The 144179-nt window shown below is 32.9% G+C and overlaps 2 protein-coding genes across 3 annotated transcripts; one reads left to right on the top strand and one right to left on the bottom strand.

Moving 5' to 3' along the window:
- The first annotated feature begins 3568 nt into the window (after positions 1-3568).
- Positions 3569-117941, top strand: LOC142984207 (irregular chiasm C-roughest protein-like). Of its 2 annotated transcripts, none has more exons than XM_076131644.1 (22): positions 3569-3839; positions 63685-64089; positions 69346-69496; positions 75657-75737; positions 84132-84283; positions 87620-87711; positions 87998-88106; positions 94543-94624; positions 94810-94895; positions 95058-95160; positions 95503-95636; positions 99208-99331; positions 105131-105276; positions 106784-106937; positions 108499-108737; positions 109056-109226; positions 109689-109807; positions 110464-110618; positions 111845-112036; positions 112953-113059; positions 114028-114130; positions 115013-117941. In XM_076131644.1, the coding sequence occupies exons 2-22, from the start codon at positions 63913-63915 to the stop codon at positions 115048-115050; spliced, it is 2715 nt and encodes a 904-aa protein (XP_075987759.1). In that variant the 5' UTR covers positions 3569-3839; positions 63685-63912; the 3' UTR covers positions 115051-117941. The 2 variants fall into 2 exon arrangements, with proteins under 2 accessions (XP_075987759.1, XP_075987760.1); XM_076131645.1 differs by lacking the exon at positions 3569-3839 and adding an exon at positions 58098-58151.
- Positions 8106-12393, bottom strand: LOC142984195 (uncharacterized). The gene is made up of 3 exons (XM_076131626.1): positions 11857-12393; positions 11379-11480; positions 8106-11126 (listed from the first exon to the last, which is right to left on the bottom strand). The coding sequence occupies exons 1-3, from the start codon at positions 11945-11947 to the stop codon at positions 9643-9645; spliced, it is 1677 nt and encodes a 558-aa protein (XP_075987741.1). The 5' UTR covers positions 11948-12393; the 3' UTR covers positions 8106-9642.
- Positions 117942-144179: the final 26238 nt, after the last annotated feature.

Below are 144179 nucleotides of genomic sequence, written 5' to 3' on the forward strand. Positions count from 1 at the left end.
TATTTCATAATTCTGTGAAAGCATTTCATTTTAATTTACAACATTAAACTACAACTAATTTCACTTCTAGATTTTTTTTTTTCTAAAGTCTATTCAAAGCTTTTATATTAACCATACCTATTCTACGTATTATAAGTTTAAGGCAAAGCATCTTCACAATACGCTACAAAAATCTTCATTTTCTACTTATGACGTTATCCCACTGTCTGAATACGAACTATAGTTAGCAACGGTCTATGTTATTTGAATACTTTTATAGGCATTGACGGTTTGTATAAAGCTTTAATGTTTATATTTCTAAGTTACAGTAGCAATGGTTATTGATACTGTTAGGATAGAACAACCACTCGTAGTAATATGTAGCAGTTGGAAAGCAAGAAATGTTAGTAAGAGTTTTCTTCATTTTATATAATATGAAAAAATACTTTTGTAGAAGGTTTTTTTACCTGTTAAGCTCTCTTTTGCTACTATTTTCAATAATATAGTTTCAGTGTGAAACTATAAAAACACAAATTCAAAATTAAAAAAAAACCAAAGCAAATATTTCTGCATCACATTATCATTTGAATGACATGAAAAAAACTTGATATAAAACCAAACTTAACGTTTTTTAAGGAATGCAAATACTAAAATCGAACGTACATCCCTTCAAGCATAAATGCAGCAAGGCAATGATCTTAACCGTTGCGCCACTCTTCAAAAGTGTACGCAAACACCTCTTGCCAAGAGAGTCGTAAGCTCGCAGTTATGCAGTCACAAGTTTTCGCGCGTAATTCAATGCGCACCAAGCTATATACACTCTCTTCCACTAAATATACTCACTTTCTACGTACATAAAACGACGCCTTTTTCCCATAGAAGTAGGCAGCGGCAAACGTACATATAATGGTGTATGGGATTATAAAACAAAAATCAAACCTACATCCCTTCGAGCATAAACGCAGTATGGCAATAATCTTAACCATTGCACCACTCTTCAAAAGTGTACGCAAACACCTCTTGCTAAGAGAGTCGTAAGCTCGCAGTTATGCAGTCACAAGTTTTCGCGCGTAATTCAATGCGCGTCAAAGCTAAGGTCACTGAGCCGCGTAAACCGTCTCGCGATATAACGCGAATGTGCTGCGAAAATTGCGTCTTTTTTACATAAAACATGACTTTGTAGTGCGTATTTGTTTACTACAATTTTGAAAGACATAATTTTACGGCTTACATATGAATGTAAGATAAAGATAGTCTATATGATAGATAAAGCGGAAGAAAGTGTATGAGTACGACTGTCAAAATTCCACCTGTTAGTTAAGCGATACTTATACAGAAGAGGTATCTAAGCCTGTTGTGTAGTCAAAACGAAATTATTTTCTTAGAGATGAATTAAAAAATCGCTATCCATATTTAGGACAACAAAAAAGAATTTTCAATCCACTAAACATTGTAGAGCTAGTAGAAAAATGGTAAGAATTAGGATATTTTTTCATCAAATAAATTGTTAACATAAAGAAAATAAAACCTACAACTATCCACAAAACCTTAAACAAAAAATCGCTGCAATTTTACTCTACGCACAAACTCTCCAGTCTTCAACTCTTCACTCTTGTACTGTCAGACACACAATACCGGCAATCTTGTTAAACCCTCTAGTTAAGCTCCAAAACTTGTGTTCAGAATTCACGTCTATCGGCTGTAATCTTATTGCACTATGGAATAGTGCCATTGGGTTTTGACCCATGATCACTTTAAGGTCAACTTTTTTAAAGACCACGCTAAGAATTGCTCATCTGTCGCGGGGACTTTTAAAAAAAACGGATACAAAGAACAACTAGACCCAAAACAACTATCTGTGAACCATATAAATAATTGTTCCGTGTGGGAATCGAACCCACGACCTTTCAACGCATTGGTAGTGGCATGGCGACCACCTTAACCATTACGCTACAGAGTTCACTTAACGAGTAATGACATAACCTTTGGGTTACAATTAACTTGACAAATAATCTTAATTTTTATATTTATGAAAAATCATAGCCCAAAAAAGAGGATGAATCGTAAAGGCTTAGAATGAATTAGCAGATAACTCTCTACTAAATAAAGTGACTGAAAATCTCAGAAAAATCACTCCCAAAATATTATAAAAGTTGTAAAACCGGCCCTAAGTTCAACGAATTACTTAAAGTGAGGCATTATAATTCTAGTAATAGAATTCAATCTTCTCATCTCTTATTTTATTTAATAAAATTGGTGGTTACAATCTCAATACACACACAAATGAACAGTCATTCATTTCAATTGAAATCGAAACAAAAGCGTACGAAAGAGCACAAAATTAAGCTTCACTAAAACAATGTTCTTTCAGATCAGACTCAAAACAACCGAACAATACGCAAGTAAATTAATGAACGAAAACAAAAATAGAAAAACTATTCCACAATTTTGCGCGCCTCTTTGAAACTAGCGAGTATCGTTACAATAATGATTTCAGTACACAATTCGATTCAATTGAAAACGCTCAGTCTCCTGACCAACTGTCTCTATATTTTATTCAACTCTCGAACAAACCTACCCACTAGAATATCAAATCTATTGGCTAAAAAAAAAAAATAATCTGACCTATATCTACATAACACCACATTATTTTTTTGTCCAAAGAAATTTACAAGTCATCCAGTAGTTCATACTTAACTCCCCATTTCTACACTAAATTGTGCAACAAAATTTGTTTCATAGAACTCACATGAAAAATTGGCAGTGCGTTAATATAAAACAACTGTATCTGTTTATACTGTGGTCAGTGTAAAGGAAAAATTTCTTATTCGGAACGCGCACGTTGATAGTACGGTGGTTCTACCTCGTTTTTGAGGCTCTGCAGTGATGGGGGAAAGAGACGGGTGGATACGCACGCCGCTCGAGCAAGCGAGACATGTATATTATTGCACCGGTAGTGAGGAGTGAAAGAGATCAATAATGAGACGCACGAGGAGTTGAAAAGGGATTTCAGATTAAGGTCGTTGTCGAGTCAAAGATTATGGTTGTGTGGAAAATTGTAGATTGGTTAAATGGAGTAAAAAAAACTAAAGCTTTGTACAAAGCCTCTGTGAGGTTTGTTTCAAAGTTGTCTAAAGATTTTTCTTTGACGTTTCTGAATTTCACGTTTACTTTAAATCCTATTGTTTTCAATTTATATTAATGCTATGTTTTAGCATACATTGCTTAGATCATGACTACATAATCAAATTAACTATATTGTTGGCAAAACTACAATATCAAAAACGAATTATCAAACAGAGTTATAAAAAAACGCTCGACTCCAGATTCAATTTAAACCATAAAATCAATAAATTTCTGCATAAAACTATCAAAGATTCATTTTAATACACTCCAAGCATCCCTTTGACAGCAAAAATTGGTATCATATTCATACTCATGAGTGAATTAGCTACTACTATCTCGTCTCACCTTTCCCCGCACTGAGGTAAAATGCCTATCGATCTCTCTACAAATTTCCCTCCTCTTTGGCCTCCAGCCTGGCCGGGCGAGCGCAGCTTTTACATACACCCTCAGTCACTAGCTGTGCGTCGCGCGTAACAGTGTGTTCACCCATTTCGCTGACAGCCGTTACGCGGCATTTTGGAAAACGAACATTTTCCCAAAATAAAAATACGAACAAAAAACATAACAGTGTTTATACCAGTGTGTGTTTGTGCAAAAACAGAATATTTACCTTCGCATAGTGCATGAATGTTTTCAGAATTTTTCAGTGTTTGTGCTTTGCCGTTTGGATTTTTAATGTGAAAGATTACAGGATTAAATAATGAACGTTTTGTTTCGTGATTACGGAGCTTAAGGTTAGTAAAAATAATATTTTTCAGTGAAGAATATTGCGTAAATAACGCCGTGTTTGCGCTTTTCAGGTAGAACTTTTATTTTGTTTTGAAAGGGATGTTTTTGTCCTTCATAAAAATGTTTTCTAAGGGTGTACGCCAACCTCATTTATTGTGATAGTGAAAGAGAGCGTAAAGGTTATATTATTAAAAATGGATCTCGTCTTTGCTACGAAATTCTGTAGCATGAAAATAAAACCGCGTGTTCTTTCTAAATATTGTTTGAGGACCTGCTTATTTTGCCATGTCTAATAAAAGTGGATCACGGAATAAGTACATAAGCCCTCATTTATGTTAATATGTTGAATATTAGTATTACTGTGCCAACATATTCTGTGGTGTTATGTTGTTCTACATAAAATTATTATGCTTTGAACTCATTTCCATAATCACAACATTCAAGTTATTGTGTCAAAACATTGTGTTGGCATAAGGAAATTATCTTTTGTGTACTAGTTGTGTATTGTTGTGTACTTTTATGTATTGTACATTGTGTTTGTTTTCACGTTAATTCGTTGCTAACTTATTAGAGGATCGATAATGAGACCTTAGCTACGGTTTATTAGTTTCGAATGTTTATAATTGATGTTCCTAAGGAAAGGAGGTCTTGGGTGCTTAATTGGATTTCGGAATAATTTAGCTTGAAGTAATTGCTGTTTTATAAATTGAGTGGGTAATTTATACAGGGGTTTTAGTTGAGTTGAACTCTTTTAAAAGAAAAATGGGAGCTTCTTCTTTATATCGATATAGATGCTGACATTTATGACGACTAAGTTCTGTACGTTAAATATATTTATTTATGTATACATGTGTGGTCATGTGGTTTAAATGTCTGAGTTATTAATTATAAACATGATTTTTATTGTATGAAAAGCCATTGCATTAACACGAATGTTTTTATAGGCTACCAAAACAAAGAATTTCAAGCCTCACGCAATTTCATAATTTGAATATTCAAATATTTTAAACAATTGACATGGTTTTAAAATTGCAAATTTTATGCATTGTTTAATGTTCCTGGTGGTTTTATTTATTTTATATTGAGGTCACGTGACCATTGAAAAACAAGGATCATACACACAGACACACAAAACCTTAGTAACATATTTAATAGGAGGTGTTTACTAAGGTATTAAAATTGCTCCAGAAAATGGTTTAAGGCCTTACAAACTTATGTTTTATACACATTTCACGAATTATAGAGACTAACCTCTACAATATTATGGTGATACTACAACTGGTTTATTGTCTTTGCTACTTAGCATTTTTTTTTATTTCTGTCCTATGACATTTTATTGTATGAATAAGTGAGATAACAATAGTCTGACGATAATGGGATAATCTAATATTATTACTAAGTATATTAAAAATGCGACAGTTTATATCCTTACTTCTTCGACGCAAGAGACTACATGGATTTTAATGATGTAACACTATTTGGCATCCAGTATAAAACCAGGATTTAAGCATAGTTTTACCTTTCATATGGATAAAGTCCTGGGTATAAGCTGGTTACATATTCATAATTCAGTTGCACTTACCGGTCATACGATCGATAATTCTGATAAGAAATTAATCAAGCCCCAGATGGGTTGGTAACTGGAATCACAGGTCTGTTTCCTAGCTTCAGGGGACTTGTATTAGTTGCTTGAGACTTGTCAATCAAGCTGTGGTATGCTGTATTACTGATCGTTAATATTTTAAGGGAGAGGTAGAACGACCACGTTTCGCCAACTGTTGGTCCTTTGTGATAGGGGCAAGCCTATTGAAATATATTGGGTATTATATAGCTCCAGATTATTATTGAGATTATTTTTACTGAATTTATATAAAACTAATAACACTTTGCTGTATCTGGGAATCGAACCTGAGATCATTAGTAGCCGCACAACAGACAAAGGCAGTGTATTTAAGAACATATTAAAATGTTTCCTAGCTTCAAGGAACGTGTATTAGTTGCTTAAGACTTGTCAATCAAGCTGCGGCTGTATTACTGATCGCTAATAGTTTACTCTAAGGTAGAGGGAGAGGTAGAACGACCACGTTTTGCGAATTGTTAGTCATTTGTAATGGAAGAGCCTATTGAAATACACTGGGTATTGTATAGCTCCAGATTATTATTAACATTATTTTTACTGGATTTATATAAAACCAATAGCAGTTTGCTCAATCCGGGAATCGAACCTGAGATCATTAGTAGTCATACAACATATCACAAAGGCAGTGTATGTATATTATACGGATGAATTTAATTTTTTAATTGACACACCTTGGATGTTAGCACATAGGTTAAATTAGTTGTTTGTAATTAAGCAAAGTACTCTTAGGCTCAGATCTTTCTCAAGCTATAAATTTGACATTATATTAGTAAATAGTCGCTAACAAAGAACAAAGAGATACGTACAAGCAAATATAGCATTTTATATAAAACAAATATTTCAGCATTTCAAAAGAAAACCTGCCAAATACAAAAGTAGCATTTCACATAACCACCTAGAATAAAATCACAAGTAAATTAGTACCTAGTCACAAAGGCTAACTAAAATATTATGTAGGGGTGTTTTACCCCCACCCTTAGCACCTAATTCAGCGAATTGTCACGACTGCTGACTTCATGCCCGACGCACACGTGAAAAACGGTAATGTAGAATAATATACAATGCTTTTAGTCTGCATATAAAAAGCTAAAATGTTAAAAGCAGTATTTTGTACCATTTTTTGGGGAGAGCTGCAAATGGGATGTAATTATGGAAGTACAGTATTTTAAAGACAGAGTAGACAGTATGTTACTATGAGTTCCGAACTAGATTTTTTAGTACTATCTCGGTACTATCGTATAGATTTACTTAACAACAAAGACAACTTACAAACTAGGCCAGAGTGATGATTTGCCATATAAAATTTATGAAACCTTATTGTGGCAAGAAAATAGTACACATAACTCCATTTATTTGAATGGCTGTAGAAGTATATACCGCATAATAAATAAATGTTGAATAAATGAAATATGCTAAATCCAGAACTTCGCTTTAGGTAATTGTATTTTATAGGATGTTTTTGAATGAAACAAACAAACAATTTGAATAAAATAAAACTCTAGTTATACCCGTAACTAAACACGATGAATAATATAATTCAAGCCCGTTTTTCACAAAGTTGCAAATCAATTTGGAAATCAATGGTAGACTAACTATCATAGAACAGTAGATAAGTGTCACTTAGAACTGAAAAAGGAAACACCTTTTCCCAACTATATTAGGACACTATCACCATAAGCATCTCATACAGCCTCTACAAACAGCACATTTCAATACACAGCAACAGCGAATACAGAAGTCAATAAAGGTATGAACTATCCAACCGTTTGCGATTGCTCCTTCATCCGTAGGTATATTCCTAGTAGTTTTATATTATGTAACACTTTGTCGGTCTCACAGTTTCAGGCTTTTATTTCTCTCTCTGAGTTTTCTAGTAATGAATAGATTAGTAGTACTAGAAGCTACTGGTTTATAATTTCTTCTGGAGGTTTTGGCCGGTAATGTTGTCGGTATTTTTAATCGGATTTTGAAGTATAGTAGTTTGGTTTTCACCATATTTAACCTCCTAGGTATTGATGTTAAGCAATAGTAATAATTAGATTATAGTATTTATTTTCCTACATTTTGTTACTTGGAATATTCCAAGTATAAGTAGCAAATTGAGATAGCGATTAAGCAACAAATATTTGTTGCTCAATCAATATTGAAGTTGGCATTATGATACTGGTTAATAAAAGTAGTTTAAAGCCTAGTTTAGAGTTATTATGTGGGGTTATTTCTGAAACATGTTTGCCGACAATTGATTTTTTTTTGTAGTTTATAAACCAAAGATTGTATAAGCAATATTTACTTCTACACTTATCCTCATACTTTAGTACGTTATTATAAACGTCCAAGTAGCCAGTACTTGGTCTAGTCATAACACAACAAAACACCGGGCTACGCTTTAATTAGTGCGTAACGAAATCTGAGACACTGCTACTGACAGAAATATGACAAGTTGAAAGTTGTACGTTGTTTGTGCTTATTATAATTATACTGGCTGACCCGGCAAACCTTGTTTTGCCCTACAAATTATACTAAAATGGTCAATAAAAATAGGGGATTGTGATAATAGGGTAAAACTTAAGAGACATATCGACGCCCCCAAGGAATAAACCGGTAATCGCAAAAATCTAATTTTACGGGAGAAATGTTTTAGTGTTTTTCAGGTATAACTTTTCTATAAAAGGTAATTATGACAACATTGTCATATGGAGAGAAAGCTAATTTTTTTTCTAATAGTTAAACATAACCTGTGAAATTATTGTATATACACAGGATTAGTAAATCGCCAAAATACATAATACCGAAAATGGTTTCAAACACTTTTAAAGGTAATGATATATTAGGATCTTCACTTATTAATATTATTCCAGCAATGTTTACTTACCGAGTTATTCTTGTGAATTTCTTAAAAATCATAGACATAATATAAGTTTACTGAATTATCGAACGTGTTTTTACATTACAGAGGGTGATTGTAATATTCAGTTACCGACTTATTACGGTGAAAAATTAATAACCATAGAAGTGTAAATAATTGTAACAGTTATATTGTAGGAAATTTCTGGGAGTCATATTGATTGTAATAGTTGGAAACCGATTATGTATTATAAATATTTTATCAGTATAGTAAAGGGAATAATTAATAAAACAAAAAAAAATATTTGAAATTATTGTTTTTATTAGGAACAAAGTCATTAAAGAGATCACAGATAATTATAATAAGGCACTATACGAAAAATATAGCCTAATAAAAATAATAAAAACAGGAATTAATCTGTATTATCATTGGTATCATCGTTAATCTGTATTATCATTGGTATCATCGTCATCTTCTTGTTCAATATTTTCTACAGAAATTAGGGATTCATAAAATGTGTGGTAATATCGTGGAATTGCTCCACTGCCGCATAAAGACAGTAAATCAGAATGTAACGCCTTGCTTATAGGAAGAGGTTGATGATAAGCACGTTCCAATAAAATTTCAGCCTCAACCAACGCATCTGTCTTGGGTTTTCGCCCACGCCTTTTCATTTGGAATGAATTCACTATATCCAATTCTGAATATGCCTCATCAAAATCATATTTAAAAAAAACTTTGTCTTTTTGAGATGATGATACATGTACTTCCATTACGTCCGACCAACGTATCGTATTCCCATCTTTATCGCGACGCCAATTTGAAGGATTTACTAATTTTTTTATGTCTAAAATATCTGCTTGCTCCATTTCTTTTATAGAATACTTTTCTCCAGAGACTTTAGAATTTTGAATTATGTTATATATTTGGTCAGGTGTGTAAATAAACTTATTTTTCATGTTTCTTTCAATGCAGGCATGCATAGAGTCTCCCTCATTCTGGCTATGACCAGTCTCAAAAAATCTGTGAGTTATAGATACGTTTAAACATTTTGCTGCATACGCATACAAGGCGAAAATGTATCTGTTTTTATTTTGGCCATAGCAACCATCTGAATAAAGGTATATTTTGCTAATACCACGTTCCTGTTCATTCTTAAAGAATTGCAACAAACAACTGCCAATTTCTATGCAGCCTCGTTTGGCAATTTGGTAATGCCACACATAACAATAGCCTTTTCTACGCAGAGCATCAAAAATTGTAAAATTGTAAACAGGGTACTTGCGTTTATAATGAAAAATTCCCACAGTAGATTGGGGAATACTTAGCACTTTTGTAGGTCAAAGATAGCAATTGTGCTATCATTTTTGTCAATTGTAATTTTTTCCTCATTTTTAATCTGCCGAATTGTCTCTTTTCTATGCAAATGCCGTCTATAGCTTTCTTCAAGAGCTTGTTTCTCTGATGGACTGGACTGCTCATATACAAAACATGTGGAACAATAATCTTTTTTTGGCTTAAAAAAGGAGTAGTTGTATTTCGTATTAAATGTGGTTTCATATTGACGTTTAGTCGCCATCTTAGCATCAACAAAATTTTGCTGTGGAAACCAACCTGTGTACAATCGATACATTTTCGATATATTGAGGTCCTGTGATAAATATTCTCGAGTTGAGCTTTTTCTTGTATAATGAGACTCTACTTTAGGAAATAATGAAATGTGCTTTTCAATACTAGATTCAGTGACGGAGCTCATTTTTCGTGGTCTATTATTGTGCTTACCTCTGAAATCTGTAATACTTTCCTCTGTTTTAAATTTTTCTAATGCTGTATATACCATTTGTTCATGAATGCTTAAAGTGTTTAGAAAAAATATCTTACAAACAAAGACCTGTACCTGATTTAAAGAAAAAAAATATTTAATAGTCTGAGTGCGATTATTTTTCCTTTCCAGAGTCATTCTTTTGATATTTTCTGTTGTAGTATGCTTAATAATATACATCCATTGATGTTCTCGATCAGATAGTTTATAGAATTTATCAAATAAATCTTGCCTTTCGGAGGAGGTAAATTTGCTGCCACAGTTCATTTTACACGTACATACGGGACCCATAGTCTTTTTTGGATACCTTTTTTTAGTATGACAACCTTCGTAAGCCTGACCAGAATTTTTAAGTAATTTATTTTTTTTGCTACACCATTGATCTTCATTAACTTTACGTTTTCTAGAATAAGTTTTTTCATTTTGTGAAGTGGAAGGCTCTTCCAAATTACTTGGTTCGAAATCTATTGAATGCTGTGTTAATTCAGTTCTAATACCGGGTTGTTCATTTTGACAAATATCGGTCAGTGTGATATCACTTTCATTAATTTCAGATACACTTTCCGGTTGCAATGTTTCCTCGAAATCACTACTTGGCAAATTATCAGTTAAGGCATAACTAGGCACTAAGCTTAAATTTATGAAATTCGTATCATGAAATTCCTTTTCGTCGTTATACTGGACACCATCAATTATTGTAGAATTGTGTTGATTTTTATATATGGTGTCAGAGGATGCGATAAAATCGCTGTTTCCTAAGAATAATGATAAATTAGAAATAGTAGAGGGAGTATCAATAACCTTTGATGTGTTCAAAATGTTATCTATGCATTGGGAATCTCCACTATGACCAGAAAACGTACTTGATGGCCTTGAACGATTGGCTGCAATCCTTTCTGGACTTGGAAGATATTCTGAACAATCCGGAGAAAAATCAGCATCACTCACTTCTTTAACATTATCAGCGTAATTTGGCTTTGGTCGATCTGAAAGCAAAATAATATTTTTTTTATTTAATAAATATGTAAAATTTTAACATTAAATATATTAATTTAAATACTTATATTTTATAAAATTTAAAATTTAGTTATATACATTATAAATCTCTGAAATAATCTATATAAAATATTTAAGTACATGAATAAATAAATGTATGCATAAATAAAATAAAATATATATTAAGTATTACTACAACAATAGACAAAGTATTTTAGATACGTTTAGATATTAGTACATACCTCGTAAATTATAATTAGTTATTCCTTTGATGCACAGTGATTCTACAACTTTACTTTCTTGTACGATATTAGCACAGCTCCTTTTTGAAGAAGCTCCAGAACCTGTAAACACATTATGAGTTCTTAGATTGAAAGTTCACGGAGTAATTGTTAAAATATTTTATAAACATGGTCCTTCTCAAAATGCGATTACACCTAACGCCAAAGTAAAACTACGTCCGCATCACGATATTCAAGACGTAATGTATATAAACAGATAAGATCGTTTTACCCGACCCGATAATAGAACCCGAGACCTCTAACGCATAGAATTTAACATTGCTAGCTACACGCATCACTCCACTATGCTAAAATGATTATATTCATAAAAATATAGTGTGTATTGGCTGTTAGATCTAACGAATTTACATTATTGTTTTGCAATGTGAGATAATAGATTGTATATAAATAAATCACTTATATTTATCTTGATACTTACTTGTTGCAACATGATCGTCAGTATTATCAACCATCAACAACATTCTTCTTACTCGAGGGTTTTTCAAAGGGTGAACTTGTTTCGATGACATACTTATCACTTAAATAAATATTGAATACTTGACTAACTTATTAAAATAATCAACACCGTGTAAAATACTAAACATTACAATTAAAAATAACACATAATAGCTTTTACATTGATTGACGTGATGTCACTTTAAAGCAACAAATACAACTAACTTTCGTGATTTATGTAAACAAACAATCGGCACGTGCGCAATCACCTGTCTCTGTTATTTTTCGTGTTTAGAAAGAGATGCACTGAGCATCGCGTACGCCCTGTATTTGTCTCGGTGTGAGTAATGTGCATTACATGTAGCGACATGTTCTTGATTCGTCGAGCGCGGGCCAGTTAACGCCAATACATATCTTAAGGTCTCAAATGATTACTGTAATAGAGTATTACCGAAAATGTCGGCCTAAAAATTTACGAGAATAAACCCGTAATCGCGTTAGCCAGAAGATTTTAGGGAATATTTTACAGTAATATTTCTTTACCGAGATTTGGGCATATAATTTAATTTGTAATAAGGTATAGCGGTATTTTTCACGTAAATAAAAATAAAAAAGAATCCATGGAACAAACATGTCATAACGGAAATCATTGAAAATTTTGGGAGAAAAAATTTGAAAAAAATTGTATAGGTGTATTCACACCCATAGATACCGAAAATGTAATAACAATAAAAAGTCGGTAATAGTATAATACCGGTTTATTCCTTGGGGGCGTCGATATGTATTTTTTACATACATATAGAGCCTGTTGCCATTCATATCGCAAATCAAAAATTGAATTTCATGCAAAATTCCATTAAAATTCGTTTTGTAGTTTAGCTGAGAATGCGTTACAGCGTACAGCATTATAATTAATTCAATAATTATATTAGGGCAAAAAATCCAGAGGCCAAAAAAATTATAATACCACTGGTTCTCATTCAAAATACAAATTTAAATGAATTATACCAAAAAACTTACATTGCCTTATCGGGAGCCAGCTTCATATTATTTTTGGTCCAGGGATGGTCTCAAACCAGTCGAGTTAGAATGTAAATAAACAACCTGACACACCTGTTGGTCAATTATACCGGGATACAAAAACTCACTCCCAGTTTAATAGAAGTGCTACTAAGAAAACTAGTTGGTTATCACTCGAACGGTTATCACTTTTATTGTGGTAGTTTTATAAAGAATCATCGCTATATTCATAAAAATATATAAGGTTATGAAAGGCTTATAAGGGTTTTGTTTCTTTCACTCCTTAGCTAAATGAAAAAGAGAAGTAAATTGTGGTAGTTTTTCTTACTAAAATAGGTTTATAGTTTGTGAATAAGAGGGTTAGATTTTAATTGGTTTTCTTTATTATAGTATAATGATAATATTTTTATTGTATTTATATTTGTATCGTTTATGACAAAAATAGAATTTTATTATAGTTAATGGTTTATTCATAAACAGTCTCATTGCCATGATTATATTTTATAAGTTAAACAGTATTGTTTATTTTATAAACATTAATTGGGCTTACTGTTAAAAATTAAAAACTCATTTTGCACTGAGTAAATGATAAAAAATCTTTTTTAGTGGTAGCTCTAATGGTCTCATATATGCGATTTCATAATAATTAATATAGATAAACCAAACACTTTAATAAACTAATTATGACTGGTTTGGCTCATATCACTATTTCAATACTAAAAATGAAATCGAGATGAGGAGTGACTTAAATTCGAGTAACAATAGTAAACCCTTTATGTGAGTCCCTCCGCAGGTTGCTTTTAAGCGATCAAGATCAGATGTATCAGATTTTTTGTTCGTTCAAACTTTTAGTTCATTCGTTCATTCACATACTCGTAAGTGTAAAGTTTGTAGTTTTTTGTCAAGATATTTCGTTTAAAAGGAAAGTTTTTGTGGATTTTTTTGTTCAAGAAGCTTTATCGAATTGATTAAGAAGTATGTTTCGAGGTTTTAACGCGAAGGTGAAAAGAAAGTCGTGTTAGTAATCTTTATAAGAATTTTGTTCACTTTTTTAAGTCGAGTTTTTGAAGTAATTTTTATGAAAAAGTGTTATAAAAAGTCTAAGAAGTTTTGATGTCGCGATCTTGAGATAATGTCGTTGCATATTTTTTATACTTTTTACGTAATGTTTCTTTTAGGTTTTGTTTTTGAAATATACTTAAAGCTGATGATAAAACCATCATAATTTATAATTGAAAATGCGTTGTGTTTCACTACATAGTATAAAACAAAGTCGCCCATTTTGTCTGTAGTCCCTTCGTATGCATAAAACTTTAAAACTACGCAACGGATTTTGATGCGGTTTTCACTAATAGAAAGAGTATTTTCTCCGACAGGTTTTTATATATAATTGAAATACATTGAAACTATATTAGCTGAGTTATAGCGATTTATGTCCAAGAAGTCAGAAAAAAAATCTAATTGAAGATTGCATTTGTGCGTGCGCCGCTTATACCGTTGGATACAAGTAAGAACAATGTAAAGCAAAAACATTGGTCTTTATTAGTTCTACAAAAAAGTCCGCGATGACATATATCCAGCTTTTTTATTTAAGTCACAAAAACTACTTTTCTGTATTAAAAAAACATTTAATTCGTTGGGTGATGTTTAACTGGTGATATAACCAATAATACATATATCCTTATCAAAATAAGTAAGTTCATCATCACGAGCATTTAATTTAGATTATTTTTGCAGTTTACAGTGTGTTATTTAGACATATAGTTTAGGAGATATCACGATATTAGTATTGCGGCACGGTACGGGCCGGCCGCGATCGACCGGCCCGTACCGTGATCCGTACCGTGATACCGTGATCGGCCGGCGACTTTGATCTATACATATAAGACAAAAAAAAATCTGTACATTACTTAAATATTTTTTCCAAAAACTGATAGGGGGGGCGATCAAAGAAGAGTCACAGAAACCAAAAAACATTTTAATATTTTAAACGCGGTTAAGGGAAAGAGAAGTTATTGTGAATTGAAAATTAGTATCCAATATGTGTTGGTGCGTTGACTGTATTTGTCGAAGTAGCGGGATACACGCAAACGAAGTTGCGCGGGTCAGCTAGTTTAAAATAAATGTCAAAATTTACTCAAAAAATTAAATTCTTTGGATCTTTCGATAGAACCATAATAATTTATACATGAAGAGTCATTGTGTTTTTAAAATTAAAGTCAAAATATGTCCAAAAAATATATCTGTTAATCTTTCTGTTTTGTCGGTCAACGAATTTAATGGTATTATTTTTGGACAGAAAACTAATTCAATCTTTGTCAAACATATATTATATTCTGTTACTAGTTATATTACAACTAATACAGTCGAAATGCTATATATTATTACAAAAAATATTTAAGTAGCATCTTTTTAAATCTCTGATAGTAAAAACTATGTCAGTTGTATCAGATTACTGTCAAACGTGTAAGATTAGAAAAGATGTTAATTATGAGGTGACGAAAGATTGCTTACAGTCTAATTACCGACACTTTGGTTTTTAAGTAGTTCTTGACGTAAAAGGTGTTGTATAAATTTAATTTCTATGTTATGTCAATCGACTGATACACACAAGTCTCACAGTTTAAAAATAAGTGTATATGTATATACATATACAAGTGTAACCTCTCTGCTAAATAACTGTCAGCAAATTATAGAATGATGAATATGTAAACCGTTGCTGAAATGTTACCTGTATAATATTCAAAGGTTTAATCGTGTCTTTTGCTGATAACTGATTAAAAGCTGTAATGCAAATGTCAATAAGGGGGTATCAAATCATCCCCAGACAAAAAATCAATCTCAGACGAAAAAAAATACTGTGAGAAGTTCAAAAAAAATTAAGAAATATAAAAAGATTTACTTTAAGTGTGATAAGATCAAAGTCAAATTATGACATTACCAAAAATATCTTGTAAGAGTCTTTACAAACGCACACAATACAATAATTGATTTACCCAACCTGTTTGTTTTATAACGATCTCCGTAAACGCAAACAAAACTCCGTAAAGCAATAAAGTATCGATAAAAGCTTTTAATTATAACGAAAATGTGAATTATATCGTAAATTTATTTGCAGTTAAAATGGAGGTGACAAAATACAATTAACACATCGCTTCCTCTTTTACAAATACGAATTGAATTAATTTAACGGCGTAATTGCGAAGTTATTAAGCCAAATTGTAGTTTAGTTGCATTTGTGTTTTGTAGATAGTGAAATACATAGAGCGTATGAGGATAAATGAGTCAATATTATCGAATTTGAGTTCTTAATTGAATATTAGCCAATACAAAAACAAAGAACTTTAAGATTTTTTTTTTGTGAAACTTATAACAAAAATTATGTTGGAGCCTTCTTTTAGGTATAGCAACATCAGAAAACCTTCACGTATACACGTTTTTTAAAGATAGGTTATAAGGATATAGTGCAAATTTCTGAAATATTTTTATTGCTGTTCCACCTCTATTTAATTAGTCATATCCTGATACTATATTAACTATTGTTATAGAACCAGTAACTGCTAAAACCAGAGCGTTCAAACAAATAACCCTTAAGATATTGTCAGTGTTAAGTACAATGTCTGCTTGCATTTTTGCTTTGGTTATTTCACCCACTTGGACGACAAGCATTATGTTTAAGTCAGTCGGCTAACACAATGATAATAATAATAGGCGCAAACAAAAATTTATATCAAAAGTACTTATAAATAGCTAGAACTAGTAGGCTTATAATACTGCTAGTAAGCTTATAAGGTAGTTTTAACGACACCCATAAACAGCTTTATTATCATAAATCATTTAAACAAGTAATCGATGAAAGGAGACCTATAAACAACCATTGTGTTACTCAGAGCATGACTATTTAACTTGCTCCTTATCAATGAGAATGATTGCGTAATCTTATCGGTCACGTTAATAGAAAATCTAGTAAATAACTGCCGGTAGTGTATACGAGGGGGTCACGAGGTCTTGGGTTTGACAGCCAGGTTGAGGAAAGTGCAAAACTTTTTCTAGTTTTGATTGAAACATTATTTTATTGCTTTTATAATAATTTTAATTTAAATTGAAACATTTTCTGAGAATCTCGTTGTTTGGTAACGTGCCCAAGGCAATTGACTCGCCCTCTATTATAAAATGGATCTAACATAGTTAACGGCGAAATGCGGTTGTATTTCATACAATTCTGCCTACACCTTTAGGTATGAAAGGCACGAAGTAATAAACAAAGGAAATCAAAATAAATAAATTTCGATTCTAACCCCAACTAATAAAGTCTTAAATCACTTTGCAAAGATTTGAAAATTAATTAGCACCCGATTTGAAACTTTCTTGCGGCAAGTTAAAGTTGTAAATCATATTGCAGACTTTGTGCCTTTGCTGCTCCCAAGGAAAATTGATATTTTGTTATTGTTAGATTCTTAGCTGTATCAGAAAGTACTTTTAGTACCAACGAACAGTTTTATAAATATTAATGCTGTATTGCATTTTAAAAACTATCTATCTTATTTTGCCCGTGGTATTTCCTGCGGACTCACTAAAAAGTACCCGTACAGATCACAATATCGGTGATGTATTGCAAAAAGGTCCGGTGCGTAGTACTCGTAACCAGCGATCCTATATGACAATATATAATATGTTCCGTATGGGAATCGAACGACCTCCTGATGCAATGGTAGCGTCTTGGCGGCAATAACATTAACCACTACGACACTTGATTGATATGTAAACATGTATAGTAGCTCGATTCTCTACTACTATCGACTACCGACAACCGGCTAGTCATCGAGAAACGTTGTATGGAAATCTGATCAACGCCTCTAACGGACGTCGTAGGAACTATTTTGGCAGTACATTTTAAATGACAAACTTCCGATACGCGACAACACCGACTGTAGAGAATCTCGTTACGGTTTTGAGTATATAGACTGAGTTATAACTACAATTTCCCATATTATCGTATATTGTGTGGTAGCAGTCTTTATTAAGAAACAAGGTGTGATATTCGTTTAGTCGGCTATTTGCGCGTTTTACGAGTTATTCATCCCACGCAGATTGGAAAACAAAAGGTATAACGTATCACATGAGTAATAGAAAGGAATGCGTCAAAAGAATTGAGTAATACCGCATTTCTCTACAGATTATAATTGAATACTGTCGTGAAAGTTAGTCACGCTAGTAGCTCTGTTGTAGGTTCGATTCTCACACAAAGAAATTAAAATGTCATATTGAAAAATCATCTTTCTTTCTTCTTTTAGTTGTATGATGTCGTTGAATGATTTGTGTATGTACTTTATACGATATTGGCTGTAACACGAATCATAAAACTAGAAATCAAACAGCTTTTATTCCTAAGGCTTGCTAATATTTAAGTTAATGAAAAAAAATGTATCAAAGTAATTGTAATTAAAATTAAACCGGTGGGTGGCTCCTTTTATTATTAACTATAAACACTTTGAATATTATTCTTACCAATATGTTACCAATTGGCATCCCACTTTTAATAAAGAACTTATATTACTCTTAAATTAGAATTAATCATAACCCTTGCCTATAGTATCATGAACAATCACACTACACACTTCAATTCCCAAAAAGTATAAATTCTACTATTCCCAGTATACAGCTCCCAAACTTTATCAACGAAGCTCCATTCACCCTGTACAAAAAACTCGTACGAACATTGGTATTCGTTTGTCGTTGAGAGACCGTTACATCACGTGAGTATCTCGTTCGCCCACGCAACCCCATCGTTTTGGGGTCAGCATCCGTGGTGTTGCAAAATGACGATCTTTTTCTCTTATATCTTATGTCATTTATTTTATTTGGGATCTGGTTTTTTGTTGATGTGAGATCGATATAGGTAAAGTATATAAGTGAAAATTGGTTTCTAAAGAATTATTTTGTCGCAATATCTTTTACAAACATACAAACTACAGGCACAAAATACAACCAGTCACCCAATGACCAGTTCTAACACAGAAAAACTGTCTAGTGCGTAAATCGAAACCACGGCACCCTTGCGAAAATGGTAGCTGCTTGTCAAGTACGATAACCATTCCACCATTGAAGCCTGCCAATCTCCAATAAACTAGAACTTCATACAACATTAGAATATAAAATTAAACAAACGACCTTCCTTTGCGTTGCGCGGTCGGGTAACAAAATTCTTTCTGTAGAAAAAAAATGCAGGTAGGGAGTTAGTTGTGAGTTAAATGCTAAATTATGTCATTATGTTCGCAGAAACTAAACATTTGATTTTAAACAACTGGTTGGTTAGAGCCTGAGGTCCAGTTAAAACTGCATGGTAATTTAAAAAATTAGAGGCTTCTATTCTCTGGCTAACAACTGACATTATGCTCATCCCTCTTAATGATGTAGTTGGGCTTATGTGGACTCTGAGCATGAACATTAAATCTAGAACAATTGCTAGAAAGGAGTTTAATAAATAAGAGGTTTTTTTAATATATATTTTGTATTTCTTAAAAAGCTAGTAAAAATACTATTCCACGATAATATCTGTGTATTTTTTATCATAATTTGTTTTGTATTTGCCCGTTTTCAATAAGCTACCACTAGTAAGTGATATTCTCAACCGTTAAAAAAGTAAGCCGAAAAAGTAGTTCTATCTACTATTAGGCCTTTATTATTGGCAAATTTTAATAATTTGTCCTGGATAAGGAAGTTTTATCCGATCACTTGCACTTATTGAAAAAAGTAGATTATGGAGTAGTTACTTCAAAAAAGTCCTTCCTAATTGAGCCGTAACAAAAAGTAGTAGTAAGCTTCTTTTTATAACTGTCACTACCTAGTATGTACTTTATAATTGACCCTAAAATACATTATCAGAAACAGTTATCAGTACAATCGATACCTATACATTAGTACCAGAAACAGATTCACACACAAACATTTGCTAACAATCTGTCTGTTTGCCGTCCGTGCGTGGGTTCACGCCCACAAGGTAGGGAGCGAAGCATTTCGTTATGAATAATAGATAACATCTTATTGAATTTGATGTCATAGCTTGCAGCTGAACGCTTTTGGTGTACGGAATTTCTTTTTAAAAAAACTCCTACGCTAGGTAGGAATTTGAATTGCGGGAGTAAGTACTTTGACAAAAGGATACAGAATAAGTCCAAAGATCAAAGTCGTATCTATAACACAAATAATATAATGCGTTCCATAATTCTTGATGATGAGATAGTCTGGAGACTAAATTACCACTAAATGCAAGTGTTTTGTTGTTTCGGGTTTATCGACCTAGCTGACGTCTTTGTCTACATGTAAGTACATAAAATCAAGAATATTTACGCGTTGAGACATAATTATAGAGATAGGCCTACTCCAACGCACTATTTTTATTTCCTATATTCTTACGTCTGCAAGCTGTATCTCTACCCTTTCCACCTTTCAGAAAAAACAAGACAGCAAGACGCAAAGATACAGAAAAACATTAACAATATTATTTATGGTATTCTAGCACCTTACCAATTTTCAACGTTTCTGCAAACTCAAATCAATACACCTACATTTCATTTCAAACAATAACTTCCCAGCCTACTGCCGTTCACGAGGTTCAAAATACCTCTCACGTTCTACCACAAGCCTATAACTATTGATTGGACTTTCTTATTATCAACCACTTTCTTCACTCATTACTTATTTTCATTAGGTAGCCATATTGGGGTAAAAAATTATGTTCTCGATGATATTGGTTCGGTGAAGCCGCAAATTGTTATTGGTTATGTGTTGGTGTTAAGTGGAGCTGATTAGTTGAGCTACGGGTATATGTTGCTGTGGTTTACTTATTTACTTCCTTGAAGAAGTAAGTTTACCTACTTCTCGTGTATATTTAAGAAATCATACTTTATTCGCATAGGAATGGGTAGAGCCCAAATGACGTTATTTGCTATGATCTCTTCAAACTGGTAATTCTTTCTGTTTCTGTTCTGATGTTTGAATGGTTCTGTTATGAAAGTTCTAGCAATATTTTCTATGTCATGATAATATGCAATTATGGCACATAAATATAGTTCATTTCAGGTCGCTCATTGTTATTCTTTTTGCTGGGACTTAACCTAATTACAAACAGTAAAATAATTGTACTATTATAATTTATGTGACTCGGAGACACTTTCGAGAAGGTTTTGACAGATTCATCAAATTTCGTTTTTTTAAAGGCCTAAAAGAATGTGACTAATATTTCTATGTTTCTAATACTTACTACACAACTACAAACTATTACATTAGTTTAGCAAATATATGTTGTGAAGTGTAATTTTCCGCCGCTTCTATCCCAGACATAACAAATATGTCTGACCTACTAACACCCGTTTGAGATTTGGTTTTATTTTTAACCGAGATCCGTGTTATTGTACGCGTCACAATTGTCATGCAAAGTACGGGAGCCGTGTTATAATAAATCAAACGATTTATTTTTAGATACAAGCCACGGTAATATTGATTGATCCCGGTTTTTCGTGGAGCTTCATAATTTTACGTATACTATGTGTGTGTTGGGAGCTTCAAATGCTTCAGAGAAATACGAGAATCAGTTGACATTTTTGAGGACCATTTAGTGAAAACAGTTGGCAAGGAGAAGCCTCCTCATGTTTGCCAAGAAAGTCAATGACTATAACGGATTTCTTACGCACAAACAAGCAAATACTATCCACTATCTTTATACGCCAAGGAAGCTAGTGCTATTCTAGTCATGTTTGGTGCAACTATCAATCGAAAATACTATACTATAGAACTATTTATTTTAGCTAAATTGCTTACTTTACTAAATAAAAATGAGCATTACTTTCTTATAAAGCCACAAAGGTCAATGAAAGGGTCTGGGAGCTTAATAAAGTAGTTACGTACCGTTGTTTTATTTTCTTGGTATTACTAAAGAAACTACGCAATCTATAGCAGCAATAAGTGAGTTGCTATCAAAAATATGTACCTAAAATTACCCGGAACGGTTCCATCAAATAAATATTTTATTCTTCACAATAGTCTTAACTTTAACACACCGTGTCTTTAAAGGCGTGTGTGCATTTTTAACCCATGACTAAATCGAAGTTATGCAAATACAAAATTCGCAATTCAGTCGTAAAATATATTGTCTTTTTACATTAATACAATGATATATTGTTTATAAAAGATAATATTACAATCACTTGGACAGAACCGCTATAATTTATAACCTTTTATGAATAATTTCGCCCACGATGTTTTTATGGGATTTTACAAATTGCGGATTTTAGTCACTTGCTGTCTTGTCTGTTGATTAGATTTTTTTCTTAAGATAACTCCCGGAAAACGATTATTCTTCTGTCAAAGGAATCTTATAAACCTTGGGCAAAAAGCGCTTGTATGTCTTTAATACTGTGAGTTATTTGCCGATTAAAAGTATTGCTGTATTTCTTGCTGGGTCGTTTAATTGGATTTATCTTCTTTCCTTAACTGGTGCAAGTATTCTGGGTGCAGTAGTGGTCACTCAACTGACGCAGTCAGTCCTTATCATTAGTTGTACAACTATTTTATATCTATAAGCTATAAGTGACGGCCTATGTTACTGCTTTAGCATTTTCTTTTCGATTTTGATGAAATTTGGCACATAGGTTTATATCCTGGATTGAACACAACAAGGATTTTGACCTTAAAGAAGCTCTAAACCATAAAATGGTTACTATCAATTTGGTCTGAATAAAATATTTATATTCTTTAATACAGCCTGTTAGTCATTCTTCATTGCTTTTTAGACACAAAGTTTTTATTACTCAAATCTAATTACCAAAGCAATTAGTTCTTTGACAGCATTTCTTACAAAATTGATAAAAGCTAGTGTCAATTATTCTGTCAACTTTTTATCACCTTCAAGCACGGTAGGCCAAAAAAATTGACACACGTAACACCGTTTCCTTTGTGTTATGTTGTCAACAGTTGGTTTTTGGCACCAAAAAATATTGGAATAAAGACGAAGTGAGTTTTTGTTTCATGTTTGTGACTTTATAGAAGTTTTTTTGCGTGATTTCCAGTTGCAATGGTTTTACCATGGTGACGGGCTGGAAGGTACAGAGTAGTAGTGACAGGTTACTTGTTATTTAGAAGTGAGAGGTAGCCGTTACTTGAAGTGATTTCTCGAACTTATTAAATTCTGGTTCATTTCGTTAGAATAACAAACTTTCGATTTTTTTTTCATATATTAGAACACTTCTTAGTCTCTTTTTGTTAATTAAGGTAAGAACATAATATATGCTTTATAAGTATTTTCAGCTAGAATTATTTTATTTGAAATCTATTGTCAAATGCGGTTTCTCAGTAATAGCGGTTGATTTTCTACTATTATTAATTACTAACCACCAGCTACCCATTAACAAATTTTGTATCCCAATCTGAGCACCTTCAGTGAGCATTGTAGTAACTATTTTTTATATTACACGTAAAATGTCATACTTTTGTAGCTTGATAGTACCTAATGTAGATAATTTCGCTATATGTATACAGGTAGCCGTTACTTGTGTATATAAAAATATATATATGCACATATTTTTAAAGAAAATTTGCATTAAATACTGCGTGATAAAGATGTAGCGTGCAGCAATAGCTATTAATTATATCTTCATATAAATATTTACGCAAATATAACCAACCTCTAAGTTCATGTCCATTGCAATTAAAGTTAATGATTCTAAATCATCAATTCGCAACAGTAAACAGTAATGAAGTAATTTTCTCCAAGAAAGTTCAGTCATTAATGATTATAAGTCCATTTTCTTGTAAGCTAAGGCTAGGCTACTGGTTCTAAAGCTGGAGTGATTAATGTGCCGGTGAGTGACTTTCATCTAACCGATGGTATAAACCACTTGCTATGAAAACAAGTTGCTTCGACGCGACTTGTAGTCAAGTCAAACGATCATTTTCAATTACAAACACGATAAACTTATTTCATACTAAACCACTTTTTTTTAATTAAAAAAAATGTTCACTCTACTTATTTTATTTTGAACAAAAGTTTTGAATTAAAAAAAGCGAATTTAAACTTTTACAAACATTTATTTATTAAACATACAGTGCCACATTAATTATCCGAATCATAAACAGACAGATACCGAAAGAAATCAAAAATTGGATGTGACTCAGTTAGAAAATCGAACCTACGATTCTTGTGTGCAATGGGAGCGATATGGTTACCAATTTAACAACTGTACTATCTTCACAATGTTTTATAATATCGTGCCATTAGATATGTCTAAAAACGTGCTTATTACCATTCACAAATACTATTCTCAAAATTTTGCATGTGCAAACATAATATTACGAACCCAGACATTTTATCTGTATCGTGTTGAAAATCAATACAATTTTTATATCTTCAAAACAAAAACTTGACGAAGACTGCATTTAGTGAACTCATGAATGAAATACCAACATATCTTAATGTTGACATCGAATCTGTTCTTGAATGATTCACTTTACATTTTATTGTTGGAAAATGCTAATTTTATGACAGACGGACAGACTAACGAAGATTTGACACAAGATTTATTGGATTTCAGTTTGTAATTTTAAATGATTCTAACTTTTCAACTGTCTTTATTTTAAATTCTAATGTCTTGGATATTTTATATTTTGATTTTGTTTATTATCAATATTATTTGTTTTAAGGCTGCTCTTTTCTAACTTCATATTTGATTTGACTAGTTATAAAGTGATGATTTCATTAGCTTTAGGTATCAACCGAAATGGTGGGAATACCATTACTTTAGTTTTGATATTCTCAAGTATCAGTAGCTCGATTCTCTACCACTATCGACTTCCAAAAACCGGCTAGCTATCGAGAAATTTTGTATCATAATCTGATCAGCGTCTCTAGCGGGCTCCGTAGGAACTATTTTGGCAGTACATTTTAAAAGTCAAACTCTCGATACTCGACGATACTGACTATAGATAATTGCGTTACAGTATTGGACATTTAACTGAGTGTTTTGTCTTTATCACTCACAGCTTGTTTAAAACTTGATCGAAAGTGACAAATAATAGATTATTAAACGTTGATTTTTTTAGTCAGACGCCGTGTTTAAGCTTTCAATATCAATTGGTCCCGGAGATAAATTGAGAAAGCTGAACGATTTATCTAAGATTTTACCATTCACAGTTTTAAAAGGTGACACTAATAGAGATGTGATGTGACGGGTAAGACGGAGATAGTACTACCGACGAGTTCTCGTGATAGTTTCCTATCTACGACTTTATCTGTGACTTATATAAAGACTCTATCTACAAGTTTCTCTATAACATTGACACTGATATAAGACGGGACGGATAACAGCATTGTTTTCTTTAAAAAAAAATTGTGTTGCATTATATGTTTGTTATTTTGCAGTTTAAAAGCCAAAGTTAAGCCAACCATCTTTTACTTTCTAAATAGATGTTAGGAATTAAATTTAACAAAAAATACTAAGTTTACAATATTGTACTACAACGTAGCTAATTACATAGGCCTTAAAAATACAGAAAAATCAAGCCAAGTAAGTAAGAATCCATTATTCTTAAAATCTTAAAACTAAAACGCCTGTTTAAATATTTAACGAGGCTGATTCGCCGTGAAATTGGTACAGGTATTAAAATAAGAATAAAATATACGATTCTTTTGAAACAAAAGTAAAAAAGAGACGACGCCCACTCATTCACAATCACGAGCAAAAATATGTATACTTTGTTATGATTTTTAGTCCTAGATTTGAAACTAAATTTTTGATAAAATCGGTAGCAGTTCTTCTGATTTTAAATAATGTAAGATGCAACCAATATGACACGTTTATTTACATTGAAATAAAAGCAGAAATTATATTGATATTTTGTAATACATAAAACTCAAGGCATGAACCGTTCCTCAACCTGGAAAGAGAGCCTTGGCTAGCAATAGGACAGAAATGGGTTAAAAAAAGGACAAAGTGTCTGTGTATGTATACGTATTATTGCTCGTGAATGTATTTTAGGATGAATAACCTTATTTTTTATGTGTAGGTGGTTTGCTGACAGCGTGTTTGCTATAATATAATATTAATGGTGATCTTTGAACTATGCTACTGCTTATTTATTATAACGATAATGTATAGCATATGTGGCAATACCATAAACGAGCAAGTTTGTGTTAATGTCCGGTCTGCTCAGATTGGTCTAAGAACACATACTTATAAGTCTTGTTTTTTTGTTCATCAATAAATTGTTAATGCTTAAACTACCTACTACAAGTAATAAATTAATATACTGTAACATTATCTTAGCTGCTAGACTGCTGCCACTTATAAATAAATAGCTATCTATATACAACCATATCATATACGGTATGATGGTTTTCATAATAACATGCAGATATTAAAATCCCTTACTATATTTTGTAATATTATTAAAACCCTCCATAAACAAAATGAATATTGACCAATATCCCAATATTGAAGCAAGCCTTGAGTTTCCACGTCAACGAAGCCGTGCACAAACCCTTTACTATCCTCCATAAAACATAACCTTCAAAAACAAGTCGCTCATCTCCCTCTGTGTTATGTAATCGTTCTAAAACCCACGCGTGTATCCGCCAAAAATCAATCACTCAAACATATAAAAAAGCTTTTCAATTTTCAAAGGGCACCGAAGCGAAAAAACATAACATTACTATAAGATACCGATACAGATAGTTTTAAGGAAAACTTCGACATTTACTGCCCGTATAAATGATTTACACGAAACCATTTTGGGAAATATACAACCCATACATACATAAAAAAATATAAAAACTAAATTTACGAGGTTTTCTTTCGACCGAAAAAAGAAAGAAGCCATTAAGTATTGTTACTTGAGTAATAAAGGTGAAAATTGTAACATAACATTTTATTGGCGGTAAATTTAAAGTTGTTTTAACGGCTTTAGAAGCCGGAAACCAAAGATCGGCTTTTTGGAGAAATTGGTTCACTTTCGTGCATTAAATTTTATTTTAATTTTTTGGTATGCAAACAGGTCAACTGCAGCGTAGGTTATAATTAAACGTTAAGTACAGCAGACTTCAAAAATAGCGGCTTTAAAATAACATGCTATTATTTATTATTAACGCTGATAAATAGCAACTCATTTGAGTGAAAAGCATTTATTTGGTGTAAATTAACGTGTAATTGACAGGATACTGCAAATTTTGGCAAGCGCTTTGTGCACTCTTGGTGGGCATAATTAATGTTAAAATTATTTTTCTTCGTTTACCGTTTTAGTTATAATTTTTTGTAGTTATTTTAATGCTGGCCTCTTTAAACTGGAACGTACGTTTATTTTTATTTCATGTTTAAGTGTTTTCGGACTTAATGTATTCCAAATTTTGCTCGAAATGCAATTATCAAGATACAAAATTGTTTTTGCACGAAATCAAGCGAATAACATCATATTTTTATGTTAAAGATTTTTAGTAAAATTATATATTAAATATAGCTTTCAAAAATGCAATTCGTGATTGTCAAGCCGATAAGCCGTTGTATAAAAGGCTTCCATTTTAAAAGTCTACTCTCAATATATAAAATACATTTATAATGAAATTAGAAAACAGATACTGGCCGGTACACTGGTGTGGCGAGATGCTGGGACCGGTCACACATCCGCTACACACACCTGTCGAGAACGGCGCCTGCGCATTCCACAGCGCAAGCACAGAAGGTTCACTTTGAACAATATCTTAGATAGATGTAGAAAATTACTTTTCAAAATATTGCTTGGTTTTTCATTTTATATGGTTTTATTTTTGATTGAATTATTGTAATTGCAGTTGATTAATATGTAATTTGTTACTTTTGATTACACTTATATTATAATTGGTAAAAGAGGAAAAAATAGACAGTACGAAAGCACATTTTTTATATTATTGAGGGGAATCAGTTTTTTAAGGAAGACAGTAATAGTATGTAGACTTACAAATTATTTCATCTTATAAAGGGTTCACTGACCACGTGATAATTCATTGAAAAAAACATTTTTTTATTTAGCTTCGAAGTCAGTTGTTAACTAACTCTTTTGTAAACCTTTAACCTTATTTATAAACCTTAAGCACATAGTAACAGCGAAACCCAAAGTTTATTTGTTTAATGAAAAAATGCCCATAGAATTTCATGGGTCTCACACATGGGAGGGTACTTATCAAATAATCGAATCAGGCAAAAACACCTAACATTTTTCCTAACACGCAATCATAACCATAGTAATAAATATTTATGTAAATAGGATAAACAAAGACGGGTTATTATATTACGGCAAACATGTTTTGTATATATTGGCTCTAGATATCTCCTAATGCATAGCTACAGATATTAATAAAACAGTATTATATCAGTGTAATTAATAGTGGGTAGTTCAAAAAAAAACTTCTCTAGGTCTACTTATCACACGCAGAGTCTAGATTGTGAATATATAGATGATTGAGTAAAATTAAAATGTGACGGTCAAAGTGGTGAAATTCAAAACTTTAGTTCACTGGCATTTTTAGAGGAAATTGATGCACAGCAGAACGACAGTAATCGAGTTTAATTTAACAGTAACAGTAGCGTTAAGTACTTAAAATATTTGTTTTGTTCTTTAGTCAAATCACAACTTAACTTTAACCAAGGTAAATAATACAAGATTACGGTTATTATATTTCATTTCCAATAATATTGCCAAGAATCCATATTATTTTTATCTCCAAAAGATGGCTAAGTTCATCCATCTGTGTTCTAACAACATCGTGCTGCGATCACTGAAGCACTGATTTGATTTTCATGCTCACCGAGTAGATTAAAGAGTTACTGTCACCCTATAAAAGCTTTATTTGACGTTTATACGCTGATAAAAATACCTTTTTAAAATTATAATACCGAAATATTGGATAATATTAGCATAGTAACGGTTATACTGGTTTAAACGCAAAAAATCTTAGCAATTTTTTGGTGTATATTTTACAAAAAGTTCTTCAACGATATTTATTTTAAAACTATCGTTATAAGATACATATTTTTGATAATAAACACAAAAAATTATATAACCAATCAAGAATTCTCTTATCATTCTATATCAAAGTGTGCACAAAAGTTATTCACGTAAAATTTCATCATGCCTTGGCTTTACCACTTCTGAACAAAGTAGAAAATAACAGCTGATAATACCATTTAATGACAATCTATCTATCGAAAAGGTAATCTGATACTTAACTATAACCACCGAAATTGTCTCAAAATATATTTTCAGTAAGAAAATATCAATAATAACAAAAAAAAATCGAATGTCCGTTAAACTTCTGTTTCAAACCTGTACAATATCCAATGACGTTTATTTTGTTTAGTTACATACTTGTGACGCGTAGTCTCGACTACCGGCGAATGCCTTGAGAGGCTGGTCATCTACGGTGGTATCATTAAACCTCCATGCTCCTACCTTTTCGAACCACAATACGTATGAAAACACTTGAACATGTTTTTAGAACAAATTGATCTTAAAATGGCAGCTGGAACACGATAATATTGTTGTAATTATAGTTTTTAAGTGTATCTTTTAAAGAACTGTTACTAGTAGTACTTTATCCTATATGGTAGTAGACGATCGTATACTTAATCTGTTATTCAATGGTCAGCTTTTCAAGTAAATTAAAATACTGTATATACTTTTTTAGTTCTAATGAAAAAGTAGTGTATAATGAATATTGCGAATATTATGTGCTATATGCTAAGTAAATGAGCGAATAAGAATAAAAATAGTTACAACTAGTTTTATTCGATTAATTAATGTTTTGTATTGAGTTAGTAAGTCTTAAAGTTTTAACAGATTGGAGGTCAAAGTCGCTTCAAAGCAATTGCCTTACCACTTAGTACTAACTTGAAATTCGACAATTTTGGGACTAAAATTTGCGACGTGAATCGTAATAACATGTCTAAATTATTACTATCCATAGTTACAAGTTTAGTCACGCACTGTACATAACTTATCTTATATTATTTCTCTTCGTATACTAAGATTCTATCTTTCTAGTTTTATAACTACTAATATTTAACTAATCCTTCAAAGAATGCGCAATAAATCTCACAAAACACGAATAAAGACAAGTTAACGTCGAAATTCTTTAGTTATTTTTTGACTCAAAATAAAAATTATGATCGCGACAACTCATATTTTAACATTCAAAACGCGTGTATAAAATATGAGCTTTTTTAACAATAGCGTAAAACATGAAAAAAATATAAATTCCCAAGGTTTGCGGCGACGCATCGTAAAAATAAAAAATGCAAAAAAATAAAAGAAAAATACATAAAAACAAAAAACCAGTTGAGTCCCCGCAAGTACTTTGCGCGTGGCGACATTACTCTGATATAAAACGTCTTATACACTGTTTCCCTTTCAACCAAAATTGGCACTTACTTCCAGGGAATAAAATCCAAAACGGCTTTTAGGGTTCTCGAGCGTTCGCGTGGCTGTCGTCCATGCGTTCAATATCTGAAACGGCATAACCTCCGTGGAAGATTCAATGGATATTACGCTTTATGTTATTGATATAAGGTTGGGTTTGAATTGGGAAGTTGTGTGGTAGTTTATAGCCTGCAATGTTTTGCGACGTCTCAACCCGTCATTTAGCTACCAGTTTTGTTCGGAGTGCGTTAAAACTTACGACTGGGAGTTACACCGAAGTACTATAAAGCGACAGAAGTTATGCGTTAGGGTTAACACAACGCATCATGGTAAAGAAAAAAATTGGTTTACAAAAAGGCATTATTATGATTAGAATCTTTTGTAAAATATAGCTTTTATGGTTATTGGGGCTGCTAATAGAGTAGAATGTTCTATTAGAACTTTTTGAAGGAAAAAAGTGAAAAGTGCCTATTTACTTTTTTATCTTTGAATTTTAAAGCGTTTGTAAGGTATTTCTTACGGTCAATTATAACAGAACGTTTTTTGAATTTTTATTTATTTGTTTTCACCTTTGTTTCAAGACACCTTTGTTTTTAAGCTAGGCGGAACACCGCTAGGCTATAAAGCTACACTATGCCATATTTGACAATATTTAGAAGGTATTTTATAATGATAAAAATATTGGTAAAAATAGGGATAGGAGGTCAGCCCACGGCCTACAAAATTCTTTCAACCCTTTACTGACTTTTACAGTATGCAAGGACGAGCAGCAGTTGTACCTTATATGTTTTTCTTGCTCTGTTTAGTTCAACAGTTATAACACATATATCAATTATACTTCAAGTACAGAGTTCGTCTTTCTTTACATAAGATAATAACTTGCCTAGCGTTTGACTACCAAATGAGGACTTGGTTTAGTTCCTGCACATAAGTAAGCCAAGCAATGGACATTGGACAGACATGTATACTACTCACGGGTCGCTTCCTTGAATTACGAGCTAAAGTTATCATGTATTTATCTATTCTGTCAAAAAGATTCCTAAGACTAGAACTGTATTTGCTATTGATATTTTTAATCAAAATGACAATTCCCGCATTAAGAACTGCTCTTCTGTCGCGGGGACTTTTACGAACATACAAGTCCCCATTAAAAGTCCCCGCGACAACAGACAAAAAGTACAACCAGATCCAAGACAACTATGTGTGGATCCCACAAATGTTTGATCCGTTTAGGAATCAAAGGCACAACCTTTCGAAGGCATTGCTATTGGCTTGACGTGATGTCAATTTTGTTGGATAAGGTGTCAAATAATTTAATATTAAATGTTCAAATCGCTCTCATAAATCAATGGAAAGGTAATAAATAAGAGTCATATTGCACCTACATTAATAAAATAACAATTAATCATATAATTTGCATTGGATACAGGAAACATCGGAATAATGGTTTCGCATAAAATAGTGGTCATATCGTTATATTAATTGTACTAAAATGTTATATTATTAATTGTACGATTCCAGTAAGTGAAACAAAACAGTCACGGGTTTAATCAGTGACAATTATTTGAGTTTATTATTATATCCAACATTTGCGAAAATACATTTCGAATACACAAATGGCTGGTTGAGGTCGTGTGAAGCAACTGAGCAATTTTTTTTCGTATCTTTTAAATTAAGTTTATAAAAAAACTTTAACTAGGACCTCAAACTTTCATAAATTAATATGGGATACATTTCTATTGAAAAGTAATAGAGAAAAGTGTACGGTGTTTTGGCCACTTCTGCTTAGCTTTGGGATAGTTTAAGAGAAATCTTGAAAAACCATAGAAAAGAGGTCTGTGTCTTTTAAAATGTAACTTAATGATCATCCAACAGTTTCATAATTACATTTACAACCAAAGCTTCTCAATAACACATAAAATTTTCATTCTTCATCACCTTACACTATTATATTTACTTTTTACTATTCTATTTTAGTATACCTGTAGTATACAAGTAAAAAACCTGCTTTAACCGTGTATTCAAAACCACAGCACCGCAAGCTGGACACAGACAGGTTGTATCAAGACCTCTTCAAGTAAAGAGTCCTTCAACGCGTCGCTCCTTCAAATTGTTAGACAAACATCTACTACATTCGCTATAGACATTCTGTCTAGTTTCAGGGACATATTGTTAGATTGCTATAGTGTACTCGGAACTTTAGCTAGGAATATCTTTTTAAATATTCAATTATCATTAAAGTAGTAATAAATATTAAATTACTAAACTGGTCTTAGACGCAATGACAATTGTTAAGGTTATGTATGATACCTTATTTGTTACCCGACGTTTCAACCGAGTTTCACGGGTCTTGGTCACAGAGTAACCCCATCATCTCTATTAAAACCCGTTAAGCAATTGACTATGAGTACAAGCCACGATAGTTTATAATTAATATTAATGGTAGTATGGTAATCAGTGGTAGATAGCCTCCCAGCTCATTGTTATATGTGACTCTTGTATAGCCAAAGTACAGTCGTAAGAATAAAAATAATCGAGAAAAAAAAAGTGACGTCTTTGAACAAAAATATTCCAATCCAAACCTATCTTCGGAAGAATTGGTTAACTTAATAACAATGTGATTTTAGCAGATTTCTTAATTCGTCTGCTACCATTTTATCTCGAAGATACTCTACCCGTTAAAGCTCAAACGGATACAGTTGACCCAAAACTAAAGTCTGTATGATATTACCAAGAAGTACACAAACAAAACGGTACCGTTTCTCTTGAAATTCTTATCGCAAAAAGACCCGTTATAAAATATTGTAATGTACAAAAATTCCAGTCAGTGTAAATGAAGACTTTTAAAAGCTGAACTTATAATATTCTTATATCCATACAGGCATAATCTTTAAACGTTCCAATAACAGCTGGAGATAATGATTTTGTATAGTGCAATGCAGATAACAGTCTTATATATATATATTTTTTGTTTTTTCTTTTATAGGTGGTTGATAAAAATCTTACTCATCACATTTCTTTAAACTATAACAACTTTCACAGCTTCGGTTGTGGAACTTATTGTCTTTAAATAAGAATATAATAATATAGTCTATAGAATATATAATCCTGGAAGATAAACTATAAAACCTTAAATATGCATATATTCGATATAGAAGGGCAAACAAAACACTTTTATATATTAATCTAGGTGACCCGGCAAACATTGTTTTGCCACATAAATTTTAAAAAGTAGTGTCACTTAGGGGTATGAACAATAGATGTTGACCGATTCTCGGACCAACTCAATATGCTCCCAAAATTTCATGATAATCGGTCAAGCCGTTTCGGAAGAGTACGGCAACTAACAAATTTTACATATAGGATGACATATATTATAAAAAGTTGTATTTTAGAATCCAAAAATTATATAAAATCGCTATGTCGTACAAGAAAATAATCACAATGCGAAAGTGCGAAGATTCACAAAACAAAACCATCTCCCTAATAGGATACTTAACTCTTTATATCCTAATTTAAGTGCAATTTAAAAGGTTTATTCACAAAGTAGCGTCGTAATCTGTTTTTATATCTCCCTGTGTGGTCAGTGATCAAATGTAAGATAAACTTTAAATTAAACGACCTCCTTAATGTCACTACTTTATAAATTTAAGCTTTATTGTTTTCAATTAATTTTGTGATTTCGTTTTTAGGCTTTTCTTTGTGTTTGGTTTACTTTGTGGTTCAAAGTTTTGAGTGATTTTGATATAATGGTTTATAATGGTATATTATTTTTAAAATTTATAGGAATGAACCAAGGCATTTTTTATGGGTTAAAAGAAGAAATATTCTGTTTGTTGTTTTCAATAACGCCGTGATTACATTTTTTTTGTGGATATTGACTTGTTCTGTAATAAGGACAATATTAATGTTATCTGAAAGTTCTAATATTTTTTTGTATATAATTGCGTGCAAAAACAATAATACCAACAAAAATAGTATATTGTCAAAATTTTATTTCAATTTTATCTGCTAAACAGTCCATCTTAATCTGGATGCAATTTTACAAGACGGTAATGTGCTTCTTACTTTTATGTTTTTCGATTACTTGTCGTTAAAAATATATCGATTTTAACGATACACTCATTTCATGTACATTATATATTATTACATCAGCCACAAAACCCTATAATCATATTATAATAACACCTCATTATAAAAATAAAAGGTCGAATGTCAAAAACTTTTTTTAACACGTCAACCTTTGCTAAAAATACATTTTCTTGAACTTAAAAATAAAACTCAAAAAGCCTTGGCAAGTAATTGATCGCACTTGGCACTTATTTTGTAATTCGTACGTTGGTTTGAAAGTGCAGAAATCAAAAATTAACCGCACGCCATATAATACTGTTTGTTAAACCTGTTCGTGATTCGTCACTTTATTGAAAAATGGTGGGTGGTTTGATTTCCAGTGTGAAGCCGGGTTCTGCATGGTCTTTTATATTGAATTAAACGCAAGATAGCTAAAAGTATTCGAAAAGCAACTCTAGTTCGTATATGAACTCTACAGAATTATTTTACTTTTTTTGCAAAGGAAAATAAAGTGAAAATCTATCTAAGAAATGGTTTACTGTGTTTTAGTCTTCAAATTGTAGTCTACAAACTACTACTAAAAGGAATTGTCGTATCAAAAACAATCTCTTATATTCAAATCATAACCTTAATTAAAACTTTTTATCAATCTAACAAAGCGTCAATCTCATTAATAAAACTTTAACGTAACTAAAATACAGCGGCTTTACTTGATAATTTACGTTACAAAAACCCTTTAACTACGGAACCCTAAATGCAAAGCTATCCAGCCAAACAGGTGTCAAGTGTGAATAATACCGAATAAGAAAAAAAATATTCGCATGTACGGCTTTTTACCGATAACCATCAATTGTTTCTTGAAGGTTTAGCATTTTTGTTTTGTTTTATAACGATTAAATAACGTATGTTGTTAGTTATGTAAAGGAAACTTGTTATAGGCTTGCTTAAGGCGGAAAGGTCTTGAATGTAATATGTTCGTTAAAGTGAATTCCTTCGTCACTAAAATTATTTTATCTCTTTACAAAACCAAGTGATTTTTCTAAAAATAACTAAAATTGCCAGCTCATGGCGTAGTTGTTCAAGCTTACTGGAAGCTCTTCGCATAGGATAAACTTGATACGTGACCTCCCTGACTTAAATCCCAGGTTTAGATAACTAAATTGTAAATCAACTATATACATAATATATATAGATAGTCGATTTTGATGATGTCGTCGATGAACGTCTAAATCCAGTAAAATTAAGCCGGCTTATGCCTTTGACTATGAGATTTATATATCTTGGCATATTTTCCAAGTAGAATGTATAAAATATAATAAAAATTTTAAACATCAATAATACATTTTGTTCAAGACTGCTCACACTGTGCGATAATATAATAACATGCCGCTTCCACTGCAACTGAAGATAAAAAATAAATTACATCGTATAGTGAAAAGCCGGCCTAAAGAAATACATCAATAAAATTAATTCCACAACAGTAGCAAACGTCGAACAAATCAGACAAAAAGTCTACAAGAAACTGCATAATTAAATCATTCACTCCTTCTCACATAAACTCGGTGCAGATTATTTAATTAGGCCGGCTTGCACCCTCGTAGGTGGGCAAGCCAATTGCGTTTTAACGATCTAGTTGAAAGGATCTGCGCTTTATGGATAGTAAGTGCTTAAGTAGAGTATTAAGAGTGATTTGTTTTTGTTGGCTTTTAGACGATAATATTATAATGTTAAGTCTTTACTTGAGTCATTATGTAATAAAAATATTACATTCATATATAAATTCTCGCCGTTTTCCTATGGGGGAGACTATCAAGAGGCTGTTGTATATTTTGTATTTCTATAGTTCTTTAATTTTTTTTTGTATTTTTATTCAAATGTAATGATAAATTCTAGTTTTTTAAGTATTTCTACAGCAATAAAAGGTTAAATAACGGCAGTTTAGTTATTAAATTATACGTAAAAACTAAAAATATTCTAGTATTCCTTTTATAAGTTAACCCGTCTATTAAAACCATGAATCTTACCTCTCCTAGTTCAACTGTCATACATCTTTAAGGTCCATAGGAACATAGACTGTTATTTACATTTAAATACTTGAATATATGCATACATTTATGCTCAATTTCCAATCTGCAGGAAATAAGATACAGTCCATTTTAATTTGAAAATACCGTTATTTCGCGTTCTTTTAATATATTGCCCGTGGATCATAAAAAATAGATCTGGCCCGGCTTCCTATCAAGACTAGTCTCAAGGGACACGAACCTATTACCTCTCTCTCCCCCTCCATAGGGGGGAGCGGGACGGAGATAATTTATTACGCGTGTGGGTGTTATATGGCAACCTGCTATTTTTATTAGATTTTAATTGTGTTTGAGGTTTTTATTTTGTTTTAGAAACAATTTCGTACGGAATGTCAAGGATGATTATTTTTTAATATCCTGTTGGTTTAATTAATTTCGCTTTGAGGTATGTAGAATTTCGTATTAAATAATTGCTGCAATGACATAAAAGCAATTTAATGGCAAGTTAATTTTAATAATCCATAAAAAATTACCTTTCTAAAAAAATATAACCCGTAGACAGGCTGATAGTTTTAAGAAAATGGTAATTCTGAAAATCTTTTGTCTCGTCCGGGAATCAAAATCAGATCCCTCGAAATTAAAAAGCATTTGTATCACGGAGGCATTCATACAATCATCTATGAATAATGATACATACTTTTAGTGCAGTTAACAGCATCTTACCATGTAGTTCAACTATATATATGTCGGAATATTGAAAGAGTATTACGACTCTTTGGTCGGAATGAGGTCGTATGCAGGAAGCCAACGTCATCTAATGGCGTTCGATGGAGTTAGTGACGCGCGTTGTTCGAATTTGACAGATGTGACTCTCTTCTGTTTGGACGGGAATGGCGCGTGGACGACACTGAACCATCGCGCATTCTGTATTACGAATAATAACGTGATAACTATTGTTTACTGTACCTACTTGTAAATATAACGTGTTCAATTGTACGAGTGTGACTTATTATCTATCTGACACTACCCACGACGCCCACAGTCGATGAATAGGTTAATCACAATGAGTACCTATGGTGATGGAGGAAGAAAACCCAGAGAACCCACACCCCTCCGTCATATCATATCAATTATGAACCCGCAACGCCGACATCAGAAGTGGGATCAGTGTCAGATAGTAAAAGTGAAGACTGGCGAGCTATGTTTGAGGAGCAAAATAAGAACAATGACATTAACCTCAAAAACAACCTATTGTGAAGAACTGCCTACGATCTATTGATACAGAGAAGCAAAATCAAGTAAACCAATGAACTAACAGCGAGCAAGACGATATACATCATCGTTGGAGTAAGCACCGTAACAACCAGCGGCCATGGTGTGCTACAAATGTGCTGGCCACATAGCCGTCCTGTGCACGAGCGGCGCGGCGACGACGTCGGTGGCGGCTGAGGCGTCGTCGGTGGATGCGGATGCGGTGTCGGCTGCGCTGGCGGCTGCTGCGGTGGCGGCTGCGCTGGCGGCTGCGCTGGCGGCTGCAGTGGCGGCTGCAGTGGCGTCTGCAGTGGCGGCTGCGTTGGCTGCTGCGTTGGCGGCTGCGCTGGCGGCTGCGGTGGCGGCTGTGGCGACGGCCATGGCGTCGGCGGTAGCAACGCTGGCGGTGGTAGCGGCAGTAGCGGCGGCGGCAGGCCAGGTGCCGACGGGGAGCCGAGCGAGCACTGCATTGATGTATGCGTCGTGCAACCACCATCGAGTACATATGACCATAAAGGTGAATCGTTACGCTTTGCTTATGATTCTTGTGCTGAACGCTTGTTGGTAATATAAAGTTTTCCAACGTTTAGTGGTAAACGTTCTAATAATGTTGTTGTTATGACTGGTATTGGTCAAAGACGTTAGACGAGTGTTCAGTACAGAACAGATTTTATGTCGTGTACTGGGAAGTAATTAAACAAAAGTCTTATGACGTGTTTTTCGGTCAGACATAGTTTGTAGTGATGCGCTTCAATGAGTTCACTTTAATTTAACTTCTATTGTGACTGATATAACTGGAAAGCAGTGGAAAGTACAGGACTAGACTTTAACAAATGCGCTCAGCATTTTGTGTTTTTCGTTACGGGTTAACGACATGTTTGACCTAAGATGAACTAAAGATTATGTTGATTAAGTTGAGTATAGAATTATGCGCGGTAATTTTAGAAAAGTATTAGATAACAAGTTCAAAGAGCCTTTTTGAAATTATTGAGATTTTGGATGAATATTGTTACTAACTCAAAGTTTTAAAGTCTCTGCATGATAAGGTTAGAAAATGCCAGAAGCTAAAATGAAGCTTGAATTAAATGAGAACCTACCGGTAATACTGAAAAAGCTTTAGAGCCATCAGTTGACACTGCCGTGAGTGTTCTTGATCGATCAATGTTTATTTTAGGTTAAGTCTCAGTCACAGGGATGACTGTATCATTGTGTTAAGTCTCAGTCACAGGGATGACTGTATCATTGTGTTAAGTCTCAGTCACAGGGATGACTGTATCATTGTGTTAAGTCTCAGTCACAGGGATGACTGTATCATTGTGTTAAGTCTCAGTCACAGGGATGACTGTATCATTGTGTTAAGTCTCAGTCACAGGGATGACTGTATCATTGTGTTAAGTCTCAGTCACAGGGATGACTGTATCATTGTGTTAAGTCTCAGTCACAGGGATGACTGTATCATTGTGTTATTTCATGGTCACAGGGATGACTGTATCATTGTGTTATCTGATAGTCACAGGGATGACTGTATTATTGTGTTATTTTATGGTCACAGGGATGACTGTATCTTTCTTATTTCATGGTTACAGGGATGACTGTATCACTGTAATTTCATGGTCACAGGGATGACCGTATCACTGAAATTTCATGGTCACAGGGATGACTGTCAGTCGATTTTATAGTCACAGGGATGTCTATAAATTTGTGAAACACATGGTTGATGTATGTGTGCGTATGTGGTGCGCTTAAGTCACAGGGATGACTAGCTATTGATTATGAGTCACAGAGATGACTGTCTGTTGATTTCTAAGTCACAGGGATGACTGTCTGTTGATTTCTAAGTCACAGGGATGACTGCTACAAGGCACTTGTGGTCACAAAGTTGACTTGAATGTGCTTGCGAATGTGACGCATTTTATGGTTACAGAAATGACTTAGTTACGGTGTACATTAGTAGTCCAGAAATGAGTTATGGCAGAGTCAGTTGTTTGTTTGTGTAATTTCTTAAATGGCATAGTAAAATTAAGGTTTGAAAATAAATTATTGAAATGATACACTAGACATTTATTCCACTTGAGAGGTCAGAGGTCATGTACCAGTCGATATAGATTTTGATGATAATGAGATTGATGAGTTTGTGGTGAGGGTATTCAAACGAGTGAAGGTTTCTTTTGGCCGTATTGTGTTCGACCGTATCAGTTGTTAATACGTATTCGTAGCCCGGTGGAAATCGGTATCTCTTGAGGCAACTCAAGTGGTCCGTGGGTGCGCGGTGAGCGTTTAAAACTGACGGAGGTCGTGGTGTAGAGAGACCGTATTGAGTGGTTCGACCTTGGAGAAAGTTGTGGTCTGTGGAGACCGTAGTGTAGTCCAAGAGGGATGCACGTGTGAGCAATGTGATTGCTCGTCGGCTGGAGAGCCGTGGTGTTAGAAACTTTACTCGGGGATAACTGTCAACTAAGTATTTGTACAGTAGCTGTAAAGCTGTAAAGGTTGATTCGAACGGCTTTGGTACATGACTCAGGCCGACAGTTGTTAATGGAATTATTTTGAATACTTACTGTTTCCCAATGTAAAATGTTTGTTCATAAATTCAGATTTAATTTAAGATTCAAGTTAAGCTTTAAGTAGAGTTATTGAGATGGACCCAGTAATTGGTAGAGTTTGGTCAGAAGTGACCGAGCGAGTGTGACAATGTTCTGTCGTGAGATATTTTGTTCACATAGTGACCATCACACGAGGACGTGTGCACGCAGGATGGCCGTGTCGGAATATTGAAAGAGTATTACGACTCTTTGGTCGGAATGAGGTCGTATGCAGGAAGCCAACGTCATCTAATGGCGTTCGATGGAGTTAGTGACGCGCGTTGTTCGAATTTGACAGATGTGACTCTCTTCTGTTTGGACGGGAATGGCGCGTGGACGACACTGAACCATCGCGCATTCTGTATTACGAATAATAACGTGATAACTATTGTTTACTGTACCTACTTGTAAATATAACGTGTTCAATTGTACGAGTGTGACTTATTATCTATCTGACACTACCCACGACGCCCACAGTCGATGAATAGGTTAATCACAATGAGTACCTATGGTGATGGAGGAAGAAAACCCAGAGAACCCACACCCCTCCGTCATATCATATCAATTATGAACCCGCAACGCCGACATATATATTAGGTCGGGGAAAAAGTCTTTTCGCGTTATAGTATGTATGAACATGTAATAAAATCTTTTCTCTGCACAAAAAAGCTCGATATTTGGGTACCTCACGAGCTCACTGAAAGAAACCTAATGAACCGTGTACTTATTTGTGATTCTTGAAGCCAAAGAGATTTACGTCTTTCATTGACTTTCATATCAACCTACTACTATACAAAAAGCATATAATCACGGCATAAAACTTTACAACATCTTTAAGAGGCTCCCGTTTAATTAAACAACACCGTATTGGTTGTTCCCAGGACATTAAAGCATTAAAGATAGCTATTTCTACTGAGATAATCGTTATAAGACGTCTTTACATTATGCGATATCGATAGAATATTCGATACGATACTTGACAGTTATGAGATAACGATGGTATCGAACTAGTGTCATTGGCAAATTGGCGACATCTTGTATCGAAGTGTCGATGTTTGAAATAATAATCGCGGTTTGCGAGTGTTCAATTTTATTGCCCGGTTACACTATGACTGAATAATTGTATATCAGATGGATTTTTTGACAGTTGTTTTATAAAATTTGATATTATTATGATACTTTTTGACAGTTTAACTAACTAACAGACATAAGATAACTATGACTAGTGCCACGATGTTGCGAATAATCTTGCATCGATATGGCAACGTTGAAAATAATAATTACTATATTTTATGAGTCTTCAATTATATGCCTCGGTTACCTGGATATAGATTAAATAGGTGGAATTTTTACGGTTGTTTTCATAAATTTGCCGTCACTTTATCTAGCAGGGATTTTATCTGACACTCAATAATAAGCTGTAAACTGGTTCTTAGTATCATATGTAAGAAAATATCAATGATAAATAGTAACGAGATATAAAAATTGTACCTAACATTATTATACCACGCAAAATGTTATTTAAACACATCTCTGCTTATACCTTTACAAAATAACGCCACAATTTTATAATGACTGTTCTGTGAAAATATTCGTGTCACATTAGCGAGGTTCAACTGTAAGCGATTAGCGTTTTGTATAATAAAATATTTTGTTGCTATCCAACAAAATATATCTCAAGGTGACTTTTAATCTAATAAAAGCTTACGAAAAAGCCTGACTTAATATGTATTGCATGTATACTTAATGATGACTATTAATAACTTAGGCGCCCATAGCCAGTTGCGCTCACCGGTCTGACATAGATCTGTGGGTGAAGCAACCGTTGGCGCGGTCATTCTATAGATGGGTGACCGCATAGTGGTATTTGAGCTGGGCGTCTCCGTGCTTCGGAGGGCACGTAAAAAGTCGGTCCCGGTTGTTGTCTACTAAGATAACAGTCGTCAAGCCATGTCAAAGGCCTTACGGGCGGCTTGAACAACTTTGACACTAGGTTGACCACTAACCATACGATATGAATGATGACTTAAATAAACAAAGTTCTAGGCACTCATATTTATCACATATCATATTTTATTACTATGATAAATATCACACATGCTAATCCATATTAATACACTCAAAACACAAACGATACACTCATTAATTAATCACACAGTCATCGAACTAACGACCCTATGAAGGACGAAATGTCATAGATAATATCTCATACACAAGGTCAATGACCTGTTAAGCATTCGATGATTAATCGCTCGTAGTTGGACACCAGCTTTACACAAATACGACTATTTAATTTACTCCTAACGCGATTTTAATGTAAAAACTTTTCTGGCGCCAAGCGTATAAATTATAGAAAAACATATAATTTCACGAAAAAAACACGTTTTTTTTTATTTTCTGTCCTGTTATCTGATTTCGTACATTTTATATTTTGATATGAAACGACTTTTGTTCGACTGTCGGTGAATTAATTAGTGATTTTTCGATTAATTTCGAGGTTAAAGTTCGTTCATGTGATATCTTCATTTTATATTGTTTTTGATGGTTTTTACATAAATTATCGAACTTGTAAATTATTAATAAATAACTGACAAAATGGCTGGTGTTTTAACAAATGGTATTATATGATATTTTAGTATGTTATAAATTGTAATTAATGAATAGTAATCGATATCCTTTGAACTAGAGGTGGTCATTTATTGATAAACTCAAGTTAATATTCCGATTAAGATTGTAACCGTTTCTTTGAGAATTAATGTCTAATATGTAAAGTTAATGAAATAAGATATTCCGGTTTATTTTGAGTTCTTTCTGTTGCGAGTTTGTCCGTATTTTTAATAATAATATGACTTTTATACATAGTGTATCAGTATTGTAATCTTATTGTACCGAAAACACTACTGTTTGGTTATATGTAATATAAGTCGTTAATCGTGTCACAATCAAACTGCGCTTCAAATTAATAAGGCATCAAAAGGAAATGTTACAGGAAGCAAAGTGTTCATTTTTATATTGCCTATTGATTAATTTCTCCGATAAATAAGGATGCCATTATTTTAAAGGAAATCGAAAATAACGCGGTATCTAGTTGCAGCGTCATTTCCGAGACCAATATTTTGGTATCGGAAGTCTTAAGATGTGTCTTCACTTAAGCATTTACTTGTAACAGAAAAGCTCTCGTGGAACTGAGAAAGAACATTCGCTTGGTGAAAATTTATAATTTAGTTATCATATAGTTTACTAAATTCTAATGATATTCTTTAGTCTAAATACCTATATTTTAACTGTTTTTTCTTTTTCATTTTTTAAAGTCGCAGTCCATTTTGTAAAGAAGTAGAGCAGAAGTGTTAGTCTTGTATTCACACAATATCTCAATCAGAATTGCGTTAACTATAAGATTTTCTCTGAAACTATTAGCATAAGTTTTCCTTACCAATAATATTTTACGGAGTAGTAAATAATTATCAATGCTTTGACACAAAGTACAAGGAAACAGAATACAAAAATGTACACATGCCTCTAATGAGACTCACTGGCACTCAAAAGAAACAGTACTTCAAAATATTTGGCACAAATAATAATAAGTTTGTCATATTTCCGGCGTCGCCATTTATATCGCTATAGGCAATCTCTATGACATTTATATTCGAACTAATATTATTTATTAATTGACTTCCGCGAATTTTGACACTTTTTATTATAATCACTTGTGTGGTTAGCTGTTTATCTTGTTTGTAAGTAGATTAAGATGCCTGAAGGCGTGTAATTTGTTTTCTGTATAGTCTGACACCACCTTGATTATGAGGGGGAAGTGATTTTTTTAAACTAATCATTTGAAATGATGTATTTGCAAAAAACATAGTTTAGTCTATGATATTTTTGTTGCAGTGACCATACTTTGTTATGTTAACCTTATAACACAAAATTATGTGAAAATACATATCTCTTAATTTTTTTAAGGCAACTAGTCATATTGAACCTGACAATCCCTTGGACGAAGTAGTTTTTGTCACAATGGCTCTACCAGGGATCAATCTTCACAATTAATCAAAAAGTTAATCGATGTTTACTGTATACTCTTTGCCCGCTGTTTCTAAAAGTCAGCAACTTAAAAATGGATTTCTATTGCAGGAGTAGTCTTTGAAAATAGATATGTCGCAGTAAGATAGATAAAGCCGTAACATAGTTATATCCCTAGGGATATAATTATATACCGTAATATAGTTATAAAGAAGAAGTTTTCGGCAAACCGACATGGGTAGATTAGGTTAGAAGGCTGAGGTGGGAGCGAGCTTCGTGGTTATTTTTTTTTGAACCACCCAGAAGGAGGAGCCCCGCGAAGCGGGGCTCCGGCGACATCTTCAAACTCTCATTATAACTATGTTACGGCATATAATTATATCCCTAGGGATATAACTATGTTACGGCTTTATCTATCTTACTGCGACAGATATATTGCAACCATTTTATATTCTAAAGTAATAAATAACATCCACCGGTTTCAAAAGGAGCTTCAATTCATCTCTCATTCATGCTAGTCTCAAGGAAGTCTACAACATTCATAGTGCAACAACCTTACTCCATGTTTCCTGTAAACCCCACTAATACTAAAATAAAACCTGTTTTTGTTCTATAAAACAACATTTCTTAGAAAAGTGTTAACTAATTTTATTACACTTAAGTGGACTGGTTTATTTTTATTTAATTAATTAAATAATTTTAATTAGAGCTTGTTTAATGGTGATTGGAGAAACAAAGTGGTTCGTATTACTAGTTACGCCATCTATCGGTAGTTGTAAACAACCTTTACGTTACAACAAGCTTGTAGCCATAAAAAGCTATTTTTAAATTGTCTCACACTAATGTACTGCGTACCCTGTTTTCACATGTTATGTGCATTGTTTTTATGAGAAAGAAACAATCACGTCATCAGAAAGCAACTTGCAAAAGTCTAGGAATGATTCTCTTCTTTCCCTAAACCCTATTACGTGAAAATTACGATACGAATTCTGGTGATAATTGTCTTACAGGTAAATTAAAAACGTATTAGCATGAAGTACTCATTATATCGATGAAAACTTTTTAGACGAAAGAAGTAGCGGTCAGCGACTAGTCTCTGAACGCTAAATATCTAGACTATGCTAACATGAATATCTCCACTCAAAGCCATAAAACACATCACACAACTCAAATCATAAAACCCTTTACAAAAAGACGATAACACACACTTTCACGTCCTCTTTTCAACGATAAAAAATAATTCAACGAACAAATACACCTATTCCACAGAGCATTTAATTCTTCCGTATCATTTTTTACGTTTGCAACACACGACAGAGCTTCCAACTGTCAATTGATACGCCTGACATTTCCTGACACGAGAATTACCAATTTAATTTGCGGCTCCCCAAATACATTACCGACCTTATTTCATCTACATAAAGTCGAAATTTGTATGACAATACTTATGTATATAGGTGTTTTTAATATTGGAACAAAATCGAAATTGAATATTCCGTTGTCAAAAAGTTTGGGTGCTATTTTTTTAATAATGACCCAGGGGAAGGATTTTAAGCCAAGCGTGACGGAAGAGTTTTGTTTTATAGAGCCTTGTTCCTGCATTCTAAATAGGTGTATCTATTTTGTTGGATATTGATCTGTTTATTTATAAGAACGAGTGCGTATTTGTCTTGCATGAGAGAGGTATGTTTGAGCTGTTGTTACGTTGCATAGATGTGTCGTCAAAGTTACGATTTGTACACGTTGGGATAGGCACAGGTCATAGAACACCAATTCTGCGATAAACTAGCCCATTTTAGTTTCGTATTCTACTAGAAAAAAAATACTGGTTTCAAATACCTATATGTACACTTTCTTATATTTTAAACTAGATTATGCCCATCTTACCCCAATTTATTATAACAATGCAATACCAACGTGTCAACGAGTTATCAGTTTCACATTGAAAAGGAAAGCACTATAACTAATGTAATTATAACTACTTACAACAATGTTTTCATCAACCTAAAAGTACTCTAGTAACAAAAATCGTGTGAAGCACGTCTCTATCAGATTGTATGCTCACTGAGTCCAAAGTTCGCAAATAGCCTATTAACACGCATGGGAACTTTTAATAGTTATTCTCAGAACTTTTATCACCTAAAAGTCCTTTGTAAATATGTGTGTTTAAAAGAAATGCTGTTAACGTGTTTCACTTTTGCACAGTTGCTGCGCAAAAACCAAATGATAAAGTGTTTGTTCGTATTCAGTGGTAAGTTAAAGATCGGTGTGTTAAGTAACATTTAATTTTGGGAGGGTATTATGTGATGGAATAGAAATAAATATAACATTCAACAAGCGTCTCCTTGTATCAAAGAGCACGTCTATAGTCAATCCCAGTCAAGGTCTATGCTGTTCATAATTTCTAGGTGTCAAAAAACTAACTCACTGATATAAGATTCGATTTAAGAGACATATTTCAAGAGGTTGATATAGTCCAACAGCGTAGTAGAGACCCTTGCACGCAAGTTTTGTGGCTGGCGAAGGAAAACAGAATGTAGAATTTTTAACATACGTGATACGCTTTATGCATCGGGTAGTTACCTATTTGCCCAGCTTTTTTTTTAATCTTGGCAGACAAACTTCTTTATAAATTATTCCGTTAAACTAACTGCTACAGTTTGAAGAATGTGAAACCTCTCAATCATTATTTAAAAATGATTAAAGTTGTCTGAGCGTCGTCGTAACTAATTTTTCAAATGTTTAACTACCCACATTATAAATTCAGTAATTACCTTACCGACTTCTGAATAATTGCTCGTCATTGACTCGAAATCAATCTGTCTGCCTCATTATCACTAATAGTCACTATTACGAGTGTAATTTGATGTATTACAATAAATAAGTTACTAGGCAAAGATACTGCTATGTAATTGAGCTTACATTACATTAAAAATTTAAATAGGTACCTTAGCTTGGATACTCGTAGCTGATGAGTAGGAATGACAAGACGGATGGATGTACATAGATGAAGTTAATGAACAATGCAAGGTATCCAGGAACGTATCAAATGGCAAAGGTGTTAAGTCTGGTATTCGAGTAGAAGAAAAAATGCGTATCTACTTTACGTTACAATTTTTTTTAGTGCATTTTGGTTAGCAGAAAAAGCATCAGCTGACACCAAAACGCAATAACTGTGTCTGTATCGAAAACTACACATTACCAAAATGTCACAAGTGACACTCAATCCCACACGTAGCAGGAAATAAGCACCGACTCATAATCCCTTTCGTTTCACAACGGAAAGTTACTTCGAATCAATTAAATATAAAAATGAAAAAAATCATTAGCCCCTCAATCGTCGCGGCCCTTTCTAATCGAGTAAGCAATCGATTTAGTAGATTAGTTCCAATCGATTCGTCTGTGTTTACATTGTCTTTACATAGTTGTGCTTCTGAGTGCGGTTTAATTAGTCGAATAACTTTGTAAGGAGGTAGAAATTAATAACGATAATGTGTTTTCCTTGTAATAAAAGCTTAAATAATGGAATACGATAAACATTGTAAAGTACGTATTACAATTTTGTTAATTACTTTCTAGGATTATTGTTTCATAATCCGTATATTTTGATGTGCCGGTGTTATACTAGAACGTATAAGCAGATATGTATCAAAATATAACCAGATTTCGCTTCCTTGTATTGATCTTATGTAAAAAAGAGTTGTGCCTGTTATGAAATACTAGACTGTGTAACCAAACTCTGGACTTCTATTAGAACGTTCCCATAAAAATTGATAAAGGTCCTGCTAGGCTTTACCTATTTTTGTAACTAACTTGAGAATCGAATTAGTGAACATTTTGGACTACAGAAAGGGAGTTATAACAATGTTAAATAGTATAGGTTTTTAACAATAAATTCCTTTTCTAAAATGATTTAAGGTATATGAATTTATAGTTATAAAATCAAAATCCTTTTATTTCCTCTTTAACTTGTCGTGCACAAGGGTAGACCCAAAACACACCCTTAGCAACAAAATTAAGGGTGATCTCTTCAAGTAAGTTTAAGGGATGCGTACCCTGTTGTGTTTTATTCATAGTCCTTGTTATGAATATTTTTAAGTCACTAAACTTTAAAATTGAAGTGCCACAATTTTGAGAGAATGAGGTGTTAAATATTTACGTTTTTGAGTTACGAAGAAGGGTGAGTGGTTTGTCATTTTGACAGAATGATTTTTGGTTTGTTTAGCCTTATGGTACAGGAGTATTTTATAAAAGACATCTCGTACAAATACACAAAAAAAAGAAATAAATTTGAAAAACAGATTGTGCCATATTTTTTAGTGGTTAATATTACTATCTTATTAAATATACTGGATATAAAACCTGACACCCAAAACCTAGTGATAAAATATTGCACGATTTAATTTTACATGATTTTTTCTTTAACACAATTCCTGAAAGCCATAGTAAACTGTCCAATACTCTCTCTCCAACATACATGTATAATAATAAAAAGTAAAGTCTTTAAGAAAATTTCCTTATACAGCAGTTAAAGATTACAAGCTCCAGTTTCTCAACACAACTTTGATCGATACAAAACGATTCGAGCTTCTGGTACAAAAAACATAGCACATTAACATATTGATTGGAACGTCCACAAACACCCGCTGTCACAATATTAATACTAGTAGGTGATGAGAAACTGACTGGGGTGCAACGATTAAGCCGGTCATCGAAAAAGAGCAATAATTAAGAATTTACTGGTTTCAAGTAGAGGTAGCCGAGTGGTGTAATCATCTTCAATGCAAATGGTTAAGGTGCAAATAGTCTTACTTAAGCAATACAAATTACCTTTCCCTTTATGAAGTTATTAGTGAAATATAAATAATTGCATTATCAGTGAAGGAAATTATCATGATATCTAAAACAGCTTTCTTAGAAGAGAATATTGTTTATTCTGCACTAAACCCGACTAGTGGTTTTATTTTTAGTGTTTTTATTTATATTTGTAGCTTCTATTGACGCAGAATGTATTATTTAGTAAGATCCATTAAAAGCTAGTTCGAAAAATTTAGAGGTAAAAGTTCTTTCTAGACAAGACTAAATCCAATTTTTAGCTAGAAAATCATAGTATAAGCTTCAATACGGTAACTACAGATCAAAATGCACGGTATTTTACCATACTTTGCAACAATCGTGACAAGCAGAACCTTGTATCCATCTTGTATACTTATCTTGTAACGCATGTTATTCCTCAAAGTTTTGTTTATTCTGCGAACATTGTTCACGCATGAAGCCTTGGCAACAGGTGCTCCTTAACGATGAACTAATTAAACAAGAGTTATTACAATGTTTTTCATTAGCTTCCAACTTAAATAGGGTAACAATGTAATGAGTTGATGTTTTTGCAGCAGGGGAGAGTTTCAGGGCCACCTAGCGTAGAGAATAAATTAGATATTTACCTAATTATGCTTGACTGCTATAAAACGATATTTTTTTTGGAAAAAAATAACTTCTTTTGGAATAATTCTGGATATGTGTCGGGTTTTATTTTAATAGTTGTATGCTTGTAAATAAGGGTAGTGGAACGACAAGGCTCACTTTACTCATGTGTAAGACTGCAAAAACTTATGATCTCCAGAATAATAGAAAACAGAAAACCCCTTGTATGAAATTCATCCCAGAAATGAGAACTTGATACTGATACTGCCTACATTTATATTCAGTACTATTGCGTCCCAGGGGCAGTCAATAAAACCTATCCAATATTCGTTTTTTAGAAACGTGAGCACCAAAGGTTGCGTATTCCCTTCAAATGTCGATAAAAATCAATATTTTTTTCATGCAAACCGATTCGGCACTCGATATTTTCAAACAACGCAACGTAATAAAATCTGGTACATATCTGTTTCATTTTTTACCTTCGGCTGGCGAGTCATTAAGTTGCCCACTTTATGTACAGTCCACCGTTGAAGTATCGATATCATCACTCGAAAACCTCAAACCAATTTCAACTGTAGCACTCAATACATAGAATCTATTTTACTCTGTACATTTTTCATCGTCGGTAGTGTAGTTTTTGGAGTGTACGATTAAACGGATGCCCTGTACATCCGTTCCCAGAAGGATTGAGAACGGTATAAAATTAAAAAATAAAAGTCTCGTGACACACGGACACATAAATCGTTGAACATCTTCACGTAATTTTTATTGGTATATTTTTATTGGTATCTCATTATTGTCATCGTTTATAAAAGTTGTTTATTATAATAAAAAGAAATAAAGATAGTTAAACAGACAGCTAATTTATTTTACATATTTTATGTATAAATCAATAAAATGAAGTATACGTTTCAAGGACAACAATGCCTTCCAACTTAACGATGTGTCCTTGTAAGTTAATGATCCTTTTTTATAAAAAGTAAATGTATTAAAGCAATTGACGCATAATAATGAACTTGATAAGATAATGTCTCGCTCACGCTCGTGTCGAATTAAGATTGAAATGCCGATTGCAAATGATATCTGGATTATTGCGTGCTGTTAAAATGTTAATTTATAATCCTTTGGTCATTCCATATTATATTGACACAAGGTCCTTTAAATCGGCAATGGCGATTTGGCCCGTCATGGAGAACAATTTATTTACTATCTAAAAATATTTTAAAAGCTTATCGTTGCTAACTTTTTTATCTATCAGGAATCTGCATTATGCTTGACTGTTTAGTTAATGCATTTGGTTATTGTAGAAAGTGAATCAATATAAATACTTCAGTAATTCTTACATCGGTAATTATTTATTCCTGCTTTATAGTATAACAAACATAATAGAATACTAGTTAACATTGTTTTTCTATCTACTTTTTATTGATGTTACCAATATACTACATATATTACTACTTACGATAATTACTCAATTCAGTTTCATTCAATCTGACTTTTTTTGAAATAAATAAATAAATAAATATAGTGGGACAATTCACACAAGGTCATTTGATTCCAAACTAAGCAGAGCTTGTACTATGGTAACCAAATAACTGATAAACATACTTATATACTTCTAAATACATACTTATATAGATAAATTCACAACCAGGCTCAGAACATATACTCGTACTCATCACACAAAGATATGTCCCGGGTGGGATTCGAACCCACCACACGCGGCGCTACGGTTGTCGCGGCGAGGTGACCGCTTAAACCACTGCGCCAAACGTGCAGTTAATAGGTTTATTTTGTTTCCAACAAGCTCGACACAAACAAATCCATCCGTATGTACCCCACCATCACGCTTTAACCCTTCAAAAACATTGTTACCTTAATAACATGATTGTTTTAACAATAGTTCTTAGTTTTAATAGCAGAATCAACTCGTTCGCTTCCATATAGCTCGGTAAACAAATAACTGGGTAGGAATAAATAATCCATAGTAATTGTTTTAATAAGCCTTGTTTGGAGCAGAGTAAAAACCTGTTAAAATTATGGATGGTTTTTTGAAACTTGGTTGTGTTTTGTGAATGAATGGTGGGGTTAACTTTAAAAATATTGCAGTTTGGAGTCAAAAATAGCTGGGCGTTGTAATTACTTGACCATTGCTGCTTTTGCCAATTTAAGCTTATTAATCTGATGTTTTCATATATTAAACGGGAAATTAAAAATTATTACGATATATTTCTTGGGATACTTTAATCTGCAAATGTTCTCGATCTTTTACCAATTGGAGTGGCTGTATGTTACCGTGAGAGGGTGGTTGACTTACTATAGGACATTAATTAAAAAAGGAAAAATAAAACGAGTCTAAAGCACTAGCAAGACTATCACTATAATTTCGAGATCTTAAGAAATAGTAAGATCTTAAAAAGGAAAATATGTGATCTCTTGCTCATGGGTTTTACCAGTCAAACGGTAGCGTGATATCAAGAAGTATAAATTCGCCGAAAAGATGAGTCAGATTAAGTACAGTCGCGAGCATAAACACGCTCACGTTTTGAAACTTATCTCCACAATGAATTGAAATATTATAAACGTTTTATATTACTTGTCTAAATGTGGAGAAGTATCAATTAAAAATATATATTTTTATGATAAGAATTCAAAAATGTATTATAATTTTTTTCCACAGTAGAATATACAGACACTATAAAGACGTTTTTGGCATCAATTAGTGCGCTTTCGTAAGTTCGTATCTATGCTTGTGACTGTACCTACTAAACAAGGTTATAAAACTTCCAAAGCTATATTTAAAGTTGTCATTAACAGGAAATGAATCACTTGTTATTCTTTAAAGAACAACTTTTTTCATCTGCCATAAAATACTATAACGATTAGTGTATAGGAAACAAACTGTTAACATTATTGGACTACTAGTTGTACCAAAATGCAACGGATCGTGAGATCTCGGATTATAAGATAGTAAATATTACTAGCAATCTATTAATATGAACTTTAGTGTTATTACACATCATATGCCTCTGTGGCGCAGTGGTTTAGGCCACCACGCCGCTGCTATTCCGACGGGAGGTCGTGTGTTCGATTCCCACACGGGATCTTATTATTGTGTAATCCACAAATAATTGTTCCGAGTCTGGTTGTACTTTGTGTCCGTTGTTTGTATGTTTGTATGTTTGTATAAGTCCCCGCGACACAAGAGTAATTCTTAGTGCGGGAGTTGTCTTCTTAAATAACAAAAAAATAATAAAATCCTGGAAAGGCATCTCAAAAATTACATAAATAATGTGCTATGTGTTTGGCATTGGGATCCACAATTTTTTTAATCAGTGTTATAAACGAAGAATAACCAACTATACTAGAAATTATAGTCCAGTCGTTGATAAAAGCCTATTCTTCCATTTTTCAGCTACATTTATCGGCGATGGTTTCAAGAATTTCTGACCAGCCATCAGGGATCTAATTTAGCCGCTGATCAGATCTGTGATAGTAGGCATAAAAATGAATTTACTTTAAATTCGTTCAGGTGATAAATAGTTTCATTAAAGCGACATTTCCACACAGGTCAACAAGAATAAGGCGTAACAATTAAGTATATAAGTATGTAAAAATTACACGACATTAATGGAAAGAAATCTAACAAAAAATATCCACGTAGATCACAAAATAACAACAATATTCGTGTCTAAACAATATATAATTATTACTTTAATGACACCCTGTATAGTTCATATCACTTTGACGTACAGACAGACGTATAATGACAGTAGTTAATGCTTTTTAGAAAATATTTGTTTCTTTTGATGGACATAGAGGGTGTGGCCAAAAGGTCGAGACTGTTTATTTATTTGTTTTGTACTGTCCTAGTGATTATAACTGAAAGTGGTGTTTTGAAGTAAAAAGTAAAATATTTTTAGTACTAAATATTGTTTTAGATAGAAATAAGTTTTAAAATTTTAATCGATACTTAAATTTTATTCAGAACTCAAATCACCTTTGAAGAGATTGTCATACTTTAATATTAGCATCTGACTTGCCATGTCGCTCCTTGAATACAAAAGGGCCACAAATCGAAATCTATAAATTTTACAGGAGAGCCAAAACAAATTTTTGAAACTGTTTTTTTATAACATTTCATATATTTATTTATTAAATATAAGATGTTAATATATCATTAGATGCGTATTTTTTAGCTCTATCTTTCTACAAAATAAACTTTGTAATAGCTGCTACCTATTAAGAGAAAAAAGCATATAAGTCCCTTTTGTATTCAAAATTTGAACCAATATTATGAGAAATATGTCAAAAATTAAACACAGTTTTACAAATAAAAATGGTTAATTGTACTTTTTTGGTAAAAAAACCATATCAAAAAGTTTAATAATAATTACTAAGTAAAACCATAACTGAATAGACAAGGAAAACATTGTATTAAACAATCTAAATGAACAAATCTTAACTTTTTATTAAGTAAGTAAAATTATTGAGATCAACTTTGTGCGTAACTTTCATTATTTAGTAAAATTAAACATCAATCATCATCATCAATCAATAGGTACCGTGAGGAGTAGACTGAGTGCAGCAGGAGTATTAAAGAAATAAGATAATAGAAAAGGTTTTTGAGTTTTATAAGCCTTTATATTTAGCATTCGAGGATTATTCCAAAGCTTTTGACAGCATTACTCATTCCGCCATAGAATCATCACTCCTTCCAAGTCCTACTTAAAGATACTATGTAGAATCGAACCTTCATACATCAAACTCATCAAAGTAATAGACAACAATATCATTCCAAATCCAAAGAAGCGTGAAACAGGGAGACCCGCTATCTCCCAAATTATTTACCAGCACCCTCGGAGAAATTTTCGGGCGGTGTTATGGCAATCAAAAGCATAGTTGTAAGTGGTAAACAGTTAACAAACCATTGTTTTGTAGATGACATAGTCCTCTTCTCTTTTTCGGCATCGGAACTCGAATCAATGCTCAAAGATCTGAGCACGGCAAACCTTCAGATTGGACTGAGTAAGAACCGTACAAAAACCCAGGTTATGACCAACAACACAAAACGTAGGGTCGAGGTAGACGGGCACGTCATAGACTATGTCGACGAGTACACTTGCTAGGGCCAGATAACCTCTTTTAACTACCGACGGGACAAAGAGTTGGACAAACGTGTCACAAGTGCCTGAAAGAGATCCTGGTCCAGGAAAGAGCTAATGAAGGGTAACCTTCCACTGTCACTGAAGTGAAAGCTCGTCGACATGTTTATACCTACTACCCGTCCTTACCTACGCTGCCCAAACATGGTCCCTTACGGAAAACCAGAAAGAGCCAGAGAGCGATGGAGCATAGTACATTATGCATCAAAAGAACAGATCACGTCCGAAATTCTATACTGCGCTCCCAAACTCGCATAGCCGATGTAAGGGAGAAGACCGCCTGACTGAAATGGAACTGAGCCGGCCACGTTATCCATATGCATTCGGAAAGGTGGACCCGCATATCTACCAACTGGATGCCAGAAGATGGTCATAGCAAACGCGGGAGACTTAAATGGAGATGGTGGGATGACCTAGACGCATTTGAAAAGGACTGGTCGGATCTTGCCCCTGAAAGAGGAATTTGAAAAGAAAGGGTGCCTCTTTACTTTGCCTGCATCAAAATGTATTATTTTATTTTTAAAATTGTAACGAAAACTAAAATTATTATCATACCAAACGGTCATATTTCTGGCCTTCCCATTCTAGCACGCTAAAAATGATTATTTATTCCACAATAATTTAATGCAAAAGGGACGTATTTCAAAATATGCTACTGTTATATTACAAAATATAATAACAAATACTAGTGTTTGAATGCAAAACGGTCGTTTTCAGAAATATGGCACTTTTGCATTACAAAATATGGTAACAAATACTATAGTTAGAATGCAAAAAGGACGTTTTCCAAAATATGGCAGTTTTGTATTGTAAAATATAATCAAATTAACTTGAAATTTTGCTCCCAACACCGACATTTTTTGGATTGTGGCACTTTTTCATGCAACTGACGAGCATTTGCGTTGAATCTCCGGGCGCAACTCAAAGAGTGGCTGTTTTGCACTGACATTACCTGTCAAAGTGAGCTAATGCAAAAAGGGCAGTAAGTCAGTGCAGCCATAATATAAGCAAAAATGATGGGGGTTTTTTTTTTACTATAAAATATAGTCGGTTCAGGTGTCATTTTTGCAATAAAACGATTTTCATTTTTTTTTGAGTTGTGGCCCTTTTGCATTGAAGGAGCGATGTGGTTATTAGTACTACACTAGCTGACCCGCGCAACTTCACTTGCGTCACATAAGAGAGAATGGGTCATAATTTTCCCCGTTTTCATTACATTTTTTACCGGTACTCTGCTCCTATTGGTCGTAGCGTGATGATATATAACCTATAGCCTTCCTCGATAAATCTATCTATCTAACGTTAAAAGAATTTTTCAAATCGGACCAGTAGTTCCGTAGATTAGCGCGTAAAAACAAACAAACAAACAAACTCTTTAGCTTTATAATATTAGTATAGTATAGATTAGTATAGATAGAAAGAAAAAAAGGACAAAAATAGACACAAATTAGCTTTAAACCCGAAGATTGTCCTACACGCCACTTTTGCAGTTCAATCTTACAATGTAACAAATTGGCAGTAACAAGGCGATTATTTTAACATCTACAAAGTTTTAAAGATTTAAACACATTTTTACACATGACCTAATAAAAATACACAAAATTAACCATCGTATTTGAAGGAAAAGAAAGCTGAAAAAGAAATACTCCATTATTTTACATTGATTTAGAAAGCACTGATACGAATGCAATCTAATACGTAATAAGGAAAAACAAAATGTACTCAATATACCACTCATCAGTCACGGTTTTGTTCTTTAAATAGATTCTTTGAATAAAATACATATAGAAAATTTATTCCTTAAGTTTTTTCAAGCGATATTAGATGTGGCACGTGCCGTCATTTATAGAACGGCAATTACGAGGGTATTTTCCTATTGTAGTTTTTACCTTTCATTCTTAAAGCTTTTATTCCTTTCTATGAGTTTTGAAAGAATAGCCAACAATAAAATATAAATAGATTTTTTCTTTGACTTTGCGATTGCTCCGTTTTTTACCCAAACTACAAAACAAATCTAAAAGTAGGAACAGAACAAAAAGTTCATTTTTTTAGTTTTACGGATCCCTAAAAAACTTGATCATGTCGAAACTTGTATCGGTACAGAATGCACTCCATTTCCGGACGTCCAATAGCAACTCAGTATTTAAATTTAGAATCATCTCTAAATTCGAACCCAAGATGGCTTCCCCTGTCTATTTAACCGTTATAAAGTACCATTTTCAAAAACAATTTTATTTTCAATGTATGTTTAGGGATTCATGACTTAACTAAATGTGGGTATTTTAAATTAACAAAGCTTAAAATTAAAGTCAAAATGCTTTTAGTTTACGCCATTTGCAGTTAGTGTCATAATATATTTTTCTGTTCACTTAGCCTAATATGGCTTGAGCCTCACGAGAGCGATTTAAAATTTTGAAAATGCGTTAATGTGCAGTCTCAGGTTCAATTTGGTGGAAGTATTTTAATTGAAATTGATTTTATGTCCGTTTGAGTGTTCTGTTTTAGGAAACTTGTATTACCATAAGTTGATCCGATGTTTAAATTTTTGTCCAGTTAATTGCTGGATTAAGGTGAAAATGTTCGTGTTTGGTTTTTATTTCGATTTTGGTTTTAATTAAGATTTCAATGTTAGTTTTCTTTATCACTATTACGTGTTTGAAATGTTCATTTTAATACGAATTAATTGCTGTATATAAACATTCATGTTTGTTTAATGTGGGGTATTAATTTTATAACCTTATTTACATAAGTAAAGTCTCCTAAATTTAACGTTTTATAATTTATTTCACTTTTTATTTTCTCAACTTTTAGTATTTATTTGATCACTCTTCATACAAATCTGTTAAAACTTTCAACAGGTGCATTTTTGACATTCTTTTCATACTGCACGATGCACAATAATTGTCAAAAATTTCGTACAAAAATATTCAAAGATGAAAAAAAATATATATAAGTATTTTCAAAAGGGTATTTCAAGCACATGGTCCTGCAAGGAGTCCATTAACAGGAACCACATACGAAACCAATACAACAACTAGTATTAACACCTATTTTTAACCCTTAGAACAACAGACACAATTAATTAATTACTCAACCGGAGATCATTGGATTGTGGCACCCTTCGTGACTCAGAATGTGGACTCACGAGGGGGTAGGTTAAAAATACTCCCGTCGGGATAAATTCAAATGCCGAGACAGTCGCGTGCTACGGTCTGAATGGTCATACCGTATGGCAGTGAAAGGTTCAGTTTTGTGACTGTTTTTTGTGCCACGTGTTCTGAATCGGTGAGTTTTTTCAGGATACGTACTTTTTCTGTCATTATTTCTTGGTTGAGGTTATTTGTTGTTTAATTTAGGATATGTTTTTTGTTTTTACAACACTTTTTTGGGTGTATTTTTTATAACTGGTAAGTATGTTATTATTACTGTAAACAGCATAAAGTTTTAATTATTCAAAATAGTTATTTAATGTCGTTGTAACTTGATTACAAGAGTAATAAAATTTCACATAAAATATTTCAGATAAAAATCTGCGGATAGTATTAATTACCTTGAAATTGCTGTAATTATTACAAACAGTACAGGTTTTGATCATAAAATAATATTAAGTATATAATTTCATCCTCATTATATTTCAATTTAAAATAACAGACTAATAAACAACCCATAAAATTAATACAAAAAAACTTATCTATCTCTTTAAATAACACTAAAATCTTAATACGCTATACACGTAGATAGCTTTCGTGGGACAAATCTGAAGACACATCTAATAAATAAGTAGAAATTAGTTTAAATATTCCACTATCTTTTAGACCCTTTAATTTTCTTATCAGCAATAAATTTAAATGATTACGATAATGGGTAAAATAACCCTACTTGAGTTTCTCTGATAAAAGATGATTTTACTAATTAGGCTCTCGTATCGGTAACATTAGTTTTTATTGATATGGCTGAGTGAGATTTCTGTCGATATCTTAAGAAGGTAGTGTTGCGATAGGAATGATATGCAAATGCCTTGAAGGCTGTATTTCTTTAATTGTATATTGTATCTGATTTTCTGTTATTGATTACTTGTTTGATGGGAAATTGTTTGGGTAGTTTATAATTAAAATATGGCCAGCTAAATATTTTCTTTAGTCACAAAGATGTTACAAACTTTTCCCGTAATTAAACTTTTTTTTCAACTCTTCTTTTTTTTATTTTCAATAAAGTACTCAACTCTGTTTCGACATGACGTTGAATCTGTCACGTTTTCTAATAATCTTATTACATGAAAAATGTATTTATTTTTCCTCATATTTATGTCTTAAGCTATGTTTTACTCCATCAACTTTCTCAATACTAATTATCACAATCTAAATCGTTCATAAAAAACCTGAGTTTAATACGAAATAAAAACTTAAAACCATCCGAAACGTATCAATTTTTACTTTCCCACCATAACACATCCACACACATAATTAAAAACAAATCATTAACAAAACTATGGGAAATCTAAAAAAACCCTTAAAATAATAAAACAACTAATTTTGGATAAAACAACTCCATTTCAATTAATATAATATTGGAATTTTTCATTTGCATCAAAATGAGCTATCAAAGAGTAGAAGTTCTAACAAAGAAGGACTATTATAAGTTATGATTATTGAAAACATATATTTTGAGTTATAAGTAATTTATTCTTGAGTGAGATGAGATAATTTTGTCTTACCGTGAAATTGATAAGACATGGGAATATTGAATTGAATAACATTTTTAATGTTTAAAGTAATAAGGCTACATCTGGGACACCAGACATTTTAAAAGCAAAACAGGGTGAAGTTTATTGGATATTTTTCTATAATATTAAGTAAGGAAAAGATTTGGCTGAATAAGAATTATTTTTTTATAATCTGAGGATTTAAGAGGTCCAAAATGGTAATGTTAATTTCATAAAAGTTCTTAGTGTGAAGTGAAAAGTGGAAACCATTTAAATGTACATGATTTGTAAATATGTTTTAAAACTCACTACAGTTTATGCTGGATTAAAGTAAACTTACGAATCTAATTAAACTTTGAAGAAGTAATTGAGTACTGAGCATTCAGACCAAATGTTCAATATGAGTACGAATTAAAAAGCTATTAGTATACTAAATACAAGTACAGCTTTAGTATTACGAATGCATATCATCATACCAACACAATTAGTTCGCTTAACTCTCAAATAATGACCGTAACTGATCTTCAAGAATCACAGCGATAATAACTTAAAAACACATCAATTATACTCATAACGCTATCATTAGGTCTAATGTTTCCAGCTAAGGCATCACACCTTCAATTACAAAAGGGTTTAAACGACTATATACTAATACCACTTTACGTCTTTTTTCTTTTGAAGTTGTAACATGTTCTATAGCAAAAATGCGTGACACACAATAAAAGAAAGTCTTAAGTGCTCATAATCATAGTATTATGATATGACTTTTTTCTACTAAACTTGCAGAATGTGGAGTGGTTTCTACAGTGTCTTTCTTGTTTGAAAATGTGTAGTTTAGTGTAAAAATGACAGAACTTGACGTGTAAATGCGTAATACATGAGTTGACTAATGACAGTGTTAGGTGTATGAAAGTTGAGTGACTAGTGCCTTTGGCGGTATTAGCATGTAAGTGCGAAGATACGTGCAAATATCTGCAGAAAACTTTAAATGCAGAACTTGCTTGTTTTGTTTTGAAAGCGAAACAATGTTGTACTTTCTAGATGAGTAGCAGTTTGAGTCCTTATATTGTGCCACTATTCTATTTTTTAAAGGAACTAGTCTCGTATTTGGCGCAGGGACTTTTAATAAACATACGAAATTACAACAATTCTCTTTTATTTTTCTTCTTTATAGGCACTGAACTCACTACTTTAGCAGGTATTTCTAACCATCTTAACCACTGCGTCACGAACATTATGAAAGTAATAACAAATGGTTTCTTATCGAAATACTTCTAACCTAGTTTAGTAGACTGTGTATTTATATCAAAATCAAAACATAAATAATTTCATGTTCATTCATCCAAAACTGACTCATTCATTCAAACATCCGACGATTCATTCGTCTGGGAATGTACGAATATAATTCTAAATTCAGACTTAAACTTCATCCATTTGCTTCTTATTAATAGCCCGTGACAATAGCGTCGCGACGATTAAAAATAAATAAAATCGAAGATTTTTTCCACTTGGAGAACGCGGAAGTATTCGAATTTATTGTATGAGACGGAATGTCAAAACATGTCTTTGATTAGTCATTATTGTTGTATATGAACTTTTTGGATTCAACAGTGAGAAATAAATTTGAAAGACTGAGTATAAAATGCGTTGGGAGAGTTTAAAACTCTTTATTTCGGCTTAAAGTATGTCAATGACTGCTCGGGGTGACCAATTTTGGATTTTAGTTTTGAATACGTGAACCTTACAAAAATGAGTTTTGTTCCAAACGTGATTTTGTAATATTTGTAGTTTCTTTAAACAAATTTGTAGTTGCCTTAGTTTCAACTCCTTTTAGCCACGGTTGATAATAAAAAAGGTACTGTGTTTTCTTATCTATCTTTACCGATTTTAGTTGTGTTATTTTTTTTCCATAATACATTTCAAGAAAATGTTTACATGGTTTTACAATTTGGCTATGTATGCGTAACTTTTGCATTTATATCGATAATTTTGTGTGTGTACATTCAAAGCTAAACATTGTTTTAGCTTCTCAGAAGTTTATGCGTTACAAAGTAAACCCTCCTTCGTAGTAGGCGGTAAAGGGAAACATGTAAAGACCCTTTCTTAATTTGCTAATAAATATATTTTAAATTTACAACGGATAATAAAACTTGCATTAATACACAAAGTAAATAACAATTATGTAATGCTCTATTTTAGTTTCTATTCATTTGAATCAAATTATCATAAAGTCTGTTTTATTGCTTGGAGAACTTAGAAAAACTACACAAAATTTAAATAAGTAACGAAAAGAAATACAATAAAACAATGCACTTCTTGTCCAAACAGAAATTATGTTTGCGTTTTCTTTATTTCGAAAACTTCGCGTTGTTAAAGAAATTTTTATCGCTAGGATGGAGAAAATAAAAATAGTTGCGCGACAGACGCCTACAAGTATTATAGTAGCCAAGAAACTTGGCTGGAACTTTGTTTTCTTGATAATTTATTATTTTATGAGTGTCCTCTAGCTGCGGTCATTTACTATGCGATGGTAGGAAAAGTTTCTTTAGTTAGAACTTATGACCAGTTGCGTGGAACAAACAGTGAAGTTGTTCTTTGGTATAGGTCAAGACGCTACTACTGCTTTTTACGAATTCTCGCGTGAATAAAGGACACAGTTTGTTCTGTGATTTCCCACTTTTGGTGCTATCGTATCATCTAGGTATCGATTCATGAAGAATCTTTCAATGAAATTGTCGCGTCAAGAATATTTTTAGTAATACTATAGGGATGTGAGAGTGCTTGAGATATAATGGATACCTGGCTGGATAAAAGTAAAAAAATGCCATTATTTTTCTTTTTTTGTATCTGGTATTTCCAATTTACTAGGTTCGTAAACAAAGAAACAGGAATTGTCTAAAAATAAGCCAAAATCTTCCAAAAACGATGCCCACTTCGTTCACGGATGGGAAAAACCGGCAATAGAAATGACTCCGAACTTCCGACGTGACGTAAAAAGTCGGAATTACTCGTTGTCACCAGACAGTCGTTAAAGCAAGGAAGAGCAATTTCCGGGCTTGGATAAATTTGACAAGTACCACTAACCAAAGGTAAAGGAACGATAAGTTTTATGGTAGGAGTAGAAAGTTGGTACTAAATGGTAGAGTAATTAAAAATATCCTGTTTATTTGTTACAAAGTTTTTTATCCATATTATTTAAGTGAAGGTCACTGTGTCTGTCTCATTTACTTATTACAACTTAATGCTTAACCAATTTTGAGGAGACTCTGCAGATTGATAGATGAAGAACTGAGAAGGGACACACAATGTTGTTTTGTTAAAAACAATATTAATAATTATTATTATATAACAATACTATTTAGCATACTTACTATTATTGTTTGTTTTGAAGTTATTTCAAAATTGTCTTCGCTTATAAATAAACAAAGCTTATTTAATTTTTACATTCAGATTAAATGGTATCATTTATATTTATCCATGCAATATCATAATAATCTGCACAAAATTATAATGTTTCTAATATTTTATTCAACGTCAACAACACGTGTCTACATGAGTGTCTACGTGAGTTATTCGCGTGATTATCGCTAATGGAAATGAAAATTTGAATTGCATCGGAAATATTAATGTTTCCCTATTTAGAGCAACGATTTTATATCACTGGGAATATAAAATTGAATGAAACGAGTGTTTAAAGAGAGAAAGGACTGATGTTTATTTTAGGTTTTCAATTTTAGTGTTGCGAGATTTGTTATCGACTAAATGTCAAATTATCGTAAATGCTTGACATATAATTATGACTTATTGAGGACTAAATTATTTATTTGTTAGCGATTATGTATAAGTATAATTTGCGATAAGCGCCTATAACTAACTTACTCTGCATTTGATACTCATTATATTTATTATTGCTATTGTTACATGAACGCATAGTGTTACGTTAATGCAAAGGGGGAAATTATGAAAAAGAGCTTTTACTATCACAAAAAATGTTGGAAGAAATAAAAGACTTTCTTCTTGCCTGTCCCTTAAATATCCCTTAAACGTCAATCACCAAAATATTTCCAACAAACGACACTATAATCCACTCACTAATCTATTTCTTTTTTGTTACAGATACTACACATCGTCGGCCGCTTTTAAAACTGAAAAAACAATAAATCATACCTCGAAAAAGCATCCAAAAATAACTATGGCATTCACATCAAAACTGTGTGTTATAAATATAGAACGTTCGTATAGGGGAAGTTGAGCTTCCGTTAAAATGTGAATGTCTAAAAATAAATCCCGGAAATCCTTGTTATGTTGGCAGACGAATATTTTCTATAGTACTGTGTTGTGGTAATGATGGTGAACTATAGGTGTAGGTTTAGACTAACGAGTAGAGGTGTCACATCACTATTCCTGTTGTTGCGGACCCATAATGTGATTGTGTTCGGTTGTTGTTTAGTGTTGTTCGGTTTGTTTGGTGTGTGCGGTGGTTATCAGGAGCAGAAGTTTGCGATGGAGCCGCAGGACCAGGTAATATACATTTTTATTTTATTTTAATTCTACCTGACCTTTTTATGTCTGTGTATTCTTTCTAACCCTGTTATTCGTGTGTAATAGTGCTACTAGAAGACGTCATTACTTTTAGTCAATTCTATTTTGTAATTATTAGGTAACGAATAAATAATGTTATAAAGAATTTTCCATAAAATAACTAAATAACACTTTTATGCATCCAAAAATAGCGCTTGTTATAAAAAGTATCTTCAATTATTGTCCTAAATGAAACATATTTATACTTTTTTACCCATTATCTGACGAGTTTCATACAAATATGAATTTTGACGACTCTATACATAATATAACACTGACTAAAAATTATCTTACTGAATAGAAATTACATCGAAAACATTTCCAAACGCAGCCAAATTACAGAACCATTCAATCAACTCACTAACTTCATTACGCCATACTATCTACTGGTTCAACCATCTCACTAAATCAATCAAATCAAATCTTAATTGTCTCCCGATGAACAGAACCCTATATAATATAGATCGGTGCAATAAACTATCTCGGCAGGATATAGTTCTAATCACTGATATTGGCTGACGGATTAGTTGCTGGGCTCATGGTAGACTTGTATAATATGTTATTGATGGTACGATATGTTGCATGACTGCCTCTGTGGTGTGGTCGGTAGTGTATGCGAGAGGCCTTGGGCTTGAATCCTGGGTCAGGCCAAAAAAGCTTTTCTGAGATTTTCTGTTAAGAATGTCTTAGAAATTGCCCGGAGTTAGGAAGTTGAGGTTGAAGACCTCCGTGCCTCGGAGAGCACGTAAATCCGTGGGTCCTGCGCCTGACTAGTCGTGGTTATCCGTCCCACCGAGTTATGAGAGTGAAGGAATAGAGAGTGTACCTGTGTATGGTGCACACACTTGGACAGTATAAACAAAGACCTGCATCGTTGGCCAGTTTCAATGAAACTGACCGCCGTAGCCGGATCAGCAGGGACGTTATTATTATTATATTGTAGTACTGCATAAGTATGGCTGAAGCCGCTATCTGATTGAGGAACTTAGGTGACTTTCTTACGGCTCATATTAAATGAAAGTCTCTTCGTACATCCAAGGTAGAATAGAAGATCGTTCTCTTCAATACATCAGATATACAGTATTATAAATGATGATGACAATAGAGACTGTGTGGCGCGGTGGTGTATCTTGCTTCTGATCATGAGATTTCGGATTGGATTTCAGGGTTTCGGGTTCCTATTTGCCTTTTCTAAATATATATTTGAATATTTCTTATTAGGAGCCCGGAGTCTGATAATGTGTCTGGTATAATATGATAAATAGGCTCGTCCCCTATTACATGGGACTAACATTATAAATAGCGATACGTGGGTTCATAGACCTCTATCTGCACCCTCGGGTATTACATGTGCAATATTATGCAGGCATGTATATTGATGATACTATCTATAACATAATAATATTGTAACCGGTTGAGATCTAATTGCGATAATTGATGTAATATAGCTCGAACGGGGAAAATATGTATGGCTATTTATTACTAGCTGAGACTTGCAGTTTTACTCTGGTTTTAACATTTTCAATTCTGCAACGTGATTTCCTTCAGTTAGTATATTGTTCTAGCGTTTGTCCTTAAGGTGTGGTAAAAAAATGTTGTTACATACAAGGGGTTTTGGTACAGAATTTGACGATAGCTACAGTTCACAGTCATAGAATTGTTCCTCTGCTTCGAGATGCTGCTGTGATCTTTGATAGCCTTCAGATTCAACATGGACCAGACTCCAGGGGCTCTATCTTTGAGGCACCAGAAATATAAAAAAAAAGCTTTTTGTTGTAAATTGGTTTCCAGTCCAATAATTTAATTTATTGGACTGTTAAATAAATATTAACACGCTTTAGTCTGTTTTTATGCCTTTTCTTTGAGTATTTTAAACGTCAAATGCTTGAAACATTCGACTTTACTGTAGTTTCCAATGTAGTATTTCTGTCTATATTTTACTAATGAACCGAGCATTTACTAATTCGCATAGCTAATACCATCCATTAATAAATTATTACATCGAAACATTTTAGGTAGTAGTAAATTTAGTACATTTTGCCAAAGGATTTCTATCAAAATAAAGCAAAATCAGAGATATTTTCACGGTTGATTAACTAAAATTCGAGTGGATGGTTTGGTTTTGATAAATCGGATATCACAGGCTTTAAGTTTGAGTTTCGTATTACTGGTTTTATCTACAAATACCTTTGAAACCAGAATTATTTTCTGGGAAATTCGAAAATAGCTTTTGCTTTTGAGAGCACCTAACCACTATTGAAAATGATTCGAGGCTTGAAATACGACGCGTGTTAGTTCGGTGGTTCTTTTGTATATGAGAGGTTTCTGGTGACTTTGCTTACATAATAATTATGCTTTAAAATCGGAACTTAATGGACATTAAACAAATTTATTCTCGTAAACTTTCATTGTAATGTTAGACGTTACATTACGATAACCATTCACCTTTATATAATAACAATGATCAACTTTGCTAATTCTAGTCTTCACCAAGATTTATTCAGTTACTGGTAAAATGAAGCTGTATATTCCCTAACATATAATCGCACTGCTAAGACGTTACATACATTATGGAACAAAGGAGAATGGGCACTTCTGGGCGGTCGGCGGCCATTAATGAAAGTAGTGTCAAATTAAAGTAATGATAACTAGGAACAACTTTTACTAAGAACGTTTCGTTGCAATCCTTTTAGGTAACAATATATTTACATGTAAATATAAAAGAATTTCATAGAACATAATAACGATTATTTCGTGTCTGTAATGCATTGAACGTTGTGTAATAACGTTACATCTTCTTATAAACAACAACCGTAACAATATGAATAGACAAAGAGCAGCATTCCAACGTATCACCGGCGATCAGCCTTTTTTCGACGATTTTACTAATCTGTCAGAAGATGATGATGATGTATGAAGTGAAGTAAGCTCGTAGTTAGTATGCTATCTATCTATCTATTATATGGTTAACCTAGTGTCAAAGTTGTTCAAGCCACCCGAAAGGCCTTTAACATGGCTTAACGACTGTTATCTTAGTTGACAACAAACGGGACCGACATTTTACGTGCCCTCCGAAGCACAGAGACGCTCAGTTCAAATACCACTATGCGGTCACCCATCTATAGAATGACCGCGCCAACGCTGCTTAACCCACAGATCGTATACCGACCAGTGAGCGCAACTGGCTATGAACGCCTCGTTATTGAGCTGAGCATTCAAGACAGGCTTCTTCTAATAAGAAGAAGATCATGAACAACAGATAAGTCGTCTCAGTGAATATGTTATAGAAGAGCAAGATGTTTACTTCTTACGATATTTATATATTTACTTGTTATGATAGTTCGAATATTAATAATGTCTTTATTTGTATGCAATATAAGAAATAGTACTTTTTATTTAATCTCCGAATATAAGCCAAAATATGTTTTATACTATTAAAAGTGCTCAAATACAAAAATGTATTTTATTCGTCATATAAGTGCGTCGCGGCAATAAAACTTCTACACAGTAATTATAGGACCAGTAATTATAGGATTTAATGTAGTTTATTAAAAAATACCAAAATCAAGTTTGGCCGCGGATCGCCCAGGCTCCATACTATTTTGCCCATTCTCCTTTCCCATTGCATTTGTTGGTGACATATCAAACAAAGTTGAGTGATTTCGACATGAGACCTGAGAGACATGAGACGTTTGGAAAAGTCCAGTATCTTCGAACGACGCCATTGGTGACACTTTTTCACAGGACATTAAAATTCGTTCGGTTTTTTCTGAGGTTTACGTTTATGCTGTTATTTTTAATACTCCCGAGTAAAATTAGGGATTTCCATAACTATACTATTTATATGATTGCATAGTACAACATTATTACTCTATGTACACAAATATTGGCATCATGGATGACTGATTACGTTTTCATAGATTATCTCCACATGGGTAACGGTAGCCAATTTATGCTGCCATAACAATATTACAGGCACAGCGAATGTTCTAGATTAATAACTGAAATTCAGTATTTAGATGCATGGATGATTAATATCTAATTGGCTATATCATTACAAAATGTATATGTGAAATCTGTTCTGTAAAAAATATACCTAGTTAAATACAATTGAATATAGTGCATATCATTAAAATTAAATCTCGGTTAATTATTGTATTTTTCAGTCTCTTGTGTTAAAAAGTTGAAGGGATAAGACTTTTTCTGGGTTCCTCTCACTTTAGTCCACCATTTATTGTGTTTTTTTTTTATTACGATACTTGATTTTATATCTCGTGGTAATATTTGTCCATGTGGTCAGTAGTTTTCTTCCTTAGTCTTATTCGAAGCCGAAAATTTTCAGTAACAAAATAGAAAAACACTTTTATTTTCAAATTATTTCAAACTAAGCATGTAATAATGATTTAACAAACTAGATTTAAAAAGAAACATCCCTACTTCTATAAAACCAGTATCAAAATAAATAAAGTCTAAGGTGAAGTATTTGCCCTAGGCGAAATACTTACCATGATTGCAAACATAAATTCCTAGCGAACGAAAGTCTAATTTATTTTAGGATAAATTAATCTGTGCTAGTTGAAAGAGCCTTTGAAACTAACCTAATAACGTACGTAGTGCAACAATTAAATAGATTGCTTTAACTAATTTTGTGAGAGGCATTGTCTTAGAAATTTGGATTTTGATTAAGCTTTTAGAAATTGATCGATGTTAGTTTAGATTAATTGTTCTATTTTGATGTAAAAAGGTTTTCTGTATAGATCAATAACTTAGCTATTTTAATTTAGATATTGAAATAGTACTAAAAGCTTTATAAAATCGATCTTATTCTCAAGACCTTAGATTAAATTACTGTACATTGAAAATCTATAAGTATATTATAGATTGGTTATGCTCAAATGACGGCGTGGCGTACACAGACATTGAGAGAACCTAGGACTTAAATGGGTTCCAAGTAGACCTAGGATTCGATAATTTCACTATTATGTCATAAAGTAGATTGTACATTGCATTTATAAGGATAGCCTCATTGAAGTAACGTTAATCTAGACATTCTGCCGAGCATTCTTGAAGTAAAATTCTAACCAATCTTTCATTTCAACCAAATTGTTTTACATTTTACTTACATCTTTTTTTTCCACAGACTTCGTTTTAAACAAATCGTTTTTCATTTTATTTATATGAGTTTTGTTTCCACAGACTGCAGTAGTCGGCTCCAGGGTAACGTTACCATGTCGCGTGGAGAACAAGGCTGGCCAGCTGCAGTGGACGAAGGATGACTTCGGCCTCGGCCTGCACAGGGAACTTAGCGGTTACGACAGATATAAGATGATTGGGAGTGATGAAGAAGGTAATTAACATTTTTTATTTACTGCAGAAGACTTATTTAGGCTAGTAAATTTGAGGAAATATCAATTGACAAGTCCTGGGAGCATTATTTTTATAATTAAAAATAAAATAAATCATTATAGACATTCTTAATCCAACTAAGATTGTTTAAGAGTAGTGCCTTTTATAACGACTGCCTTATATGTATACTGTCTTCAATAATAATAGTCGTCTCAAAATGAAGCCACCAAACTCTAGCTGGGATTGTGTTGTTCATTTCAAAATAAAAAAAAGGTTATTTAATATTACCCATATGCAATATATGAGTGACTGGGACACCGTAACGCCTCCATCTAAAACAAGAAAAAATCTCTCTCAGTCTTTTCTATACCTGAAAAACTACCCCAGATAATTTTGTATAAAGCTCACTTCTTCAAAATTAAAATACCCAGCTGCTGTTACCACAGATTAGGGATACTATTAAACTAGCGATAATGTGCCGTCTTCCTTCCTCAAAGCCTGGCATGAGCCAGTAAAACTTTATTAAGGAAGCGATGGCGACGTTGAGGTATAAAATTGACAATCGATCTGCTATTAATAAAGTCCCCCGACTTTACATTCTGTCGTATCAGCTTTGTAATGAATACTGACGTTGAGTTGAACGTTTTATTACTGTTACTTTGATAGACTTTGGCTTTACCACATCCAATCTAGATAAAGAATTTAGGAGTACTGTCCTTGGTGCACGTAATTGATAGATGTACTCAACTGATGTGGGTCAAGTACCAGATTATAAATACGAGGCCTAATGCTTAAATGCCATGCATAGATTTACCTGATAGACATTTGGTCAGTGAGCAGTTACTGTTTGTTTTATCCAGCGCTAGAAGACAGTTGCACTAGCCATTAAAAGATCAATAGATTAAGTTTCCTTCAGTAAAGATGTATCACAGACGTTCGTGTTTCAGAGCACCACCTCGCTTAGTTACACGTTTACCGGGTTCCAGTTATTGATAATTATAATAATGGTTGCTAAGCCATGCCTGACAACTCGTCTTTGGCTAAATATTGACAACTAACTATCCTGTAAACTAATAATAATGTATCATTTGCCGTTTTAGAATCTCTATAACGTAGGTAATTTCAAACCATGCCCAAAATGTTTGCAAAGCACGTTGCTTTTAACCAGTCTATTACACAACTATTCAGTAATAAGTATCATTAAATCCGTCCAGAATATTCAGAGAGAATATCTTAAACCGAGTGATTCAATTCATCTCGGATAATCTGAAGACTGTAAACCAATTTTGAATAACTGTTTGAACTCAGCAGTTTCTCTGGCCCCAGACGTTTGGTGAGATTCAACCGGAGCTTAGTCTTAGATATTTTATGCTGACAGCCAAGTTTGAAACAGTTTCTCGTGTACAATAGAGCTAATAGATTGTGAATAGAGTTGTTCATTATATAGTCATGTAATTCTCTAGTGTTTGAAAGTTTTGTTACAGAAGAATTTCTAAGTATCTTACTGTAAATATAATAATTGTATCTGTAATTTTAGAAAAAAAATCATTTAATAATATTTTTTTTCTGAAAATTGCATCAATATCAGTTAAAATTCATCGCGAGATAATTGTCGACATACATACATACATACATAGAGGCGAAGTGAAGAACCTTTTTTTAAAAGTTGGTTTATACTGTCACATTTTCCTAGAATCGTTTCTTCCTTGAATTTTGAATGCTATGGGTTGTAAACTTGATTAAACTTCTATGAAATTGTAAACTAACATTTTATGGAGAAAAAAATTTACCATATAGACCGTAGATGTTCGTCGGCTTATCATCATCATATTTCGAACTTCAATAGAAAATCTGACTGTAGTATCTATTAAAGCTTAGTTCCATGAAAAAAACTGGTACTACAAAGGTACATCAAAATATTAAATATTTTATACGACTAACAAAAACCAATTCTGCTTGAAGCACTCATATCTATATACGTAGAACTTGTCACAGTTCCATGTTACTATGCAAAGAGACATCCAGCAATATATTTCAATTTTATACGATATTATTCTGTGAATTCTGCTAGCTGACATGCCATGAACTTTTACTTAGACGTATGCTTTTAAGAGCTACGTGGTGCCTTCTTGAGAGTGGTGAGAAGACGTATTGATATTTTGTGTCGAAGAAAACGAATTAAATTATCTATATTCCAGTCGATACATAGGTAGTATAGTATACCCAATTCTAGACTCCAGGATCCAGGTTCTATGCTTCGGTCAAGCTATATAATATCTAACAACTCGAATTATTGGTGGTTAAAACCTAAGCTTTTTAGATTTCATTCAAAATTAAGAATTAAGATTTTTTTATCGTGTCCTTGTCTAGGGTGTTTTTTTGTTACGCGTTTTTTTATGCAAAATATATTTAAATTAAATATTGGTATCTTCTTGAGTTAAAATCTATACAAACATTTTCAAAACCTACATAATTCAAGCATTTGAATAAAATACAACACGTTATAATATCATGTTTGCTGTCATAAATTGTGCCACTAATCACATCACGTAAGCCCCAGAGAAAAGCCGTACACACGTTATATACAAATAATAAAATTATTTAGCAAATTATTACTCTATTTTATAATACTCATAATTTTACCAAAACTAGCTGAACCACGCTACTCCACTCATGTACAAGTATTTCAATTCTTTAGGGGTTGATATCTTGGGGTTTACTCGAGGTAATTAAAAAAAAAACCCGAGCCAGTATACTCCAGATCTCTGACGATTTTTTCATTTTCATCGAAATTGATTCAATATTTAAGTCGTAAACGCGTTATAGACCAATTTTAGCATTTTTTATTTTATTATAGACGAATAAAATAGTTCCTTTATAAGTATCATAATGTATAAAAAATTTACTAGATAATTAAAGTAATTTTAATCTTCAATTAGCCCGTAATCTTATTAATTAAGTTAACACTGTAAGTTTTGTTCATAAGCCTATTTTATGGGCTAAGGAAAACCGGTCTAAGTACTAAGTCACACTTAGCAAACTATATGCCACAGACTTTACACTCACAGATTACATTAATTTGATAGTTAAATGTCAAAACCTGAGCCTGAGTGCTTGGTAAGCCGCAACCACAATTTTATAGTGCTATTGGTCATTGAAAGAGTACCCCAATAATTAATCGTTAATATACATTTTGTAAGCTAAAGTACTCATTATTTGTTACTTTCTCACAAACAAAGTATTACTGTTGATAAGTACTAAACGAAAATAATAACAAACATATGTACATAATATCACGCTTATTTCACCCAAAAGTTTAGGCAGAGGTATATAAAATACACCGCTTTTAACAATGTTAGTTAAACAGTTACTAGTACTTAAATCATCCAGAATTAGAGCAAAATATACAAAGCTAATATTCAGCAGCAAATAATACGCCTAACGACAACCATACCTTAAGTTGTTCAGGGTCTAATTAATGCGGACATTATCTTCAGGCTACCTTTTTTGCTAGTAAACATGTCTTATAAGCAGCAGTAATAATTCTCTCTGTTTACTGTGCCCCGGGATTAACATAAAAAGCTTTTAACGTGCTAATATTGAAAGTAATTTCGTTTTCCTTACTGTTTTATGAAGATAATTGGATCATTGGATAGACGTAAATGTCTTAGATACAAAATGAATTGTGTATTATGATTTTTACTTTACTGAATAATAAAGAATTTTGTAAATAGAAAAAATATTACTATGAACAATTTTGTGAATATTACTCTTTATATACATAGATTATATTCGAAGGATTTGACCGATCATATCTGATTTTATAAATCTGGACGTTTGTAACAATGGACTTATGTTTGTTAATATTTTTGTAGTTTGTATCGTGGTCATCACATTCTTTGCAGAAAGCTGGTGCTTTCTCAATGTACGCTGATGAAATCACGGGCAGAAGTTAGAGTCTCAATGTTTCAGAACAGAATATATTACGATATCATTGAATTACATTTCAAAAGTTAATGTTTTGTGAAACATTAAAAAATGATGCTACTCTACTTCAAATTTCAAATTCATGAAACGTTCACCTTCATTCGTTTTCTTCTATATCTCATTATTCTTCACAATTTCTCTTCAGAACTGTTCTAGACGTATATGTCATTAAAATACATCATCGCTATACATATGATCATTAGCATCATAAGTTGCCGAAATACATTATGTCATTCTTGTAAATACGCCTCAGTTATTCCACTCAAATTATTAATGCGACAGTTTGTTAGGATAGATTTATGTTTGTTACTCTTTCACGCAAAAACTACTGAGTGAATTTTGCTAAAATTTTGCATGGAGATAGTTCAAACCCCGAGGTCAAAGATAGGCTACGTTTTTTTCAGAAATCAACCCTTATGTGTCCAGGGGATGTATATTTCTACGCGAGCGGGTCAGCTAGTATTTTCTTACTTGCCCTTGTATTTGAGTAATGCCCTCAAGGGTCACCTTTATATGAAATATAATGTACGAATTTGTCCTTTTTATCCTCTGTACGTTAGAAATATTAATGAGGATAGATTACTGTGTACTGGTGTAATGTTGTTCTTGAATTATTAATCTGATTCATAATTTTAGTTATGTGTGGCGCAGGCTTATTTTATATTAGTTTTGTTTTTTGATATGTCTTGGGAATACCGTTATAAATTACTGTAATTTCAGTATTATTTTAGTCGTTTTTACGTTGAAAATGAGTTTGTATGTATTATTTTTGGTACCTAATTCGAGAACTTTAGTATGTTTTTGGTTCCAAAATACAATTTTAGCTAGATTGAAAAGCTGCTTTTTAGCTAAAATATTTTTTTTTAGATTTCCGGAGCTAAACGAAATAACTTGAAAAATGCGTCTGTGTTATTGAAACGAAACGTTTTTGCGAAATTGAAGTCGAAAAAATATTTACAATAAATATTTTTGGAGCACCTCTTCTTATAGTAGTTTGAATAAAATGAACATTTCACCACTTTTATTAGATATACTAGGTTATATTTTAAAAAGAAAGTGCCCTCCTTTATTTAGCCTCAAAAGATGTTCATAAACTTTTATGTGGTCTAGGTCCCACGTTTTCATCTAAAAAAGCACTTTGACTTTATGGTTATCAAAAATCTGGAAATAGTATCCCTACAGTAAATACGAAAGTCTGACTGTCTGTTGCATTTTCATAGCTACACTGCCGGCCGATGGCATGAAACTTAGCATAACTGACCATTTTTCATAAAATATTGAAGAGCTGAAATAAAAATATGCTTGCGAACAAAGTAGCGTTGTCACAGGGTCTAAATACACTGTACCTGTAAAATACATACATAAAATCACGCTTTGTTCATTTAAAGGTAGGTCAGAGACCAAAAATCTAAACTTTATACGATCCTTACAAACTTCCCTTGCTTCATTCACATCCACATATCTTGTCATACAGAAATACACCAATCATAATTTATTACCAAAATGTTCTCAAATCGTTACGAAATCATAGTCAGTTTATCTGCACCGCTGAGACAAATACGTTTTCATATTTACCCATCCCCTCTGGACGTTCTACGTGAGCAATACCATTCACAATTGCAGTATTCCAGTATTCTAGACAGTAGGTATCTATGAGATAGGCGGAGCATGCCATTCCAACCGACAGTGTTCCTTTGTTACCGACTCACACAGGAAGCGATACGATGATCTATTTTAGCACGGAGTAAATGGAACTTTAAAATGTAAGAGATGTTGAATGACTGGACTATTTCTGTCTCACTTTAGATAATGATTTAGGGGAGATCTTGGAATATTATTTGTGGGTTAGAAGTTCTTCTATACTTACCTTATGTAGGTAATAGAAGAATGGTCTATTTTCGTTTAATAAATGAGAAAGAACGAAAGACATTACACGATAAGAAATTTCAGGCTGCTACTAAAAAATATTTTTAGTGTCTGTAAAACCTAGGTAGGTTTTCGTTTGCTATGAAAAATGTTAAAAGAACCCTATGACACCACTTTGGAATAGATACTCTGGTTATTAGATATCATCATCATCATTGGCCTGCTATTCCAGATGATTGGACAGTGGCAAATAATCTCCTTGAAATAAGTAAATCTTAAATCTTTAGTTACTGAAGTATTTGTTGCAGGTGATTACTCATTGGACATCAGAGACGTCACATTGGATGATGATGCTAAATATCAGTGCCAAGTCAGCACAGGGCCTAAAGGTATGTACTTCAATGCATTTAATTCTTATTTAAAAAAGTTATTTAAGCACACATTGTTAAATATTGATTTACCTGTTAACCATAGTGATTATGGAATATACATATCTTCCTGGAAGCCGAAAAAGTTAATAAGCATTCCCAAAAATAAACTCGTGCCGAGATTTTATTAAAAATATAATTGATTTTCATAATATTAAATTACAAAAACAAATTGACGGACACTTTTACGAGACCGTGCTCAATATTAAACACGAAAATAATAAACCCACAAGCAATATCCAAAATTATAACATAATTGATTCTGCATACTTAATTTTACCCATAAACGTTCGCAAAAACACACACTTGATTAACCTTCCCGGAAAATGCTGAGGTTTAATAAATCCGTAATACCAATACTGACCTTTAAAACGAAAAAGATGAAACAAAATCTCGAAAGCAAAGCTACCGATACACCACTTAAGAAAGACCTCAAGCACTTTAATGATCCCAAATTTGTACTTTCCAATAATATAAAAAAGAATGAAGCCATCTCCCACGGTGGTGTAATTTGAAATAATAAATCAATGCTCGGCATACAAAATTACGATACAGTACTGTTCAAACAAACGCTTGTTAGCGTTGCCGCATGCAAGTAAAAAATATTTTGAGGGATTAAGGTTTAAGAAATTAGCGATTGTAAGGGAAAAAATGTATATTTTGGATAATTGCTTAGGATTTAATAATAATAATAATAGAAATCTTAATAAATTATTTCGATAGCGAGCAAACTCGCAGCATATATTGACAATTATTGATTCACTAGGTAAAAAAATTTAACATCGTTGCCAAGAAATTGCTGCTTTATATTTTCATCTCCTTTACAACAAATCAAATAAAAACACGACTTCATGCTCTTCAAAAGTAAGTTCAAACATACAACTGTTTCAAACCACGCAGCTCAAGACCCAAGGGAAATAAAGGTGCAGATGATAACATTACTTAGGCTTGATTACCTTTACAATATACAAGAGAATACTTCAGTGCAACGAAATGTTAAGACATCCATTTTGGATGTCTCACAATTGTATTTCTACTCCCAACTTGGAGTCCAGCCAAACCGGTAATTGAAAAAAAGTGAAGATAAGTTGAGTCTAGTGTTTGACTTATGTCCTAAAAACACTTTAGGTAGGAAATTGCTAGGAATCGCGACGTCGCATTTTTATGAAGATAAAAGATGTTTATCTGGTCTGGGTTGAATAGTTGCAACCGTATTTTAGTTGCTGTTCTTGAAAAGATCGCAATGAAAATGCAGGAAAGGAAATAAATTGTCGTTAAAATTTTATATGTAGATGCACGATGTTATATTCTCGAACTTTAGTTGTGAATTACTTATCTTTATATCCGTTGTTATAGTAATTGTGTGAAATTATGTGGGTTTTTGTAAGAACTCAATTTTTTATCGTGTTTTTTGAATGCGATACTATACAAACTATATCTTGTATTGTATTAACACAAAGTCTACCAGTCCTCAGCATTTATGTACGTCCAAACTAAACCGATCCCAAGTTTATGCAGAATATCTACAGTTAGCTTAGAAATCGACCGGTCTACCATTTAAGTCGTCTTTGTTTCCGAGATTTGCCATCAAAATCCGGCCATACATATTCATTGTGATAATCCTAGTCTCTCCATTCAACCATAAATAACGTTCGTATTATCACAAAATGTGGTACAACGGCGTAATAAACATTTTGGCGACTCCCAAAGGCCTTGCAGACAAAGTTGTGGACACAAGCTTGTGGTATATTTGTTCTTCTATCGAACTTTCTTGATATTTATGACGCCACTATATTATGATTTTTTATATCCACTTGTGCGTTATATATTGAATGTAATGACTTTTATCTTTGGATTGAAGTTATTTTGGGGAGCTTAAGTGCGATGAATCCTCGATGCTTGTGTAGTAATCAACCTTTAAAGGGATAGTAGTACATAGTACGTATTTTGTTTTAATCAATACTTCATGTTAAATTTAGGAATTTTATTTTCTGTTAGCAACTCGGTCCGCTCGCACAAATTATAATTAATAATGACAATAATGTATATAATTATTTATGGTAATAAAGTTTGACGAGAATTCAGTATAAACTATCTGTGTTTTTTACCATGTTGTTGACGATCAAATTGCATGCAAATCCGTTTTTGCAATAAGATAGAAGATAGAAATGTCAAATGAATTCGCCTTCGCTTACATGTTGTACCAAGGATAATTCTTTCGAGGCAAGTAACTATTGTTTTCGTACTTGAGCTGAGGCCCGCGAAATTGTGTTTGCTTTTAATAAATTGAAAATCTTGACTCGTATTTTATTCCTGTTCTGTTTTCAGGCCTTCGCTTTTCGATTTTTCTTTTTCATTTTCTATAATACTTGTTTCAAAGGTACATTTCTTGTTGATGGATTGAGATGGAACTAGTTTCGGATTATTCTTAGCTTTGTAGTTCCATTTTTCTTTGAGATTTAAAGAATTTTGTTCTACGTTCGGAATTGACCTGAATTTTTAAAGACGATGAAATCTTTGAGAATTATTAATATTTAGATCTTAAGGCTGTTAGCTCTTTTTGTTGAATAAAATATATCAATTATAGTGAACCTTCATTGTTATTCTGTTTTCTTTGTAGAAAGACGGAAAAAAGGAATTCTTTGAAATTATTTACCTAAGTTACAACATAGTATATTATTATAATCAGAATATACCTGAAACATAATAACAATTTATTCCTTAAAAAAACTGGCATAGTAACAAAAGCTAAAAATTCTAAAAACTGCTTGCGGTAAAACATCAAAGGAAACACTTTCTCGGTATTTTAATTATGAATTCGCGTAAACGTAACGATACCGGTTACTTTTTAACATTTCCTATTATTTAACGTAACTTCGGTTTGTGGAGTGCCGCAATTAGTATTTAATTCATCCCCCCACCCTTTCGCTTCGTTTCCATTTTTGTTTTGTAATTTTTCATAACGCCTAATTTGCATTTCTGACCGCTAAAGATCTTTGTCTTTACAACCGCTTTTATTCTTCGCATCGGTTAAGAAATTACTTTTAAAAGAATTCTCATTGTTAGGTGGCTTGAATTTTTTATATTTTAATTTCAAATAGGTACGGTGTATTTGAATAAATATATACATTTTAAATCTTTCGTCTATTTATAGCAAAAGTTCTGAAGGCAACATTTTTATATTTTAAAGACAAATAAATTTCACGAATTGAATAAATCAGATTGGCTATTCAGTGCTTTGAAAAGTTACCATTTCTATTGCTAGCGTTCTTGGAAGCTTCCTTTGAGATTATCGAAGTGATAAATCAGCCAATTCCACTTAAACCAGATGTCCGAGTTTATGCAGATTTCCTTTACGATTAGATTGAAAACCATATTCATTTGAAACCACAGACCTACTCATAAAGTCATTTAAATTAATTCCTCTAACATTATCTTGAGATATAAATACGAATTTATAATAAGCTATCTCAGAAATTTCAAGTACTTTGATCCTTTTAGCCTCGAGTGGTAAGTCTATTCAAATGCAAACGAAAAGGTCTATAATATTAATTTACATAGCTCTTTGTGAAGCACGTAACCTTTGATAAATTTCTCTTTCCTTTGAAATGTCTCTGTTAGTATTCTTATCTTGTCTTAGTCGGCTCTTATGGGCTATTCAGCTTTTGTTTCAGGATTTAGATACTGTTTCTTAAATAATCTTGTACATTTGTTACTCACTGGCTTTAAAAGATCTGTTTCATCGATGTGTATTATTAAATACCAATTCCTTTAAAAGGCTCTGGTGAAGGCAATAGGCTCACCCCCTGTTACATGAGACTAACATTGTAAATTTCGAAAAATAAGTGTATTTTGTACTCATCTGTCTACATCTTAATCGTGATGCTATATGCATCTATCTCTATGCATCACGTTATGTTATTTTAACGAACGTATGTTATTTTTTCTAAATACTGAATTTCATTTCATATAAAACTATTGAAGAGACTCCATGTTTTCATAAGACTGTTTCAAGACTACAGTGAGAGTTTTCTTGGAACTACTACCTAACTCATTACGTTGTGTCAACTAGGGCTTACGAAGTAGAACAAAATTAATAAGGCACGAACGTAATCGAAATAATAGTAGTTTTCCGTTGTGCTTCCCGCTCTTGTTAAATATTTGTTGGAAATATAATTGAAATTGACTTGCGAAAAGCTTGTTATAACACGATTTTATTGATAGCATTTTGAGAATGTAATAATAAACAAACAGTTTTTTATTCTTGAAGAACTATCATTTAAAGTAATTGTATGGTATTGTTTTGCATTTACAATTACGTTATATTTAGTTGCATTAAAGGTATATAAACTTGGTAAAATTACACTCTTATCTGATATAATTTAAGCATACTTTTGCGTTTTTATCACACAAAGAATTATCTTAACCGGGAGTTTTAAACTCGTATACTTTACGCTTTATACTGCGAGGTGATCACTTACTACAGCAAGCGTACTATCTACTTTTGTTCCTTAGAGTTCCATACTACACCAACTAACTCAAAATATAATTAACATCTTTGTGAGATTACTCGTACCAAAGTCCTGTGTTATGTATTAGTTGTTTCGTGTTCCGTACAGAAACTAAATTTTCCGCGATAATTACCCAGAGTTTCTAGAATTGTTCTGTGTTTAACACAACTGTTCCTGTTTGGAACAAATCCGGTATCTCAATAATATGCCCGTTGTTTAGAGAACTTGGATTCAGATTAAAATAAATTAAACTGTTTAATTCTTGAAACATTTTGTTGGTTGTACCTTGAGGCGTACATTTGTTTTCGTGATAATACTTTTTACTCGGCTTTGTCATTTTAAGTAAGGTTTTTGAAGAATTTTAAACGTTTTCTATCTTTTTAACACTGATAATATTCTAAGCATTCTACTAATGGAATCGTGTGCCTTTTTATGGCTTTGACATGTATGTAGTTATTAATACTACAGTTGAATTTATAATCTAATTGATATTATATTGAGCCCATTTTTCGGCCCCGTGTTTGAATACAAAAAAACAAGCCACCCCCAAAGAAAAACAAATAAGTAAACCCCTAAACAGACACACCGTATTTCCCAAGGCGAAACAAAAGGCTCCCATGGGGACTCAAATTAATTCCAACACCACAAAACTCTGGAAAAAAGGTCCCCGATTTACATGAAACTAACAGTACCAACTTTGTTTTTTATCAGCAAAAGCTCACAATGGACAACCATCTTGCGGCTAAATTGTACAACTTTGCACTATTTAACTTCATAAACTTTGTTCCCGAGTTCTGGGAGAACTATTTGAAGGCGAGACAAGCCATTGTCTTTACCCTCTCTCTTGTATTAAATTGTGATCTAGGGAGATCTTGCAACCACGAATTTACAAACTTCCTGGTTTGAAAGTTATTGAATTTAATTCGTTTGTGCAAGAGTCTGATAACGCGGTGCCTCAACAAATATTGTTATACTAGTTTTAGCATTGGCGTGGCTATAATAATTACGAGATAAACAGGACTCAGTGATGGTTGTGTATGCGATTGATCAAGAGGTGGTGGTCTATGGTTTGATTCTCGAGACGTGCGAAGTGCTATTGGATGTTGCTAATTCCTATTAATCGAGGTTTATTAACGTTAGTAGATTCGCCCTTGTTACATGGGGCTAACAGTGTAAATGAGAAAATGTTGATATGCTTCATACATGCCTGCGCACAGTATTCTACGATGCTTAAAAGAATATAGCGGTCTTAGAAACAGTCTTATGTTTATATGTTAAAGATAAAACAGCATTAATTTTCATTGTTTTAGCTAGTAATTATCATGATAGCTGTTCGAGTTATAACAGAGGCGAAGAGTATACTAAATCCTTGGGAGTAGACATTATTTGTTTTTACGATGTCATTAACACCTAATTTGTTTAATGTACAACAGTAATTATGTTAAAAAATATCATACTTTCTATTTTTATTAATAAGAAACTCGTGGTTTAGCAACAGCCGCGCGGATCGGTCTCTCAGGTTAAGCTCCGCTTGCCACGATTGTTCAGCGAATGGGTGACCATATTATACATACCGAGTTCCTCCGTGTTTGGAAGGCACGTTAAATTGTGGGTCCGATTGCGGGTTATGGGTGGTCTGATAGGCAGTCACTTAATGTAATATACTGGTATTCAGATCCATCTTGTGAGACTATAAGCCGACTCCAACATAGTTGGAAGAAAGACTAAGCTGATGATGTATTTTTATTAGTACTAAAATTTTGAAAAGCATTTTGTGTCTTTACAGCAAAAGTTTTCATTGTTTACTCCCAACGAATACTTAGTTTGGAATAGTTATTAGTTAGTAAAGGTTTATTATGAGATAATGAATAGTATTTGCGAAAGTTTCATGATTAAAGACCGGTATAGGTCAATTTAAATGTTAATCATAATAGCATTTTGTTTCTAACTGTATATTTTGCATAAGTTTAGATTTACGTTACGGCTTTGAATATTTTATTTGAGTCGTTAAATTTGTTTTTTTTATTGCAGATAAAAGTTGAAAATTAAACTATTTACGAGTAATAAAATTATTTAAAGTAAATTTTAGAAAATAACGCGATAACATCTATACTAATATTATAAATCTGAAAAGTTTGTTTGTTTGAACGCGCTAATATCAGGAACTACTGGTTCGATTTGATAAATTATTTCACTGTTAGTTAGCCCATTTATCGAGAAAGGCTATAGGCTATATATCATCACGCTACAACCAATAGGAGCAGAGTACCAGTAAAAAATGCTACAAAAACGGGGAAAATTATGACCCCTTCTCTCTTATGCGACGCAAGCGAAGTTGCGCGGGTCAGCTAGTACTGAATATAATTCTGTTTTATTGACTTTTAGTACAATATGGCAGTCAAAGTAATGATGCATTTCTTCGACTGGTAGTGTAATGGTCGCCTAGTGATCGATTATTTGACGATAATTAATTATGTTTGATTTCATGTTGAATTGCATAAATGAACATGAACTATGACTATGTCAATATTAACAATTCTTTCAAAACAATAGGCAACAAAATGGGTCCTATCATTGGCTTCTCGTGTAAGTAAATAGATTTATCTTTGACTGTTTCAAAATTCGACCGACTCCCAGCATATATTCTCCACTTGACTACAATTTATATATTGTCGTTAGTTTAATCATTTTCAGCATCCCTGTCAGTAACTGAATTATTACAAAATTAATTACATAGTTACCTTATTTTTTACATGTGTTTTTTAGTTATATATAGTTGGAGACGCCTACAGTCAAACTATAAAACGATTTCGTAGAAATATGTATGTTGTACCAAAATACTGAATAGTATATAAATAAATAATAACATTATTTTCTTTAACATCAAATATTTCAAACTTACAATCAATATAACTGAGTAAATTCTCAACTCACGTTCGTAACATACGGTTTAGCTATCTGTAGTCGTATACCATAATCACTAAGGCTTAACAGACGAATAGGCGGCAATTTGATATCATTAGGAGACAGATGTGTGGTGCTACCAATCATCATTAGCGCTATTAGCAACTTTTTATCATTATACCTCATATTTCCCATCACGTGTGTGTTCTTATGAAGGTTTATTAATTTTTGTTGTTGTTTTTTTTTGTTAAGTGTTTTTAGATTTATATTAAACTTGAATGACTTAAAAATATGTGCCTAATTTGTGTATAAAATTATATTGATTCTTGTGGCAATTTGTATATTTTGTTATTTATTATTTCCTATTACTACTGGCACTAACGTGCAAGCGCACTTTTTCTCGGATGGTTTGACGTTTCGACGAAGAACATTGGCCGTGGTCGCGAGTTTTGAATGATGAAAAATGTTGTAAAACTCTATTGGAATAAGAAATAACACTAAATTTAAAGTATTTGTCTTTCACAATATACTACTATTACATCAATTTTTGATATCAGTTTTACTCATTTATGTCCTTTTTGCTACACATTGGGAGCAAAAATTTATTTTGCTCCCAATGTGTAGCAAAAAGTACACTGAAATACGTGAACTTTATCCGTCTAGCAAAACACATTCATTAATAATACAACTACAATAAATAATCAATTGAGCTACAAACCTAGCAACAATAGCACTAGTCATCATCCCGATATAATTTCTCATCCGACTTACGACACCCCCGGGGATTGTACCGTGTTAGACTGGCCAAATACTATTCATTTCGCTTACGCAATCCCAAAATAAAATTGCCGTCCGCCATTTTAATCCTCTTAACAATTTTATAACATCCAATATTTTCCGATACAGAGACCGTGTTATAAATTAAAACTCTCTTCGACAGGTGAACAAGCGATTCGATCTCGATACGCAAGGCTTACCGTGCTCGTCCCGCCCGAACCACCGCGTATCGTCGAGGGCAGTTTCTTCTCAACGATTGAGGACAGAAATATCAAGCTCGAGTGTGTGTCTGTTGGTGGAAAACCGCCCGCCGAGGTAAGCATTGATTTCTGTGTAACGTTTTTCGTTTGGGTGGAAATTATTTTGGTTGGTAGCCGAACGTTTGCCACTGCTACTATTTATTCATGAGGCTTTCGCAATGGAATTCTGACGTTGTTTACGAAAATATTGATGCAGCTACAGTCAGATATGGCTTGGAATGATTGACACTTTACGCATTGAGTCGACCGCAGTGAAATAATTTTACTACGAAATTATTCATGTTGTACGTATGTGTTTATTGTACAATATTTGCGGTAGGTATATTCGGCTGTCGTTTTTGTAGTTGGTAATACAATTGAGCGTTAAAATTATTCAGGCCCAAAAGCCTTGGCTTGGCTTAAAAATAATGTTATTTAAGTCAGGTTGATGCCGAATATTTTGAATATTAATAGAAATCATTGGTTGATTTGTAAACTTTAAGGGAGATAATATACATATCAGTACAAACAATGATATATTTGGACTTACTTTAAAGCTTTATTACACGAACAAGTCGTAGTATTAGTCATTGTATCGTACATAATATAGATTGAGACATAACTATTGTAGTCAGGTACCAAAATAGCTCTATATTAGATTTTTCAAAAATAGCAAATACAGGCATACTTGTTCTCTAAAGAGAAAACTATTGACCTGAAACAAATTCAGGGGTAATGTCTAAATTGAAACAGACACGAATTTATTTGGCTCTTGCCATTTGTCTGCTTGAACTGTGAATAGTTCCATTTATTGACATCTAGAATACGTAGATTTTAAGTGATTTCATTTCATATCTTTCGTTTTATTCCTATTGTTTGTTTCTATTTTTGTTGCTGTTGCCAAGTTTTCTATTTAGTTTACATTTATACAAGCATTAGGTTGTGCATGTAGATTGAGATATGAACACACCCTTTTTACAAGATATCGCCGATAAGAAATGGCCATGTTTTGCAAAAAGGTGCATAGTACTTATGTAGATGTGACTGAAGCAAGGGACGTTTGTAAGGATCAAACCAAGTCTCGTCTTTTGGTGTCTACCTTCCCCTATGGAAAAAGGCGTAATTTTATGTATGTATGTATTGATAGTATTTTAAGTCTTAATTTCACGACATGTTATTATGTCGGCTAATAAACCTAGATTCTCTTAAGTCGTCCACACAACTGCTTGTATCCTCCACTCACAAGTTCCAATACACGTTTAAAATTTCATACGATCTACTCCACTATCGGTACGTAAATTAATTGCTTCCTGAATCTTCACTATGAATATTTAAACTGCCATAATAACTCACAGTTCGTCTGAGCCAAAACTAATTGAAGCCATTATAAATGTTTCTGCAGCAATATTTTCTCAGTTGTCACCCCCTATTTCTGTACCTTGATAATATTAATTAATCAATGTCGCTACTTAAATGGAATTTCACAGGCTTGCCAGTGTAATACCCGACCTATTCATATTTTCGTCATTTTTCTTAATAATTCACGTACTTTGGGGACGATCTATTTTTTTCTATTAAAATGCTTTTAAAATATATTGTAATGAAATCTTTTGGGCAATGTGCTGAATTTATGACTACCTTTACGTTATAGACGGTTTTTTGTGGGCATTAATCTAGAATGTTATTTTCTGAGGTTGCTAGGAATAAGGTTTTTAGGAGGGGAAACTTTTCATTTCATTTTCGAGATATAAATCATTTCATTTTTAGTTTGCTATTGTCGAAAGTATAGAAATGCTAATGTAAAGCTTTAGTGTGAACTTTATTTTTCTTGCTATCAAAACACGTATTAGTAATTAAATCATTCTCAGAAATTAATTAACTCTAGTTTCAGAAAACAAAGAATTTAAGTTATTAGAACAGATGAAACATTTCATATTTGCTCGATTATTTCTAGCACAATTCTCCGAATTCAATAACAGGTCTAATAAAAATCAACTTGTACGATTATTTTCAACATTCTATAAAAGTTCAAATATTCAATTCCGAGATGCGGGAACTAAAGTTGACCTATTTACCGTCGAATGAAAAATACGAGATGCACGTGTTCCCAGACTTGTACATACTTATCGGAACATGAAGTATGGAATATAAACAGAACAGAATTTATGACGCAACATGTTCCAATCTATACTATCTATACTAATATTATAAAGCTGAAGAGTTTGTTTGTTTGTTTGAACGCGCTAATCTCAGGAACTACTGATCCGATTTGAAAAATTATTTCAGTGTTATATAGCCCATTTATCGAGAAAGGCAATAATCATCACGCTACGACCAATAGGAGCAGAGTAACAGTAAAAGATGTTACAAAAACGGGGAAAATTATGAACCATTCTCACCTATGTGACGCAAGCAAAGTTGCGCGGGTCAGCTAGTACTAAATAATGTTGATGTTCCCTATTATAGTGAGCGGGGTAAAATTAGATTTGGGTACAAATGGATTCTGGATAATCGAACTGACAATAATTAATACCCAAACGGTTAAGTCCTAGGAACTCGTTCCTTAGCCGTTTGATGGCGTTATTTAGTTAAATTGTTAATCGACTTAATATTAAAATAAACCAGAAAAGGATGTCTAGATAAGAATCGTTTACTTAAAGAAAAATTTCAATAGCAAAGAAGTCTTAATAAAACCCAGAAAGATTTTTTATTACTGTCCCCATAATTTTACCTTTTCTTTCTCTACATTTTATGACAGTAAAGTATTACTATGAATCTTAGGTGTAGAAACAACTAATAAAACCTGAATTTCCAAAAAATGTAGTCACTCAAAACAATCTAAAATTGTCAGTTTACATAAACAAATCCATTGGGACTGTGTCTGTCCAATTTATTTTACCCTGTGTCAATTTGTTTGTACCGGTATTAGGCAGGAGAATATTCCATTTAAGCTCCTCAAGTGGAGTGAATAGGTATACGGCCCAAGGGACCTTAGTACAATTAGGAGTTAAATTGAAAATGATGTTGCGACCGAATTGTGGGCCCGAGGAGGTTGCAACGTTTTGATTGCACAAATATTTCATAATCAAGGATTAGGATTGGCTACAGTAATATTTGTGATGAGATTGGGATTTGGGGAAGATGCGGAAATTATTTGCGATTAGGAAGGAATTGAGGATGTTAATCATTTACCGTAATATTGTACGTGTTCTGTTTGTTTTAGTTAGATACTTCTTGGGTACATTTTTCTTCCTTTACTCCGAGCGGGACAATTGTACGGCGAGTTTGTATTCTTGAAATTTGTTGCTGTTTGCAGAATGAGGTTATTAAAACTAGGTCTTCAGTTGTTTTGTTTTACTATTTTTTCCTAAATAAGTTATTATTAGTTTTCTAATAGGATGTTTTGTTGCAGATTACTTGGGTGGATAGTAACGCAGGTGTTTTGACGCAGGGAGTAACGTATACCGTGGAACCTCTGCCAGATGGTCAAAGATTTACAGCAAGGTACGATACATTTTATTGTTATCCATTTTTTACCATGTCTTATGTATGTCATTATCACAATGACATGTCGAATGTATCATTATTATGATAACATGGATGATTCTGATTATTATTAACGAACTAAAAAAAACTCTTGCATTTCTAATGCAAGATGAGAACTGCACAATTAATATGTGTAGCAGAAGAGAGCTCTTACTACAATTTCTATAACCATTTTAGAGGTACGATCAAAATTTAAGATCAGCTCAAGATCAAAATATCTAACATAAATGTATTTTACCACCAGATCAATAATCAAAATGACGCCGAAGCAGGAGCATCACAACCAAACCTTCACTTGTCAAGCGCAGAACACAGCTGACAGGGCCTACAGGGCTGCTAGCATACAAATTGAGGTAAGATTTGAATTAATGAGCTTACCAAGTAGATTTATGTACAAGACTTTTTCAAAGGACTTGTGAATTTAACTTTGTTATTGGGAAAAACTTTACTTCTCAACTAAATTTTCTTGGTTTCTAAATCGATATTAAGACCCAGGTCAGAAACGAGGTCTTTTATTTTGATTTTTACCAGGCTAGAATTTAAGAAGGAAAAAGATAAAGAACTATTTTGACAATAAACTTTAAATGTCAAACTTTCGATACTTGACAGTACCAATTTTATTGTACAGTAGCTCGATTTTCTACTACTATTGACTACCGACAACCGGCTAGCTATCAAAAAATTTCCCCTAATAATCTGATCAGCGCCTCAAACCGGCTCCATAGGAACTATTTTGCCAGTACATTTTAATTGTCACACTCTCGATACTCGACAGTACCGACTGTAGAGAATTGCGCTACTGCAGTTATAAAAGATATTGAACACGACAAGCTAAATAAACTGTGTAAAAATCCCCGAAAATATTGACAAATGTAACTGGACACCAAGTTGGATGGTACGTGTTACCATTTGCAAAGCATCCTGATTTAGCAGCCTGAGCGCAGTAAATATTGATACGTCCACAGAATACACAATGACGGTAAAAATATGAAAATTGTTTCAGAAACAGTTGTCGTACTTTTATGGTATTATTTATTTATGGTAGAGTATTTTTGTCGTTTGGGGATTGGCGAATTTTGTAAGTGGTTATACAAGTTTAATGTTATATGAGTAATCTGTTTTATTTATTCATATTTTTTTACCGGTAATAGTAACGGCAGGCACTCTCGTTGCAAAAGATATAATATGTGGGTGTATTAAATTTGTCTCTATATTGGTTGAAATTCATTTAAGCACAAGAAAATAAAGCTTAATTAGTTTTACTTTGATATTATTAATGTTACTTAAGTCAACCTTTTATCTCTCTTAAGCTGGAGGTGTTTTCAAAAACCTGGTATTCCACTGCAACCACGAATTTAGGATCAAATTGCAAATTTTTATGGAAATGAAGACACCAAAACACGAATATTTACCTCAAGTTTACACCTATAATGAGATATATTTCTGAATATTATACATTTATAACACGAAATGCAATCAACAAAATCAGCATTTATACCGCAAGCCACATCCTAATCTCATTTGACTCTTAAGGAAAACACCATGACATTATCCGTAGGTACTATTCTATGTAGATTATTCCCTTCTCAATTAGTAGAATACATTGCTGTTAGGGCTGCCAGATGGCCGGGAAATCTGGGGATATCCCGAAATTTCGCATTTTGTTCAGTGACAAATTAATATTTCTGATTACTTTTTCAATCGAAAGATATTCGTACCTGTTTACCTCTGGTATACCCCGTTCTCCTGTGATAAATTGATTATTGTGTTACACATATTTATTACAAAACTAAAAGCATTTGACAATGCCCTTTTCTAGTTTGGCTTCCTACAAAATTAGCCCTCCCTCCACGACGACTGTCTCGGAAATCATAAGTCTGTATCTTTCAACCCTAATTGCAGGAATACAATCGATACCTACTTAGTAATATACTGTGATCTCCTTATTTATTCCAGTCATGACATTCCCCGAAGCTAAGAAAATTTTCAACCTTAACGAAAAGGTTTTTGTTGTGTGGATTGATAAATATTTGTGTTTGAAAAACCCGTTGACTTTTTTTCCTTTTGTGTCGATAATTGGCTTGTGCGTTTTGTTATTGAATTGTTCAATTTGAATCGAATATTGATTTAAGCTTGTTGTTAATTGAATTCAGATTTTCGTCAGTCGACTGATTTGAAAGTCTTTCGAGATTGGTATTAGTAAGAAGATTATCTTTACTAATCATTTTAGATTTAATATCTTTAAACTAGTTCATTCAATTATTATTACTCTTTTAGAATTTCCAATTCAAAAGATCTTTTGTTTTGGTATTAAAGTCTTTATTACAGATATTGTTGCCTACAAAAACATCGTTACCTTCAAACTTCAGTAGCTCTGCGCAAAGCAATCGCCAACACCCCCCAAGTATGGGTTCTCATAAAATATCGAGATAAAATTCCAGTTGTAGCTATTTGCTATCTCTCAGCCCCTAGTAAACTTTTAGGCCTATATTTGTTTTCTCTTATAAAAATATTGCTATTTGCAAAGAAATTGTTTGTTACGCCGCTGAGCTGTGGAGATGAATTTGTTGAGAAATCGCGTGGATGATTGTTGTGTTGTATGTATATTATGATAAAGAATTCTTTCGCCTTCTTTGTCCTTCTATTTCTTTTATCCGATTTCTGGACGAAAATATTTTTGTTTCAACTCTAGTTAAAGGATTAGGATTCTGTTCAATCTTAATACTACTATGATTTTACATTATTTTGAAATATCAATTTTAAACCTTTTAAGATGAAAATCTGGTAATATCAGTACCACGTTAGGACCTGTAGAAAATCTTATATCATGATTCTAAATATTTTCTTTGAGGGACTTTTAAAGAAAACAATATAGCAGAAAAGGTAAACATATATTTTTCCTTACCTTGACCACTTGAATGTGTGAGCAAAACCCACATGTACGCCAAATTCAAAGTTCCTACGTCAAACCGTTTTCAAGTAAAACGCAAGACAGACGCAAATGTAATCTTATAAATCTCCTTCTTTTCCTTTTTTTCAAAAAACACGTGTAATAGGGTTGTCCTTTACTATAACGATCTAGGTAAATAATAATGACATAGTCGAAATGAGATGTTGACAATAGTTTACAGCAGCCATTTCTTTTATTACACCTAAAACTTTTGTCCTTCAAAGAAAATTGGATGAGATTTTCAGAATGATATTTTGCCGAAAATAGACTTTACATTTCGTCAATCACGTATTCTAACGAATTCCAATCACGGCTTCTACTTACGTGAAAATGTCTATATCCCGATGTCTCTCATCAAAAATTGTTATCGCACGACCCAATTTTTGAGCAAAGTACCTAAGGTATTTTTAGTAAAATTTACATAATTCCGTTTTTCTATTAAGGCCAACGAACAAAAAGACACACAGTTTCGGTTTTATCACACCACCTACTGTAATATTCATATCAAATATTATGTTAATCTCTCAGAAATTAAGTGATTAATCCTACAATCCTACATCTTCACTTACTTTACCTATCAATAAAATTGTCATCTTCGTAAAAATCTACATTACTATGGCGTAACCTTATGTACTGTGTATGGTTGAAAAAGGTCATAAGTACTCTATCCTCAACATAATTTAATGCTCTTCTTCTATCAAAGCTACAAAGTATATTCTATCGACCGCCAATGACAAAGCATTAAGATATTACGTCACGACTCCCGATACATTCAGGGGTCTATAAAAATACATATACATTGATCAATGTTACGTACAGATGTAAAAATTATTGTCGTCCTCGAATTTCGTAGGAAATTACTATTCCGGTCGCGACTACACTGAAACTGGATGCGGCATTAATATTAATATGTTTCTCTCCCTTTAATATTACGGTTTTGGCTTATTGTTTTACTGAGATGTATTTGGGTCTAGATACGTTGCGTTTGTTTCTTTTTTGATTATGTATATAAAAATTAGGTCAGACATGATATTTTAATACTCAATTTTTATTCTTCTCTTATCACATCATTATAAAGACTTAGTAAAATTAGTCTCAGAAAAATCATCTACCTACGTGTAGTTTAAAAACGAGTTGCTAGTATTCGATACTCTAGAAACATTTTTGTGTCCTAAGGTCCCGTTATTTAATTTTATTGTATGTTTTTCTCAAACTCTATTGTCATTGTTTTCACCATCTACATCATACATACAAACAGACACACAATCAGTTACATTGACCCACTTACTTTGTCTCTTCTAGTTCTTCACCAAATATGTTCGTTCCACCCACGCCCCCTAATACCTCATTTCTACGCTCTAATTCAACCGCATCCAGTTCTTCAACATCAAAACCTTTGTTATGACGAGTAAACCCTGTATGTTTATCATGTATTTTTTTCTTCGGTCATAAAATAAAACCCCTTTTTATGGCGAACCCAATTACTTTTTACGATCAGATGTGCTATGATATTGCTTTGATACTGAGATACTTGCCATTTGTACACGTAATACTGTTGTGGCTATTTTTTCTGTTTTAATGGCGGCAAATATAAATTTTCATAGTCTATTTTGGGTTGAAACTAGAGGACAATGATGTCGAACGGTCAAAGGTGTGTTATAATTTTATTATAGATCGTCGTAAAAATATATGGATATTATTTCTTGTAATTAAATTGAAATGGTTTAAGGAATTTAGATAATCAGGATTTAACTGCGATTTGTCATAGATATAAGTATACCAATAGATAAAAATAAATGACAAGTACAAGTACTTTTATATGCTGTAATTTTTGCGGAAAACTAACATAATATATGTATATTTAGACAGCCTTAGATACTTAATATTTCAACATATATTTTTTACACTTCGTTTTTCTCATCAAGTTGTAACCTTAGCAAAAGTGACTTTAACTACTGTGACTAATTATTTGACCTCTCAAATCAAAAGGACATACAGATTATTGTTAAATTAAAAAGTCTAAAAGTTAAGAATGACTGACATTTTGATGTTCGTGAGATTGTATCGCGTAGCACACGTCAATTTAATCACGTGACGTCACGAATACTAACACGTTAAAGTAATTATGAAATCGAAACATTAATGATGTCAAAATAATACTATTTCAGAGAGGTTTCATATTTAATAGTATCTGTTTAAAACGATGCTGACGTCGGAAAATGTATATTTTTCTTCTTCACGCGCAATTTATAAATCTACTTTTGTAGAATTAGCTTTAATTATTGGTCAAAAAGATAACGGAATAGTAAATCAGCTAATACTACTGTGCTCACCGGTTAGCCAAGCCAGGTCAAAGCCTTCGGGCGGCTTGAACATCTTTGACACCAGGTTGACCACTAACCATACAATAAGAAGAAGAAGACTTGTATACATTAATACTACTTGAATATACTCTCACACTATGTATTAACCCCCAATTAAGTACAAGATGCATAACTGCCTAACCATCACAGTCAAAATAGCCGACCAATAAATAAATAAAGCTCTTCCATACTTGTTCAGTTCCCTTTGTCTACTACAATTGCATTCAGATTCACAATGACCGTAAAGTAGAAAATTATTACTGCAAAACTTCATTTTCTTCCAAACCTACTTTCCCATGCTGCAATGTATCACATTTATTGTCACTCCTTTTATTTTAAACTACCCACCAGTCGCCCTATTCTTTTCACATACAATTTATCGAAATGTATTTTAAACGATTTTGCAATTGTTCCGATAAAATAATGGCCTCTGCGAACCGTGATTGCTTCTTTCTGCTATTCATTATTTTTAATATCCCTTGGAACATAAATGAATGATATATTATTATAAGTAACTGGTATTGGTATTTAAAATTTCTCAATAATTCTACTACGTATTTACTTTTAAAGCTTATATCATATTATGAGCTACCAAGCCGGCTGGGTGACCGCATAATAGTATTTTAACTGGGCGTCTCCGAGCTTCGGAGGGCACGTAAAAAGTCGATCCCTGTTCTTGTCTATTATGACAACATCTTATTTAGTACCCAGCCCATGATTATCTTCCCCGGGATCGAAGAAAAGGCCTTGGGTTGTCTATACTGGCCAAGTATGGGTTCGTACCGATATAGAATTCGTAAAGTCGTAATGAACGTAATTTTCCATTATTTTCTATCAGTAATAATATATTATATAAAAGTGAAAACAATTAATTATTAACGACGCTAAACTATTTAAGGCCTCTCCATTCTTTACTTTCAAAGTCATCTATTAATATCAGTCAAATATTTTAATTAAAAGTCAACGAAAGTGTTTCTAAAAACTTTCTCCTTAGAGATTCAACGTAATTAATGTTTAACAGATCCTTGTATTGTCAGTAATAGGTACTGTTATTAAATAATTGTTCTTTGTTATACCTGAAAGGTATTTATTTGGACAGCCTGATATATTTCGTAACTTATTATTTATTACTGGGAATTAATTAATACTTATTTTGTGGAATGGTGACTTGTAGCGGGAACAGGCAGGTTGTTAATATAAATGTTTAAAATATGTGATGTCGTTGTTTGGGACTTATTATTGTATGACCCAATATTTTTCACATCATAATATCATGTATATTATGATGTGAAAAATCTCTATTTTTCACATCATAATATCATGTATATTATGATGTGAAAAATCATATCATCATCATATTATAACACCCTGATTTACTTTTCAAAAAACAACCATAGGGTCACAGGCCTTCGTACTGTTAATGTAACTACAAATTTAATTGAACCTGTTGTTAATGTAAAATGTTTTTGTCTACAGGTGAAATATGCTCCGAAAGTGAAGATGTTCATCAAATCTGGTGCCAATGGGAAGATACCTGAAGGAGACGATGTTATTATAGGTATGTCACAGATTACATAAAAACTAGTTGCACTATTTACGGGTAGACGATCCTCTCGCAGAACAAATACTTGTCCAGGGATAGTAGATTTGACGTTAATCTTGTAAAATAGTTTAATAAAATAATTCATACCTAAATTTTTGGTTTATATTTTCCATTGGTAATATTACTATGATTGTCCACAGCCTGCAAAGCAGATGCAAATCCATCGAACCTAACATACAAGTGGTTTCTAAATGAAAAACTTATTGATGGGAACACTACTGAATTGGTAAGTAACTTTAAAGACAGAACAATAAAAACATTAAAAGCTTTCTTATTTGAAATAAAAGTTGCAAGAGTAGTAACTAAAATATTAAATTCTAAATGAATTCTATTCAAGGAAGTAAAATGAAAACATATCTTAATAAAAACTTTTTACTTGACTTAACAGAAAATATACAACATCACTCGAAAATACCACGACGCTACAATCAAATGTGTTGTCTACAACGATGTTGGCAACAGTGAAGAAATCGAAACCCTGGAGATTACTTGTAAGTTTACTATTTTACTTATGTCAGCCTTTTATTTATACTTCAAGAACGTTTGAAACGAATCAAAAAACAAATGAAATAAGCAACTATATGAAAAAGAAGAAGAAAAGAGTGAACGGATTCAGTCAACGCATGTAAGCTGTTAAAAAATCAAAAGACTGTTTCAATTACATTGCTTTTATATCTTTATTAAATATGTAGATGAAAATTTACAGCCACATGACCAAAGACTTTAGTATGACCGTTATACATAAAAGAATAAGCAAACTTAACAAATATGTTCTTATGGAGACACCCTATTCAAAAAAGCTGCATGAAACTAATATAATTCTGTTTTGACAGATGCACCAACATTCAGGAGTCTACCAAAAGACGTGGAAGCAGAAGTAGGCACTACTGTGACTCTTAGTTGTGATGTAGATGGATATCCTCCGCCGGAGATCAGATGGCTACATCATGAAGAAGATCAAATGATTGTGAGTATTCATACCCATTAAAATATAAGACATTACTAAATAGCTGAAGCAACTGACTAATAAGGCTCTACTGACGCAACTTATCAAATAGTTTGTTTGTCGTATGGCTTGAACAACTTTGACACTAGGCCAACCTAGTGTCAAAGTTGTTCAAGCCGCCCGAGAGGCCTTTGACATGGCTTAACGACTGTTATCTTAGTATACAACAGCCGGGACCGACTTTTTACGTGCCCTCCGAAGCACGGAGACGCCCAGCTCAAATACCACTATGCGGTCACCAATCAAAAGAAGACCGCGACAAGGGTTGCTTAACCCACAGATCGTTTACCCACCGGTGAGCGCAACTGGCTATAGGCGCCTCACAATAAATCAAATAGTAAAAATACTGTTTATAAATACATGTTATTGTTAAAAAGTTAATAAAAATGTGGTGTACAAAAATCAGAAACCTGCAATAGTGGTGGTAATACTGATACCAAAACATGTCAGAACCTTTCACACCTGATTTTATGTTCTAATTATAGCCGTTAATAGTAGTTGAAACTCTAATATGTATGGTTAAAATAACTTCAATAGTAAAACAGAAATACCACAAGTAAAACAAACAGTTTTACAATAACTTTCAACAATAGAATACGAAATTATTGAAACAGTACAAAATACACTACAATCGGGCAAATGTAAATACTCTGTCATGAATTATGTAGCATTCAAAAGTTTGTATAAAATCGTTGTTTTAAAATCCCTATATTATAAATCATATTTAAGTTTTTTTTATACCAATGAACTAACAGGATTTGTGGCTAAAAAACATCATTCTTTCTAAAATTTAAACATAAACATTCTCTAAGACAGCACCTAGACGGTCAACATTACGATAACTGTGCAATAAGATTGTCTTATAAAAGTGCAGAATAAAATTAAACGTCACTTTGTATAGAAACTGACAGAAAATATTAAACCATATCAAAATTATAAACGGTCAATAATATTGTGCGGTTCGCCATATTGTGCAATATTGACTTCCTAGGTGCGGCCTAGCAAAATATGTACACTAAAAAGTAGATGTTGTTTGTTGTTTGTCGTATGATTAGTGGTCAACCTAGTGTCAAAGTTGTTCAAGCCGCCCGAAAAGGCCTTTGACGTGGCATAACGACTGTTATCTTAGTAGACAACAGCCGGGACCGACTTTTTACGTGCTTAAATACCACTATGCGGTCACCCATCTACGGAATGACCGCGCCCACGGCTGCTTAACCCACAGATCGTTCATTTAACAACAAAACACGGGTACAGTCCGGTATACGGTCATCAAATTAGCAAAGTACTACTTCATATTAGACAGGAATTAACGTGATTTTTCCTTACTTCTCGTAATTACAGTAGCGCGTTATTTTACAGGCGATACTATTGAATAATGAGAGTTTGATATTTAAAATGTACTACAAAAATAGTTTTCAGGGACCCCACTAGAAGCGCTTATCCGATTTACGTTAAAAATTCTCGATAGCTAGCGGTTTTCGATAGTCGATATTGGTAGGGAATAGCGCAACAATAAATGTAATGCAAAGTTAAAAAGTTATGGGTATCAAAGTATAAGGTGAAAATGTGTTTACGAAATATAAATCTCTGAAAACGAACCCGGAAGAAGACACGCGTAAGAGGTAGCTGTTTACATTTACCCAAAGTTTTCTAAGCACGGGGAACAATAATATTGTTGTATAACGAAATCCTGTTATCGGTTAAAAATAGATCTGACCTTTAAGGTGAAAAATAACGAGTGAAAAAGGTTCGTTCATTCATTTTCTGAAAACATATTTCATACATAGACTTCGGAATGATACAGTCAGCTATACCACTCTATACTAGCTATACTGAATCTTTTCTATAATAATGAAATCTAATCCTATTATAATATACTGAAGTGTGCACATTATTCCATGGAAAAAACATTTGCCATTGATTGAAATGTTGAATTTTAAAACATTTTATTTATTTTTCTTAGCAATTTGTCTACGGTATAATACACTGTATATACCTCACTATACATACCTCACTTCTATATTCTAAATCTAAAGTTTTAACAATGTTTAAGTATCTCCTCAGATGATTACATACCTACAACAATCTTCATAGGCCATTTGACGTCAAAATGGCGGTCTAGAAAAATTCTAAAAAGGTCTTCCCAAATGTCGATCCCAACATTGAAAGTGACCGCGAAAACAAATAAAGAATTTTACGAATCAAATCTTGTTGAAATATCTAATAAAAATATGATCCTAGAGTATTACTATGATATCGTCTACATTGTAGTGAGGCGTGGGCGTCATTGTCGGCGTTTACGACTGAATTATCGTGGCTATCTCACAATGGTATTTGTTAACAAGCTACAGATAGCCTTTTTTGTGTACTTTTGAGTGGAATATAAATTTTGTGATTTTGCATATTTGTGTGAGCATCCTGTGAAGTGCTTCGGCTCTCTTTTTTTGTTTTTTCACCAATATTGTAACTTCAGTTGTAATTAGTGATATTATACTTAAGCTTTTGATTTCCTTGTACTTCCAATTCAACAGCTCGATTTCCTTCCCTATCGACTATCGTTCGGACAACCAGCTAGCTACCGAGTAATGATGAATAAAAATCTGACCAGCGTGGTAGCGCCTCGAACGGACGTCGTAGGAACTATTTTGGTAGTACATATTAAACAGTATATATAAAGGCAGATAAGTTAGAACTTGCCAGCATTATATACTATGGGACATCATAATATTCATCCAAAAATGATGTTCTCTAGAGAAAATATTTATACTATACCAAGAAAAGACAATTTGTGATGGCAAATGAATAATATACTCGTATGAGATTGTCAGTGAAATTATTGTTACTTTCCCTATAATATCTGATTCTCGGTACTGTCCTTCTGTCAGTCTCTCAATATTACTGACGTTATAAGCAACAGTGAAGCCTTAGAGTTCCATTAATATTTTTACTCCATATTTTCTCAGAAATATTTCTATACTTGCCTTTATTAAGTACTAAAAGGTTTTCATAGAAATTTCAGAGCAAAGTTTAGTACGAAAGAAACCTAAAGAATGTTAGTAATTTAGTATGTGTATACTTTGCGTTATAATTTACTACTTTTCTAGTTTATAAGCTATATCATATAATATCAAAGTGCGGTCTAAGTCTTAGAAAAATTACTTTTGATTATTAAATTTTTCCTAAGTTAATATACTTTTCAGTCCACTTACGTTTAAGTAACTACTTCATATAAGATTTGATTCAAGTTAGTTTTGTTCTTTCCAAAATGATTTCAATTTGATTGCAATAACAGTTCAAACTTTTTGTTTGAATACAATAATACAGTTCATTTATAGATCATTTCTTAACAAAATTCAAAATAAAAACCAAAATAAAATTACAATCATTAAATATTACAAAAAGGAATGCGTCACGCGTCGTAGTATTTCTCTTCATCATCGTCGACCGGTAACGTACCCAAAATACTAGCAGCACTAATTCGTTATTCTCTAATTATATTCTTCAAACTAACAAGTCACTTTGTTCACAGCGTGTCGGGAGAACAGCAAACCTGACTCTAACACTGGATACACACACATCAGGAAGATATCTGTGTAAAGCTAGCGTCGATGGATACCCTGAAATAGAGGCTGAAGCTTCGGTCTTCATTAAAGGTAAGATGTATTGATATGTCATTCCGAAAAGGGCATACGTGGTATGTGTTTGTACTGTGATATATGCTCTTTTAGATATTTTATGTAGATGGTCTAGGCATTGGCATCTTAGATAACCTTTATTTTGCATTGACAACCAAAAACGTTTAGAGTTTGATTGTTTACTGGTGTCTACCGAATGCACTCATCCTGTCTGGATAATTTTGTATCCTTAATACGTTCGTATTTCCCCATTGTAAGTTAATGGTAGCTATACTACCATATTATGATGGTATAATTAATTGTACTAATAATAAAGTTTTATACTGTGTGGAGATTGACGAAAAAATTATAATCATCATTACGTGTAATAAATTGTTCAAGTATCTCCAAAAAATCATTTGTTGTAAATCCAAACTCACAGTACAAATACTAGATCGTATAAAATCACAGTAGAACAGAGAATACCTACAACTATACCTACGCTATTGATTCCTTCATTATATGTTCACGGGAATAGGTCAAGTTGTACCGTGCCCATTGTCCTACGTGAACGAGAAACAGCGTGAACGTTGCAAAATGTCAAATAATAGAGCTTTCAAACTGACCTACATATTGTTGGGAGTCGTTTGATTCGTAACTATTGTGATACAAAACATTGAATGTACAAGTATGACTACTTTTAGGATTGGTGTAGAGGTATATCTGATTATCACGGTGTTTTGAGTTCGATTCTCGTTTCCAGTAAAGTGGTACTTGGTTCTGTAATTGATAGTGACGAAGTCTTGGATTTGATTCCCGTTTCGGTTGAAATGATGTGTGGTTTATTTTCATATTTCCGTTAAAGCATTTAGTGGATTTTTGTACATTGTTCAGCATCGTGGTTTTGAATTCGGATTGTCTTATAGACATATAAACAGCTAATAAAGACAAATGTTGATATAAGTGTAGGTGTTTGTCTGGTCATATTGAGCGTCGGCGGCAAATTTTATACTTTATACTAACAATACAACAATAATTGAATATGTAGCTTGCAGACTTCTTTATATTTTACGCTCCAATCCAATAATAGGTTCGAAATAAAAGACAACATTCCTTGAACCTTATGACCTGATCTACATTCTTACTAAGTGCTTTCGCAAAACAGGGCCTTGAACGAAAAATTCACATACATACTACTTAATTTTACGAGGAAAGTATCACATTTAATTGGGCCAGTTTCTATAGAACCTACACGATTCTAAGTAGACAGTATGAACGTTTTCTTTCATAAAAAATAAATGGATTCCGCCCTACGTAGTACGGTGAATACACGTTTCTAATGAAAGACCGTAACATACTCTAATTAATTATTTTGTTATGGAGAAGAATGTTCTGGAAAATGAGATCAAAGACCGTGAATGTAATAGTAGCGGTTTTAATTACATTAAGAATTATTCTATTATAATTGAGAGTTTATTTGTTATTGATGATGAGAAATATAAAAGTCAAATTGAATTTGATAAGTTCAGATTATAAGTATAGAATTGCAAAGATAATATATACTAATTTGGTTTTGTATGGAAATTAAGCTCAAAAATTAGTGTATGGACAAAGACTTACGTATGGTACGAAACCATGCGATTGAAAACAAAACATGGCAATTATATCAATTAATATGATAGTAGTCTGTGATACTCGCACAATAGATATTAATTTGAATAAGACCTAAGTGATACTTACATTTCAAGTGACGCTCAAAAGTATTTCTATCGATACGATGCACGTCAAACCAACAAAGACAACTAAATACTATAATTATATCTTAAAACTAAGTGTCACCCCAGTATTCGGCCTTAATTCCGGCAACGACTGCAACTGTCGCAAGGCTGATAATATAATTTAAAATATGATTCGAAATGCTAGAGAATATCTGTGGTCCTTGCTGTCTCTCTGATACCCGTTTGCTAAAATTATTGTTGTCTGTAAAACATATTTATTTTCTTTATTATATATACAAAGTTGTATAATAATAGTCTGCCATAGTTTGATGCAGAGAATAAATGTGTTATATTGCGTTATTCTCCTAATTAAATGTGTTAGAACAATATAAAAATAGTAATTTATTACTTCGCATTTCATCATTCTTTTCACAAGTCTATAAATATTATTACAATACTTGTTAAGAGCTAATTCAATTTCGCGTAACTTGACACAATTCTAGAAAATGTGTAGGTGTTTCTGAAGTAATAAATTTATATATAATTAGGTACTATACTCAGAACTATGTGACGCCCACATAATATACTTTGTAGAAACGTTGAGAATTCCACAAAATGCTTGAGTAAGTTTTATTCGAAAGACTTACGTCATTATGATGTAGTGTTTATTAATTTGAAGAATTTATTATAGAGTACGTAGTAATTTCTTTTGATGTCTGTATGTTCTGAGTGACTATGTATGCGACTGCAAATTACAAAGTCTTAGGTTGGATATATCGCGGATCAAAGAGTTACAGAGATTTTCAAACCTTGTATAAATATTATCACTAGTAAGCTAGAGCTTGATGAAATGCTAGGATATGATAAAAAAAATGCCGTTTATGACATAAAATGAAGATTGTCGATAGCTAAACTCGTTATTTTTACCATTTACCTACTCATTCGGGTAAAAAAGAGTGATCTCACTCAAAGGAATAGTAGTAAGTTTCATAATTCATCACACTCAGTGCAATTAAATGAAAATCAGTTCACTATTCTACCTTATCAAGACCTACAGCGCCTCTTATATTGTCATTCATTTCACCGCAAACGCTTAAAGGCTCTAACGTGCAGTAAGTATCACTCGCACAGACAGACTTATGTGCCTGTCTTAGCTTATTTTCCCTTTTGAAATGCAAATTTGTTTCAACACGATAGCTCTAACGCCGGACATCCAATTCTAGGGAATTCTGACAAGGCCTTTGTGATAGCGTAAGGTCAGACCTAGTCATTTAATAGTTAATGTTAAACAATAGGTTGGAGGGGATTCTAGTAATCCTATTTAACTAGAACTGGAACGCGTTACGAATTGATTGGGTAGATATTGTAATTTGAGAGTTTTGACTGAATACGATTGATGTATTGATACAGAATTCTAGTTAGGAAGCACAATCATAATATATTATACACTGTTCAAAGTTTACATACGAACAAAATATTACTCATGTTATATACGGAGCGGAAGCCAAGTGTATGAAATACAATCATGTATTGATAGTAATAGTCCTAAGAAATAGGGGGTGAGCCTGTTGCCCTATACAGGGCATTTTACCAAAGTCCAGGTACTCTCTCTCTCTACCATGCTATGAGTCCTATTTGGTAGTGGGGTCAGTCTTCCTGGTCTTTCTCCTCCATTTCGCTCTATCCTGGACATCGTCTTCGGAAACCTCAGATTCACTCATGTTTTTCTGCACTACAGTTTCCCATCTTGTTTTGGGCCGTCAGGTACTATTGAAAAATATTTTAATAGAAGTGTATTGTACAACAATTATAGAACTTTCCTTTTCCCGAGAATCCAAGCCGAGAACTCTGCATAGTAAAAAAAATTTTAAAGATATACGGTTAATATGACTAAAACCTTTCATTTTAATATTTTATATAGTTCTGTAACACAAACATCCCTTTTGTTTTCGTAAGGTAGAACTAAAATATTGTATAAATGTAGCAACTTCAGTGAACAAGAAGTTTTATTCATTCGTACGTCATTTCCACCAGGCTGGTTCCACGCTTTGTCTATCATTAGAAGTACAGAACTTGAACATTTTGTGTAACAATACTTTGAAAATTACAATGTAGTTCTTTTGTACGATTTCTAAACCAGTTTTATTTTACGCAAGTTTATTTTTTTCTATTTTTTTTATTTATGGTATGGTTAGTGATCAACCTAGTGTCGAAGTTGTTCAAGACGTCCGAATGACTTTTGACATGGATTATCAACTTTTATTTTAATATACAAAAACCGGGACTAACTTTTACGTGCCTTCCGAAGCACGGAGACGCTCAGTTCAAATACCACCATGTGGTCACCCATCTATAAAAAGTCCTTGCCAAGGGTTACTTAACCCTGAGATCGTTTACCGATCGGTGAGCACAAACTGGCTATGAGCGCCTCTGTATATTTTTTTGTATAAAAAATATGCGAAAACTTTCATGAATTTGACCTTTTAGCATTGGCCCAAACATTGCTCCTTGCGAGACACCTATAAAAATTTTGTTTGAACCGTAAAATATAAATGACATTGGAGTAAGACGCTAAGAGTTAGGTGCACGCATCGGGTCAGTGACCGATTAGCGAAAGTCTGTCGGTCATGTAAAGGCCGGTTGATGTAATTTATTGTTAATAACGGATGGATACGCTTCAGTAAGGTTGTCTTGATATAATATTTATGATTTGTCTTAGAGCAATTTCTCAGAATAAGCAATCGCCAATCCTCAAAAATTGTAGATGTGAAGTGGGTTTTTGGATTCGGACATATATGAAAATCTTTTGACGCGTAACATAGACATATGACAAGTAGTAGGCTAAGGTTATTAATTGCAATTCAATCAACAATTAATAACGATTTTAGCTAATAGTAACATCAAATTATTCTCTGATATTCATGAAATTAAATTAATTAAAGATAATTCGAAAAATAGCCACATACTTTAAAGAACAGTAATACCAGGTAAATACGGTCACTAAATAATAATTACCTTTATGAACTGGCTAAGAACATTTAAGACTTTATCAAAGAACTCCTACAAAATACATTTAGCAATATAATAAGTCCATTGTATTACTTCAACAAAACCTTGAAGTAGAAAGTCGCATATAACCTTAGAATAATTTGTAATTTTAATCACTACTAGAAGTAGGACGTACTGTAACTGGGTTATATTGGGGTTAATACGGATTTGCTTCTGAAACATTTATTACTGGCCTCGTTCAATATAAAGCGAATATGTGTGTATAACACTCGGGCAATCCTGAATATCGAAAGGTGTATAGAGAAATAGATTAATATTCCACTACTATAAAGGTTTATGAGGATAGATCAATGCATGTATTTTTTCTTTGATTGTATTAGTGCAAAGTATATAGGTTTTTTATATGAATGAATACCTACATAGAATAATTATCAAAACAGATTTTTTCCCCGCGGACGACGTAGTGTGCAAAAGCTTGTTGATATCTTTAAACTTTATTTTTCATTTAATAGTTTGCCATCTAATAATAATTTATTTCACGGTACTAAAACCATCCTCTGTATTAAAAATTGCTTAGAAGTTGTAAAATTTTATCATAATACGTAGTTGAGCTGAGCTAAACGACTTCATAGTAAGAAGCCATGCAAAATTAGGTTACAAGAATTAGGGCTAAGACTGCAGCAACTATGTCAAGACAAAAGGCTTTTGAGCGGCTTTAACAATTATAACAATGCGGTTGAAAATTATGATAAAAATAAAACTGCTTACATTAATGTATGATGCACCATTTCGGGTTTTTAAATAAAAAAAAGATCCCCGGGCCATAATGTTATTTATCTCACTGACAAAAATGTTATAAAATTAAATTTCTTCGTAGTATAACCATCGGGTACACACAGTGTTGTCTCAGTATAAAAACGATAAAAGCCATAAAAAAATACTATAAATAATTATCTGTACCGACAAATTCATTCTATCCTCTCATACTATCCGATACACTTATTTCTTACGTTATTATGTAAATAATAGAAGCAGAAAATAATAATTTTCATAATACAACATGCCCTAGGAACAATGTACTAGTCATATCTAACGTAAGTTTCCTTTGCAGGTCCACCAAAGATAGTATCAAATCAAACGCAGTTCGGTTCTCAAGGAGACACGGTGAACATAGAATGCGCAGCGTTCTCCGTCCCGAGGATCGATAACATCATCTGGACTTTCGATGGAAGAGAAATTGATACTATACATGATCAGGTACGTGGATGTTGAAATTTATTTTATCTTTACATATTCTGCTTTTATGATATCGCGTCTGGTTTTCTTAAAGGTATAGTCAGGATAAGACTATGCTGAGGGTATCCTTTAGAACCTTTTTTATTGTATTTCGATGGGTGATAAGAATACTGCAATTTACACTGACGTTAGCAATCTTCTGGTAAATGAATAAAATATTTTAACAACAAAATTGTTTACGATGTGAGTGTCTCTGGAGGTAGAATTTTTTTAAATTGAATTCTAGGTCCACAAATATTAGAAACATGATTCAGAAATGTTCATAATTGTGTCATAGGTATTGAAATTCTGCAACAAACTTCCATATAGTCCTTGCCAAACATCTAGATGTTGATAAAATTGCATAGCACACATCCATAGGTTCACCCACTTCGCACAAAAGCTTTCAGTGCGGCGCAACCGACGCGGGCTTGATTGAAATTCCACAATTAGTATGGATACACTTCAAACCTTTCGCACGACCGCGATCAGCGAGGCTTTGAAGCTCAACTCGACAACCGTTAATCGGTGCGCTGAAACGCTCTGCGAAATGGCTCCTAATCTGTATAATTTTCCCAAGTTGTAATGTTAAGTGATAAAACGCTATTCGTTTGGTTTAATTTATCACTTTGATTTAGAAATGGAACTAGGTTTGAAAACGGCCAAAGTGATTAATTATTTGAATTTATGAAAAATTTTAAGGTTTCTTCTTTGTAACTATCAAACTGAATCAATGAAAGTTTATGTTATAATTTCATTACGAACAAAAAAACATTGTATTCAAACTAAAAGTATCTTATAAGATAGTAAAAATAGACAAAGTTTCAATTCCAAAAATGGTTGTAACAGTCCAATTATTTGATGCTATCTCTCATGACACTAAAATAATATGTCACAAGATTTACGACACTAAGAACTATAAAGGATTCGTAGAGAATTTTACGTCGCACTAAAATATAATAGGGCTCCTGTGCCATTTCACTACATAAAGACTTGAAAATTTCAACATTTTGAAGTTACAGGTACTGAATGGAAGTATTTGGGTCAACATCTAGTTTGATTAAAATGTTGCATTGACTTTATCCACGCAAACAAAGTAGAAGACCTATTTTGTGATCTTTGCCAACCAGTTAAAGAAGACCATACGTAATATTTTGCATATTGCATATACTTGTAAATAAGTACATGTGTAAATAAGTACTTGTACTTGTAAATAAGAGTAGGTCTACTCTATTATTTGCGTATCATATTAAGATACGGGTATTTTACACATACACATTAGCGTAGCTAGTCTCTTAATACTTTCTAATAAGGTTTCAACATAATAAACTGAAAGAAAACTCCCCAAAATTTCCATTAAATCCACATTTACGCTCCGCCATTAAACAAATCTCGAACAAATTCTCTCCGAGACATCGGAACCAGGTTTACATTCCAATCGTTCCCCCACACATCCATGGCATCTAAATTAAACAAGCCGTTTCTGCAGGATTACGCATTCCTCGAGGAGCTACAACCAGGAGGGGTGGTGAACTCCACGCTAATCATTCGAGAGAGCCAATCTAAGCACTTTGGAGTCTATAAATGCAACGTGTCCAATGACTATGGAAGTGATACGATGGAAATTGTACTACGGCCTAACAGTGAGTATTACATTTGTGTATTTGGACGATGTGTTCATATTTACTGGTTATGTTTGAAAGCACTCAGGGCTAGTTTTACAGTTTATAAATTAGCGCTAAGTAATATAATCTTCTGCTAAATAAAATGGCAGTAAATGTATGAAAACAAAATATATTAATGAAAACAAAACTTAAAGCCGGAAATAAAAGCCTAAATAAATAATTTTACATAGGTTTGGAATGAAAGACTGAAACACTGGAATAGTCTCAGAACACTCATAGCCTGAATTAATACTTACGATAGTTTTGCTTCGGGATATCTGGTCACGTGACCAAAGTCGCAGATAGAAGCTAGTAGTACTATATTTTTAAAGAGTTCTAACAAAGATTTCATCAATCTTAATCCTTATTATAAACACTTTGTTTATAAAGTTTGCGAGAAAAACCTTGTTTTTGTTTGGTCTTAAAACATGATGGGATTCGTCATTACTCTCATTGTTTTTTATTAAGTATTTTACGGCAGCTTTTTTACGAGTTTCCAGTTTACGACTGTTCTCGATTCGGGTGAATTGAAAGAAAAGATTATCTACGATTTGATAGATTTTTAATATTTTTACTAAGATACGTTTCACAACTTGATAATAATTTTATGGTTAGATGGTTTTATAAGCTGTTACTTAAAGAGTAATAGGTTTTAGCGTTTAAGATTAGGAAGTGTGTTTACGATTAATTCTTTTCTATCTTTTTTAAGTGAAAGATTCTGGTTAGACAAGTGTTATGAATAACAATGTAATAGCAAAATAATCTATATTTCACTATAAAACTAATACAGTTCTAAAAAGCGGTTATTTCAACAGATAATCCAAATTAAGAAATAAAAACGACTCAATAGAGAAAGTAATTTAGATAAGAATTGACTTCCCACTATCGGACACATCGGCCATCTAGTGGAAAAATATCGAACTAAATTCTCCGCTAAAAAAATATTTTTCTTCTACCCGACGTCACTATTATTCTCATGAATGACTGAACCGCTATTACATTCGCAACGACCACGCATTATCGTAAATGTATCGCCATTTTGACTTTATAACCCGCACATAAGTATACCCCATCCATCACGGCTTTCTTCACAGGCTAGACGTTTTTTTGGAAATACTTTAACACCAGATCGCTTGTAAGGATTTTGTTTGGGTTTTGTCGGAGTCTAGAAAAATATGTTCTTGTAAGGAAAGCTGTATTTCTCCTTTAGATCAAAGTTACGCATATTCTTATAACACTATACGGTTTACTATTAGACCAAATCTGGACAGCTGAGAATTTCTTCTGGCCTCTATCACATAGCTTTGGCTAGCATGTCAGGACAATGTATGGATATTGTAACAGATTGTATATGTCAATAAAATATTTTTGTTTCTTTTCTTTTTGTCTGTTTTTTTATGCGTCTGTCAGTCCATCAGTCCGTCAGTCTATTGTTTCATGCGTCAGTAAATATTATCTCCGTCTATAATATTAGGCTTTAGAACTACGACTTAATTCTCAATTGTTTTACCCCATTTGTAAGGTACATTTTTTGTTTTAGAAACATTCCCACTGCTTCTAATCCTCTTTGGCGTGACCTCTGGCACTATAATGGTAGCAGCGGTCATAATGTTAGTGATACTGTGTCAAAGAAAACAAAGGAAGAACAAGCAGACTCAGGTTGTTGAGAAACCTGACGTAACGGTGACGGCAGAGGAGTTGTATAAAGAGAACGATAGGAACTCTAATATAAGTGATCTGAAACTGGAATTGAGGCAGGCTAATGGGAGTTGTGAAATTGTAAGTATACCTTCTGCTGTAGTAAATTGTATTGATGGTCATTATTTTGTGAGAAATTTGGTAAAGGAATGTTTTTTTTTGTGATTTTTTGTTTTTTAATGTATCGATAAAATCATGTTTATTATGAAAATAGTTGTTCCCTTAATATCAATTAGTCTGACAGCATAATTATCGGCAAGAAAGTTTTTTAAGTACAATCTATCAATTATTATTTGTATGCAAGTACGTTTCATACCCTACCCATATAAATCTCTTAATCTCATTACAAACTAACCAACAATAAATCAACTAACAAACCTTTACTTCATTTTTTCCTAGGATTATTCCAACACGGGTTCCGACAGTACCTTATGTTCGAATGCCAAACTTGGAAGTGGAATACCTCTAGCTGGTACAGTGCCTCTATCGTCAATAAACCAGACGAACACATACCAACCGTATAGGTACAGCAACGATTACTCAGACCCTGCCTACTCTGATTGTTATAAGGTAATGGAATTTCTAATGTCTATCAATATTCTATTTCATATCTTGAGTGGTTGTTCTATAAATGGAAGAGTTATTTGATATTTATTGCTTCATTCTTTATGAATACGATTTGAGATTTCTAATTCTTAAATGTATCTACAGTTTTTCAATTATTTTCAATGCATTTCATATTATTTTAATACATTTAAAATCTCAACCTAAAGTAGTAAGTAACAATTTTTGATTTGCTTTAAAAATTTATAAACATACAAAAACTATTAAAATAGACGTAGGTCATAGACGTAGGTCTGTACAAAATATTCCATAGCATGTTTTTTTTCAAAGAAATCGAAACCATAACATTGGAATTGATAAAATGTAATTGTGTTCAGTTTTTTTCAATCGTTTTACTTTTGACCAAACGAATGTATCTTGTAAATTTTCATCTGGGTCATATTATAAACCTTTTCTTCCTCTTTTTAGGTGAACAATGGTTTCAGCAACGGGTATCAAACCTATGTACACTACGGTCATGACTATACGCCCGGATCATTAAGGGTACAATCCCCAACTATGAGTAGCGACAAACTGACACCTAATAGGTAAGTTTATAAATAAATTTTGTAGAAATATCTTATAATCTATACTTTATACTAATATTATAAAGCTGAAGAGTTTGTTTGTTTGTTTGATTGTTTGTTTGTTTGTTTGTTTGAACGCGCTAATCTCGGGAACTACTGGTGCGATTTGAAAAATTCTTTCAGTGGTAGATAGCCCATTTATTGAGGAAGGCTATAGGCTATATATCATCACGCTACGACCAATAGGAGCAGAGTAACAGTGAAAAATGTTACAAAATCGGGGAAAATTTTGATTATCTTAAGTGACGCAAGCGAAGTTGCGCAGGTCAGCTAGTCCAATATAAATGTGCAAATATAAACTTGGAATAATTAATGCTTTTCTGAGTTAATTAAGTTATATGACTGTAGTTCTATCATATTAATGAGGATTCCTACACGGTTATGGAAAAAAAATAAAAGCGTCCGTTACATAATTTTTAGTATTGAGCTTTTTATGTTGCATGAAGATTATATTGATAAAATGTTTAATGTCTCGATTGATTGTGTTTGACATGCTTTGATTTCTATTCCAACTTTGAAAAAAAAAATAGTTTTTATCGACACACGTAGGTCTGAAACAATTACTAATAAAAACTCTGAGCTACTTCAAAATTAAAGAAAATGTTTTACTACTATAGGTCGGTAAACGGCAGTCTGCCTAGAAGCGTAGACACGCCGTCCACAGTACAGTTCAATCCTGGGAACGGAGGGTCTCAGAACAACTCTTTACAAAGAAAGAAGAGACAAGACAGTAGCAGTGCACTGAATAATTTGGGACTACCCACACCCGATGGTAAGTGAATTATGAACTCTATTGCTAATGACGTATGGTCGTGATTTGTTTGAACTATCGTAATCATTTAAGCTACAGGGTCCAAAAAGCTGTTTATGAGTTATCACCCAAGTAACAACAGACAATTATAGTTATCACCACAAATTATAAAACAAAGTCCCCCGGTTTGTCAGTGTCTCTGTTTGCAATGAACTAAAAATACTAAACAATTTTTTATTTAGATGGAGAATGTTTTTACTTGTATTGACGGATTAATTAGTTTGTACACAAAACTATATGACTACGCTTATATGCTGTTTAGTTCTTAAGTGTCTTGTTAAAACGGACAATAGAGACTTCAATGCAGTCAAATAATATTGAAGTTGTTTGTATTTTAAGTCAAGTAATTCTTACACTTGCATCGCCAATTACTAAGAGCATAATACTAACAACTGGTCTCAATGTATCCATTACCAAGCATTTCAAATCCCAACGAAACACTCAGAGCAGCAATAAAGATTAAAATTAAAACAAAATAGGGTGTTTACAGTTACCAAGCGAATTACAATATTTTGATACGAATATCTAAACAAAGCGGGTCTTGTACAAAGCGAAACGATAACTGGTACCTTTGTGACTATGTTACCATGCTTTACAGCCTTTTAAAAGGTAAAATCTTCGTGAATATTTCCCTCATACGATATTCAATAAAATTTTGCTCTAGTGTTTCAATATAAAAGAATTTCGTAAAGGAAATCGTGTGTACTCGTTCAGGTTATTGGAAAAATATTTTTCGTTCGAATTGTAGTTGCGCTTAGGTGAATCGTTTTTCGATAGTTTTTAATCTTTTTAATGATCGTGTGGGGTTAAGCTGCTTGTTAGTTATGGTTGTTCAATAAACACTGTAATCCAGATACTGTTGTTTTTAAATGCAGTGTTGTTTGTCCCGTTTCGCTTATCCAGGGTCGTTGTTTAAACATGTAGTCAATTACTGTAGATTCGAGAAACACTTATTGATAAATGTTATTGCAGTGTGTTGAATATTTTATGTCAGAATCATTTCTGAAACTACCATATTTTGAGACTGCAACTATAGCTTTAAATTACTGTGTAACCGTTATTGATAAAGGCGGTTTTTTGTATCAAACTGACAGACATGACGCTATGACAGTCTAATAATTTTGTCATTAAACCATTTTAAAAGCCAGAACTCGAATCAATTAGTCTAACCCACAACTCCCTTTTAGGAGCATCCCGTGTTCCCAACGGAGGACTCATCCATGGAGTAGACGTACGTTACGCAGCAACATACGGGAACCCTCACCTTCGTACGGGAGGAGGTCTTGGGTTCGCCAACACTGTGAATACAGCGAAACCTGCTTCAACGCCTGCACCGCCACCGTATTCTTCTGTACGGAGTTCTGTGGTGCTGCCTTCAGGTAAGAAAAAGTTTTTAAGCTCTTAGCAATTAACCGAATGAAATTTAATGAATGCCAAAGAGATATCCCTAGCTAACTTAAAATGTGTATGCTACTAGAACCCCTAGATATGTACCTATCGAAATTTACCAAAATATGCATTGTTTAATATTTTTATGATCGTAAGCAAACCTCAAATAAAATATTTCATAAGTACGAACGAAGTATTAGAGAATTGTAAAAAAAAATCGTAATCGAAGTTCACTAAGACGTCAAAAACAATAAAGTGAGCTTAAATTGTCCCTTAACTGTATTCATAGGTCATAACATTAACAAGTCGATGAATAAACAGACACTATTCGTAAATCTATGCTAACTTTATAAATCAAATTATATTCCAAAATCGATTTTACTAATCTAAGTGCTGAACAGACAGACGCTTAAACAACTTGAGACGAAGCTAGACTTGAAGTGCTCTTAACAACAATTTATTATTAAATCAATCAAAATCTAAACAAGCTACAATAGACATCTTTAGTTGACAGTCTTTAAGAGCAAACGTTCTAGCATTTACAAAATAATTAAATTGCTAGCTTAATGAAATTTTATTGTAGCAAAGCTATGTCATTAATATATTATTTTGAGCTACTATAAACGGCATTTTATAAAAGTTTTATAATACTTAATAGCTCACCTATTACTGAAGTAGCTTTAACCATGGAATGAAATCCAATTCTAGTTTATTACCTAGCGAATTACGTACAATTTATTTTTCAATTATATTTACCCCTTTAAAAACCTAATAAAATATTTTAACCTGCATATACAGCAATTTTATCTAAACCCTAGAATATACCGCAATACTATCAAAAGCTTTTCAAACAAGCTGAACCAAAACCTTAGTTTTATTTCTTACTAATGCACAATCCACAAACAGGTACATCGTCGCACTCCATTACGTCGCCAACTAGTCTTGCGTCGCCGCAGTGTGCGACAAGCCCTATCACGACGTCTACTATGTCCACAGATAGCACGCAACCACCGGTTTGTGATCCTTCTATTTCTCCTTTATTTAACCAATAATTTAGTTAAGAGCCTTTGCAAGATTCAAGGTAGAAAGTATACAAAATTTTGAATATCAGTGACCCGCAGTTTAATGTAGCTGACGATGATCTGTCAGCCTAAATTCGATTCGAGGTCATGTCAAATCGAATTATTATTATTTTTTCCAGATTAGCGCATGGTTTACCACTGATTTAAAGTGAAAGTAATTGAATTGTTTCGTTTAATTTATTTTCATTTTTAACCAATGTTTGATCATGCACTAGTTTGATTTGGCCTCGAATCTCTTTCAATCGAATTCGATTTTGTCGGGAGTAAGCCCACTGTTTGGTACAGTTTCTTAATTTTGGAAATACAACTATTAATTATAATCTAGATAAATCGTGTATGCTAAGGCTCTCTACTAAGTTGACTTACTATATCTTACAATGCATCGATTTGTTCAACCACTTCTTTATTAAGTTTATTCTCAATATTGATTTAGACTTCAATATGTAATTTATCTAGTCCTTGTGTCTAGCACTTGATTTATTAGTACTTTATTGATTTTGTTAGTATTTACTTCATTTGCTTATAAATTGAAACTATGCTTAATTTAGATTTTAATATTAAAAGACAATTTAACATTGTTATTGATAATTTGATTACTATCTAAACTAACTCAATTCTTAGTCATATTAGGTCGCGGAAAAAGTCTTTTCACATTATAGTATGTATGAACTTGTAATAAAATCTTTTCTGTACACAAAAAAGCTCAATATTTGGGTACCTCACGAGCTCATTAAAAGAAATCCAATGAACCGTGTACTCATTTGTGATTGAAGCCAAAAAGATTTTATTACAAGTTCATGCATACTATAATGTGAAAAGACTTTTTCCCCGACCTAATATTTATAAGATTAACTGCTTTATCTTTATGTATAGTTTCTATAGTAATAATTTCTTCTTAGGTCGGAGTGGCGACGTCGTCGGCAACACCACAATCGCCGAGTGCACATTACATACTAGCACCCTCGAATAGGACTATCAGTAATGCGACTGTTACCAAAAAAGGTAAGAATATTTATATACAAACATTTTTATGAACCTAATTTCTTGATTTTTGTCTTTTATCATAGTGAACAACATTATTACAAAATTATATTTTTGTTTTTCTTTGCTTATGAAATGAGGCACGTCTGAAATATAGCTTATATTCACAATACATACATAATATGACGCCTTTTTTCCAAAGGGGTAAGCATCCTTACAAACTTCTCCTGCCTCATTCACATTCTTTTATCTTGTCATACAGGATAATGTGTTTTAACACCACCAAAACATTACAATGAATAACTGAAATTGTGTCAATTACTATGTTTAAACAGTCCCAAGAGAAGTTTGAAAACTAATCAATGTTCTAGATAAACTTATCCATCTAACTTTCGTTCAAGCTTAAATAAATATTAGTTTTCATTCACTTCTAAAAGCTAGAAATACATTTTTATCTATTTGTTGGTTTCTATGCGGTCCGTTGTCGCTATAACATCCATTACTTGCTCTGTGACTATTCCAATAGCGGAAATTAAATACGTTGTATATCATCGAACAACGTCAACTGAGAACTTGCCTGTAAATAATTCAGTTTCACGCCATTGCAATTGTGATACTATTCGTTCTCGCTATATTTATTGAAGCTGCAGACTTTGCAAAAAATAACGTTGTTGATATTAGGGTAAAAAATTAGAATCATAATGCCGAAACCAATGATATGAGCAATTTAAAATCCATTATGTTATAGGTTTACTATTTTGTGTAAAACATTTTTATTTAAACGAAAAACTCACATTACTTTTTTGTATTGCTTATAAAAAATTCGGAGTGACTGCAAAAAATCTTATTAGTTTTAAAGATTGGTTTTCTGAACGTGGTCTCATGAAATCATTTTCTTTTCAGGTAACGGTCATCAAACCCCATTAGCGACTCATGTGTAAGTTAAGTTTTAAACATTTTTCTATAAAAAAAGACTTTGGATGAATTTTACTACGCGACGACTTGTGTATCAATGTACTATAGTTTTATTTTTAATTATAATTTAGATGTATTTTTCTCAGATCTTCGACGGTCAAATTAAAAGAATGTAATCAATTGAAATTTTGTAAATTAACATAGAAATTTTCTGAACATTTCGTGTCATTTTTAATAGATATGTATACTAAATAAATTTAATTGGACCGAAATGTTTGGTGAATTTCTATGAGCGTTCTTATGTCCTTGGAATATAGCTAGTGTATTAGTGTTCAAAATCTAGGTTATAGATCGTAAAATAGATTACCATAAAGTTCTTGTCACAACCGAATTAGGCAATGATTGATCGGTTTGAACATTTCATGACTTTAGTAAAACATTGCGTGTATGTTAAATAATAGGTGGTTTATTTAATCGATGAATAGGAACGTTGGCGTGGCACTGGTTTAGTTATTTCGTTTCGTATTATTTTGTATAATATATTAAATCAATGACTTTTTATGAAGTCTTACCGGTCTAAAACTGTTGAAAAGTGATTATTTTCAGCCTTCATGCATTCAAGACAAACTTTTTAAAGAGTTGACTGGTAAATAATGTTGCGATACTACTGTACATTCTTAAATCTGTTAAGATCACAATAATTTATGTCAAGTAAATGATTCAAATTTAATATTTTCAATCGAAATAATTACTAAAATAGTGTCATTCCCATCGTTTAAAAATTTCTGTCAATTTTTTCAATTTAATGAAACTTTTGTAAATTCTCGTCAATTTCGTATAACCCGACTGAGACTGGTCTTGTTACTATTGTATTAAAGTGTGTATATTATTATTAAATTTAATATATTTGAATGTATTAACGGAATTATTATGAAACTACGTGGTAGTTTCAAAGTTATTTGATGAGCCAAGCCCAACATAACCTTCTAAAAACACATACATAAAATCACACCATTTTCCCATAGACCCTTATGCAGAAACCAAAGAACGCCACTTGGTACAATCTTTTCAAAATACTCTTGCATCATTGACATACTCACATCTTTACTTCATCGTGTCATACAGGACCGCTCGTTACGAGTACTAATCACTTGATCTTGCAAACATCTGTGTATGTCTTTCTAGGGTGTGACCACTCCCTATTATCCTTCTATTGTTTTAAAATTATGATCAAAATAATGTCGATTGTTTTTTATAAATATTATAATTTCTACACATAATATTGTCAAATTGTGTTGTATTCCCACCGAAAATACTCCGATTGATTATTTTGATACTTGAACAATATATTTTAAACTCTTGGCTCATCAAAAACAAACTAAAATTGTTGAACAAAAATTAATGCTAAAATCTTTCAATGCGTGTTACATCGTCATTACATCATTGCCTTTTAGATGTTATACGTTTTCTTGTAGGTGTGAATCACAGTCAATTTTAAAAGAAAAGAAAATTATTTAGCTCTATTTTACCCATTTTTATGTCAAAAATATATTTAACCGTTACATTTTCGTTCTAGAAAACTACATATCAGAAATAGTTGTAATAGATCACTGATTTTGTCAATGAAAATAAATTTTATAGATATAAAATAAGCTTTAATTTGTCTACGGAATGTGCCATTTTCATGATATCTCAAAACATATCTAAATAATAAAAAAAATATTAAAGCACAGTTCTTCCATTTTATTTTTCATAGTGCAATGTCAATTCCAGATTTTATTATTTATTGGACCTAACACATTTAATTTTCAAATTTTTTTTTATTATTATGTCCAGTTTAATTCATAGTAAATTAAATCAATTATAAAGATTAAATAGTAATAAATATTTATGGCTTATTACGATATGCTCAATAATCTATAGGAGAAAATAAAATTTCATTTAAAATTTTCAATTTAAGACTGATTAGACTAACCTACACCACACGCCTATTTTACCCGACTGCGCGAAAGCTAAGAAGGGTTCTCTTAATATGATTTTACTGTTTATTCTTGGAATCGTTACATCTATGTACAAAATTTCTAAAAAATAGTTGCGAAGGGAATATCGGACAAGTCAGCTACCCGCAAAAATTTTAATATATTATTTTGATTCTTGTAACTTTAGCAAATTTCAGAATTTTACATAAGTATATGAATGAAACGATTTAAAGAAATCTGAAAAGTATTTGTTAATTAATATTTTTGTGAAACAATGAAAATGCTTGAATAATTAAAATGGCCTAGAAAACAATTTCGTATATTTATTGAATTATAGTCGCCTTAGGAATCATCTCATCCGTCTTGTAATGTTAAAATTTATCGCTTAATATTTTTGGTACTTGATACTTTAATTTTCTAAATAAATATCAAGATATATCACTTTCTGTTATTAAAAATACATATCTGAAGAAAAAAATAAAAGTATCAAAAATATTGAGCACCCAATTCACTAGCTTAATATAAAACTGCTTACACACTCTCGATTTTAACTTTTGGAACACGCAAAAACGTCTGTGTGTAGGGTGGTTTATGTCGATAATTATTCCTCTTGTAATAAATACTATTATTATGCTAGATAAATAATTATTTTTTCTGTGATACATAGATTAAAGTGTTTTTTGTAAATATTAACCGCTATATTACTATGTGATAGAAAATTGTTAAGAGAATGTACTACTTAATAATAAAATTATAAGGCTTTCGACTTTGTGAACTAATTTAGCCGATAGTGAAAAGGACAGTTATGTTTTGTGGAGTGAGAAAATAAAAAGTAGATAGAAAGTGTAACGATGGAGTTATAAAAAAGTTGCAACTTGTAAATTAGTAAAATTGTACAAACTACTTTTCTAAATAAAACGAAACTTTGGCCTATGTAATATGACTTTTATATATCCCATTTCCAATTATCCCATATATTTTTTATACAGGCGAGTGGTAGTTCCTCCAAACGTCTGATTTCACTTGCAGCGTGAAGATAAGGAAAGAGTGATTGCTTTTGAACTTCTGTGCGGTTTCAGCAGCTTTAAAGCAATTAAAATTATTTACTTCAAATAACATTAGGTCCCGTACCATCTTGTCTACCTGTATGTTAGATATATATACTAAAAGACATAATTTTAGTTAGTTTCGATCATTAATAATAAATACAGGATCAAACTCATCTTGAATTAAAATTTATTTTTACAATTTTAATCACAACGATAATGCACCTTTACTCCGGTTTGCTTGACGTTTCGGCACAGGTAAAACTGACTATAGTCGCAAGCAGACGCTGGAGCTAATAATAATATTAAAACTACGATATAATGTAAGTATTAGATTATTCCATTCTAAATAACAACACAGATTCTGCACCCTTCCACAAGGGGTGTAAAATATGACACACATCCAACATGTCTCCTGAATATTTCAAGCCTTGTCTAAATGATGGGGAAATTATGATTCATATTGTCTTTGGACAAGGGTATAAAATGTTTATAGCCACTAGAAGGATGAGGCCTCGAAAACCACGGGTATTTCCTAGCCGAGGTTTATTCTGCGTATAAGCCTTTTTATTATAATGCTAGACATATTTTATCTGGTCTAGGATATATAGCTGATGTAGATTTGGTTTAGTCGTTTTGCAGCCGATCATTTTATATTTTAGTGATTTCGAATGTCAGAATGAAGGGTTTAGAAGCTCGATTCTTTACTACTATCGACTACCCACAACCGACTAGTTAAAATTTTACACAAAAATCTGTTTAGCGCCTCTACCGGGTTCCGTAAGAACTATTTTGGTAGTACATTTTAAATGTTAAACTCTCGATACTCGACAGTACAGGATATACAGACTTGCGCTGGTTGGTGGATGGAGATCATAGTTTTTGTCTTAATTGTGTACTTAGGAGTGTTAAAAGTCATTAACTTGGAACAATAGGCCTCTCAGACAACAAAACTGTACCTATGATGCAAACTAAGCTATAAAGTCGTTTGAGCAGGTAATTTATAGACAGCAATCGTTGTTGAACTAATAGCTATCTTGTTTTAAACGATACATTTTTATAGACGGATATGGTAGTTGTTAATTAGACAGCCATCATAAATCGCAGTCGAGAGCCTTCAGAACATTGGCAGAAAGTTGATTAACTTAGAAAAAAAATTGACTGACTCTGTGGCGCAGTGGTTAAGGTTACGACGCCGCTAACATTGCGTCGGGAGGTCGTGGGTTCGATTCCCTCACGAATCTGGTTGTACATTGTGTTCGTTTTTTGTTTGTTTGTGAAAGTCCCCGCAACACTAGAGCAATTCTTAGTATGGGGGTTATCTTCAAAAAAAAACTCGTGGTCCCTACCTCAATGGATTAAGACTGTCGAAGAGTAACGATAAATATTGTATGGTAAGCAAACCAACTTATTCAGAAAGCACTTATTCTTCAATATAAAATTTATAAGTGTTAAACTATTCATAGTGAATGGCAAGTCATGCTTTACGCCAAAAATAGACAGTGTTAAAGAACAATTTAGTTTCCTTCACTGGGTTTTTCGACAATTTCAAATTTACTCAGCAACGCGCCTCTTTGTTTGCAATGATAATGAAATATAGTAAAAGAATATTGTACTTAAGGTTAGTTCGTTAAAATCTGACACAAAGTAACAATCCTGTTATTTTTGGCATGTGTATTCTAAGAGATACATACAAGAACATACATCGCACATATTATGAGGGAATTTATACTGTATATGGACGGACGAACGTAAAATGTTTATTGCTCCAGTTAGCGTTGGGCCATAGCACAAGCGGGACAATAGGGTTGATTAATTCAAGACATTTATGGTTTTACTATGTTTGCTATTTAACGGCTTAGTAGTAAAACTACTACTGATAAAAAAAGTCATTCATTCCTTCAAACTGCGATTTGACGGGTAGTTTAGTGAAATATGACAGATTATATTCTGTGCGTCTGTATTTAAGATGTTTCATTACGAGAATGTTAGCCAGAAGTCCCGACTACGTTACTATCTTTGAAAATGTGATGCAAAATGTATGAGATGATAAATAGAAATAAGTTTTTATTATAAAAAAGAAGAGCGACTTTTGCTCAGCAGTGGGACACAGAAACTGACTAGATAAAAGAAACAATAAAAAACTGATAAAAGACGCCCTGTTTGTATTTAACATAATTTTACAAAATAAATGACAGAATCTTGGTCAATATTTTTGGTACAGCTCGCTTGTTCTATGACCTAAACGCAAGGGAATCAAGACAAACGTGGGATATAAACGTTATAGTGCACGCACTCTCATATAGCCAACTATATTATAGGTAAGTATTCATATAAATATGACTGTTCTGAACACATGGCGAAGACTATGGGGTAAGACAAGTATGAATAGAACAATGTATGAAGATATTGAATGAGGTAAAATAAATAGTGGTGAACTAAAGCGTATTGAAGCTGTATTTACGTTTCGAAAAGGGCATATGTGTTAGGCTTTTGTTATGGAGATACACCTTTTTGAAATTTAATAAGCAAGTTTACTATTAAGGTCTTAAGCCAAACTTGAAACCTTGTGTTAGTGTGAGTTCACGTCAAATTGCAATAAGTAAGATTCGAACCCGAGACTTCTCAATCACAAGTCTGACAGTTAAGCCACGGCAAATTAAGTTCAGTGACATAGTCGTTAGTAGTCATTGATATAAATGGTATCTACCACCTGACTGAGTTTAATGATATAGTTGTTAAAACTTCAACTAAAATGGTAACTAACATTCGAACAAAATATTGTTTCCTGAGCTACAAACGATCTACTAGTCACAAGAGTCTTCAAATTTGACTGTTTCTAAAACAGTAGCTTAACTACATACTTTATCAGAGGATTAAACAGCAGACAGTATTAATATGGTACTAGATATTATAACGTCTAGACACGGTCATTATGCTATGACCCTCCGGATAAACTATCAAACCACTGGATAATATTTAATCCTTTATTGTATAGCTCAGACTGTCTAGTTTGAAGATACGAAGATGTCCTTTGTAGTAGTGTAATGACGTGAGAGTATGATTAAAATGTGGGGTTTTCTCCTACTAATGTTATAAATGCGAAAGTTTGTTAGTACGGATGGATATAGGTTTGTTATTATTTCATTTTAATGAAATATACTGCACTGATAGCTTATAATCTAGATTAACACGTCATATGTTAGGTACTGTAAACCCGGGAAATCTATTGCATGCAGACGAAGTCGCCGGTAGAAGCTAGTAATTTTAGCAGTGTTTTTACTAAAAGACTGGTTACAAACACTAAATCGGTTTCTATTAGTTAAAGTTGTAAAATCACATGCTCCAAACGCCTACTTTGATATGTTTATAACTTCTTATGTTCTTCATTATTATTTTCTGAAAGTCAGGGATATTTTTTGATCTGGACCAAATAAAAGAAAAATGTCATTCTTAATGTTTATAATTTGAAAAGTCAGTTGTTAATCCAACTGACTTTACATATTGCATGAAAAAAGTAATACTGATACTATTTTATATAATTGGATACTAAAATCCTATAATCACATCAAACTCAGCAAACCGTACTAAAATTTGGTGACCCTTGCAATCCACTCAAACCATATCCCACATAACTCAATTACGTTTTAAATTGCAAAACTAAATTTAAAAATCACGTTCATATGGAACATAAAAAGCACAATTTGTCGGTCAAAGCTGAAGTTTTTTTAACCTAGTTATAAAACGTTTTAACTTTAGCAACATTAAATGCGTTAACTACTGCACCGGAACCAACACCCGTATGTATAGTTATTACAAGTTTCAAGTGTATTTTAAATGAGATGTTTGTACGCAAAGGTAGTTGTACTATGTTATGTAAAACCAAACTACATACGAAATCTGCATCAGCAAAAATATTTGTCGAATTTTGATACTACTTTTTGCTTTTATCTGCAACCACGGAAGTAAGAAAAACATACGATACTATATCTTTAACTACGGTGAAACAAATAATTGCTTGATGTTTTACAGTCTTGCTCTTATTCGAAACAGATTCATATTAGTTACTAATATTTGTGGTGGGAAGTCTACAAATAAGTAATAAGTGGTTGTTTAAATCGATAGTCACTTTTTCAGAGTTCTGTCTCCCAAAGCAAAGGCCCCCTCTTGGATGTGTATCCCCCTTAATTGAATGGTGCGACTGGCCATCTACCTAAGAACGCTTCGAAGTCAAGCCATCAGTCAGTTTTAGGATCCACAACGCTTAATGATTCTGATTTGCTACAATTTTAGGTTATTGTTTTGCTAGAGTTAACTGTTATTACTGATATAAATTATTGTATATATGGTAGAAACATCAAAACAAATCAATCTAGGCTATATCTAGAATTATTTTAACATTCCATCTTACATTTCCTTAGACTTATACGTACACATAAACTACGACGTTCGGAGAGGAACTCGAAAATTTTTCAATTTCCACCTGACGCTAAACGTATGTATTTTAATATCAGTTTGAAATATTCAAATAAATGTCACAAGGAAATGATATTGGAAAGATTTGAATACATAAAACTAGTTTTATGAGTGAAAGCTGTGAATGTCGCTTTAAAATTTGATCGAAGATTTATAAAAATAGATCTGATTCTTGCTTTTGTTAAGCTTGTCGTGTTAGTGCGTCTGCTGTTGTAAAAAAATCTAACAAGACCCCTGACAGTTTTTACAGTTCTCTTGAATTAGATTCTCCAATTAAATACGTTTTCTGGTAGTATGATGAAACTGTAGGACGTTATAATCTTTTCAAGTAGTAAGGCAGTATTGTAGCGCTATTTTCTACAGGCATTACTATAAAGTATCGAGAATTTGACATTTAAATGTACTGAACAATTAGTTCCTACGGTACACGCTAGGGTCGCTGATCAGTATGTGCATCACGTATCTTAGTTGACTACTAGTGTACGCCAAAAATGGTCACTATTCAGTATATTGCTGCTTTGACATAACGTAATAATCACTACAATCTGAAGGAGAAAACAATGTACCTACTACTAGTGGCGGTTTTCGATAGTTGATAGTAGTAGGGAATTGCCCATGTAATCTGAAATAGTTATCGTAGTATAAAAGTTTACCTCAAAATTCACATTTTTCAATCGTATATTATCAAAGTCATTTTAATTTTCTCTGATGGTAAGAAAAATATTATCTACAGTTTTTCATAAACAAATCTTTACTTATCATTCGTGTTATTCAGATATCCATTAAAACCTATTGTTTTACAAAGTCCTTCAATACTCTCCCTTTTAATAAACATTGAAATTGAATATCGGCATTTTTATATCGGAACAAACTTGAATTGGTTTCTTTTAATTTGTTTTACGGAAAATGGGTCAGTGTACCAGTGCTTATTTGACCTCCATTCACCTTTTTATTAGAAAAATACTGTTATTTTGTGTTGGATCTAAAACATACACATTTCAATTATAATTCCTTAATAATACCTCCTGTTTCGTTTTAAAGGGTAAGGTAGAGTGTTTTATCCAATTCTTTTATTTAGGTTGTATTGCTCTTCTTTTGTTATGCAGGCTTTTAAGTTGTAATTGAGAATATAATTGATATGATTAATCAGATTTTACTGTACTTATTACCGCTGCAAATATTGAGCCAGATATTATTTTATCTTTATTGTTTAGCAGATGAGTCCACAAACCATGTAAGAATGCGTCTAGCGAATTTTTTTCTGGGATATTTTTTTTTAGATATTTTTAGAGATTGTAACTACTACCTACTAACATCACAGCACATGTAACGAAATCATTAAAAAACTTCCCTACACGACGTATAACACATTATCACACATCCAATTCCGCCTTTTCTAGTAACGGTGCGGAAGTCAAAAGGGGCCTACATACGACCTTCTTAACCTACCTATCAGCCCATTTCAGAGGTACCACTCACGTCTATTGTTTCCAAAACTGCCTTAGACAGTCCCCGTTGAATCCTCACGGCGGCATTTTGCATAATATTAAGGTTCCCAGATTGTTTAGCCTCTGCTATTTTCGTTTTCCCTAGAATACCTTAAGGGACATGAATTTATATGGGCTGCGGCTAGCCTTTTCTTTAGTGGGGATTGCAGTTTTCTTTTAGTTTTGCTGATAGGGTGTTTGGTGTTTAGTTTATATGGTTTATCAGTTAAGACGTGTGCAGTACGTTTTGGTTTGTTAGATGGTTGTTACGTTGGTAAAATCTCGATTCACTAGAAAAATTTGGAATTATACTGACATTAGGAACCCTCTCTGACTTCGCCCGGGTTAAATACTTTTCTTTTACAAATCACGCACGAAGAGATCATGTTTTATTTGCTATTATTTATCGAATACAAGGAACATATAAGAAATAATCTGGCTGAAGTATGTAATCTAGAGTATAAGATTGTACAAATACATTTTGTTCCAATTTCTAACCTTAGGTTTTAGTAATCCTAGTGTGTTCTCATTTCACCTAAAAATAGCACTTAAATGTGTCTACAAATACTAATCAGAATCCCGAAGTACGAAATCCCACTTAATTCAAAGCCGAAGAACCCGAAAGTAAATTTCCCCGAACCAGTAAAGATTATTGCTCGGTAGCTAAAATATTAGATAACAAAAAAAAGCATCAGCCGTACAATATTGTGGTTTGTTTCCACTTTTATCTTCCGATGCTTCGTACGAAGATCGTAAACTTCCTTTTATGTGCAAATGTGTCTGAACATAAAGATCCTACGTGATATTTTTGACAACAGGTCCCCCGGGAACTTTTTGTTTGAATTAAATGTTGAATATGAATAATATAATCGCGATATGGACCTATCTCAATAATTCAGAAGTAAATTCGCAAGAAAATCTCGCGCTGTAAATATGGAGATAATTTTTTCTTTCCCTTTTCCTTGTTTCTGAAGATTTTTCCCTCTGTTTGGTAAGAAATTTGACCTAAAATGTGTGTTATTAAAAATATGTGTGTTCGTGCTTTGGGTGAATGTTAAGTTAATCATCGTTTGTTCGGGCTTTATCTTTGCTGATAAATGTTCGACGGTCGATATGTTCCGGTTAACGTCAATTGAACCGACACTTTTAAAGTGTAGTCTTCATTCAAAATGTTTGACCTTAAAGTTAATAGCAAATATCGCAACGAAAAACATTTTCACACAACAATTCTCTATACTTAGCCTGTTGTTGATACTCGATATTAGTAAAGAATTGCGCTCCTATAAGTTTTATCTACATTCGTATCAAAACATATTCAAACCTTTAAATTTGTGTCTCAAGGATTTCTATAAGATTCCCGAAATTCCAAAATCTATTATTACTTACATTTTCCACACTCATGATACTATAAACTATAAGATTACCATCAAATATGACAAAGTCACCAGATGAAGTGCAACTTTGAAATCTTTTCACTCTGAAACAACTTTGTATCAAAGTGTTTTGAAATTATTCATATATCCATTTATTCTAAATAGAATGACATGAGCTTGACTTTAAGCTGTTACTCTTATACAGTGATGCAAGCAACAATGAATAAGAGGAAAGATTTCTTACCACTATGAACTATCAACAACCCAATTTAGGTGTAGAGATTTTTTTAATAAGCTATGATGATGAACGCCATTGACCTGCTCGAACTACTTTTACCATTTAGCCACTGCCGCTTACCGGTCGGTAAACGATCTGTGTGTTAAGCAAGCGTCGGCACGGTGATTCTATAGATGGCTGACCGCCTAGTGGTATTTGAGCTGGATGTCTCCGTGGCTCCGGTTGTTGTCCAGAAGCCGAAGAAGGTCGTTAAGCCATGTCAAAGGCCTTACTGGCGACCTAAATCAATGCGCCACGACGGCAGTCGAAATCGTATCAAATGATATATATAGGCCACTGCCGTCCCTCACAGGAGGTAAGCTTCTTATTTAAAACATTCATATAAAATTACTATCAAAACGAAAGCTTTTCAGCTTTACATTATGACAAGCAAGTAATCAAGCCGTCCAGTTGCATTAAAAGTTATAAAAACACGGATTTTTCCGCCACTAAACAAACGTACTCACAGAATAGGTCCGGCAAAGCATTTTACAGCAGTTTTAAAACTCTATTTAAATTTTACGAGGTTTTCCCCGTTTTTATTGGTATTATCTGGCACAGAATAGAAAAGCGTTTGCGAAAATACTTCTGTTTGAAATGTGTTTAAACTTTGACCTGAACGCAGTGGGAATTTTAAGTACGGAATCATTTTAGTTTTTAGCAAATCCCGTGTTTTATTTGATAGTAGTTTATTTCAAAAGCTTATGCTCTGGTTATTATTTTCATTTACAGTGACTGTAGACTGTATAGTTAAGCTGGTGACGTTTAAGCAAAAAATGTAAATAAATGAAAATGTAAATATCGAGAATTTTAATTATAACGATCATGTAGAAACTTCTAGTTGTACCCTAAAGATTGTTAATATGTGTGAATATAACTAGAAGTCACGAGGCCTTGAATTTTACTCCCAAATCGAGCATTAACTACTAGTATAATTAGGTTTCAATTCGGTTTCGGGTAAACCGAAGTATGGTCGTATGTTCCAATATCTATATTATATTCAAATATTTTGTTATTACAGTAGCTCAGAGTTTTGACCACTCGACTCGGCTCGACTCCTGTAACATCACCCCAATTTTTTATCATAATTTATACTTTATATTTAATTTTCTACCGACCTCACAAATGTTGTAAACTTACAAAAAATCAATCTCAAATTGTATGCCATTCCATTTTACTTCTATAAACAAACTTTTCAACCAAAATGACTGTCATAATATACTAAAACCAGTATCGTATATTAACGAACACCTATCAACCACTTCATAATGAAAGCCTAATCTGACAGTGAATTAAGCTGCTTATAATATGCAAATTGCTAGTCAATGTTACGCGTCATAAGCGAATAACTTATGACGTTATATTGTAATTATGGTTTGAAATTAACTGATTAATTAGGGTATAACACTAATTGTAAACAAATAGTATAATCGTAAATGGATTACTTAAATAAAACCGATGAAAGAGAAATTTATTTTGCGTTCGATTTTTGGAATGATTTTTTTTTCTGCAATCATCATCAATGGTTTGATCCCCAGGATACATACTAATCAAGTCCAATAATTTAATGCATCGATCTCGAGATTCTGATTAATCAAATACTCAATTATACTTCTACACTATACTATGTACTCTTTTATACCTTGCAGCCTGTTAGTCGATTCTCTACAGTTTAAACTTTCGAGTATCAACAATTTGACATTTTAAATATACTGGCAAAATAGTTCATACGAAGCCCGATAGAGGCGGTAAACAGATTTTCATGTAAAATTCCGCGATAACTAGCTGGTTTTCATTAGTTGATAGTAATAGAGAGTCAAGCTACTGATCTAATAAATATTTTTCTGAGTAAAACAAAGCATTGTAAATCATCTCCCACTTTTTTTTGCTGAAGTCATTAAGGCACTAAACATTAGTATTCCAGGTATAAAAATAAAAGAGAACAACACGTACTCCATATATCATTCCATAGGTAACACCAGTGCCTCGATTCTCTTCTACTATCGACTCCCGACAACCGAACTGTCATCGAGAAATTTTGTATGAAAATCTGATCAGCGCCTCTGACGGGTGTAGTAGGAAACATTTTGGCAGTACATTCTAAATGTCAAAATTCGATAGCTAGCCGGTTGTCGGTAGTCGATAGTTGTACAGAATCGCGGTACAGTTCGCAAAACTTATAACAATAAAAGTTCCGACCATCAAACTAGTGTTAATCTAAAAAGAGATTTACGAGAACTAGTACGAATATACTCTCGAGTCTAGCAACGAAATATCTGTTCTTTAATTACCACTATGAAGGGAGGCGGTAATAAAAAAACCAGCCAAGCGCGAGTCGAACTCGTGTACGAAGGGTTCCGTACCAAAAAATTCAAAAACCATGTTTATAGACGTCACTTAAGTTTTGTATTTGTAGCTGTGAAAATTTCAGCTTACTAGCTATTACGGTCTATGAGATACAGCCCGGTACCAGACGAACAGACGGACAGATGGACAGACGCACAGACAGATAGCGGTGGTTTAGTAATAGGGTTCCGTTTTCACCCTCTGGGTACCGAACTCTAGTAAAAAAGGTCGAAGGATAATGAAACGTCTTTATCTCAAAGATAAGAAAAGGAAACAGTTGAAATAAGAGCTCAGAAGACAAAAACTCTTAATGAAGAAGGGGACCAAGTAATTTAAATTCGTTACTTCGACGCCATCTGTAAAATGCACTTCATTAAAACGTGCTAACTGTAGTGAAGCCAAACGTCGACTGACACGGAACGAATTCGAATTTCAAATTACCGCCGCTCTTTTTCAAATTTCGAATGCAATTCTTGAGTGACAAAAAATGGCGGTTGAAATGAGGACGGTTATTATAAAAGTTTTGTATTTTAAATTTTGTTTTTGTATGTAGAGTTTTTATCAGAAAAACTGAATAATCCTTATTAATATTTATTGGCAAGATAAAGTAAACAAAAAAGGTGCCTTTTATAGGGAGGTGATTTTTTACCACTATAGAATAGTTACCGAAAAGTTTGGTACGAAAAACAATGAAATGAAATGACAAATCTCTTTCCTGTAGCTCGATTCTCTACTATTATCGACAACCGTCAACCGTCTTGTCATCGAGAAAAACTGTATGAAAATCTGATCAGCGCCTCTGACGGGCGTCGTAGGAACAATTTTGGCAGTACATTCTAAATGTCAAATTCTCTATAATCGACAGTACAGATTATACAGAAATGCGCTACTGTTCACTGTATCATTATATATAGCTTTTCTTCGAGTTAGTAGTAAAATAATATCGAATACCCGCTACGAATATTATACTAAAGTAGGTACCATAAGAATCACACCATAACATGCTTAAAAGAAAAGGTTAAGGAGATAATATTTTGTTCATAAATTGTATTCGTACTCACATACCAAGGGTTTCACGTTTAAATGTCAAGATTTAGGTGTCGTGTTTTCTGGTATTGTCGGGTTTCAAACCATTGAGCTTGAGCATCAAGGGATTGCGGATCAATTATCTTGCGGCGCGTATAACGCTATATGTATGGTAATAGTTATATACGATATTCTATGTTATGGTAAATGGAAACATGGCCCAGAAAATAGGAAAGGTATCGTTCTGAGTATGTCGAAGTTAAATACAAAAATAATGGTTTTAAACGTTCCTTGCCTTGTAACACTTTTGCTAGTGAAAATATGATAGGATTGTAAAAGTGATTAATATTTTTACAATTAATTTTTACCCAAGGAAAGGTGTAATCATTAAATTTATGAGATAGTTTTAGTTTGTTATGTTGAGAGATTAATTTTATACAAGACGAAGACGAAATTGCCCCTCTGAACTATCAGAGGGGCAATTTCTTACTTTCGGCAATTTGTACTGAAATCTGATCAGTGGAAGCAAAAGGATTTTTTTTTCGTACATTACAAATATTAAACTCTCGATACTCGATAATACCGACTGTGTAAAATCACACTACGGACTCTTCTTTCTAAGATTCTAGTCAGTGATAATCTGAATTTAATTCGACACTATTATTTTAGTAAATACCTAAATGAGTACACACAACACCTCCAATTTAATCAATTCAGGGCCAAAATATCTTAAGACGTCTCCAAAATCCTTTGGTTCAACAATGTCTTGAGTCTTATCAGAATTAATGTAATTCGCTTTATATAAATTTAATTTTGCAGCACCCGAGAGAACTTAATAGTAATCGCGCCTATTCTATTTAGTCGAGTTCATTTTGTTTTACTAAATTTTCCATTAGCGAATTTTAAAGGATTCTGATATAGAATTACGCCATTGAACTAATTACTAAAACTAATAATTAAATATGTATAGAAGCATTTTGGTTATTATTCATGATAAGCTGTGTTTTCATTATAGTGCTGATAAGGTTATTCAAAATTAATACGCATTTTTATGGAGTTAAAGATTTATCATATCACGTTTTATGTATATTCTGTTTTAGATGTGTATTTTTTTGCTCTTTTTTTCCAAAGGTACTGAAAACAAATTCTCTATCTGCACACTTAGGGCTTAAAATATTTGTGCCTATCAAATAGTCGTTTGACGACTCTTACACCAAACATTAGGACTATTCAAGCCATTGGATGTATCAAAAAAGAAAAGAAATAGTAACATATTGTGACATTTGATCTTATTTTTTGTCGAAAATAATATTTACACGAATACTGGTAAAAAGCAGAGAGAGAAAGAGTTTTTGTGAAATTACTGCAAAGTTAATATACACAAGTATTTTCCCTATTTTCGTTGATAAAAATGCTTTTAAAAACGTGACAGTACCTACATAATAATATATTCTTGAAGCCTACTCTACGTAGTTCCAAGCATGTAACATGCAGTTTACGGCCACAGTTTGTGATGTTCTTTCCGTCTTTTGTAACCTTCTTAAATAGGTCATTGACTCCGGTCATCTAGTCGAATATTTTATTGATGTTACAAATAAAACCAAAGCAGGCCAAAGTGGTCCTAACTTTTACGACGAGAGATCCATCAAGTATCCTTTATTCTGTTATATTATGTAAATACTACTTGGATTATGGACCTACTACGTTTTATATCTGCCTACAATGAGGCGGCCACTCGTCTCTAAAATTATGTTTTAATTCAAAAAACGTTTGGTTGAAAAAAGTCGTGTGAAAATTTATTGAAAAACACACAGGTAATTGATGTTGTTAATTTAATTTTTTAATACGAATGCGATTTTGTCTTTGAAAATCACCTAGTTGAATTGTGTTTTCTGTTGATTCCAATTAAAAATCCTTTAACAGTGACAGTCCCGTGCATTTTAAAACATTGTTTGCAATTTTTTAAATGTGTTCAGTTTGAAATAACTATGGTAATGGTAAAACGTTAACATTTCATCAAATTGACATTAGATCCCAAAAGTATTATCCAAAAAAATACGAGTAAAGAAAACTTTTGCAACGAAATTTGATTTGCGTCTAAAAATGTAGTAACACATACCTTTGACTTTGAAGTTAAGATACTTCTAAGCAAATTTATCCGATTCTCGATCTCCAAGTCAAGTTGATTTGATTTTCTTTTTGTATCCGAAGTCAACTTCGGTTCTTGTCAGTCGGTAACGGTAATTTAATTTCGTAACAAAATGGAACTTAAAATTTTGGTGATTTTCGTATTTTGTAGATATTAAGCGAACAAACTTGTTGACAAGGAATAGTTAAAAAGTTGGCGACAGTTTCAAAATAAGCGAAGATGTTCAAATTATATTTTATTTACTTAGAAATTCCTATTTCGTTGCGTTAAGTAAGAATATGAATTCAATTCCAATTTCATCAGTTCTGAGTTTAAAAAAGAAGATTTAAGAAGAACAATCCGTACTTGAAAAAAAATTGAAAAGTTAATGTAAATAGAACTAAACCAAGTAAGAATGGACTAGATGCTTAACAGTTTCTAAAATAAGCTATTCTCCAGTAGTGGGACAGTAATGTTTTAAGACTTTTAACAACACACATGAATAAATAAAATTATTATTGACATTTCAACTTATCAAAGATAGCAAAAAAGAGATTCTGCCTGAAAATTTTAGCACAAATGAAAGACCATTCGTTTTATCTATACTTATATAATATTATAAAGCTGAAGAGTTTGTTTGTTTGATTGTTTGTTTGTTTGTTTGTTTGTTTGTTTGAACGCGCTAATCTCAGGAACTTCTGGTCCGATTTGAAAAATTCTTTCAGTGTTAGATAGCCCATTTATCGAGGAAGGTTATAGGCTATATAACATCACGCTACGGTCATTAGGAGCGGAGTAGCAACGAAAAATGTTATAAAAACGGGGAACATTTTTACCAATTCTCTTAGGTGACGCAAGCGAAGTTGCGCGGGTCAGCTAGTCTATACTAATATTATAAAGCTGAAGAGTTTGTTTGTTTGTTTGAACGCGCTAATCTCAGGAACTACGGTCCGATTTGGAAAATTCTTTCGGTGTTAGATAGCCCATTTATCGAGGAAGGCTATAGGCTATAAAACATCACGGTACGGTCATTAGGAGCGGAGTAGCATTGAAAAATGTTACAAAAACGGGGAAAATTTTGACACATTCTCTTAGGTGACGCAAGCGAAGTTGCGCGGGTCAGCTAGTCCTAAATAAATACATAGTACTGTGTTCAATTCCATAAATACTTATAAAATCAAGATAGTCCTAACGACTCGTATTCGGCCACTACAGAGCTTAGCAATGTTTAAACATCACAAATAGAAGTAATCGACTTTTAGATTAAAATACTCTTGCAAAGTTTAACTCGCAAAGATTCTCTTATTTGTCTTACTTGAGATAATATTTGATTTACCTCTACGATTTATGTTAATTCTTAATGTGGATTGACTTTTGCCGTTTCGGTTTTCATTGTCTTTTTTTTCTGGGCGGATTTTTTAGATCAGTATACAGATTATTGATGATCTTTGACTTTTTGTGGGCTTGTTTGTTTCCGCTTATTAGTAAACACTTTGTGTCATTCTAATACTCAATGATGTTACAGTTTAATACCATTAATAATTGCAAAACAAAGTAAAGAACTTCCATCTGACATTCATCATAAACTTTAGCATTTATGTTACTTGAAGATTATTACATTAATAGGTTATCCTTAACGTACAAAATCCAGTCCAAATATGTTCTCTGAAAACATGTTACTTCAAAATGTGTCTGCATTTAATGTATCAACATTTTGATTTCACTCTCAACCCAAAAAGTCTACCTCCAAATACAAAAAACAAACATTTAATTTTGAAAAAAATCCACATTATTACATACCTACACGAAAAAAAGTGCTTAAATAAACACCGTATGTTACCGGCCGGAGCAGGCGGAAGGGATGCCGATGACGTCATAAAAACGCTACCGAATATCACACCGACTTTTTATGGATACGAAACGTAAAATGTCGAGTCGGATAACTCGTGTACTTATGTGTTCAAAATTCTGTTTATCTTGCTCTCTGGATGTCATATGAGGGGGCAGATAAAATATGTATTCGAATCACTTTTGCTACGTGAATTTTGATTTGTTCTAGCTATGGTTAGCTTGCTTTATATACTTACTATGTTTGCTACGCACTGCCATAATTTTCGGTTATTATAGCAAATTAATGTATATGTAATAGGGTCTAGTCGTGTCTAGTCTGAGCAAAGTTACTCGAATTTAAGATATTTCGAAATGATAGCGACGAAAACTCATGGTGTTTTTTTTCAGATTGGTAAAAAAAAATATACAACGCGTAGCGATGTGTTTCAGTGAAATGTTTTCTGATTTAATCCTTGGGCTTTATAAAAAGGTTTATACAGTAAAGATCATCTAAAAAGCCCTTTATAGCCTATATTATTTCAGGACTACCAGCTTTGATCTAAATACCAAAATTTTAATATCACCGAATTAGACCGCTAGGAAATGTAATATATTCCAGCAGTATTTAATATACAAACATTTTATACCCTACATTATGCCAAAACAATTCTTATTTTAATATGTAAATTCACTGAAAGCATCGTGGCTTCGTATAAATTGAATTTTCTTGCTTTCCATTCAATGACCTTAAGATGGGTCCCAAATTTTTAGTCGGCCAAATCGAATGGAAAAATCCAAGTTGGATAAGAAAGGGTCTTGGGGATAAGGGGAGTTTTACAGCGGTCAGTCTGTTAAGGTCACTTTTAACAGGTTTTAAAAAAGGTTAGGTGTTTCCTTTGTGTGGGAATGTGGGGTTTTTGACGGGTGTCTGCTCACTCATTATGAAAGGTCCGAGTGGGAACTGGGTGAAATGGGAATCGTGTGGATTTGAAGCAGATGTAACTGGCAAATGAGGATGCATGTTGGCGGGTACTAATGATGTGGGGACTAACTATGTAGTGAAAGTTTGGTGTATTAGTTTAGAGGTGTTTCTGAAGGTACGACGAACACGGGCAAGATATAAAGTAGCACTAATTTCTCATACTTTGGTGTACACTAGTTACTATTACTATGTTGTACTATTGAACGTAGTTATGATTTTATTAACATCGTCGTTAAACTAGAACATCATTAATCAAAAATATATTTGTTTTGATATTCAGTGTTTATGTTTCAAAGTAACTGAACTAACCTTTCAAACAGTTTCGCAGCCTGTTCTCGTAGTCCCCATTTACCTCGATCTGCAGTTTTCGCAGACACATAACTTAAATAAACCACCCACAAAAACATCCTTAGTAAATACTCTCAGTACGTAACACAACACTACACAACTTCAGAAAGCAGATCTTCACTTCACAATTTTTCAAATCGGACCAGTAGTTCCTGAGATTAGCGCGTTCAAACAAACAAACTCTTAGTATAGATACGCTCAGTATGTAACACAACAAATCTCAACTTCAATAAGCAGTACTATCACAAACAAATAACTACCCAAACTTAATTTCCGAGCAAAAATCTCCACAATTATCATCTCACCGACTCTGTAACAATCCCGTCAATTATCCATTGAAAACGTCACTAGGAATTCACACAGCGACAGTAACGAGCTAACTGGAATCGGTTAAGTTACCAATCACTAACCCCCGGTTTTTGAGGTACATGTAACGATAGTTTATCTAATCAATAGCGTTTTAACTCATGTAAAAAATGGTATTAGCTACTCAAGAGTTCCGTTTTAGTTCAATAATACTACACAAAATCATCTTAGTCACAAATTTTCATCCGATTGAGACTGATTCTGATACTTCTAGCCTAGGCCATTGATCAGGAAGGACTTACTCCGTCATCTTAATTTTTCTTGATTTTTATCTGACTAATAGATTATACTTAATACGCACAGTATGTAACATAACAACACACTACTTCAGTAAGCAGTACTATCACAAACAAATAACTACCCACCCTTCATTCCTAAGCAAAAATCTCCACAATGATCATCTCACCGACTCTGTAACAATCTCGTCAATTATCCATTGAAAACGTCACTAGGAATTCACACAGCGACAGTAACGAGCTAACTGGAATCGGTTAAGTTACCAATCACTTAGCCACTTAAGAGTTCCGTTTTAGTTCAATAATAGGAAATGTTCGATCCGAATCCGGCATCGATTCCAAGTTTCGCTTGTTATGAGTTTCCAAGATTTTGTGTATGAAATTAGATGGTAAAGGATGGTTCTTATTGGAGTTATTGGACTTGTTGATGTTACAGAATTTTGCTGGGTATTGTACAAAAGAAAACCTTAAATATTAGAGTCAAAATGTAAGGAATTGTATAAAGGCAAGGCGCATGCAAGTATAAAAGGTTTTTTGTAATCAAGCATGTTAAAACAGTTATGAGTATTTTTGTAAATTCCTAATAGTCGTTACAAACCCAATTTATACTGCTATAAAGTTAGGTCCATGAAATAAAAGACGAGCCGTTTGCTATACCAGGGGACAAACCAAAACTCTAGGCTATCATTTCCATTGCAGTAGTTTTCCCAACTCAGGTATCAAACCCGAGATTCCATGATTTGCAATCACTAAGTAGTAGCAATAGTTCACAGTTTTTTAAATTCTGAAATCTATTATGATCTTCAGTGAAATGAGAACCACCCTTTACATCTCATTATCTTGTTTCTTTCGTTCAAAAGTATATAAAGTTGTACAAACGCTTAACTCTGTTCGAATCTTGTTACACGATGTATTGTTACTTTAACATGTGCTGTAACGAGGTCAAACTTTTATGATAGTCGTTAAAAGAAATCTGATAAATGTTGAATATTAATACTAAGTATGTTTTGGACGACTTTAGCCAGTAGCGATCACTTTTTTTGACAAAAATCAATGGGTGCTTATGCAACCGAGTATACACTGCGTAGATTATTGGCTGCATAGTAGTATTTGACCTTTGTACTTTGAAGGGCACTTTAATGGCATATTCTGACCAATAAATGAACACGAAAACAGTTATATTTATAACATTATAGTATAAAACATTATTAACACCACAGAAATCATTAACACCATATAGAGGAAAGAACAATTAATACAACTTTGAAAATGGATAAGGTAAATAAATTGAAATACGTAAGCTTTTATTTTACAAAAAACAGACTTTTGTTTATGCAATTGATATATATAAATACATTAGATTTTTTTAAAAAAGTACGCTAGTTTTACTTACCAAAGGCTTTATTTTATGTTTTACTATTCTTAAATTATTATTCTACTCGAAAATTATTCCCTCAGAATTCCATTCAAATTACCAAGACCGTTCCAAGAAACACGGGTATCTAACTAATCCGGACCAATGGCGTCAATTTGTCAATGCAATGTAAAACAGATCAAACAATACTATCTATAGATAGGTTATCCCTAACCCTTCCCTTAACCCTTGTAAACAGCACAGTAAACGGTAACAGGAGGTCAGCAGGCTCCTTAAAGGTCAGCTGCAACAATATCCCATCGTTTCAGATCTCTATCTGCATAAGTAGTGACAAATTGCTGGCTATCTATTACAAGTTTCGATCGATTTTGTTGGAGTAAGAGATGTATTTTTGGTGTTGAGTGATTAGGTTGTTAAAGAAACATGTGAACATAAAAACTTAATATCTTTTTCGAAATTTCGATGTACATTTTGTACAATAATCTGTTGAACACTTGGTAATGTCAGCGGCGCAGTTGTTATAGTGGTTATTAGAATGAAGGCAACGGTACGGAATAGAATATGACCTCAAATTTCCCATTAAACCTTAGTTCAATGTAAGATGTATGAAAAAATATGGTTTTTGAGTCCAATTGTCCTTTGCGTCCATTATTCGTATGTTATTAAACATCCCCGTGAGTCAAAAGGCTTTCTCATGTCTTTAATTTAGATTATAAACCTCTAGATTATTCGGAAAAACTTATCCTTGAAAACTGAAATACACATGAGATAAAACCAGCTTAGAATACCCGCATTTAAACTTAATATTTTGCTTAAACCTCATGAATAGAATCTACAGAAGTTAAGAGATTAGTGTTTTGAAGTGTTTAAGTCGCGCCGGTTCTAACTGTTGACATCAGACAATAACTAGTTGGCTAAGTTATACGCTTTTAGACTGATTGAAGTGTCTTGATACTAAGTTTGTCGGTGAAGACTGTTTTAGACTGAATTATAAGGATAACTGTTTCTACCGTAGTAACTGTTCATTACCGACAATCTAGATTGTATTGTCGAAGTTCGATTCTGTGCTGGACAGATTTTTTCTTTTTGCAATTTCAGATTATTTTCAGTAGTGCGACTTTGTACACAGTCGACAGTTTGACATTTAAAATGTACAAATAATTTGGTACCTATAGCCGCTAGGGTCACTGATAAGTTTTTTCGTACAGAAGTTATCAATAGCTAGCCGATTGTCGATAGGCAAGTGGTACAAAATGTCGCACCTAGTACATTCGGAGTCAGGAGAGTTGAATGTATATATGGCAATAACCACAAACTTATAACACAAATACCCCTATATAAAATAGGGACATTGGAACGGCCGAAGGTGAAGGTTTCATACATGTCTGGCTATACCCTCAAATAACAATATTATGATAAATTGTATTAAAAGAAAACCAGGAAAATTGTTCTAAAAAGTCAATTCAATGATCGTATCGTTCTCAAAACGAAAATCCTTTACCAATATCAAAAAAGTAAAGGCAATCGATATGAAAACGCAACCCTACAGATATACCCTGAAACGTTATTATACCGAACAACAAACAGTGGGGATTGAGGAAGAATCCCCGGATTGTTTCTGAAGGGATATAAACGATATTAACACATCAAAGCCTATCATTCGATCTGTCATGGCGTTCGTAACATATGGTAGGACTTGAGCTTTTTTATTTCTATGATAGAAGAAGTGTGGAAGGATAATTATTTTAGATTTTTTTTTCTCCAATGCGCTTCAGAGAAATGAAAAGAGAGGTTCCTGAATACTGGTAGTCCAAAGGATCGACAGTCAAAATCAAGATTTTTCAGGATCCTATACCATAATGTAGATACTTGTTCTGTACGTGACTCAAGCGCGGTCGGTAGTGTTTGCAACTACCGTGCAGAAGTCTCTGGTTCGAATCCTGTGTTAGTCCGCGTAACTATGGGAGTGAAGATATTGCACCTGTGTGTATTTTGTACACATTTCGTCACTATAAACTAAGACCTGTGCCATTGGCTGGTTTCATTGAAATTGGTCATTTGATGTCGGCTAGAAGGAAATTATAATACTCCTTTGCAACTGCTAGACTGATTTGGATGGATATAGTATACTATAATAGGTTTCGTAAGTATTTTAGAGCGAGAAAATATTTTTTTTTTTTTTAATAAAGAAGCCTCAAAAATATAGAAATATAATAATATGAACTAACTTCGGTTTAGAAAATACAAGTATAGTTATAGATAGTATGAATGGCTTATACCAGTAAGTAAAGTAGTTACACATAAACCTTTTCTTCGTTTGTATGGTTCATATTGTCGCCTTTGTCCACGATATTAGATGTTCCCCACTTGATTAAATATTTTGTTATAATATACGTTTGTAGCTATTATTGATAGGGGTTCGTTTGCTTTGTATTTGTATAAAAGAATTATTCTTTTGTATACACATGTTACTTACTGGTGTTGGTTTCTTTGAAAAGGATTGAATTATAACTGGATTTTCTAAAGTAATTTATTTTTCTTTTGAGAGAAGCCGTTCAAGATTTGTGTTAAGAATTGGGTCATGTTTGATGTTAGAAATAGAAGTTATATACTTTTAATGCCAGGCGTAATTTATAGGTTATACTTCTACAGGTTTCAGTTTTCTTAAAGTGATATACTTAAGTTGAAATCGGTAGCATTATGAAGTGCTTCGTATTGTTAGTCACTTAGATTTAATTGCGTTTATATCAAAAATGGTATATAAAACATAGATATTGGTAATGTAAAAAGAGAGAAAGACGTTTTTCTTTTACCCTTTCCTGAAACACGTTTTAACAGCTAGGCTGATTTAAACGAATTTTGGTAGAGACATAGACTATAGTTAGGATGAGAAGTTAAGATTATATCAATAGTTGACTGAACTGAAGATAAAAGCTAGTTATGACGTAAAGCTCTCTCTGATTATTTAATAAATTATACAATTTCAGACTGTAGGCTTTGTTTTAATATATACTTTGCCCTTATATAGAGGTATACACAGCCATAAATCTCGCTTCAGCTAATTTCGACAAAAAAAAAATCTTCGAAATCGCACAATTATAAAAACCAAAACAAACATACGAGTGCCATGAATTACGATGATGACTAATTAATCAAACCACAAGCTATGCTGCGGCCCGTGGCTTCGCTCGCTTCTCGGCCGTTTTTCATGCGGGTCTCACGTTCATAATTTAGATAGAAAAGGTCGTAGTACCGAATGTTAGAAGGAATGGATATGGTTTATAATTTCTGTTCAGTATTTTTAAACCATAATTTTGAATTAAAAACAGTTGCTACCGTAGATTTTTTCTATTAAAAATATCAATTGATGGAAGTTAGTCATAAAATTTTGCCTTAGAAACAATTATAAAAAACTTTCAAACATTTTGACGAAAACTCTTGGTCTACTACATGCTATGGCAACCATTGCACTATACCATTACTCATGTCTAGGCGGTTTTTTATCACATGAAACCAAAAAATACTCAAGACCTATATTTCAAGGTTTATTAAGCCCTCAATTTTCCTCGTTAATATCTCGCCCCAAGAATTCATTTTAAAATGTACCTAAGCCCTTTAAAAGAACATCCACATCTTCGTCCATCATAGCGTTCCTGGAGGGTAGAATAAACATAATGTTTGTAGCCCAGCCGTACAAATATGAAATGTTACCCTTTCATAGCTGAAGTTGAAATACTTCGGCCACTTGTTACGTACGGACAGTGGTATGATCAAATGCAGTGTTTTGTTTGAAATACGAAACTAGACAATGTTCTTTTTCCATGAAATTGTAAAAGAAAATCAATATTACAAATGCAAAAGGTTGTTTACGGCTGACCAATCGACAAATGTTGATAGAATGTTGCAAGAAGATAATGATCGTTAGGGTTAATCCTAGCAATCAACTTAATAGCTGTCTATATTAACTATAATAATTGAAAGAATGTTAGTCAAATAGGCTAAGAATCTTTCATAAATCTTGAACGGCTGTTATAGGAGTGTTGAGCAAACCTATTTGGATCAACTCGTATTATTATATCTATGCAAGCTGATACTCACGAGGTATAGGATTGTTGCGAGACTTTTTGGACACTTTGGCATCACCCGATTACATATACACACATTGATAACCAATATCAGAGCAGAAAACTCGTTAGTCATTGACAAACACTTAATACCCAATAGGTACATATATTAACTTACTACTAGGCACTAGAATGACTTTGGAACCCACCAGACAAACCAGTTCAGCGACCTCTGAAAAACATATCAGTATTCCTTTTATAATATGATATCGAAATTCGAACCAATTACTTTAATACACAAAATTGTATAACCTTTAACAAAAATTCAAGTAAATTTTCAACTATTATCTTCAAAATATAATCGAGTCTTCAAAAAAAGCAAGTTTTGATATTATATTCACTATTCTAGATAAAAAGTATCTATTACATAATAGCTTCGCAAAACTGGGCACAATACAAAAAGCACTGGTCGAAATTCAGGTGGCAAATGAAGTGTTTTTGCTTTATCACATCACCATTTTAACATGACCCACCCCGCGTCCCAACGCTTTTCAAACCTTCCTCCTAAAGGGGCATTTTAATAGAATTAGCTAGCTCAACTTATTCTGGCCGATACTGTCTTGCATCGTTTCAAGGGTTATCGAGTATCGTAGGTATTCGATTTTCGAATAGAATCCAATAGTGTTGCGGTTAAACTAGAAGCAGAATACTTTTTTTAGATTTTTCGTTTAGTGATTTTTTCTGGCTGGATAGAATTTTATTTTAGAGGTATTTTTTTCTGCTTTTAATAGGGCTGTGCAAGTGATAACGATATCGTTAGCTGTTTTGTTAATCTGCTCATTGACTTTAAAAGTCAATTGGATTGTAATTTTATTCTGTTGGCTGAAAGTGTTTGGTTTTTATTTTGCAGAATGTGTATTTTTATTCTTGTTGTTCTAAAAAATAAAAATGGTTGCGTGCAATTATGTGAGTATTACAAAAGCATAATTTACAGTTTAGCTAACGTAAAATTTAGCTTTCAAATCGATATTGAACGAAGCTTGACTTTACAAAACGCACAATTTCAAGAGAGAAAAACTATGTTTTTCGCCTCTGCTTTTCATATTTATTATTATATTCTAACAATTAAGAAAGAACCCATCTACTACAGCTTAATTACCTAAGTAGTATCGAAGGATTAAAAAATATTTTTCAAAAGTAACTCTGATAATATAATTTCCTCCAATAACGTAATATAATGTGCCTAAATGGTTTGTCAAAAGGATGAATGAATAGAGATTGAAGAAAGGGATTTAAAACGTCTGCGTAAATGAAAACGTCAAGTGAGGACATCCTAAATGGACATACATGGACCTTTTCTGCGTTGTCCTTTTATTTCCTTTTCATACAAAAAGACACAGTTGGGAGACGAATTAACCTTAGAATGTGGTCTTTGTTTGTTATATTTATTTACACGAACTGACAAATAAAATGCTGCAGGCTAAAATAGTTCGATTTTTTTTTAGATTCATTATCAATTACTTATTTACTGTCATTTTTGCGACTACCATTCCTAGTAGCTGTCACTTATATCCGTAGCTTCTTGGGCTATCTTCTGACCATCAATATTAAAAAATATATCGCCGCATTACATATAGACATTACTACCTACATAATTTTGAAATACAGATATTATGTTTAATTCAAGTGAACATTTTCTTCTCTCAATTTTAACTTCCAAGTAATGCAATTCGTTTCCTTCCAAAACGACTACAATGGAAAATTCTATTTCTTTAAAATTCCCGGGTTTCGATAGATATTCGATACTCCTATCAGATCCCTTTAGCCCCCACGTCTATGTATAATTGATTTTGTTCAAACCGCCCAAAACTCCATTCGAGAATAATAGTTTATTTTTCGCTTGCACTATTGCGAGCACTTTATTTGTTGTAGTTTGTTCTTATTGAGATTGTTCTGAAATATTCGCGTTTAAACGGTGATTGTAGCATTAGTGCCTTTACGGATAGTGAGATCTCGGTAATCGTGAGTCTGTGAGCGACTTAGAGTTGACTCCAAGACCTCACATATTTTTCCAAATTATATTAAAAAACTAGCTGACCCGCGCTTCGCTTGCGTCACATAAGAGAGAATGGGTCTTAATTTTCCCCGTTTTTGTAACATTTTTCGTTGCTACTCTGCGCCTAATGGTCGTAGCGTGATGATATATAGCCTATAGCCTTCCTCAATAAATAGGCTATCCAACAGTTAAAGTATTTTTCACGTAGTACCAGTAGCCCTTGAGATTAGCGCGTTCAAACAAACAAGCAAATTCTTCAGTTTTATAATATTAGTATAGATATTTTGCACTAAATGTTATAAGCCTGGAATTTACTCACGTATTTCACAATAAACTACTCAAAACTTAATAAAAGTACATGTTCTGAAAATCAAACCTACAGCCCCTGCAGTGGTAGTGGCTTATTAGCTACTTTAACCACTATTCCACGGACGTCTTCAAATAAATTGTTCTAGTATAACAGACAAGTTTATAGCAATACAGATTGGTTCCTTCTTTGTTTGTCTACAATGTATGTGTCAATATGTCGTAACTCTGCTTTACGACTGATTTCTCATCACAGGATACGGAAATGCATTTTGATGTCGCGAAGAAACTACGTATCTATCAAACTGCTGGAAATAAAATCCACGTGAAGTTGCGGGCTTTTGCTAGTTTAATACTGACCTTACCTTATATCTTCAGCTTTTTTGTCTTAAAGAGACAAATCCGGCTCTAATAAATAATTGCTTATTGTTTGTTTTTTGTTTACAAACATACAAACAATGGACATTTGTAGATTACAAAAAAATCTTGGGAATCGAACTACGACCTCACGATGGAGTGGTAGTGGAGTACCGACAATCTTAACCACCACGCCACGCAGGCCGTTAAAAACAAAATATTAAAAGGTCTACAATCACAATGCTATGCTCTCTTCTATCAAATAAAAATGTCAGCGCACGCGGTAATCCAAAGAATTTGTACAATAATATTTCTCACAAAGTTTTTTTGTGTGTACGTAACATTTTGATTCGGTCTGACCACACTTAATGACACTATCTTAATTCAATTGTGGATAACTTCACTGTAATAACTCTGTTGTGTGGTTCTATTGTACGGCTTTGAAATAGTACGTGGATTAGTATTGAATTTGTTGCTTTAATATTTAACTGTACCTATAATTTTGTTTAAAACTGAAATAAAACAACCCTTTTTTAGGAAATTTGACTATTAGTTATTATACGTTTTAAAATATGAAATATGTAATTTTAAATTCAGGTATAACGGCATCAATTTTTTAAAGGTACGGAAGGTGAATATGTCTACAGACATACGATCGTGTATTTTTATTATAAGCTAAGTTGTTAGATAGTGATTGAGGAAAGAACTTGCGACGACAATTACAAAATACTTAAGCTCTTTTAAAATTCATACCTACATCCTAATCTTTTTATGTAGCTTGAAAAGAACAGTAAAAATTATAAAAAATATCAACTACTAACCAAAATAACTGCTGAAAAGGGCTCACAATATCGAAATAGCCAAGAGTTATTCAAATGGATACCAAAGAAAACAATATTATCTTTCCTTTAAATCACATATTTTAAACAAAATCCACAGAAATCCTACAAAACATAACTCCAAAAACCCGTACCTCCATCTCTCACCAATCGAACTAAAAAAGCCACAGTCGGTACCGCATCAAATAGGTAATAAGCATCGTAATTACTACAGTAGCGGTGTATACACGCTCTTTGTATCAACCACTCCGATTTACT

This window comes from Anticarsia gemmatalis, chromosome 26 (genome assembly GCF_050436995.1).
Source record: "Anticarsia gemmatalis isolate Benzon Research Colony breed Stoneville strain chromosome 26, ilAntGemm2 primary, whole genome shotgun sequence".
In the NCBI taxonomy this organism is placed as follows: domain Eukaryota; kingdom Metazoa; phylum Arthropoda; class Insecta; order Lepidoptera; family Erebidae; genus Anticarsia; species Anticarsia gemmatalis.

Coding starts and splice junctions, on each gene's coding strand:
- LOC142984195 (XM_076131626.1), bottom strand. CDS start 11,947: ATGTCATCGAAACAAGTTCACCCTTTGAAAAACCCTCGAGTAAGAAGA. Junction 11,481..11,856: donor TGACGATCATGTTGCAACAA/GTAAGTATCAAG, acceptor ATGTGTTTACAG/GTTCTGGAGCTTCTTCAAAA. Junction 11,127..11,378: donor AACTAATTATAATTTACGAG/GTATGTACTAAT, acceptor TTTTGCTTTCAG/ATCGACCAAAGCCAAATTAC.
- LOC142984207 (XM_076131644.1), top strand. CDS start 63,913: ATGATGGTGAACTATAGGTGTAGGTTTAGACTAACGAGTAGAGGTGTC. Junction 105,277..106,783: donor TTGATACTATACATGATCAG/GTACGTGGATGT, acceptor CCGTTTCTGCAG/GATTACGCATTCCTCGAGGA. Junction 108,738..109,055: donor CTAATGGGAGTTGTGAAATT/GTAAGTATACCT, acceptor ATTTTTTCCTAG/GATTATTCCAACACGGGTTC.